The following is a 123,000-nucleotide window of genomic DNA, read 5'->3' on the forward strand; positions in this document are numbered from 1 at the left end:
CCAGTTTGTTTCCGGGTTTACCGGTAAACCTGGAAGACACCTATAAAAGTGATCCCATGGCATATCCACCACTTGGACCACTTTTATCGGAAAGACGGCCACTCACTGTAAATAAAGACACTGGGGTTATGGTAGCTAGCTGCTGCCATAACCCCAGTATTTAATGTCAAAATAATGATGTATATTTACAGTTAGGCGATTGGAAAATGGTTAAAGATACTGTACCCTACAGGTTGCCCTGACCTTGCAAGTCCCTCAGCACCTCTGACACTCTGGGTTCTGACATTCTTGTTGGGAAAATATGCTTAAAAAACTCACACAGGCAAATTAAACCAGTTGAATCTAGTTTACTGAAAGAGTACTGTTTTATGAACTTCAGCAATACAGACTTGTTTTATGCAAGAAATACACAATGTTAGAAAACCCTGATAACAGAGACAATAACAACAATGAAAGACATGTAACAATTTGGAGTACTAAAAAGAGCACATATGCATACCAGCAAGATACCACCCTGAGTAGGATCTATGGCTACAGGCAGAAGAAGAGCAGAGGAATGACCAGCTTCTATCAGACCCAGTGGTGTATTCAGGGTGTTGCACATATGGCAAGTGCCATGGATGCCATATGAAGGGGGCACTCATGAGAGACTCTTCTTCCCAGGGCTGGATTATGGATTCTACACACAATTACCGGCCAGCGGCCAGCCATTACATTGCCTTGCAGTCTCGCCAGACAGCTGAAATATAGGCCCAAGACAGTGGGGTGGCCCCCAACAGCTGCCACTACATACATTGCCTTGCAAAGAACTGCACTGTACAGCCTCTGTACTAGTGCACTGAGGCTGAGCGCGCTCCTCCCCTTGATGTCCCAGGCGGCATGACGTCACCCAGAGGCCAGCCCAAGAGGCTGGTGGGAAAGGAGTGTGGGCGGCACCGGCACTGCTGCAAGCAAGAAGGAGAAAGTGTCGTACAAGTACAAGAACAAGTAAGCTCTGCCTCTGCATAGGGCTGGGGAAGTCGGGCAGATAAGTGCAGCTCAGTGTACTGTCTCTGGCTGAAATGGGTTAACTGTTTGGTAGGAAGAGCGGGTGGGGATGCTGTCAGTGCCTCCTAGGCCTATCACTACCAGTGCTCATTAGTGCAGCTCATCAGTGCCAGTGTCACCTATCAGTACCAGTGTAACCTATCAGTGCAACCTATCAGTGCAGTTCATCAGTGCCAGTGTCACCTATCAGTGCAGCTCATCTGTGCCAACTAGTTGTGCCAACTATCTATGCCACCTATCAGTGCAGCTTATCAGTGCCACCTGTCAGTGCCAATGTAACCTATCAGTGCAGTTCATCAGTGCCACCTATCAGTGCAGTCCATCAGTGCCACCTATCAGTGCCACCTATCAGTGCAGCTCATCAGTGCCACCTGTCAGTGCTGCCTATAAGTGAAGCTCATCAGTGATGCCTATCAGTGCCCACCAGTGCTGCGTATCAGTGGCAATTAGTGCAGCTCATCAGTGCCAATCTATAATTTGTTAATTGAAAGATTAAAGAGCTTGACTTGTAGTTTTGTTAGCTGTATTTTTTTGTTAAGGTTATCTGAAAGGTGGGTTTCAAATGTTTTGACAGGGGCGCAGTTTTAGTGCTTGTCATAGGTGCCATTTTCACTAGATACGCCTCTGAGCAGACCACTCCCTTCTGTACCCTGACACCACAGCCCCAAGGCACAGGAATTCTATATTAGGCAAAATAACTTTTCGGTCCTTAACCCTGCTCTCAGATGGGTAGAGTCCTAGGTTGAAGTGTGGGACCTTATGGCACCAGTAACTTTTATCATGTGTGGGGGAGTTGTAGAGTTGTAATCCTTTGGAGCAGGAAGAAGTCTTGGTTCTTCAGCTAGCCTTCTAAGATGTGCTTGAGGTATCTTGACAAGCAAGCCAGGAACAAGTGTGATAAGGGTTTCCCTCTGCAAGCATGGTTATTTAGGAACCAGGTAACGTTGTCTAAATGCAGTGTCTTTGGTTATGCAAAATGGGCAAATGCCTGCTCACCAATCCCAACAACCTCCAGTGTTGAAGGATGGCGTGAAAGTTCCACAGCAGGCCTCTGCGGAGTCTAGTTCATGGGACATTGTTTGACCCTGCGTCGCTCTGAGCTACCGTCCAGCTGGATCTGGTGTAGATGTGAAAATGGCGGCCTCCAGGCTGCCACCGAGTGATCAGATGTGCCTAGCAGTGGGCGCACTCACTCATGGTGACTCTCTCTCCCTGTAGTGACAGCCTCAAACAGGCCGCAGCACACTATACCACACAAGCTTTTTATTACCTTTCCCAGCATTTCCTTCTGTTCACCAGCTTACTGGGATTTGCAGTGCACAACAGTCTGATTGAATGCAAAACTTAGCACTTTGGACTACATGTTCCGGTAGGTCCAACAGACACCTGCAGAACAAAGAAAAGTCTACCAGCCTGGAACCTCCCCTCAAAACCGGCCCAACACACTCCTGTAAAAAAAAAGTACCGGCCTTCAACTTCCCTTCATAGCCAGTCCAACCCACACCTGTAAAAAAAGTACTAGACTCCAACCTCCCCTCATAGCCAGTCCAATGTATGCCTGTCAAAAAGGGTATCAGCTTCCAACCTACCCTCACAGCCTGTCCAACACACACCTGCAGAAAAGTCTACTAGCCTGGAACCTCCCCTCATAGCTGGTCCAAAACACACCTGCAGAAAACAGAAAAGTATACTGGTCCCCAGCCTCTCCTCACAGCCGGTCCAACGCACACCTACAGTAAAACGTATACTTGTCTCCAACCTCCCCTTATAGCCAGCCTAACACCTGTAAAAAACAAAGTACCAGCCTCCAACCTTCCCTCATAACCAGTCCACCACACACCTGTAAAAAAAATGTATTGGCCTCCAACCTCCACTCATAGCCGGTCCAACACACATCTGTAAAAAAAAAAGAACCTGCCTCAAACCTCCTCTCATAGCCCATGCGACACACACCTATTAAAAAGGTACCAGCCTCCAACCCCCCCTCAAAGCTGGTCTAACAAACACCTCTAACAAAAAAGTACCATCCTCCAACCTCCCCTCATACTTGGCCCAACACACACCTGTAAAAAAAATGTACCGGCCTCTGACTTCCTCTCACAGCCAGTCCAACACATACCTGTAAAAAGAATGTACTGGCCCCTGACCTCCCCTCACAGCCACTCCAACACACACCTTAAAAAAAAAGTACCAGCCTCAGACCTCCCCTTTTAGCTAGTCCAACACACACCTGCAGAAAAGAGAAAGATCTACCGGCCTTAAATCTTCCCTCATAGATTAGACACACACCTTTAAAAAAAAGGTACAAGCCTCCAACCTACCCTCATAGCCGGTCTACCACACACCTGTAAAAAAAAGTACCAGCCTCCAACCATCCCTCATTGCCGGTCCAACACACACCTACAGAAAAGACTACTGGCCTCCAACCTCCTCTCATAGCTGGTCCAACACACACCTGCAGAAAAGGAAAAAGTGTTCCAGCCTCCAACCTTCCCTCACAGAAAACATGTGAAAGAATGTGCTCTGGTCAGATGAGACCAAAATTGAACTTTTCGGGTTAAAAGCAAAATGCTATGTATGGCAGAAAACTAACACTGTACATCACCCTAAACACGCCATGCCCACCATGAAACATTGTGGTAGCACCATCATATTGTATGGATTATTTTCTTAAGCAGGGACAGGGAACCTGGTCAGTTTATGGGAAAATGGATGGAGCCAAATACAGGCCAATCTTAGATTAAAACCTGTTAGAGTCTGCAAAAGACTTGAGACTGGGGCAGAGGTTCACCTTCCAGCAGGACAATGACCCTAAACATGCAGCCAGAGCTACAATGGAATGGTTTAGATCAGTGATGGTGAACCTTGGCACCCCAGATGTTTTAGAACTACATTTCCCATGATGCTCATGCACTCTGTAGTGTAGTGGAGCATCATAGAAAATGTAGTTCCAAAATATCTGGGGTGCCAAGGTTCACCATCAATGGTTTATATCAAAGCATATTCATGTGTTAGAATGGCCAAGTAAAAGTACAGACCTAAATCCAATTGAGAATCTGTGGCAAGACTTAAAAATTACTGTTCACAGACACTCTTCTTCAGAGCTTAAGCTATTTTGCAAAGAATAATGGGCAAAAGTTGTCACTATCTAGATGTGCAAAGCTGGTAGAGACATCCCCAAAAGACTTGCAGCTGTAATTGCAGCAAAAGGTAGTTCTTCAAAGTAGCGATTCAAAGTATTGGGGGGCTGAATACAAATGCACTCCACACTTTTTACATATTTATTTGTAAAAAAATGTTGAAAAACATTTATAATTTCCCTTCCTCTTCACAATTATCTGGCACTTTCTGTTGGTCCCTCACATATAATACCAATAAAATATATTTACGTTTTTGGTTGTAACATGAAAAAAATTGGAAAATTTCAAGGGGTATGAATCCTTTTTTAAGGCATTGTACTCAGTACTGCCAACCTACCAGACTGAAATTTACTGACATGACACCCAGAATTTACTGGCACAGCAAACTTTTTACTGGCATATCCAAAAGTTACAAAATTATAGTTTTAAGTGCAAATTTCAGATTTTAGGCTACACATAAGTACAATATGCAATTAGCAAAGTGATCTAAGGTAGATAATAAGGCAAAAACATATTTCTTATTTTATTTTCGATATAGTAAATAAGTAGCTCAGGGACAGGAATCGAGAGGGCAACAAATGAAAATGGGTGGCACATACACAGGAAATCGACTCTCACAGTGACACTGACAGCAGCACAGATGATGATGGCACCTCACCAACATGACATGTCCCCTCCTGAGTTACAGTGACCTTCTCTCTCCATGCCAGATGATCCCTTCAGTCCACTCCCGGCTTGTCTTCCTCCCGTTCCGCACACCTGCACATGAGGCTCTGGCTGCTCCTTTCCCTTGAACTTCACATGGTACACTGCTGGTGTCTTGTCAAATACTGTTCCCCATCAGATAGTGTCCGCCCTGTACTGCGCTTTCGCAGTACGGAGGACAAGGAGATGCCAAAAGTCTCCGAAGATGAACGGCGCCTGCGCATTGAGACCAGGTTCAAGCCCCACCATCCAAGTGGACATAGAGTTAGAATAAAAAATTGCTAGGCGAAGCGAGGCCGTGCCCGAAGCGTGGCGAGCGAAGCAAGCCCACGAGGGGCCCTCTTACTAAGTGATGTTTAACATCATCTACCGTATGTCCACTTGTATGGTGGGGCTTGAACCTGGACTCAGGGCAGAAGGTACTATTAAGTGTGCATTCGCCATTCATCTTCAGAGACTTTCGATGTCTCCTTGTCCTCTGTACTGCACAAGAGCTGGGCCTGCGCAGTACGGGGTGGACACTATCCAATGGGGGGGACAGTTCTCGGCAGAACACTGGCACAGACTGAACACACTGTAGCAGGCACTCGGATGCTCTCGGCCAAGCGTCACAGCCATATTTTTTGCTGCCAACCTTTTTCTTTAACTGCCATTTACTAGCTGGAGAAAAGTGCCCATTTTTTACTGGCTGCCTATAAAAATACTGGTGGTTGGCAACACTGATTGTACCTCCCATAAAACACAATGTGTTGTGCAAAGGGGTTGTTATGATGGATGTGTTGTAGCTCCCATAGCCCTATAGTCAGGTGGGCATAGCTTGGGGCAAATGAGCCCCCCCCCCATGGCAGTGCCATTTATCTGAAGGTAGTATTGGTCATCGAACACAAAATAATTGTGTTTGAGACAATACTTGGTGGCCTCAACAATGAAGCTGATTTGTCTATGGTGTCGATCAGAGTAATGTAGAAGGAAATATTGTACCCTGAACGTCTACTTTTGCTAAATAAAGGACTTGTTTGTTTAACATTTATCATTTTCCTTCCTCTTCACAATTATGTGCCACTTTGTGTTGGTCTATCACATAAAATCCCAATAAAATACGTTTAGGTTTTTGGTTGTAATATGACAAAATTTGGAAAATTTCAAGGCTTGTGAATACTTTTTCAAGGCACTGTATATCGATGATATTGTCATTATCTGGGATGGTCCGTCCACTAGGATTTCAGAATTTGTTTCACATTGTAACGACAACTAATCCAGATTATGCTTTACCCATGTTTATGATCCTCATATCTTGATCTTATTTGATTTGGTCCTGGGTTCCCATAATAGCCAGATCATTATGAAAAATTATTTTAAGGAAACCGCAGGTAATTCCTATATCCAATTGGCTTATGACATTCCCCAATCATAAAACCGGTATTACCAGCAATTGAAGAGAAAGCACCACATAGTGAAGGCCGTAGGAAAATGTCAAACAGTTTATTTAAGATTGTCCTTACAAAACAGTAGATAAAACAATTATTGGTTTATTACAAGTAACGCTGTGGCTCGGTGAGCTTTGTCCATCTCAATATGCTTGTCAGCGGCCTCCCCCAGCAGTTTGTTAAACAGGGCCTGCAGGGGGGACTGCGGATCTTCAGCTTCTTCTGAATTGGGCAGTCCTTGCAGCCCGTATGGAGGGCCTGGATTTCAGCTCGGCAGGTGCCTTTATGTCTTCTATGAGCTGTTTGAAATCCTCCTTAGTTGGAATGGCTTGTAGATAGGATTGCCACGAGGGTCGGAGGGGGGAGGTTGAGCCACAATGTCTCGGTATGGGTGCAAATGAGAAGTTGAGGGCTGTGAATGGAAGTCCTCCACTGGGGTGCTGTGATCTCCAGGGGGTAGGCTTCAGTGTTGGGTCCCATGACTCGGGCCACATTGAGGTGTGGGAGGGCAGTGTCCACTTGCATGGTGGGGCTTGAACCTGGACTCATGGCAGAAGGTACTATTAAGTGCGCATTCGCCATTCATCTTCAGAGACTTTCGATGTCTCCTTGTTCTCTGTACTGCGCAAGAGCTGCGCCTGCGCAGTACGGGGTGGACACTATCCGATGGGGGGACAGTTCTCGGCAGAACACCGGCACAGTCTGAACACACTGTAGCAGGCACTCGGATGGTCTCCGCCAAGCGTCACAGCCATATTTTTTACTGGCAACCTTTTTCTTTAACTGGCATTTACTGGCTGGAGAAAAGTGCCTATTTTTTATTGGCTGCCTATAAAAATACTGGTGGTTGGCAACACTGATTGTACTTCCCATAAAACACAATGTGTTGTGCAACAAAGGGGTTCTTATGATGGATGTGTTGTAGCTCCCATAGCCCCATAGTCAGATGGGCATAGCTTGGGGCAAATGAGCCCCCCCCCCCCTCATGGCAGTGGCATTTATCTGAAGGTAGTATTGGTCATCGAACACAAAATAATTGTGTTTGAGACAATACCTGGTGGCCTCAACAATGAAGCTGATTTAGGTGTAGATCAGAGTAATGTAGAAGGAAATATTGTACCCTGAAGACCTATTTTTGGTGCAACATTGAAGTAAGTAGGGACTATGATGGGGGGGGGGGTGGAGACTCTGATCTAAGGGGAACTCTGACACACCTCCCAACTTTTTAGATGGGAATGCGGGATCCCTATTAGCAAAAGTATGTAGGCATAGGACACGCCCCTTAAAGGAGAATTATACAAAAATAAATGAGTTAAACCTACAAGTGCTTTTTTTTCAGCCACTACTATTCCTTTATATTGGCTTTTAAAATTTACAAATGCAGTAATTTAGAAATCGGATGAAAGGTTTAGCTCTGGGAAACACTTTTTGAAAGATAAAAAGTGTGTTTTATATACAAATATATAGATCAGAGCAAAATGAGGAGGGAAGCGGGACTTTGCTCCAAATCAGGGACAGTTGGGCGCTATGATGTTCTGATGGGGATCATTTTATAAGGGGGGTGGGGCTCATTTATATATAACAATGTTTTCATTCTGTAAATATTAGTAAAAATTAATACTCGGTGGCCCTGATAGTGAAAAGTTTGGGGCCCCTTGAGTTCTCCAATGTATGGATCCTAGGTGAATGCATAGCTCCCAACTGTCCCTGATTTCGAGGAACTGTCCCTGATTTGGTGCAATGTCCCTCTGTCCCTCCTCATTTGTCCCTCACTTTGGTCTGATCTATATAGTTGTATATAAAATGCACTTTTTATCTATCAAAAAGTGTTTCCCAGCGCTAAACCTTTCCTCTGATTTCTAAATGGCTGCATTTGTACATCCCAATATCCAGTATAAAGGAATAGTAATGGTGAAACAAAACAAAAAACAGCACTTGTGGGTTAAACTTATTATTATTTTTTGTCATTCTCCTTGTAAGGGGGCGTGGCAGGGTGTGTGTCCCATGCCGACATATATGTGATGATAGGTGTCTCTCGTTCTGGGAGGTGTGGTTGGTGAATGTGTGTTACGTGTATGAAAACATAAGGAAGGGTTCTATAGGGATCGGTGATTTGCAGGAATCTGACCCATGTATGAGGAGGAGGAGGGGTCCCGGGAATACAGACCCCCTCCCCCATCTCATCACTATCGCCGTCCACGTGTCCATACACTGGAGGTGGGCGGGGACAGCAAATCTCGCTCTCGTTCTCCCGACGAGACAGTCTCCGCCTCCTCTCCGGACACGCCCCCGTAGTTTATAAAGACTCCCTCCCGCCTTTGTCGCGTCACTCTGCTGTGGAGCTGAGGCCGCCATCTTCTTCTTCTTGTAGTGTCGCCATGCCGCGTGTTTATATCGGAAGACTCAGCTACCATGTTCGGGAGAAAGACATCCAGAGGTTCTTCGGAGGCTACGGGAAGCTGCTGGAGGTGGACCTAAAGAACGGGTGAGACGGGACTGTACGCCGCGGGGCCTTCATGGGGTGGTGTGCTGAGGTGTGCGGCCTCTCTCTCTCGCCTGCACGTGTCCCGCCGTCCTGTGACAGAAGGAGGGGGAGGGCGCCGTGGGGTGTGTGATCCGGCGGGGGTCGGTGTGAAGGGAGCCATGATCTGCGGCGGGTTATCCGCTCAAAATGGAGGCCATTGTGCTCCGCCGTGACGTCACCGTCCTCTCAGTGCGGGCACGTGCGGAGGACCTCCCACAATGCACCGCGCCGAGGCCCGCTCAACTGCAGCGTGTTTATGATCCATGCTGTCCATAGTGCTGAGGACCGGGTGCAATCCGGCCGGGCTCCGAGTGCGGCCTAGTCAGGCTGGGTTCAGTGGAGGAGTGTGTGTGGTGCTCAGTGTCATAGAATTGATGGGCTGTCCTACAACTACAGCTCTCCATTCATCATGGCTGTCTGCTTATATCTATAGCCGGACTGTGCAGGAAAACATTTCTTGACCCATGGAGACACTGATCGGAGGGGGGAGACACTGATCCAGGGTTGCTGATAGTATGGGGTGAGACGCTGATTGCAGAGAGGGGGAGTGCTGATCGGAAGGGGCGAGAGGCTGATCGGAGGGGGGGGGGGAGTGAGACGCTGATCGGAGGGTGCTGATAGTATGGGATGAGATGCTGATCGGAGGGTGCTGATAGTATGGGATGAGACGCTGATCGGAGGGTGCTGATAGTATGGGATGAGGCGCTGATCGGAGGGTGCTGATAGTATGGGATGAGGCGCTGATCGGAGGGTGCTGATAGTATGGGATGAGACGCTGATCGGAGGGTGCTGATAGTATGGGATGAGACGCTGATCGGAGGGTGCTGATAGTATGGGATGAGACGCTGATCGGAGGGTGCTGATAGTATGAGATGAGACGCTGATCGGAGGGTGCTGATAGTATGGGATGAGACGCTGATCGGAGGGTGCTGATAGTATGGGATGAGACGCTGATCGGAGGGTGCTGATAGTATGGGATGAGACGCTGATCGGAGGGTGCTGATAGTATGGGATGAGACGCTGATCGGAGGGTGCTGATAGTATGGGATGAGACGCTGATCGGAGGGTGCTGATAGTATGGGATGAGACGCTGATCGGAGGGTGCTGATAGTATGGGATGAGACGCTGATCGGAGGGTGCTGATAGTATGGGATGAGACGCTGATAGTATGGGATGAGACGCTGATCGGAGGGTGCTGATAGTATGGGATGAGACGCTGATCGGAGGGTGCTGATAGTATGGGATGAGACACTGATCGGAGGGTGCTGATAGTATGGGATGAGACGCTGATCGGAGGGTGCTGATAGTATGGGATGAGGCGCTGATCGGAGGGTGCTGATAGTATGGGATGAGACGCTGATCGGAGGGTGCTGATAGTATGGGATGAGACGCTGATCGGAGGGTGCTGATAGTATGGGATGAGACGCTGATCGGAGGGTGCTGATAGTATGGGATGAGACGCTGATCGGAGGGTGCTGATAGTATGGGATGAGACGCTGATCGGAGGGTGCTGATAGTATGGGATGAGACGCTGATCGGAGGGTGCTGATAGTATGGGATGAGACGCTGATCGGAGGGTGCTGATAGTATGGGATGAGACGCTGATCGGAGGGTGCTGATAGTATGGGATGAGACGCTGATCGGAGGGTGCTGATAGTATGGGATGAGACGCTGATCGGAGGGTGCTGATAGTATGGGATGAGACGCTGATCCAGGGGGTGCTGATAGTATGGGATGAGACGCTGATCCAGGGGGTGCTGATAGTATGGGATGAGACGCTGATCCAGGGGGTGCTGATAGTATGGGATGAGACGCTGATCGGAGGGTGCTGATAGTATGGGATGAGACGCTGATCGGAGGGTGCTGATAGTATGGGATGAGACGCTGATCGGATGGTGCTGATGAGATGCTGATCCAGGGGGTGCTGATAGTATGGGATGAGACGCTGATCCAGGGGGTGCTGATAGTATGGGATGAGACGCTGATCCAGGGGGTGCTGATAGTATGGGATGAGACGCTGATCGGAGGGTGCTGATAGTATGGGATGAGACGCTGATCGGAGGGTGCTGATAGTATGGGATGAGACGCTGATCGGAGGGTGCTGATAGTATGGGATGAGACGCTGATCGGATGGTGCTGATGAGATGCTGATCCAGGGGGTGCTGATAGTATGGGGTGAGACGCTGATTGGAGGGGGGGGGTGAGGCGCTGATCGGAGGGTGCTGATAGTATGGGGTAAGATGCTGATCCAGGGGGTGCTGATAGTATGGGGTTTGACGCTGATGGGTGGGTGAGACACTGATCGGAGGGGGTCTCTGCTGGGGAACTTCTTCCATCTTGGCTGGTATGGTTAGCTCTCGTCTTGCTGCCCTCAGACTGGGGAAGTCCGAAACCACAAAAAAAAGAGGGTGCACCGATCTAGTGAATCAACCTAAAACCATCACTTTGCTATAAAATGTAGCATTAAAGTCACAAAATGACAATAGTATCAAGCTCGTCACATAGCACAGCATCATCATACCACGTGGCAGGAGAAGATAAAGCGCCAATAGGCCAACACGTTTTTGAGGATTTGCCTCTTCCTCAGAGCCTTGGCTGATGACACCGATGGCTCTGAGGAAGAGGCTAGTGCTCAAAACGTGTTGGCCTATTGGAGCTTTATCTTATCCTGCCATGTGATATGATGTGCTGTGGGTGGGGTGATGCAGTAAGGATGAGCGCCGGCGTTTTTGCCCAGCCCACCGGGAAGTTGCTGCTGTGATGAGCACAGTGCCGACTTCTTGGCGGGCTGTGCAAACACACTGGAGCTCATCCTTAGTGGTGAGCTTGATTATATTGACATTTTGTGAGTATAATACTTTTTATAGCACAGTGATGGTTTTTAGGATAATGCACTAGATTGGTGTGGACTCTGCCGTGGGCCCTCATACACATGGGGGAGAGGAACTTCAGGCCCTGATGCACATGGGTGGGGGGTACTCTGCTGGGGGCCACGATGAAAGCTAGGATCTCTAGGGAGCCACAGTAGTGCACCTTGGAGGGGGGGGTGTCTCTTCCAGATTCTTGCTGCCAGTCCCATGATGGTGCCCCCAAAGTCCCCCTGGCAGTGCATGCGCTATAGAGTACCCTGCAGCCTCCTAGGATTCATGATGTGTGTCCCATCAGTCTGTGGAATGCCGTTGCAACGTCAGTTAAATCATATTAGCAGACTATGATAAATTAATTTGGTTTGGGTCCTCTTTGCTGCTTGCGTGTTTTCATACAGTGTATTTTCCATGAAGCACATTCTTTGGACCATCATGCAATTCCTGACCAGTAGCTAATCCGACCCTCCATTTCCTTTGCCTCAATATTGAGACTAAATTTCAAAGGTTCAGGTTTTTGGACTATAACATTTGGTTTCACGCGGGTGTCTTGGAGGCCTCACAAGCTAGGTAAACATGCACACAGTTACCTCTAGGATATTTCTTCCATTTCTTGGTTTCGCTTTGTAACTAGCTGAGGACACCGAACGTGATACACGCACCAAAAGAGAAAAAAAACTCCCACTCCCTGGCATTTCTCCGCTCTGATCAATCAAAGCCTGCAGTTACTGTGTGATCACAGCTGCTCTGCTGGTTGCTGCTGTCCAAACTATGTACCTCTCCCTCCAAAAAAGTGCAGTTTAAAGCAGTGTTCCACCCAAAAAATTAAAAATCCAGCAGCTACACATACTGAAGCTGCAGGCTTTTAACAATAGGTCACCTGTCCTGGAGTCCAGCAATGTCGGCACTGCAGCTGATGCTATCATTGCGGGTAAGGGTACCCAGCAGTGTAGCCTTACGGCTTTGTGACGCGAACCCTACTGCGCATGCCCCCCACGGTGGCAATTGTAGCACCGGATGGGGGAGAGGAGACAGGTGAGCAGAAGTTCCTTTTGGGTGGAACTCCGCCTTAATGAGTAAGGGAGGGTGCCTTAATGAGCTACTTCCCTTATTCCCTGTTTTAAGGTATAAAACGCTCCAATACTAGTTTGTCCCTAAACACCTGAATCCCCTCTTGATCCAGCACTGTCCCATCTGCACGGCTCATCCCTCTTCCTGGTCTCATCGGAGACTCTACGCAGTGGGATGTCAGTCAAATCTTGTTGGGAGGAAGCGAGTGGCATGGATAAGCTGTGCATCTTTGGACACTCATCCTGTGTGCCCTCTCAGTGACCAGTTTGATGGGGCACTCGTGAAGGGTGCAAAAAGCCAATGGGGGACTGCAAAAGTGATAAAGGATCACTCTGTGCAATACCATCGCACACAGCCGGTAAGTAACTTTTTTTATTGTAGATAAATAGGTTCTATCACTTTAAAGTCATAGTAAACTCCCTTTGTTTTGTGCCTATAGTAAGGCCTACCAATAGGTACGGTAAATATCTCAAACAAGCACCCTTTATGATATATTTACATGTGTAGCAGCCGGTGACATAACTGATGCACTGCACTCTAAATGGATGGCATGTAATCAATTGAGGCGGAAGTGATGTTACCGTGGCTTGGCCATTCAAACATGCGAGTTATAGAGCAGGAACTTAGTATTATGCCATACTGAGAAATTTCACTTCGCTAGTTTCTGCCTGTGAGGACGTGACACCGCAGTGGTTTCTTGGCAATCTTGTCCATGCAAATTGTCACCAGCCTCTGGGTCACTGATAAGGCATGCTTCTTAGGCCTCATTTACTTAGGCATGCTTTAGAGTACGCCTGTGCAAGGGCCATGTTTGCCTCCATTGGAATGCACAGGTGTTCCATGTATCCCCATGCACAGTCCCATTCATTTCATTTGTGTCTCAGTGGCTTCACAGGCACAGCTGCTGCTCCCAATTTGACAGCTGGCTTGACTTGGCTGTCTATTTGGAAATGGCGGCTGTGTCCCTGTAGCCTCTGCATCCCAATTGAAATGAATGGGACTGCCTGCATGGGGGGACATGGAACACCTGTGCATTCCAATGGAGGCAAACATGGCCCTTGCACAGGCGTACTCTAAAGCATGCCTAAGTAAATTCCAGAGAACATCTGTGCATCCCCATGCCAGTGTTCTGTCATAATAGCCAATTCATTGAGATCTCCAATTGCGTCACTTCCAGTTACTGTAAAGCATCAGTAATTTGAGATTGACGAGTTGCTGTTTTGACACAATGCTGGAAAGCATGTACATGAGACGAGTGGACATTGTTAGTCCACCTGATACTAACCAACAACATGGCTGCCTCCAAGACGGCAACAACTTTTTCCTTCATAGCCACTGTTCTGTGAAAACAGCAAACCGTTTGCGTATCGCAGTGTACGCGATTTCCGGTGTGTCAAAACAGCAACTCGTCTAAATCTCCAGTTACTGACAGTTTACAGTAACCGGAAGTGACGTGATTGGAGATCTTCGTGAATTTGCTATTTTGACCGAATACTGACATGCAGCCCTCACACGGGTGTATAGTATGCCCATGTGAACAAGTTCTTAGGACTCCTCTAAGTTTTTGAGTGGTGGTTAACCACTTGCTGACCAGACGCCATCGTACTGTGGCAGGTTGGCTCTTTCCCGTGAATTGCCATAGCTGTACTTCAGCCCTTCAAACTGCCATAGCACGTGCTGCACGGTGTGGTTGCTGATGCACGTGGCTGCGATGTATACATGAGATTCTCCACAGCATTGCCATTGGGGGTGCAATGGATCGTCACCGATCCGTGATCCGAACGGGTCACCCCGCTCGGAGCGGCACATGCCGCGGAGCGCTCCGCGGTCTCGGCCTTAGGAAAGGCAGCGGCTTCGGACTAGCTCCAAAGTGGTGGCCATCTTTCTACACCCAGGCTGTTTACACTGATCGCTTCAACGGAGCGATCAGTGTAAACATCATGTAATGACGCCGGTTCCTCTCCCCTCTCTGTACTAACCTGTACAGTGGAGGGGAGAGATCCTGAGATGGAAGCAGCCATACCCTGCAGTACCCTGCCAATACTCTGCAATTCCCTGATACCCTAGCAATACCCTGCCTGCCATTACTCTGCGATACTCAGCCGTGCCCAGCCATACTCAGCCAATATTACTTGTGGATATTACAGTGAGGACTATATTGTGGTGGAATTTTCACAGGTTTTTGCAAATTAAATTATTATTTGCTGATCCGAAAAATGATCCGAGGAACGATCCGATCCGGGAGTTTTTTGATCCGTTGCACCCCTAACTGCCACCCTTTAGCAGTGAATCTGCAATAGGGCGGCCGGCAAGTGCTTATTAGAAGAAATTTTCATGAGCAGTTTGTGAAATTTAACAGGTTACATTTTAAGATTTTTATCTAATAAAACTTTTTTTTTCAGATATGGCTTTGTGGAGTTTGAAGACTCACGGGATGCGGACGATGCGGTGTATGAGTTAAATGGCAAAGACCTGTGTGGGGAGCGTGTGATTGTTGAACATGCTCGAGGACCTCGACGGGACAGGGAAGGATACAGCTTTGGAAATCGCAGTAAGCATCACCTATTTTTGTGGCAGCGATTAGGGATTGAAGAACTATTGAGTAATCAGGCGGTTGAGCGATTTGCCAGCTAGAGAGGCTGTAAAGCGTCAGATCTTCAAGGATAATGGAATCTTTAGCCAGTAATTTAATCTTTAAATGTCAGCTACTAGGGTACTTTTTTTATTGGCTAGATTCTCTGAGTAGATAGTAACAGCACATAGAAAACTGATAAACAGGTCTATCTAATTCTGTAATGGGGCTACATCTGGTATCATGTGCTTTTCACCTTTTGGTACAGAATTTAAAGAACTAAAGGCAAAACTTTTTTTTTTCATTTTGAATAGAGTAAGAGATGGTTATAACCTGTCATAACCTGATTTTTTTTTTAGCCATCTGCTTCCCATTGAGATTTCCTTTCACTTGTCTGGTAGCCAAAACTGGAAGTGAAACAATATCCCGTAACGGTCACCAGAACAAATAAAGGACGAATCTTGCCAACATGGGCACAGCCAGTAATAAAACATGACGGGTGTTCCAATCCTCCTCCACTCTGTCCCAACCGGAAAAAAAGTTTGCTTTTAGTTATACTTTAATACGGTTCCAAAGAATTGAACCAGTTTGGAGACTTTATCAGATAATATCCAGGATTTTTTTTTATGCAATTAAGATTATTATAGATCAAAGTATACACTGCTCTGCTTTTCATATGCCGTGAAGAATAAAATGCAGTTTACTCCACCTGATTTATGCTTTTTCTGTTTTTGCTGCAGATTAACTGGGTGAAGTGCACTCCCACTTTGAGTGACACCTTTGTTAATTTGCATTACTTGTGCAGGTAGCCAGTTTTCTGTCATTCTGTGATGCAACTGACCTCCAGTACTGCATAATTGTCTGTAGGTTCTGTTGCATTTAAGAGGCAGAATAACATGACGGTGCATCGGTGGTAACTGGTTTGACAGGCAAAGTTTCTAATTGTTTACCGCGTGCTGTTTTTAAATACATGCTTATCACCAATGGTATATATGCTTTTAAACTTTGAGTATATCTAAAGCCAAAACGTTTTACATTTTGGACAGAGTATGGTTAAAGCGGGATTCCACCCTAAAGTGGAACCTCCGCTGATCGGATCCCTCCCCCCCTCCGGTGTCACAATTGACACCTTTCAGGGGGGAGGGGGGTGGAGATACCTGTCAAAGACAGGTATTTTCACCCACTTCCGGGCATAGACTCCCGTGGGAGTCTACACCATTTCCTGCCCTGCCGCGCTGTCTGCTGGGACACACACGGGTCCCAGTGACAGCGCTGAGATTTCCTATTGCGCGGCTCGCTCATGCGCAGTAGTGAAGCCGATTCGTTTCACTTCCTGATTCCCTCACCTAGAATGGCGGCAGCAGCCGAGGGCCGATCGATCGGCCTCGGCTGCCGGCATCGCTGGAACCCGGGACAGGTGAGTGTCCATTTATTAAAAGTCAGCAGCTGTAGTATTTATAGCTGCTGGCTTTTAATATTTTTTTTTTTGGGTGGAATCCCTCTAATTCCTGTTTTTGTGTTTTGTTTTATCGGCCTCCCGTTGGGGAGATTTTCCTCCGCTCCTTTCTGTGCCTGTTTTGTAGACACAACAGAATGATTGGAAATCTCCAGTGTTAGAGGAAATGTCCAATTGGACAGTTGTCATGGAACAGGTACCCCAATTGGCAGATTTCACCTCACCTCCTGTTCTCGTGACAACTCAAAATTTTGATGCTTTCCCTCCTTTTACTCCTGGTGACTGATGCCCAGGGCAAATGGAGAGTGCGTTTTCTAACAGATTGCAATAAACACCTGGTTCCAAACCTTCGTCACACTATTCAAAGCAAAACAATTGGCTTTAGATAAATTTTAAAGATACACTGTAAATAATGCAAAGTGACGGTGTTTGCGGCTAGCATCCATCCCTAATTTTGTACTGTCAGTTGTGCTCCCGCACTACCTCCCTACTGCAGCATCCCGGCCTGTCTAATCTGACAACTGGTGTCAGAGCTTCTATAGGGGGATATCCTCGCACCCACCTTCACCCCATGTGTGACATTTGAGTTTGGTAGTTGGTAGCGCAATCTGAGCATTACCTCCCAGAAGCTAAACTATTGAGAAATCTGGTGATGCTGGGAGCCAGTGTTGGAGCCTTAAAGTGTTACTAAACCCACAACAGTAAAATCAGCCTGCATATGTAGTAAAGCATGCTGGTTATACTCACTGTGGAACCTAAGGGGTTAATCCTCTGCATTGTGTAAAAAAAAAGGCTGTTTGATCCTGTCTTATGATCCTCCCCTTCTTCCACAGTCCCAAATCCATCTCCTGATAGAACAGAGCATTGGAGGCATTCTACACATGCTGAGTCTGGTGTGTATTACTAGAGAGTTTTTTATTTTTCATTTACATATTTGTTTGTTTTTTGGGAGGGTGCATGTGATCAGCACAGGGCCAATCAGCACTGTCCAGACAAAGTACTACATGCTTTAACCGGACACTTGTAGAAGTGATAAGAATGCTATATGTACTGCTGATTCTAAAAGGTATTTAGTGATTTATATTTGCTAAGACTATTGCATTTCCATGTTCTGTTTACTGTGGGAGACCAGATATAGTGAACGCAGGGTCCTGGGATTAGTAACGCTTTAAATTTGGATGGGGGTGGGGCTAGCTGCAGACACTGTCTTTGTCTTTGTCAATTTTGGCCAAAGTGAGTGTTTTCAAGAACATGTGAAAAGATGCAATCATTGATCCCTGTGGTGCTGGTGGTGATTTTATGCCTCTGGCAGCACAGGGTTGTTTATATTGGTTTTTAAAGAAAAGCATTAGAGGTGGGGGGTGGAATTAAGCAATGGTTATGATTTGCTTTTTCTGGTGGAAGTAGAGTTTTTATGCAAAATGCTTGTATTATGATTGTTATGTTTAACTTGTATATTCTTAACCTTTTTGCATGTCGAATTCCAAAATCCTTTTTTAACCGTCCTTGATGTTTCAATTTGAAAGAGACCAGTGGGGGCTGAGACCATTGAGGCTTAAGATGACTGCCTTTCCTGGTTGGCCTTTCCAAACATTGTGTGACCCTTGCCCTATGACCCTTTGGCTGACCTTACCGGAAGCCATGACGACAGCAGCCTATTGCCATTAGACGCAGGGTGATGGTGAGGATTAAAAGGGTTAGATGAAATGGCTTTAAACTGGATTAGGTGACTCCCTTGCGTGTGCTTCCAAGTGACACTTCTTTTCTTATACCTCCTGCCTTAATGTAAATAATGTGACTGGCAATACTGTAAATGCTTTAGAACATGCATGTGAATGAAGTAAACTTTGTTATGTCATAATTTTATGTCCTGTTGATAAGGTTGTTTGAGGGTACTCACTAAACAGGCTCATTCTTAAAACAGCAGAACAAAGTAAACGTCTCTTCTGCTTATTATTGGCCAAAGTCACAGCTTCAAAGGAGGTTTTTATGTAAAATATATCCTATCCTACCTAGTTTTATTTAAAGCCCTCCCAAAAGATTTAGTTGTTGAACTGTGCATATTCAATGGAGACCTGACTTTGCTTTCCATGTGTAACAAAGGTGGTTACAGGAGCCAGAGATCCGGCAGGGATAAATATGGACCTCCTGTGCGCACAGAGTTTAGACTTATTGTGGAGAACCTCTCCAGTCGCTGCAGCTGGCAAGATCTTAAGGTTGGTATTGCTGCTCTTTTCAAGAGGAAAATTGGCACACAAAGCATGATCAGTTTATAAACAGGCTGCTGTTACATTTTTAGTTGTGTGCTTTCATTAAATATATTTTAGTTACATTATTTTTTTTTTCTTTCATTAGCTAAATAGTTAAATTTAAAGTGTTTGTAAACCCTTAGGGCCCTTTCACATATGCTGTGCGGTAAGGTCCGTCAGTCTGTTTTTGTTGTTTTTAAGTCAGACTTGATCTGATGCTCCATGCACCTCTATTGAGTGACGGATGTCAGCTGTGACATATACGCTGACATCCGGCGCCATCTTTTCTGCCCAATCCAGATGGATGGAAACCCTATTTTGCATCCGTCTGGAGGATCGGATGGAATCTGAAAGCGGACAAGCGGATCTGTTTTCATCCGATTTTTTTATTTATTTTTTCCCATAGAGGACAGCAGGGCTCTGACGGGTTCGTCTCCGCACAGAGAGAGGAGACATACCTTTCATCTGCCTGCTTAGCGGAGATCAACAGATTGATCCCGTCAGCGCACTCTGCCTTGTCCATTTACAAATTGTCTTGAGTTTGTTTAGAGAATGTAAGTTCTGTGAATGGGCAAGGGAGAAGAGGGACAGGTAATTGACATTATCTCCCCTTGTTCATTTACCAAATGCCTTAAAGGAAAAGTTTAATTTTCAGGAAAAAATAGATGCGCATATTTTTGCAGAAAAGAGCGTGCATTTTTTTCTACCGGAGCCTACAAACCATTACACTCGCCATCAGTGGGATGGCGGGGTGCAGTGTCAGTCTTCTGCAGATATGTCCTCCAGCTTTCTTGCCCGTACCTTTTTGTACAGGCTTTTCCTTTGAAAGCTGGAGAGTTGGTATCCTATGAGGACACTCATCCACACCATCGTAGTTCTTTGAAAACTACAAGACGTCTGCTGCAATGGCAGACAGGACTTGTAATTTCTTCAAAGATTGCATAGCTGCACTCATTTTTAATGTGACAATGGCCTTTAAATTATGTTCAGAAAATGCAAGATGTTCTGTGAGGGGTGGGTAATAACAGGATCCCCTTTGTCCATTCACAGAATGCATGTGAACAGAATACAAGGTGCTTTGTGAATGGACAACGGGAAGGGTAAGAGTGAATGACGGGATCCCTTAAATACTGCTCTTGCCTGCAAAAGCAGAACCTACAGCGGAACAGCGATGCTAACCATGGTATCTGCTGGGTACAGTACAAATGAATGAATTCTACGCTAAACTGCAGCAAGTTAAGCATTTGCCACATCTCACAAGTTTAACTTCCCACTTATGTCTGAAGCGGAGTTTTAAATATTTCACATGCTTTTGTAATGCAGGGATACTTTACAATTGATCATATATTGCAGGATTTATTTTTGAGAAGCAAAAGGTATTTTGCATTTACCTTCATGTAAATTCAGAGGTCACCTAGATAGTGAAGGAAAATCTTTTAAACAGAAAATCAAACTTTCTACCTAAAGTTGGAAACATGTTCTCACCTTCCCTTATGCTTTTAAAATGCCTGAATGTTTTGTGAATTGGTACTGTCAATGTTCCATGTTTCCTTCTCTAGGATTTTATGAGGCAAGCAGGTGAGGTTACATATGCTGATGCACACAAGGAGCGTACCAATGAGGGAGTGATAGAGTTCAGGTCTTATTCTGACATGAAGAGAGCTTTGGACAAACTTGATGGCACCGAAATTAATGGCAGAAAGATTCGTCTAGTGGAAAGCAAAGCTCGTCACAGAAGGTCTTACTCTGGCAGCAGGTCAAGGTAAGTGCAAGGACCAGATGCAGTAAAAATTGTATAGTACACATGCTTGTTAAATCAGTTTTTTTTTATTTGTATACTGGGAAGTGTGGATTGTAGATGGTGTCTAATAGCCAACCTTTAACTTTGAAAGGGTGCTGTTATCTAGCAGTTTCTCAACTCCAGTCCTTAAGGCGCCCCAACAGGTCATGTTTTTAGGCTTCCCATTATTTTGCGCAGGTGATTTGATCAGTTTTCACTGCCTTAGTAATTATCACAGCCATTTCATCTGAGGGAAATCCTGACCTGACATTCTTTCTATCTTATATCACCAGTATCTTCTTGGCTCTGGTTCACGTTGATAATATTTGACATGCCAAATCGGCGGCAATTGCAGCATCTAGATCGGTGCGACACCGGATTGATTCCCAAAAGTAGTTTCTGTACTGTTTTTGACAATTTTGAGCTGCGATTTCCATTGACATCTGTGCAGAAACCTGTACGGGTATCTGAAATCGTCCCCGAAGTCGGGACTGACATGACCCGCAGTCAGTGTGAACCTAGGCTCAAAGCAAGCATCTCAGTGCTAACCTTAACCTTTGTATCTGTTTGAAAATGTTCTTGCAAGTAAAGAAATAAAAAATTTAGCAACTTGTGAAAAGCTGATATTTAAAACAGAATTATACCTGTGCAAAAAAAGGTACTAGTAAGTGCAGCATATTAGCACATCATTGCAGACTTGCTTTGTAAGAGATAACTTTCCAGTGCTGTGGTGTCGGTGCTTCTATCCCTTCCTGGCCAGCCTTCTGGGTTCAGTTTCTTCAGTCACTTGGCTGGGTCTGGATGATGCAACTTCTACAAATGTGTTTTGGGATTTAAGAAGATGCAAGACTTAAACGTGCCATTAAAGCGGGACTCCGCATTTTTTTTTTTTTTTTTTTTTTTTTTTTAAAGCCAGCAGCTACAAATACTGCAGCTGCTGACTTTTAAAATAGTGACACTTACCTGCCCAGCGCGCCCGCGATGTCGGCACCCGAAGCCGATCTCTAGATCGTCTCTCGGGTGCTGCCGCCGCCATCTTGGGTATGGGAATCAGGAAATGGAGCCTTTCGGCTTCATTTCCCGGTTCCCTACTGCGCATGCGCGAGTAGCGCTGCGCAATAAGGATGGACCTGCTGCCTCTGGGATCTGTGTGTTTCCCAGCAGGCAGCGGGGCACTTGCGGAAAGGGGCGTAACCTACGCCCCTTTCCGCAGAGAGCTATCCCGTAAGTGGGTGCAGATACCTGTACTGTACAGGTATCTGCACCCCCCTCCCCCCTGAAAGGTGCCAGTTGTGGCGCCGGAGGGGGGGAGGGTTCCGATGAGCGGAAGGTCCACTTTAGGGTGGACCTCCGCTTTAAGAGGAATTTATAATAAAGTAACAAATATGGGTTCTACGTTCATAAAAAATACTATCGGCCTTTAAAGCGGCGCTACAATTGGCACCTTGCAGGGGGGAGGGGGGGTGGAGGTACCTGTACAGTACAGGTATCTGCACCCACTTCCGGGATAGCTCTCTGCGGAAAGGGGCGTAGATTACTCCCCTTTCCGAAAGTCCCCCGCTGCCTGCTGGGAAACGCACAGATCCCAGAGGCAGCGGGGACCGTCCTTATTGCGCAGCGCGACTCGCGCATGCGCAGTAGGGAAGCGGGAAATGAAGCCGAAAGGCTCCACTTCCTGATTCCCATACCAAAGATGGCGGCGGCAGCACCCGAGAGATGATCGAGAGATCGGCTTCGGGTGCCGACATCGCGGGCGTGCTGGACAGGTAAGTGTCACTAATTTAAAAGTCAGCAGCTGCAGTATTTGTAGCTGCTGGCTTTAAAAAAAAAAAAGCGCAGTCCCGGCGGACTCCCGCTTTAATTAAACTAGAGACTGATTTGGTTTAGAGAAGTTGTGCCAAGGAAAGAACTAGTCACCAGTATTGTCTAATCTCCCTGCAGCTATTTTTCCCCTCTACTGTGCCTTTTTCTGCACTGCTCTTGTGAAGGTGGCAATCTTGTTTAAAAACAGGTTTTTATGATGGCGATTTGCAAATGCTCCAGAATGATCAGATGAATTGCAATTAATTGCAAAGTCACTCTTTGCCATGACAATGAACTTAATCCAAAAAAAATGTCCACTGCATTTTAGCCCTGCCACAAAAGGACCAGCTGACATGTGAGTGATTCTCTTGTTAACACAGATGTCCGTGTTGACAACAAGGCTGTAAATCACTAATGCTGGCTGAGTTAGAATAACAGACTGGGAGTTTTAAAAAGAGGGTGATGCTTAAAATCATTGTTCTTCCTCTGTTAACCATGGTTGCCTGTAAGGAAAATGTGCAGTCATTGCTTTGCACAAAAAGGGATTCGCAGGCAAGGATATTGCGGCTGCTACTAACATTGCACCTTAATCATTTATTGGATCATTAAGAACTTCAAGGAGGGAGGTTCAATTTGTTGTGAAGGCTTTCCGTCGCCCGAGAAAGTCCAGCGGGCACGAAGACCACCTCCTACAGTTGATTCAGCTGTGGGATCGGGGTACCATCAGTGCAGAACTTGCTCAGGAATGGCAGTAGGCAGGTGTCAGTATATCTGCACACAGTGAGAAGACTTTAGGAGAATGGCCTGGTGTCAAGAAGGGCAGCAAAGAAGCTACTTCTCTCCAGGAAAAACATCAGGGACAGACTGATATTCTGCAAAAGGTACAGGGATTGGAATGCTGAGGACTGGTAAAGTAATTTCCTCTGCATCCCCTTTGTGATTGAGGCATCCGGAAAAAAAACTTGTCTAGAGAAGAAAAGGTGAGCACTACCATCAGTCCTGTCATGCCAATATTAAAGCATCCTGAGACCATTCGTGTGTAGGGTTGCTTCTCAGCCAAGGGAGTGAGCTCACTCACAATTTTTCCTAAGAACACAGCTGTGAATAAAGAATGGTACAAAAACATCCCCTGAGAGCAACCTCTCCCAACCATCCAAGAACTGTTTGAACAATGCCTTTTCCAGGATGATGGAGCACCTTGTCATAAGGCAAAAGTGATAACCAAGTGGCTTAGGGAACAAAACATGGAAATTTTGGGTTCATGGCCAGGAAACTCCCTAGACCTTAATCCCATGAAGAACTTGTCAGTCCTTAAGAGGTGGGTGAACAAAACAACGCCCCACAAATTCTGACAAGCTCCAAGCTTTGATTATGCAAGAACGGACTGCCATCAGTCAGGATGTGGCCCAGAAATTGACGGCATACCAGGGTGAAGTGCAGAGACCTTTAAATTGAAGAGTCAACACTGCAAATATTGACTCTTTGCAGAAACTTAATGTAATTGTCAATAAAAGCCTTTGCCACTTATAAAACACTTGTAATTCTACTTCGGTATACCATAGCAACATCTGACAAAACAATCTAAAAACACTGAAGCGGCAGACTTTGTGAAAATGAACATTTTTGCAATTCTCAACTTTTGGTCATGGCTGCAGACATCACCACATTTCACTGCAAATCTTGGAACACTAGCAGTCAGACGTGGCGGTGCCCTGTGTGATCTCTTATTGCTAGGTGCCCTTATGCAATATGAGACCACACATGTGGCTTCAAGAGCAGGAGTATCTAGATGCAGAATGTGCAATGCTATTTATTTATTTTTATAAATCTAGACTAGAGGTTACATTTTCTTTAAAAGTACTACTTAGGCACAGTTTATATTTGTAGATGTTCCCTATAACCTTGCATGTCACTTTTTTGAGGCCATGTCCACTTGAAGTTGCACATGTCATAAGTCAAGAATTGTTTTTGGGATATAGTGTGGGAAATGTTTAATAACCTGATACAAATGAGCATGATTATGAAATGCGTTGCTGTCCTTTAGGTCAAGATCTAGAAGCAGGCGAAGATCTCGTAGTAGGAGTAGACACAGTAGCCACAGCCGTTCCAGGAGTCGTTCTCATTCTCCTGCTAAAAAGACCCGCTCTCGTTCACCAGCAAAGCGGAGCAGATCCCGTTCACCAGCCAAGAAGAGCAGCTCCCGATCTCCTGCTAAGAAAAGTCAATCCCGTTCTCCAACTAAAGAAAGTCGTTCTCGTTCTCCAGCAAAGCGTAGCCGTTCCCACTCACCTGCGAAAAGTCAGTCCAGGTAAGTTTCTTTTATATCTTTAGCAATTTTATATTGCAAACCAAATTTCTGCTGTTCTCAATTTTGGGAAATGTAACTAACCCTGCTTGTACTATTGAAGCTGACACGGAGCGGGTACAGTCATCCTTTAAGGCATGCACTTTTTTTTTCTGTGCTCCAAGAGCCAGGCAACTAGCATTTTCAGGAGGCAAGTAATGGTAGCACCCCCCCCCCCATACTTCCATTACAAGTGCACTTTAACCACTTAAGGACCGGAAGGATTTGCCCCCTTCCCGACCAGACCATTATTTTCGATACGGCACTGCGTCACTTTAACTATTTTAATATTACTGGCTTTAGTAACACTTAATCACTGCTTTTAAAATTATTTAAGATGGGCTCATGCCTGGAAGTATAGGACATGCCTAATCTATGGACACTGTATTTGGACATGCACACGACTAAGAGCAGGCTTTTAAATCTCTATTCCCCCTTATGGGTGTAAATGAATACATAGTAACTAACATGCTTTAAATTGTTAACCCAAAAAACAATATGCTGCTCCTGTCCCTTTAATGTGCAAGCTGGTGCTTTTGCTTTTTGCGCTGATTCTCTATCTCTTACAATTCCTGTTTGATCCTGCCAGCTGTTGTCTTCCCCTTGAGGACAGACCACGATTATCATGGCTGCTGAGCTAAGATAACGTGGTCTAAATGCGTGTCTGCGTCATCCGCAGGTCTCCTCTCTGCCTGTTTTCAGCTCCCCCTCCCTCTTCCTGTTAACATGTAGTCGAGTGAGAAAGCGAATCTCCTACACTCCCAGCCACACCCATCTCATCTCCTCCCCTCTCCCCTCCTACCCCACTGCATTGAAGACCACAGGGAGGAAGATTTAAGAGGTCCCTCTTCTGACATATGTCAGAAGGCATCTGTCCCTCCTGCTCGGATATAGAGAGGAATAGGACAAGTGACAGAGCTAAAAAAAATGCTAATAAAGGGTATTTACACAAAAAATAAGATGCTGCAATGCATAGGGAGCCCCGTGTACCGTGTGCCTGATTAATTAGGTTAACCACTTAAAGTGTATGTGACAGGATGACTAGGTTATCTTCTGTTGTGCTATATTTAATTTTTTTTCCATTTTATATAATATGCTCCACATGTTGTTATAGGTCCAAATCCAGGTCCAGGAGCAAAGAACTCTCAAGATCACCATCAAAGCAGAGAGAGTCTCGTTCAAAGAGTAAACCTAAGTCCGAGCATGGCTCTCGGTCCCGAAGCAGGTCCAAAGGAAAGCGCAAGAGGTCCCGAAGCCGATCTAAAGGGAAACGTGACCGCTCCAGTAGCCGTTCTAAATCAAAACGTGAACGGTCCAGCAGCCGCTCTAAAGGAAAGCGTGATCGATCCAGCAGCCGATCAAAGAGCAAACGGTCTCGTAGCCGTTCTAAAGGAAGGAGGGATCAATCTAAAGGAAAGAGGGATGCGTCTAGAGAGAGGTCGCGGAGTCAGTCCAAGGGTAAAAGAGAGAGGTCACGTAGTCAATCCAAAGAGAAAAGATCCAGAGACAGATCCCGCAGTCAGTCAAAGGGAGATAGGGAGGTGTCTAGAGAGAGATCCAGAAGTCAGTCCAAAGGGGACCATGATCGTTCCCGTAGTCGTTCCAGAAGCAGAAGGGATCGTTCCCGAAGCCATTCAAACACTAAGCGGGAAAGGTCTTCTCGCAGCCGTTCCAAATCCCCTTCCCCACAAGAAAATGGAAAGGAAGATGCCAGATCCAGGTCACAGTCACCAATGGCAGCCTCTGCCAGCAGAGAGGGCTCTGCTTCTCCTCCTCCACGCCCAGCCTCTGCTGCCAGTTCCAGATCTCGTTCCAGCTCCCCAGAGTAGCCTGCAGTGTGAAAGTTTGATATACTTTGTATTAGGACTGAGCCCTCTGAAGTCTAACCATAGGCAAACACTTTGTATGATGGTTCATTTGCAGGAGTTTCCTCCATACTCTTCTGTACCAATTAGTTTGGTAAAGAAGAGTATAAGCTATGTAAGTACAGAAAGTATATCTTTTTTTTTTTTTTCCTGCATGTATGTTCTAGCACCAGAAAACATTGGTGCTTGAAGATGCTTCTTGTTCAGCAGTTTCCTAGTACAGTGATTTAATATGAAACTCCCATGTATTATATCTGAATTTTCTTTGGTTTAAAATATTAAATCATACAGTACTTGATAGAAATCAGTTTTCAAATTGCAGTCTCGAGCCCCCTCCCACATTGTAAATAATGGTTTGTATTGTCTTGGGGCAGTTTTTAGGATGTTCTACATGTGCATTTTTTGCAGCGCAAATAAAGCATTTTTTTTTCTGGCTGTGCTCCATTGGTCTCTAGTGTAGAGATTGATCACACTGTCTTAGAACGTAAACCTGTAATGTGGTTGACTTTTTCAAGGTGAAAATAAAGTGTAACTTTGCAACCCATCTTGCAATTGATTTTATACAATAAATACAAGACCTATTTCATATTTCTGGTTCAGAAAGTCACAATGTAAATCTCTAGGTGTAGAACGGAGAAAGGGGTGGTAATCGCCCTATAGGAAATAGTTTCCATGTTCGTAAAATGCTTCAGCTGCTGGGGCTTGCTAATGAGCACCAGTGGGTTATATTATAACAAATTAGACTGGGGTATCATGCCCTGAGAAAAGAGGGTCCTTTGTGTCTTCAAATAATCACATTGGTTCATTGCTATTTGATACAGTAAAAGAGCTTCATTACTTCAGTTGTAGTGCTGCCAATTCTTTGCATTGAATCAATTCTTTAGTAAAAGGATTCTAAACAGGAGCAATGAGACATTTATTATGCTGCTTCATTCAACATTTTCTAACTCAGCTGCTCTAAAGTAGCCATATGACAGATATAAACCTGCCCCATGACCACTTAATGTTTCTTGGGTAAAAATGTGTCTAATTGTTCCCATTTCCAGTGTTTGTCTCACAGCTGTGCTAAACTCTTGGCTGCTCCAGATTTCAGGTGTAGGGGTTGCAGCAATACAAAATGCTACTTTACATTTTGTCACTACTCTGATTAAATGTGCTCCCTGTTGTCTTATACACATTTGCAGATCATTATGGTCTTTGGACTGACACTGCCCTCTAGTTATAGTAAAAAAAACCTCAAAGATGCTACCTTAGAGGCAAATTTGCAGTGGAGGTTATCCATTCTCCACAGGACACCTCAGTGTTTACTCCATCTGCAATTTACACATCATTTGTAACATGCAGTGTGAAACTTTTGCTGCGAATATAACATCTTTAGGCCCCTTTCACATTCCGATCAGGAGGATCAGCTCAAAGATCCCCTGCTGATCAGAGCAGGGGGAAGAAGGGAGGTGACAAATCTGTGACCGCCAAGTTTCTGCAGAGTGGATACGGACAGAGCCCACTCTGCTCTGGGCAGCTGGGATTAAAGTGGTTGTAAACCCTTACAAACCACTTTGACCTACAGGTAAGCCTAGATTAAGGCTTACCTGTATGTCCAAGAAATCTCCTAAACCTACACGGTTTAGGAGATATTTACAAAAAGACAGTCACACTGAGACAGAGGCACACTGAGTGTGCCGCTGCTAACGGCGATATGCCTTTGGTGGCGGCTCCCATGCGCAGGAGTGATGTCATCACTGCTCCGGCGCTGTGAGTGGCTGGAGCAGCGATACCCGGAAGAAGATGGACGCTCCGGACTACAGGGGACTGCGGCGTCATCGCTGGCTCCTGTGCCAGGTAAGTGACACATAATGGGCTACTATGCTTTGCCTTCACAGGGAGACATAGGAAGTAATTGGAGTTTACTTCCTCTTTAAAGCCACTTACACCTGACAAAGTATGGAGTTCCCTTTGTCTTTTTGTTTTTAGCGGACCAGGAGGCAAGGGAGTGTAAATGGCCAAAAGTCTATACACCTATCCATAAGAATGAATGAACCTCCCAGTCTGGTCTGCCTAAAAAAGGGACAGGTGGACTTGATTGGAATGCCTGTGTGAAAGGGGCCTTAATCATTTTTTGGCACAAAAGAATCTTTACTTGCTTTGCAGTCCTGTAGCAGATAAAGCATATTGCAATACTTTCATAATTTTCTTTTTTCTTTTAAATCATTGATATGACCATGGTAGTGGCGATATTGATACATTATAACTAGAGCACCTAATCTTAGTGTAACTGTGTGTTGGGACATAGTAGGTAGTGCAATTTGAATTGCACAAAGGCCCCTTTCACACTGAGGCAGTTTTCAGACATTTTAGTGCTAAGAATAGTGCCTGTAAAGCACCTGAAAACTGCCTCTTAATCCTCCCCGGTGTGAGAGCCTGAGTACTTTCACACTGGGGCTGTGCGCTTGTGGGACAGGAAAGTCCTACAAGCAGCATTTTTGGGAGCGCTGTATATACTGCCCCTGCCTATTGGAATGAATGAGCAGTGCTTCCAAAGTGCTGTGACACGGGCGAGTTTTAACCCTTTTGGGTGCTAGCGGGGGTTAAAGCGCTGCTAAAACTAGTGGTGCTTTACCATTAAGGGACCCATCACCCCAGTGTGAAAGCAGCCATAGGGAAACCTGAAATACTGTTAAAGTGGAAGTAAACTCTCCTATCATTTTCAGCCAAGGAAGCTGTCATCTTTGCCTCTGTTTAATCTTCTGCTATGGTGCTGCACATGTGATTCGTTATGACACCAGCCATTGGATGGTTTGATAGTTTGGCTGAGAGCACAGCCAATGTGCAGTTAGCATTCCCGGCATGATTTTTTTTTTAACTGTTTAAATCGATGGGTTTACTTCCACTTTAAGTTGTTGAGTGCAAGCACTGTATTTGGAGCATTCTGCAAATAGCTCAGCTGATAAGTCTAGTTAATTTCAAGCAGTGCAGGTGGATGCTGCAGGGGCTTACCCACTTCATTACTGTACAGTGTCCATGGACGTCCTTGCGTTGAAGCGGTTATACCAGGCTGATCTGTGTTGGTGCTTTTGCACTGTTATATACAACTAATAGAAAATAAAATATATATGCATTCCTAATTCAAGTGAAAGGGAACGGCTGCAACCATTAAATAGTGGACTTAGTCACTATAAGCCAGTTAATAGATGTGTGAATGATGCGCTCGTTAAACACTTATGTACGCTTACACATTGCAGTGATATACCATAAAAATAAAGAAATAATTACACAAATAATATTGCTATACACATGAGCATTGGAAATCAAAAAATGTATCTATAAATTGTGTTCAGAGCAATAAATGTATAACGTGATGGTCCAAAAAATGGACAGGCGCTTCATCCACAATAACTTGACCCCTGTTACCACAACATGTTCAAACTGAAATATAATGATGAATGAGTGACTTCCACCAGCCACCTTCTAGTGAATTGACCGCTCACCCTAGGGCAGTGATGGCGAACCTTGGCACCCCAGATGTTTTGGAACTACATTTCCCATGATGCTCCACTACACTGCAGAGTGCATGAGCATCATGGGAAATGTAGTTCCAAAACATCTGGGGTGCCAAGGTTCGCCATCATTGCCCTAGGGGATGACCATATGGTCAAGTCACACTTTGTCATAAATAGACTTTCTTCAGATTCTGTACACTTCCACCATTTAACCACTTTAGCCCCGGTAGAAGTTACCCCCCCCCCCCCCTGACCAGGCTATTTTTTTTTTTGCAATAAGACAGTTGCTTTAACTGATAATTGCGCAGTCGTGCGACGTACCCAAACGAAAGTGGTGTCCTTTTTGTCCCACAAATGGAGCTTTCTTTTGGTGATATTGGATCAGCTCTGCCATTTTTTTTTTGGGTGCTATAAACAAAATGCCAATTTTGAAAAACGATTTTTTACTTTCTGCTACAATATCCCCAAAAATGTTTTTACATTTCTTCCTCCGCTAAGACCAATATGTATTCTATGTATTTTTGGTAAAGAAAATACCAATAAGCGTGTATGGATTGAATAGATCGATACCAACCAGAGAGTTCCCCACTATGCTGGAGAAAATGTAACCAAAAGGCAACAATGTTGCACATATGGTGGAAGTGCCCGAAGATAGAGTACTGGCGAGAGGTACTGCATATTATAAATGAAATAAAGGAAAATATACAATATAAATTACCTATATGCATGTTTCAAGACATCAAAGAAGTAAATAGGCAAAACAATTATACCGATACTTCTTAACACGGCAAAAGGACTGATTCCAATAAATTGGTTGAACCCCGAAATACCAGAGATGAGAGACTGGTTTGATAAAATTGAGTACCGCAAAAAAATGGAGAACCTGGATAGAAGGGATAAAGGAACAGTGGGGACCAACAATAAAAAAAAATTTGAAAGCTGGGAAAAATGTAAGTGTACAGAAAATTATTTGTTTATAAAAGAAAGTGGTGGTAGGAAGTAGAACACAAGAAAAAAAAAAAGCGTGTATGGATTGGTTTGTGCAAAAGTTATAGCGGCTACAAAATAGGGGATACAATTTATGGCGTTTTTATTATTATTTTTTTTTTTTTTACTAGTAATGGTGGTGATCTGCAGTTATTTAGCGTGACTGTGGCAGATTGTACACTTTTGGGACCAGTGACATACAGCGATCAGTGCTATAAAAATGCACTGATTACTGTATAAATGACACTGGCAGGGAAGGGGGTTAACACCAGGGGCAATCAAAGGGTTAAATGTTCCCTAGGAAGGTGCTTTCTAAGAGGGGGGGGGGGGGGGGACTGATGAAGTAGAGAAGATCGCTGTTAATCACTCAATCTCACTCTACTCCCCTGAATGAATGGGGATCTGCTTTGTTTAGACTGGCAGATCCCTGTTCTGCCTCTCTGTGGAGTGATTGTTGGTGGCTGTCGGCCAATGGGCATGCCCAACATAGAATGACGCTATTTGCGCAGGACAGCTAACCTGCTGCAGTGGCTGGTCAGGAACAAGTTAATCTGTGCCACCAGTGGTCCTTTTGATGGGACTAATACTCATCTGTCTCCAGTGATCTGTTGGGGTACTCTAGGTCCTTTTCTCACGCTTCTCGTTTAAGGTGATTGGCTGTCCTCGGACAAGCTGGATTGGGCGTTGTATCGGGGGGGGGGGGAATCACTCAGTCTACACACAGCACAGCTGCCTGTCCTCTTCGGTGTCATGAGCCTGACACATCACCGGTCCCTGCACATATGGCTCCGGAGTCCCCCTCCTTGGCCGGGCCAGTCGTCCTCTACTCCCCTGATTTCCTTCCCTCTGTGTGCGATCAGCACCTGCAGACATCTCTATCAAAATTTGCAGCTGCCGACCTGTTCAGCAGAAGTGATTTCAGTGACTGAACAGCCGCTCCATCACTTTTGTGTAGCGAGAGGGGGCTCCTTGTGCCACCTCTTTTCCTGGGCTCAGCCGTCCGACCACGTATTGGCTTTATATAAAATATTTAAAGCACCCCTGTGCTTACTCATAAATGTGAACACATACGCAAGTCCCACAAGCACATGTAAACCGTGATTGCTCACCACACATGAGGTATCGTCACAAAGGTCTGAGCGAGAGCAATTATTCTAGTGCCAGACCTGTGTATTACTAAACTTGTAACCTGTACAGGTGTTTAAAGCATTACACATGTAGCATGACATGTTAGATATCGGTTTACTTGGCGTAACACATTTCACCAAAAATTGGGTATTGTTTTTTGTGCAATAAAATTCACTAGCGGTTTAAAAAAATGCACAAATACTATGACATAAAACATTGCAACACCCATCATTTTATTCTATAGGGCCTCTGCTTAAAAAAAAAAAAAAGGGGGCGGGGTGTGGCTCCAAATAATTTTCTTGCAAAAAAATAGATTTTTACATGTATGTGAAGTGTCAGAATGGGCCTGGTATTGAAGTGGTTAAAGGATAACTAACCTTTTGTAACATGTTACATATTACACCCATATTCAGGGTGTTACATGTTAAGGATGCACCAGCTTTCCTCAGTCATCTGTTTAAACAGCAATTGGCAGATCTTCTCCCTCCCCACCAGGGCCGCCATCAGGGGGGTACAGCCCATACACTTGTAAGGGGCCCCGTTGTATGGACGGGCCCGGCCGACTGGCAGAGATGTGAGAAGGTGGGTCGGGTGTAGAGGAGCTCCATGGATCCTCCTGTATGTGTGCGAGTCAGCAGGCTGCTGCTCTGTCATGAGCTGACATCGGGCTCTTTGGTGCCACCTCTGGCCATTTCCTGCATGTGCACCCCTCTGCATGTGGAAGCAAGAGCTGGGACTAGGATCACCTTACAAGTAAGGGCTGTTGTGGGGGGGGGGGGGGGGGGGGCTGTGTGTGTGTACTGTACATGTGTGTACATGCCTGTGTGTGTATGGACATGCATCTCATATATACACACATGTGAGGGGGGCTCAGAGCATACAGGTGTGAGGGGGCGGAGAGCGTACCGATGTGAGGGGGGCTCAGAGCACTGAAGGACTTGGTGGGATGGCAAGTGGGGGGGACCCTGTAGAATGTTGGTGGTCAGGCTCGGGGGGGCCAAGGCTTTAAGCTGTATAAGGGGCCCCGCAATTTCTGATGGCTGCCCTGCTCCCCACTATCAGTTTAAAAAATTGAGAAATCATTGAGTGTTCTGTGACTGTGTAGTTTGAGTATTCCTGTCAGTGGAGCTGTCTGCCTGTATGAGGTACAAGCAGACTGCAATGCTTTGCAGGCTCATAGTAAATAAATGCACTTTTTTTTTTCTGCCAAAAAAAATGTGCATTTATTTATTTTTTGTGTCCTGAATCTGAAGTTGCTAAATGTTTTCACCCCCATGGAAAAATGAGTTTATTAGTCTTTGTGGACATCAAGGAGGCCTACCTGTATGTCTTCATCTTATCAACACTACCTCCATTCTGCAGTAGGTCACAACACTTGCAGTTTATTACCCTTCAGCTTGTTCATTGCACCTCCTCTATTCACCAGGATGCTAGCCCCTGCTTGCTCTACTTTGATCACAAGGCATTCTGATTGTGTTATACCTGAACAACTTTTTCCTGAGAGAACAGCCAGCTCAGACCTTGGCGGCAATATCCAAGACCGTAGACCCTTCAGAGGTATGGTTGGATCCTTAACCTGCCTGTGCTGGAAACGACTCATCACCTGGATCAGGGCGGATCCTAGGCACACAGACGCATGGGTGCAGAAATATTTCTGGAGTCCCTACATGGATGTTGTCATCTTACTAACGCCTCCCCTTTACAAATGTTTCTACGGCAACGACTCAAACAGAGCTGCTCCCCTAAGGAATTTTTGTTACTGTGGGATCCTATCATAATCTCTTAAAGTGGAGCTTCCGCTCATTGGAACCCTCCCCCCTTCCGGCGCCACAATTGGCACCTTTCAGGGGGGAGGGGGGGTGCAGGTACCTGTACAGTACAGATATCTGCACCCACTTCCGGCATAGATATCTGCAGAATCTACGCCACTTTCCGCAGAATCTACGCCCCTTTTCCGCAGGTCCCCTGCTGTCTGCTGGGAAACACACGGATCCCAGAGACAGCGGGGACCATCCTTATTGCGCAGCGCGACTCGTGCATGCGCAGTAGGGGACTGGGAAATGAAGCCGCAAGGCTCCACTTCCTGATTCCCATAGCCAAGAGACGATCGAGAGATCGGCTTCGGGTGCCGACATCGCGGGCGCGCTGGGCGGGTAAGTGTCCTTATTTTAAAAGTCAGCAGCTGCAGTATTTGTAGCTGCTGGCTTCAAAAAAACGGTCGAACTCCCGCTTTAATAAACAAAAATAGGATTTTTATAGCGGCTTACCTGTAAAATCCTTTTCTTGGAGTACATCATGAGACACAGAGCCTAAGTAATAACTTAATGGGTTTTGGGCCACTTTCAGGTGTTGACACTGGTATACACAATACAGGAAGTTCACTCCCCTATATAACCCCTTCTCCTTCCAGGAGCACCTCAGTTTTTGTAGCAAAGCAATATACTTAATAAAAGAGGGGAGGGACCTCTGTATCCTATGATGCACTCCAAGAAAAGGATTTTTACAGGTAAGTTGTTAATAAAAATCCTATTTTCTTTATCGTACCTCATGGGACACAGAGCCTAATAACTTAATGGGACGTCCCATAGCAATGCTATTTGAAGGGAGGGAGAGACAACCCGTAGGGCATCCCCAGACCTGAGAACTTATACTGCTGCCTCTGCAGCACACTGCACCCGAAGGCGATATCCTCGTAGCTCCTTACATCCACCTGATAACATTTTGTGAATGTATGTACTGAAGAACAAGTTGCGGCCTTGCAGATCTGAGCCATGGAGGCCTGGTGACGCACTGCCCAAGAAGCACTAACCAACCTGGTAGAGTGTGCTTTGACTTGAAAAGGAGGAATCTTACCCCTTAACCACTTGCTTACAGGGCACTTAAACACCTTCCTGCCCAGACCAATTTTCAGCTTTCGGTGCTCTCACAATTTGAATGACAATTACTCAGTCATGCAACACTGTACCCAAATGAATTTTTTGTCCTTTTTTTCCCACAAATAGAGCTTTCTTTTGGTGGTATTTGATCACCTCTGGGGTTTTTATTTTTTGCGCTATAAATGAAAAAAGACCGAAAATTTTGAAAAAAAACGCATATTTCTTTGTTTCTGTGACAGAATTATGCAAATTATTAATTTTTCTTCATAAATTTTGGTCACAATTTATACTGCTACATGTCTTTGGTAAAAATAACCCAAATTAGTGGATATTATTTGGTCTTTGTGAAAGTTAGAGAATCTACAAGCTGTGGTGCGAATCGCACAAAATTGATCACATCTGATGTACTGGTGGCCTATCTCGCTTCTTGTGACCCGAACAAGTCAGGAAAGTACAAATACCCCCCAAATGACCCCTTTTTGGAAAGTAGACATTCCAAGGTATTTAGTAAGAGGTATAGTGAGCTTTTTGATGTTGTCATTTTTTTCCCACAATTCTTTGCAAAATTAAGATTTTTCATTTTTTTTTTTTCTCCACAAAATTGTCATTGTAATAGGTTATTTCTCTCACGTGGCATGTGTATACCACAAATGACACCCCCCAAAAAATTCTGCTACTCCTCCTGAGTATTACAATACCACATGTGTGGGACTTTTTCACAGCCTGGCCACATAGAGAGGCCCAACATGCAGGTAGCGCCATCATGTGTTCTAGGAACATAAGTTACACATCTAACTTGCTGATTATTTATTACACTTTTGAAGCACCAGGACAATGACACGTGACACTGATGACAGATGGCACTGATACGTGGCAATGATGACAGGTGGCACTGATGACAGATGGCACTAATATGTGGCACTGATGACAGATGGCACTAATATGTGGCACTGATGACGCGTGGCACTTATACGTGGCACTGATGACACGTGGCACTAATACGTGGCACTGATGACACGTGGCACTGAAACGTGGCACCGATGACAGATGGCACTAATACGTGGCACTAATATGTGCCACCGATGACAGATGGCACTAATACATGGCACCGATGACGCGTGACACTGATGACAGATGGCACTGATAAGTGGCATTGATGACACGTGACACTGACAACAGATGGCACGTGACACTGACAGGTGGCACTGATGACAAATGGCACTGATACGTGGCACTGATGACAGATGGCACTATGTGGCACTGATGACACGTGGCACTGGGGGCAGGTGGCACTGGGGGCAGGTGGCACTGGGGGCAGGTGGCACTGGGGGCAGGTGGCACTGACGGCAGGTGGCACTGGGGTGGATGGCACTGGGGGCAGGTAGCACTGGGGTGGATGGCACTGGGGGCAGGTAGCACTGGGGTGGATGGCACTGGGGGCAGGTAGCACTGGGGTGGATGGCACTAGGGGCAGGTAGCACTGGGGTGGATGGCACTAGGGGCAGGTAGCACTGGGGTGGATGGCACTGGGGGCAGGTAGCACTGGGGTGGATGGCACTGGGGCAGATAGCACTGCTGGGGGCGGATGGCACTGCTGGGGGCGGATGGCACTGCTGGGGGCGGATGGCACTTTTTATTTCATTTTTTTAATTATTTTTTTTTCCAGAATCAGAACGGCTGCCGCTGCAGCCGTTCATCTCTCCCCTCTCGCACTGTCTGTGCGAGGAAGGAGAGCGGCGCTGCGAGATGATCTCATATGTTTACATATGAGATCATCTCCCATTGGACACGCCGATCACGCTGTAAACGGCCGCTGTGATTGGCCGTTTACAGCGATCTGTGTTTGCCTGTCCCCGGGGGACACGGCGAACACAGAACTTCCGCGATGCGCGCCCGCGGCGGCGCGCATTGCGGAAGTAAACATCAGGCCGTCCAGGGACGACCGCCCGAACGAACGCGCCTGCTCTACGGCCGTAATTCGGCTATAGGGCGGGCGCGAGGAGGTTAAATCATAAGTTTGAATTATAAGTTGCCGATTCCAGAATAAATAAGACATCAGTCTTTCTAATCTGAGCAGTTGTCTTTAAATAGATTTTCACTTCTCTCACCACATCAAGACAATGTAGTGAATTCTCTTCCCTGGGACATGGTTTTGGAAAAAACAATGACAGGACAATATCTTGGTTCAGGTGAAAACCTGATACCACTTTCGGAAAAAAAGTATAGATGAGGGCGTAACGCCACTCTGTCCTCATGAATAATCAAATATGGCGCTTTACATGAAAGAGCAGCCAATTCTGAAACCCTCCTTGCTGAGGATATAGTAACCAAGAACACCAGCTTCCTTGTCAGAAGGACTAAGGGAATATGCTGTATCCGTTCAAACAGCTGTTTTTGCAACACTGACAAAACTAAGTTCAAGTCCCAAGGGCTCAAAGGTGATTTAACGGGTGGATTAATTCGCATCACCCCTTGCATGAAACCCCAGACTAAAGAATGCGTAGCAAGCAGTCTGAAATAAGATCGATAAGGCTGAGACTTGGCCCTTAAGGCTGGATTTGCACCTATGCAGTTTTAGTGCTTTTTGCATTTTGCAGATTTGCACTACAGTCCATTTACCATGGTTTCCTATGGAACACGTTCTGTAGTGCAAATCTGCAAAAAGCACTAAAAATGCATAGGTGTGAATCCAGCCTAATAGTACTCAAGGCCAACTTCAACTCTACTCCTAATTGTAGAAAGGCAAGAATTCTGCCTATGATTTATCTCTGAGGGTGCCAACCCTTGGATTCACACCAGGAAGTATAAGCCCTCCAGACTCTATATTATATAGTTCTGGATGCTGGCTTCCTTGCATTAATCAAAAGTAGAGATAACTGACCCAGAAAGCCCGCGTTTCTTCAGAATGTGGGTTTCAATAGCCAGGCTGTTAAATTTTTGCAAACGTAATGTAGGATGGAACATCTGCTCCTGTGAGAGTAGGTCTGGCCTTAGTGGAAGGGACCATGGATCCTCCACTGTCATCTTTACAATTTCTGCATACCATGACCTTCTCTAGGCCATGCTGGTGCTACCAGAATTACCGGCTTTCTTTTCAGCGTGATCCTGCAAAGAAGTCATAGTAGCAACTGAACAGGGGGAATGCATAGATCAGTGAGAACTGATCCCACAGGGTCACCAGCGCATCCCCACATCCAATTCGCATAGCAGGAAAATGTGACTGGCTCCCCATGGAGCGTCTTTAGCTCAATTTCAGGGCATTTCAGAAGGTGGCCCATAACCCATTAAGAGGTTCACACAAAAATTGAACCTCCGCTTTTCGGAACCCTCCCCCCCCTCTAGTGTCACATTTGGCACCTTTCAGGGAGAGGGAGGTTCAGATACCTGTCTAAGGCAGGTATTTGCACCCACTTCCGGGCATAGACTCCCACAGGAGTCTACGCCTCTTCCTGTCCCACCGCACTGTCTGCTGGGACACACATGGGTCCCAGAGACAGCAGGGACCATTTGGATTGCGAAGCGCGACTCGCGCATGCGCAGTAGGGAACCGGAAAGTGAAGCCACAAGGCTTAATTTCCTGATTCCCTTATCGAAGATAGTGGCGGCAGCATCAGAGGACCGAGGGACAGTTCGGCCTCGGGTGCCGACATGGTGGGCGCCCTGGACAGGTAAGTGTCCTTTTTTTAAATGTCAGCAGCTGCAGTATTTGTAGCTGCTGACTTTTTATAAAAAAAAAAAACTTAGGCTCTGTGTCCCATGATGTACGATAAAGACAAGGAAAACTACTCTAATGGGACCTGAAGGGGGGTCTCTCTAATGGACACAGAGAGGGCCTCTGTTAGAAAGAGTCCCCACCAGGCCCCATTAGAGACTACAATGGGGTCTAATAGATTGTGCCTATCTGGTGCCCACCTACCACTCAGTTTGCACCTACACACATCCCTGCAATAGATCCCACAGTGCATTGATTGAGAACTTTTCTGCAGATTCGGATTGGATGGCAGGCATAGAGGCGGGACCTTTTGGTGTGCGGGTTATGATTAGTTAGTAACAGGCACAAGAGGTGGGACCTGGTTGTGGGCACGGGCTGTGATTGATAAAAAGCCACGAGCAGGGGCGTACCTAGAGCGGCTCCTATAGTGGGCCCTCCATCCTACCCTTCCACCACCAACTTTAAAATGTAAAAACACTCACAAAAATTTGTAATGTTTTCAGGAATATTTATTGCACAAATTTCACAGCCCCCCCATCACAGTGCCCCTTGCATTCTGCCCCACCCCCCTAACCACAGTGCCCCCTTTTACTCTCTGCCTCCCCTCCCCTGCACAGTCCTACCTTCAGCATAAAGAGATAGCTAAAACTATTAGCAAAGTGTTCAAGTAAGAGATTGCAGACATGATACAGGAGATGTTCAGAGAGACTGCAGACATAATACAGAGATGGTCAGACTGCAGACATGATACAAGAGATGGTCAGAGACTGCAGACATATTACAGGAGATGGTTAAAGACTGCAGGCATACTACATCGGATGGTCAGAGATTGCAGACATACTACAGCAGATGGTCAGAGACTGCAGATATGATACAAGAGATGGTCAGAAACTGTGGGCATGATACAATAGATGGTCAGAGACTGCGGGCATGATACAAGAGATGGTCAGAGACTGTGGATATGATACAAGAGATGGTCAGAGACTGCGGGCATGATGCAAGAGATGGTCAGAGACTGCGGGCATGATACAAGAGATGGTCAGAGACTGCGGGCATGATACAAGAGATGGTCAGAGACTGCAGACATATTACAGGAGATGGTTAAAGACTGCAGGCATACTACATCGGATGGTCAGAGATTGCAGACATACTACAGGAGATGGTCAAAAACTTCAGACATAATACAAGAGATGGTCAGAGACTGCAGACATGATACAGGAGATGGTCAGAGACTGCGAAAATGATACAGGAGATGGTCAGAGACAGCGGGCATGATAAAAGAGATGGTCAGAGACTGAAGAGATGGTCTGAGATTGCCGTTCCAGGCTGCCTCTCACAAAAGATCCCCCTATTTATAAGCTGGATAATAATGGTTCAATTCACAGGGAAGAGAACACCTGTAGATCAGTTCTGATTTAGATGTTTTTTTTGTGTACATATACATGTGTTATTTAAAAATAACATTTATTGGATATGTTTTATAGCAGAAAGGAATAAAAAAAAAATTCCACAATTGTCAGTATTTTTTTCTTTATAGCTCAAAAAATAAAAATTGCAGTTTTTGACAAATACCACCAAAAGAAAGCTCTATTTGTGGGGAAAAAATATATAACATGAATTTGGGTACAGGGTTGCATGCCCACGCAATTGTCACTTAAAATAAATCAGTGCCATATCGCAAAGAATGGCCTGGTCATGAAGGGGGTAAATCTGCCGAAGGTCAAGTGATTAAGCTTTGCCAAAAAAACGTTAAAGCTGGTTTGTATGCAGAGTTGCACGGAATTGTGGACTTTCCAGTTTTAGTAAGCAAACCCCAAAAGGGTCATTGCCCAGGAAGTAGTAGTTTCTGTTCCTGCTTGGAAAAGTCTATGAAATTGTATTTAGATTTTTCATGGGATCTATTTCACTTGGGCATGTCTGTCCCTTTATGGATCTCAAGGCTCTCAACAAGGTCCATCTTCAAAAGCTTTGGACGGAATCTTTTCGATCAGTTGGGGAAGATTTGATGGCCTCGGTGGACATCCAGATGTATAGCTCATGTCCCCATCTTCTCTATGCATCAGCCCTCTGTGGCACTAACTTTCAGTTTGGCCAAAATATTAGAGTTTTTTCCATAGTTCTGGGCCAGTCTAATGGAACTGAGAACCTACCAGCTTGACAATCTGAATATTAGTTCTGGGTGGCTGGTAAATTGGTCCTTCCTGTTTACCACACAACATTTGAAGTACTTGGGTCTACAAGTTTTGTGTTATCTGGACAGTGTAGATCATCTTGGTGCAGATGCTAGGTCTGATAGTATCGTCATTTGAGGTGAAATACTGTTTTCCTAGAGATAGAGGCAAATACCTAGGGGTAGAAGACTTTGCCCCTCCAATGAACAACTGGAGAAAAAGTATGCGATGAGTAGAAAGAAAAATCGTTTTTTTTCTGGAGAGTTCACTGGTGCAAAAATCATTCAATGAGTGGCATATCTGTAGGCAAAATGTCTTGTTTGAGGAAACCTGTACTGAAAGAAATGTGTAGGCTTGTGACCTGACTTTCAAACTGACACAGTGCATTCACTGCATTCTAATTCATTGACCTGGAACAAGTTTGCAAATAAAGATTACCGTATGTTTCGCTCCATAAGATTCACCTCACCATGAGACGCATCTAGGTTTTAGAGGAGGAAACCAAGAAAAAAAAAATTTCTGAACTAAGTGGTGTACTAAAATAATTTTGGTATACTAAAATTGTAGACTGTGGAGACAATAGCCACCTGGCTCGCGCCGACAGGATGAGGTGCATTCCACCGCCGTATACTTGTGTATAGAGGCCCTCAGTGACATGGGCATGCCATGTCTTTCATAGTGACACATCTAAGCCCCTGTACACATGGTCAGAGATTTCGACATACAAAATCCGTCGGATTTTGTCCGTCGGATCTTGTCCGAAACTGTTGCATACACACGGTCGGACTAAGTTGTTGAAAAATGCGATCATTCAGAACGTGATGACGTAATTTCGTTACGATGGGACTATGTTCAGGCTAGTAGCCAATAGCTTTGATGTAGGAATTTGATCTGAGCATGCGTGGCACTTGGTCCGCTTAAAATTCTCTACTCATGATCGGAGTATGCCCGATCGAACCAGTTGGTCGGGAAATATTTCCAACAAGTTGGAAAATTGGGTCCGATGGATATTCCAACGGAATCAGTCCGATGCATACCACACACAGTCGGATTATCCGACAACACGGTCCGATAGGACACATTCCGATGGATTCTCCGACCGTGTGTACAAGGGCTTAGATGGGCTGGCCTGTAGTTGGAAACTGTGCAATGGGGTCTCGGAGAGTGGCAGGAGGGTGCTGCGAAGGAGAGGAGTCTGCCACATCCATAAGAGGAGAAGATACATCTGGCTCCCCAGAATCTACGTGGGTCTAGATTTCACTGGACTTGTGGAGGAAGATAAGGGGTTAACCTCCAGGGCATGGCTTAAGTTTGCTCACCTGTAATGACAGGTTCTTGTGAGCCTGCACTTGCTGCTCAAGCCGAGTAGGAAGGCTCTAGAAGTCCAACAGCTGGTGGTGCATTGTGACTGCCGCTGCCATTTTGGTGAAGCCCATCCTGCATGGTCGGGTAGAAAACGATCATGTTTTCACCGACAGGCGATGTCTCCACATTGGCTGGATGGTCAGCAGGGTATGAGTACGTCAGGAGTCTATATTGATCGCTGCTGGAGGGCTGTGATGTTGAAGCCGATTCCCAGGTGCAGAGCGGCAGCGGTGCCTGGTCAGTATTCACTCCATAAGACGCAGAGACATTTTCCCCCATTTTTTGGGGGGACGGGGAGTGCATTTTATGGAGCGAAAAATATAGTAATTCACTTGTCAATTGTTTTTGTTGACCAATGACTCATATTGAGACTGTAAACAGGCAAAAGACCAGCATTTTTAGGAGAGGTCAGCAATGGCCATGTATTTCCTTCATGACAGGTGAACCTGTCAGGAAAAAAGTATGGGATTTGCCATTGTTATATTGCTTTTTTTTTTTTTATAGATGGCCGCTCCCCCTACAAGCATGATCCCTGAACCAACAATACGGTCAAACAAGCATTTCCCTTAATGGGATCTATGAATCTCCTTATGGCCGATATGGATCCAGGTAGGCCATTCATCCCTAGAAGTAACAGTAGATGTTAAAAGCAAATCGCATGCACAAAAACTCAGATGCCACGCCGACAGGTCTCCTCCATGTAATGACGTCCCAAGTGCAGGCTCCTCCCAACGTGTTTCGCATCAGAGTGCATCGTCAAGGGAACAGGAGGGCTCCCTGTCAGTTAAGCATGCTGCCATCCTTAATCTTATGCCCATATCACAAAAGAGATACAAGACATTCCTATTATTTTATTAATTAACAAATGATTTCGGAATGTAATGCTTTTCTTGGCTGGCATTGCCCTCCTTTTTTCTCTACCCCTTCCTTCTGGACGCATACACATGTGAGCGTATATTGGAGTGTGTCTAGGTTTATGTGAATACCCTGCACCCTCTTTATTTTATTTTATTTTTTTAATATAAGCTTTTGCTTTTCTATGGCCCTTCCAGTTGGAGCCTCCACCCCCCTCCTTTTCCCATTCCCAGGCCCTGCTTTCCCACTCTTTGCCTTTGGGGTTCTCTCCAGGCATATAATACTAAACTATGAGTAGCTTCACCGAACATTGTATGCCAGGCGTTCAGCTGTTCTTCACTTTTTTGCTGGTTATTGTGCAATGTACGATTGGACTCTTTTAAGATGCTACCTTATGCCTTTCTACACATTGTTTGAGGTTGTGTCTGTTTAGTGTTTTACTGTATACAATGCGAGTGATGCCTTCTTTTTTCTTGTTCTGGAAAAGCTCTAAAATAAAGAATGTTAAAATAAAAAAAGAAAGTAAGGTGTGCCCACAGGTTCACTGTAAAAGACATCTTTGATTGCGTCTTTTATAGCAGTGTTTTTCAACCTTTTGGCACTCTTTAAAATTCTGCACAATCTTAAGACACCCCATTGTAAAATATAAAAAACTAAATTAATAGTTTTACATAATGCAGCAACATCTGCATATGTAGGAGACCTAACATGATTTATTCCAAAGCAAATACACCTTTGCACACTGGTACTGACTAGTAATGCAATGTTTTTCTTCCTCACTTGGCTAATGTGACCCCAGTGCTGATAAAGAGGGGCAAAACAACGATGCTATGCAGGCACCCGACAACCTCCTTATTAACCGATGATGTGACTTGTTGCTAGGACGCCGGCCACTGGAAGGTTATAATGGTGCACAGCGAAAACCTGTGGCTTTGTGTAACTAAAAGGCAAGCTTGATCCCCCCACTGGCTTGAATATGATTTTTGGGCACTTTTTAGGCATTTTGCCAAGGCACCCCTAAAGAAACCTGAAGGCATTCTGGTTGAAAAATGTCGATTTACACAACCAATAAAAATGTCTTTTTTTTTTTTCCAGGCAGCACTCATATAGTGAATAGTTTGCCATAATCAGCCCTGTCAAATACTAACATATGCTCTGGAGATGAATTAATTATAGTCTGAGTGGCTCATTTATGCACAAACTAAGGCTGGGTTGTTGCTTTGGTAACATGAATTTTAATTTCTGTGCTGCGTTAAGTATTCTAGGCTTATAATATGAAAGCGCAAGATGGGAATATGTAATAAACATGTCTCTTGATATGGCACAAACATAAGATTGCAAATTTGACATTTTTAATGGAGGACAACATCCATACATTTTTGGTATAAAGGAAAATCAAAAGAATAGCAAAATAAAGCAGTTATCCTACCACACGGCTTGGAATGGATCGGTCCTCTGCTAGTTCCCTATTAGGAGACCCCCCCCCCCCCCCATGTTTCCTGGTCTTACCGTTAAAGCTGGGTCACAAACTCTACTTCATAAAATGTAGGAATTGAGCTAAAATGTAGAATGCAGCAATGTTGAGGAAATATAAGAATAAGACATTTACAAATGATGTCCACAGTGTCATCTCTTGTCTCGTTGGGGAGAGGCCTTGGCCATCAGCGGTTGGTCTGTTGCATGAGGCCTTAACAATGAACTACTGTTATTTTCTCCCTTTTGGAGTATTATATTTACTACTGAAAGCATTTTGCTATATCTTTTCAAGTGAAAAAAAAATAGTGATTGTGTCAGAAATTGAAATCTGTCCTGTGCACACTTCCTGTGTTATCCCAACGAGTCCTCCTAGTTGTTATCCCCTGTGGTTCCAAGGCTTGTTTGCTCCTTCTGGGAGCCTGGGACAATAGTAAAGGTTGTCAAAATGATGAAAGGAGGAGATTGAGAACCATCGCCGTTCAGAGCTGTCAAATACCCATCTTCAAGGGTGCATGAAAAACAGATCAAACACAAGCGGCTGGAGCAGAGGACACAGAAGACACTAGGGATCTAATATGCACACAGAGCTTATAGCAGGTTTAAAGCGGTTGTATAGTCTTAATTTGAACTTTTATCTACAGGTAAGTCTATAATAAGGCTTACCTGTAGGTAAAAAAAATATCTCCTAAATCTCCTAAACCTGTAAGGTTTAGGAGATATTCCCCTGGCAATGCACCGTTGACTGCAGCGGCGCATGCACACAGGGGATTCTTGGCTGGAAGCCCAGCAGACGCCGGACCCTGGACGATATCGATGCTCCGGCCCCAATACCGCAATACCCAGAAGACATGCCGAGGGAACATGTCAGCTCCCTCGGCGTGTATCGGGTGAGATGTTGGGGGCTCGTTCTAAGGTAAGTATTTCATAATAAACTAGAATGCAGTGCATACTAGCTCATTATGCCTTTTGCCTTGCAGGTGTGAAAAAAACAAACATGTCAGCGGGTTTACTCCCGCTTTAATTTTCTGCAACAAAATTGACAGATGGAGGGTCGTTCAAGTCAAATGGGGACTTTTAATTTGACGAGTATTAAAAAGGATGCTAGTGTGGTGGTGCTACACGCAGTAGTAAGAGACAAGTGTGTCCTATTATTGAAAGGCGGCACACATGTCATTGGCCAGTCGAGAAGAGACCTTTAATCAAGATGGCAGACAACAGTGTTAGTGTGTGCCTGAAACAGCATGTGGTGATGACATTTCTTGTGAACAATGGTGTAAAACCTGCGAATATCTACAGAATACTTCAAGCACAGTACGGTGATGAGACGCCCAGCCGTAGTAAGGCATTTGAATGGTGTAAACATTTCAAAGATGGCCGTACGTCCATCAGTGATGATCCTGGCCGTGGTGGTTCCCAGCCCTCAGCAGTCATTCCTCTGAACATTCAGTGCGTGAAATGCCTGATCCTGGATATTCGACGCATAACGTGTCGTGAAATTGCACAAGAGACTAATCTTTCTGTGGTAACGATGAACACAATCCTTCATGAACATTTGCATTTTCGAACAGTTAGCGTACGCTGGGTACCAAGACAGCTTTTGACCGGCACAGAAGAGTTGAAGTTTGCACTGCTTTGAAGGCATTTATTTAACATTGGGATAAGTGTATATATGTAGCAGTATGTCGAAAAATTAAGGCAGTTTCCACTCCTTGAAATTTGTTCTTTTTATTATATAAATGTAGCGCACTACTCCCTTAGGAGCTGCTGGTTTCGTTCATTACAGTACGGCTGGTTTAACCCCGCTTCTTCCACCCCTGCTTTATTAATCACAGACACAGTTAAACAGTTGAAACAGCAACTATTATTCTTGATGCTGCAGTCCATGTTGTGTGTTCAGTAAGTGATGCAGGACAGTATAAGTTGCCCGTCTTGTTGAGCTGCACGAGTACAAAGAACCCTTTCCCTAAACGAACTGGCTCATGTCCCTCTGAATGACACGTGGTACAGTCAGGGTAGTCTTTAGTATTGATTGGACCCTGGGCAAAAATTTTCTTGGGGCCCCCCCAATGTAATTTCACTCTCCACCTGCTCTGAGACACGCAATAAATAGCAGCTAGACTTAAAATCAGTTTACTGTATCAGATCAGGCAACAATTGCGATTGGTTACCAGCGGTTACAGAATATCATTACTGCTTACTGACTGGTTGCTAGAGGTTACAGCACACATTACGGCTCACTGATTAGTTGCTAGAGGTTACAGCAAATGATTTCTGCTTAATTGGTTGCTAGAGATTACTGTACAGTATTACTGCTCACTGATTGGTTTGCTAGAGGTTACAGCACATCATCTCCTCACTGCAGGGGGGCATGAGCTACATATGAATGCCGCCTTTATTTACATATCAATACCGCCGTCTGCAGCTATTTACTTATGATACCGCCGCTATTTACATATGAATGCCGGTATTTACATGTAAACACAGGGTCTGCGGGTGAGTCATCTGTCCACAACAATAGGGCAGAGCGGGCAGCATTAGTAACCGGCATTTCACACTGAGATATCAGGACACAGCACAGGACGAAAACTTCAAAGGACAAGGGAATTTAAACTGGGATAGTTGGCAAGTATGAGGCAGCTGATTTGGGCCTCACAACAATGACAGGGCCCAGGGCAGCTGCCCCTTTTGCCCTGCCTTAAAGACGGCCCTGGGTACAGTTGAAATCCTGGAAGTCCCAGGCCTCACCTGCCATCTTACCTCCTGCCATTTCTTTCCAGGCCAGCTCAGGAAAGTCCAGACGACCCCGGTCTACTCAGTCCTGTTAGTAGATACTTCTTGCTTCTTGAATGGTGAACCTTCCAGCTCTGGAGTCTCTGAACCTCCAGGCTTTCTGGCAAAGTCCCGTGGCTTTCCAGTGCTGGGGTCTATGCACCCCCAGGCCTTCCAGCCCTGCTCCCGTAGGTCACATTTTGCAGCCTTTCCGGATTGAATTTCGCCCCATCTCCTCACAGGGAACATGTGACTTCCGCCCCTGCCCAAACAAATTAACGACTGGACTAGGGCCATACACACAGCCTATCCCTCAATCCCTGCACCAGCCTCCTTTCCAGAACATTCCTCTGGAGAAGCAAGGGAGGGTTTTCCAGGGTGATGAACAGGTGGTCACACTCACCTTTAACCTACAATTCCACCCTAACCCAAACCAAACCTCCAGGCCTGTACAGAAAGAACAGTAACACCCCTTTCACACCAGGGCGTTTTGCAGGTGCTATAGCGTTAGAAATAGCGCCTGCAATCCGCCCTAAAGAAGCTGCACCATTGTCTGTAGTGTGAAAGCCCTGAGGCCTGCCAGCAGCTTCTTTGGAGCGGTGAAGGAGCGGTGTGTTTACCGCTCCTTCACCGCTGCTGCCCATTGAAATTAATGGGGCAGCGCTGTAATGCCGCCGGCAAAACGCCGCTATTGCGGCGTATTGCCGGCGGGTTTAACCCTTTCGCGGCCGCTAGCGGGGGGTAAAAGTGCCCCGCTAGCGGCCGAAATACGCTGCAAATCCGCCGCAAATCCAGCGGCAAAACGCCGCTATTGCGGCGTATTGCCGGCGGGTTTAACCCTTTCGCGGCCGCTAGCGGGGGGTAAAAGCGCCCCGCTAGCTGCCGAAATACGCTGCAAATCCGCCGCAAATCCAGCGGTAAAACGCCGCTAAAAATAGCGGCGTTTTACCGCCGACGCAAGGTGCGGTGTGGTGTGAAAGGGGTCTAAGGCACTGGTAAATTAACCTGTCTTTACCTACTCGCACCCACCTAAAGGTGGTGGGCGCTACATAAACTTAAAACTCCCGGTTAGGCTTGAATGCCCCTCATATATACAACCCCAATTCCAAAATGGTTGGGGCGCTGTGTAAAATCTACATAAAAACAGAATGCAATGATTTGCATATCTCATAAACCCATATTTTATTCACAATAGAAAACAGGGATATACGGTAATGCCTCAATCTAAATAATAAAAGATAATAAAGTAAGGGTGGGCACCATCATCCTTGAACTTGGAATGGTGACAATAGAAAACATTGAATGTTTAAACTGAGAAGATGTAACCACTTCAGCTCTGGACGGTTTACCCCTCTTCATGACCAGGCCATTTTTTTGCGATACAACACTGCGTTAATTTAACTGACAATGCTATACTAAAAATAAACTCTATGTGCTTTTTTCCCCCATAGACCTTTCTTTTGGTGGTATTTGATCACCTCTGCGGTTTTTATTTTTTACGCTAAAAACAAAAAAAGGCAGACAATTTTGAAATGAAAAAAAACAATGTTTTTTATTTTCTGCTATTAAACACCCAATAAAATTTCTTCATCAATTGAGGCCCATATGTATTCTGCTACATATTTTTGGTAAAAAAAAAAAACAATAAAAGTATATTGATTGGTTTGTGCAAAAGTTAGAGAGTCTACAAACTATGGGATTTTTTTGGGAATTGTTATTGTTTTTTACTACTAATGGCATCGATCAGTGACTTATAGCGGGACTGCGACATTGCGGCAGACAAATTGGACACTAAGTGACACTTTTTTGTGGACCAGTGACACTAGTCTAGTTTTCAGTGCTAAATAATATGCACTGTAACTGTACTAATGACACTGGCTGGGAAGGGGTTAACATCAGGGGCAATCAAAGGGTTAAATGTGTTCCCAGAGTGTGCTTGCTAACTGTGTGTGTGTGTGTGTGTGTGTGGGGGGGGGGGACAAAATATCTGTCTTCTCCTGTCAGGGAATGGCGATCTGCCTTGTTTATATAGGAAGACTGCTGTTCTGTCTACCTCGGGAACGATCGCTGGGTCCCAGCGGACATCAGGTTCACCATACCTGCTGATTGACCGCGCCCCAGACTCACCAAAAAAAAAAATCATGTGCAGGTACGTGATTTTGTGCCCTAAGGGCTGCCCTGTCGCAGTTTATGTATGTGGGGTGGTCCCTAAGCGGGTAAAGAAAAAAAAATAAGGTAATTTTACAAAAGGAACATCTGTAGGGTTCGTCTTCAATTTATTTGGGGATCTGTTCGCGAACCCCCTGCTATTCGGAATGGACACGGTCAGTGTGACAGCACATTTGCTGTACAGTTGCATATTTGCTTAACCGCTTAAGGACCGCTTCCTGTACATTTATGTTGGCAGAATGGCACGGCTGGGCACATCAACGTACAGGTACATTGCTCTTTAAGTGCCCAGCCATGGGTCGCGCGCACGCCACCAGCGGCACGCTCGCGACCCGGTCCTGAGTTCCGTGACCATGGCCGCGGGACCCGATCGCCGCTGGTGTCCCGCGATCAGGTCACAGAGCTGAAGAACGAGGAGAGGTCTGTGTAAACAAACCTCTCCCCGTGCTTCCTAGTGTGGCTGTCACCGATCGTCTCTTCCCTGTTATAGGGAAAGACGATCAGTGACGGCACATGCCAAGCCACGCCCCCCCTACAGTAAAAAAAAACACACACGTCACCCTTCCCCGCCCCCTAGTGGTTAACTCCTTCACTGCTAGTGTCATTTACACAGGAATCAGTGCATTTAAATAGCACTGATTGCTGTATAAATGACAATGGTCCCAAAAACGTGTCAAAAATGTCTGATGTGTCAGCCATAATGTAGCAGTCACAATAAAATCGCTGATCGCCGACATTACTAGTAATAAAAAAATATTAATAAAAATGCTATAAAACTATTCCCTATTTTGTAGACGCTATAACTTTTGCGCAAACCAATCAATATACGCTTATTGTGATTTTTTTTTTTTTACCAAAAATATATAGAAAAATACGTATCGGCCTAAACTGAGGAAAAACAAATGTTTTTTTATATATTTTTGGGGGATATTTATTATAGCAAAAAGTAAAAAATATTGAATTTATTTCAAAATTGTCGCTCTATTTTGTTTATAGTGCAAAAAATAAAAACCGCAGAGGTGATCAAATACCACAAAAAAGCTCTATTTTTGGGAAAAAAAGGACGCCAATTTTGTTTGGGAGCCACGTCGTACGAACGCGCAATTGTCAGTTAAAGCGACGCAGTGCCGAATCGCAAAAAGGGGCCTGGTCCTTTGGCTGCAAATTAGTCCGGGGCTTAAGTGGTCAAACAATATCTTTCAATAAAAGGGGAGCATATAATACTGGTGGGGCTCTCTTGAAACTTTTTGCAGTTGTATAATCATACCAAAAATTGGGAAATGGGGGGCAGGAGGGGGGGTTGCTAGGCAGGGCCATCTTTAACGCAGGGCAAAAGGGGCAGCTCAGTCATTGTTGTGGGGTCCAAAGCAGCTGCCCCTTGAGCCTGCACCGCATGCAAATAGTTGATAAGTGCATTCCGAAGGGCCCAAAAAAAACTAATAATATCTTTAAATATCTGGTTTATAAGGCTACCCATCACTGAACGACCACGGGTGAAGGACGGCAGCAGGGTGTGACAGTGCTCAACTTGCTGGCATGCTCAAGAAGATATTGACAGATAGGTGCAGACATATAATTTATTAAGAAAAGCATACTTAAAAGTCTGGGGGAAAAAAAAAATCCATCATACGCCTCTAATGCACATTACCACAGGTTTTAGCCCTTTAAAAATGCTGCAAGTACAGAAAAACCACCTGTAATCCTAGCAGAAATGACCTTTTTGTGCTGCACTGAGTTCCCAAATAGGGTTATCATTCTTGGTCAGTTCTATCCAGAACTACAAAACACCATCCCTCTATGTTATAGGATGAAGAGAGGTGTTCTGTAGTCCAGCAGGGAAGAACTGATCAGAGCTGACCAACCTGTTTGGGATTTCAGTGCAGCAGAGGAAGTTTAGAACATTTCTGGCAGATTTATTGTTATTGCTCTATCCACACACCTTCCAACTTTTTGAGATGGCAATGAGGGCAGGGGCGGATCCAGAGTCTAATCTCGGGAGGGGCACTGCTATAAAATATGTTTTTGGGGGGCAATTTATATGGGAAATGGCTGGTATTGGCGCTTCAATCATTACGGCACCATGGTTGTTATGGTGTCAGGATGATTGAAGCGCATTATTTCTATTAATACATTGTAATATAAAATTAAATGGTTCAACTCACCATATTGCAGAATCAGTGGGAGCCCTGAGGATGTCACTTGCCATGTCGCCTGCCACCAAATGTGGATTGTCACTTGTCACCAAATGCGGATTGTTACTTGCCACGTCACCTGCCACACATTGCGGATTGTCACTTGCCACGTAGCCTGCCACACATTGCGGATTGTGACTTGCCACGTCACCTGCCACACATTGCGGATTGTCACTTGCCACGTCGCCTGCCACCAGATGCGGATTGCCACGTAGCCTGCCACACATTGCGGATTGCCACTTGCCACGTCACCTGCCACACATTGCGGAATGTCACTTGCCACGTAGCCTGCCACACATTGCGGATTGTGACTTGCCACGTCACCTGCCACATATTGCGGATTGTCACTTGCCACGTCGCCTGCCACCAGATGCGGATTGCCATGTAGCCTGCCACACATTGCGGATTGCCACTTGCCACGTCACCTGCCACACATTGCGGATTGTCACTTGCCACGTCGCCTGCCACCAGATGCGGATTGCCACGTAGCCTGCCACACATTGCGGATTGCCACTTGCCACGTCACCTGCCACACATTGCGGATTGTCACTTGCCACGTTGCCTGACCCACATTGCGGATTGCCACTTGCCACGTCACCTGCCACACATTGGGGATTGTCACTTGCCACGTCACCTGCCACACATTGCGGATTGCCACTTGCCACGTAGTCTGCCACACATTGTGGATTGCCACTTGCCACGTAGTCTGCCACACATTGCGGATTGTCACTTGCCACGTCACCTGCCACACATTGCGGATTGTCACTTGCCACGTCACCTGCCACACATTGCGGATTGTCACTTGCCACGTCACCTGCCACACATTGCGGATTGCCACTTGCCACGTAGTCTGCCACACATTGTGGATTGCCACTTGCCACGTAGTCTGCCACACATTGCGGATTGCAACTTGCCACGTAGCCTGCCACACATTGCGGATTGCCACTTGCCACGTAGCCTGCCACACATTGCGGATTGCCACTTGCCACGTCACCTGCCACACATTGCGGATTGTCACTTGCCACGTCGCCTGCCACCAGATGCGGATTGCCACGTAGCCTGCCACACATTGCGGATTGCCACTTGCCACGTCACCTGCCACACATTGCGGATTGTCACTTGCCACGTTGCCTGACCCACATTGCGGATTGCCACTTGCCACGTCACCTGCCACACATTGGGGATTGTCACTTGCCACGTCACCTGCCACACATTGCGGATTGCCACTTGCCACGTAGTCTGCCACACATTGTGGATTGCCACTTGCCACGTAGTCTGCCACACATTGCGGATTGTCACTTGCCACGTCACCTGCCACACATTGCGGATTGTCACTTGCCACGTCACCTGCCACACATTGCGGATTGCCACTTGCCACGTAGTCTGCCACACATTGTGGATTGCCACTTGCCACGTAGTCTGCCACACATTGCGGATTGTCACTTGCCACGTCACCTGCCACACATTGCGGATTGTCACTTGCCACGTCACCTGCCACACATTGCGGATTGTCACTTGCCACGTCACCTGCCACACATTGCGGATTGCCACTTGCCACGTAGTCTGCCACACATTGCGGATTGCAACTTGCCACGTAGCCTGCCACACATTGCGGATTGCCACTTGCCACGTAGCCTGCCACACATTGCGGATTGTCACCTACTGATGGTCTTTTGTTGGGTCCCAGAGTGAAGATAGGCAGCAGAGAGATGATGCAATCTCTCTGCTGCACACAGCTTCCTACACAGTGAGGGTGGAACTGGAGGGATGCAGGGCAGTGAGAGATGATGTCATCTCCCTGCTCCCCTGCCTGCTGGCTTCCTGATTGGCCAGCAGCCCTCCTAAGCCGCCCAGCTGCCCCCCCTCACTCGTCCACTAAGCGCGGGTACCCGCGGAACCGGCCGCGCGGGTACCCGCGGAACCGACCGCGATTGGACCCGCGGAACCGGCCGCGGGTACCCGCGGAACCGCCCGCGATTGGACCCGCGGAACCGGCCGCGATTGAACCCGCGGAACCGGCCGCGGGTACCCGCGGAACCGCCCGCGATTGGACCCACGGAACCGGCCCGCGGGTACCCGCGGAACCGGCCGCGATTGGACCCGCGGAACCGGCCGTATTCTCGGAGGGGGCAATTGACCCGTTGCCCCCCCCTGGATCCGCCCCTGAATGAGGGACACCTATCAGCAAAAGTATGGAGACATAGGACACACCCCCTGAAAGGAGAATTGTAAAAAAAAACAAAAACAAGATTGGTTAAACCCACAAGTGCTTTTTTTTACCACTATTATTCCTTTATTTTGGCTTTTGGAATTTACAAATGCAGCAATTAAAAAAATCAGATGAAAGGTTTAGCACTTTTTGATAGCTAAAAAGTGCATTTTATATACATCTATATAGATCAGTCGAAAATGAGGGACAAATGAGGAGGGGCAGAGGGACATTGCTCCAAATCAGTGACAGTCCCTCGAAATCAGAGACAGTTGGGAGCTATGTGTACACGCATCATTTTTGGAAGGAAGGGCAAATATGAAAAGATGTATTGCATATGTTTTATTAAATTTTTTCCAGACATACACTTCAGTGTGGAATGGAAGGCTGTACACGCTGTCGCAAATCTACATTTCTGTTGAAGGAAGTACTTTAGTTCCTATAATGTAGTTTCTTACTGATTATTCAGCCACTGTGCATAAAGTAAATGCAGACCTGTCCCCATGAAGCAGAGAGATGCCCCAGTGACTTGTTTTCTTTGCTGTTTTTAATATGTTGCCCATACCATAGCAATCACTGAGACTTGCCCTTTCATTTCCTAACTAGCTGTAGGAACAGCAGCTGGCACCTTGTTTGCTTTGGGCAACCTCATTCCCTTTCCTCTGATCTATGCTCTTGTGTTTTCAGCATTACTGAAATAAGGGTACACTTGTTAGTAGACAGCTGTCTAGCAATACATTAACATGCTGACAAAGGTGTACAATTATACACTGTTGTATTATACAAATGTAGACCCACAGGGCAAGGACATAGGGGAGATTGTCATGATGGTGATATTTGACATTTATAATTAAAGCTTGCAAATTCCTAAATGAGTTTATGATTACGCCATCTGTCAGGAAGAATCCAGGATAACCACTTTCAGACCGGACCATTTTGCTGGTAAATGACCAGAGGTCTTTTTACACTTTGGCACTGCGCTGCTTTAACTGGTAATTGCGCGGTCATGCAATGTTGTACCCAAACAAAATTTGCGTCCTTTTCTTCCCACAAATAGAGCTTTCTTTTGATGGTATTTGATTGCCTCTGCGATTTTTATTTTTTGCGATATAAACGTAAAAAGACCGCAAATTTTGAAAAAAAATGATATTTTCTACTTTTTGTTATTAGAAAAATCCAATAAACTCAATTTTAGTCATACATTTAGGCCAAAATGTATTCAGCCACATGTCTTTGGTAAAAAAAAAGTCAATAATTGTATATTTATTGGTTTGCGCAAAAGTTGTCACATCTACAAACTAAGGTACGTTTTCTGGAATTTACGCAGCTTTTAGTTTACGACTGCCTATCTCATTTCTTGAGGTGCTAAAATGGCAGGGCAGTACAAAACCCCCCCAAATGACCCCATTTTGGAAAGTAGACCCCCTAAGGAAATTGATAAGAGGCATGTTGAGCCCATTGAATATTTTATTTTTTTGCCTCAAGCGATTGAATAATGACAAAAAAAAAATTTTTTTTTTTTTTTTACACAAAGTTGTCACTAAATGATATATTGCTCACACATGCTATGGGCGTATGTGAAATGACACCCCAAAATAAATTCTGCTGCTTCTCCTGAGTATGGGGATACCACATATGTGGGACTTTTTGGGAGCCTAGCCGCGTACGGGGCCCCGAAAACCAAGCACCGTCTTCAGGCTTTCTAAGGGCGTAATTTTTTGATTTCACTCCTCACTACCTATTACAGTTTTGAAGGCCATAAAATGCCAAGATGGCACAAAACCCCCACAAATGACCCCATTTTAGAAAGTAGACACCCCAAGCTATTTGCTGAGAGGCATGTTGAGTCCATGGAATATTTTATATTTTGCCACAAGTTGCGGGAAAATTACAAACTTTTTTTTTTTTTTTTTTTTTTTCACAAAGTTGTCACTAAATGATATATTGCTCACGCATGCCATGGGCATATGTGAAATGACACCCCAAAATAAATTCTGCTGCTTCTCCTGAGTATGGGGATACCACATATGTGGGACTTTTTGGGAGCCTAGCCGCGTACGGGGCCCCGAAAACCAAGCACCGCCTTCAGGCTTTCTAAGGGCGTTACAGTTTTGAAGGCCATAAAATGCCAAGATGGCACAAACCCCCCCCAAATGACCCCATTTTGGAAAGTAGACACCCCTAAATTTAGGGGTACACTAGTGAGACTAGGTAATAAATGGCGGGTGCCCTGAAACTATAAAAAAATAACTAACTAACCAGCGTCACCTGTAACAGTTATATGGTGATCACTGGTGAAAGGGTTAACTAGGGGGCAATTAGGGGGCTTTATGCGGTAGTATATGGGGGTCCCTGGCGCTATAAAAAGCTGCAGCGAACCTAAATACCTACCTGCCTAACTAGCGTCACCTGTGACACTAATACAGCGATCAGAAAAACGATCGCTTATTAGGCTGGGTTCACACTGGAGCGATGCGGGAACGCCACGAATGCGCGGCGGGTTCCCGCATCGCATGCCTCCCGGCGGCAGTTCACACTGCCCTATGCGAACTGCTGGGAGTGTCAGTGAAATGTTACTGACACCCCCAGATCAGTTCGCATATCGCAGTGCGATCTGCAAACTCGGATCGCATGGTGTGAACACCCATGCGATCCGATTCTGCTGCGGGCCAAAAAAAGGGTCCCGTGCGAATTTGCGGCGGGTGCGGCGAATGGCTGAACTCGAATCGCACAGAGATCGGATGTGATTTGCACTGCAGTGCGGTGCGAATCACATCCGTTCTCATAAACCGCTGCAATGTGAACCCAGCCTTAGTGACACTGGCGACGGGGGGTGATCACGGGGTTAAACCTTTATTGGGGGGGTTAGGGGGGTACCTTAGAACTAAAGGGGGCTAACCCTAACTGCCCTAACAGTTATTAGTCACAAATGACACCCGCCGGGTGATCAGGGGGTTAAACCTTTATTAGGTAATAAATGGCGGGTGCCCTGAAACTATAAAAAAATAACTAACCAACCAGCGTCACCTGTAACAGTTATATGGTGATCACTGGTGAAAGGGTTAACTAGGGGGCAATCAGGGGGCTTTATGCGGTAGTATATGGGGGTCCCTGGCGCTATAAAAAGCTGCGGCGAACCTAAATACCTACCTGCCTAACTAGCGTCACCTGTGACACTAATACGGCGATCAGAAAAATGATCGCTTATTAGGCTGGGTTCACACTGGAGCGATGCGGAAACGCCGCGAATCCGCGGCGGGTTCCCGCATCGCATGCCTCCCGGCGGCAGTTCACACTGCCCTATGCGAACTGCTGGGAGTGTCAGTGAAATGTTACTGACACCCCCAGATCAGTTCGCATATCGCAGTGCGATCTGCAAACTCGGATCGCATGGTGTGAACACCCATGCGATCCGATTCTGCTGCGGGCCAAAAAAAGGGTCCCGTGCGAATTTGCGGCGGGTGCGGCGGGTGTGGCGGGTGCGGCGGGTGCGGCGAATGGCTGAACTCGAATCGCACAGAGATCGGATGTGATTTGCACTGCAGTGCGGTGCGAATCACATTCGTTCTCATAAACCGCTGCAATGTGAACCCAGCCTTAGTGACACTGGCGACGGGGGGTGATCACGGGGTTAAACCTTTATTGGGGGGGTTAGGGGGGTACATTAGAACTAAAGGGGGCTAACTCTAACTGCCCTAACAGTTATTACAGTCACAAATGACACCAATGCAAAAAAAAAAAAAAAAAAAAAAAAATGACATTGGTGTCACTGTGACTGGGGGGCAGGGGTAATTGGGGGGGTGATCGGGGGGTAAAGGGGGGGTGTGAGTGTGCCTGGCATGTTCTACTGTGTGTGTAGAGTGTTGGTGCAACTCACCGATGCTCTCTCCTCCGTGTCGGAACGAAAAATACCGACACGGAGGAGAGAATACATCACTTCCTCTCCTGTGTTTACATTACAGGAGAGGAAGTGATGTCACCGGGGATTTCTATTCGTCGGGAGCGATCGCGAGGGGGTGGCCATGAATGAATGGCCGTCCCCTCGTCCGGGATCGCTCCCGTACGAATACCGACCGCCGCAGGCACCGGGCGGGGGCCCGATCGGGCCCCCGACCCGCGGGAGGCAAGGGACGTACATGTATGTCCTTATGCCTGCCCGTGCCATTGTACCGACGTACATCGGCGTGCGGCGGTCGGCAACTGGATAAGCAAAGACAGACATTCATCCTGTGACTGACACCAATTCAGAAGATGTCAGGAGACTGCTGTGGTAGAGACCCCCACTGGCTGGCTCTGCTTGGTCCCCTAAGTCAGTGGTGGCCAAACTTTCAGGATCTCACAGACCACTAAACTCACAATTTTACATGCCTTTTACATGCAATGCTCTGGCTGCCTGCCCCCTCCACCTGGATCACACTGCTGCCTTATACACACAATGCTCTGGCTCTCTGCCCCCTCCATCTGGATCACACTGCTGCCTTATACACACAATCCTCTGACTCTCTGCCCCCTCCATCTGGATCACACTGCTGCCTTATACACACAATGCTCTGGCTCTCTGCCCCCTCCACCTGGATCACACTGCTGCCTTATATACAATGCTCTGGCTCTCTGCCCCCCTCCATCTGGATCTCACTGCTGCCTTATACACACAATTCTCCCACTCCCTGCCATCTTCACCTTGATCACACTGCTGCCTTATACACACAATTTTCCAGCTGTCTGCCCCCTCCACCTGGATCACACTGCTGCCTTATAAACACAATGCTCTGGCTCTCTGCCCCCCTCCATCTGGATCCCACTGCTGCCTTATACATACAATGCTCTGGCTCTCTGCCCCCTCCACCTGGATCACACTGCTGCCTTATACACACAATTCTCTGGCTGTCTGCCCTCTCCACCTGGATCACACTGCTGCCTTATACACACAATGCTCTGGCTCTCTGCTCCCCTCCTTCTGGATCACAATGCTGCCTTATACACCCAATTCTCCAGCTCTCTGCCCCCTCCACCTGGATCACACTGCTGCCTTATACACACAATGCTCTGGCTCTTTGCTCTCCCCCTGCATCACCCTGCTGCCTTACACAGACTCATCATTGTATCTACCCTCCTTATCGAGCCATGTGCTCGAGCTCCATGTTCCCTCCCACAGTCTGTGCTCAGCGCTGCCATTGGGATTCCCCTCCTTCTTCAGCTCCCACTCTCTGCACTACTCCTGGCGCCTCCTTCTGAGTTCACAGAAGCCAGAACTACAGAGGAGGCATCGGGTATCAATGTGCGCTGACAGTTTTGACTGTCAGCACGCATTGAGAACAACACTGGAAACACTATTGGGTGGAAAAAATCCGCCACAATGTTGATTTGCAGCAGAACCTCTGGGAACCACCAACATTTTCTCATGGACCATCAGTGGTCCACGGACCACTGGTTGGCGACCACTGACCTAAGACACTGATTCTCACCCTTCATGAAACCAGGGCCTGGCAAAATTCTTTCAAAATCTTCAATTGCCCAGCATTAAAAATAAACTTTATTTTCATGCAACTACAATTATAGCTGCCAGTAGGAGCTTAACAAAGTGAAACAACATATCTACTATGCTGTGTAAAAGCCCAGCTCCAGCTTTGTTATCACTGTAAATTGTCCATTGGGCCAAGCTGGCCCAAAGTATTTCCTTTACTAATACATGCAGCCGCTGTCAGTGCTGTATAAAGGGAAAGTCAATGGCTGGAGTGGAGACTGTAGTGTAATCTGCCCGCCTCTCCACCTTAGCCAATATTTATTCATAAAAATCCAAGACTTCTTAGGAATGGCTGAGCAGGACTTGATTTTGTTCCAGGAACAGGATGGAAGCTGCTATTTTAGAGAGCTCAAAAAAGGATCCTGGAGGACATCAGGAAATTAAGTCCACATGGACCTCATGGCGTGTTCTGTTACATGTAAATGTTGTAAATCACAGGTTTATTTTTTGTCATTTCCAAAAATACTGTTAAAGGAATTACGTACTAAAGAAATATGGAGGCCACCAATGCCATACTTGCCTTCTGAAAATATTATCTCCTTAGCTGTCATGTTATTCAATGGTAAATCATTTTGGAACAATTTCAGCATTGGCAGCTTCGGCATTGTGCTCATTACAAGTATATTTTAATTTTAAAAAACCTAACTGTGATGATTTAAAGAAAAACCCAAACTGCCATAAAATTCAATCTCACAAGGAACATTATCCTTTCTATCCCATCATTGGCAGACCACCTCAATGGGTTTACTTCCTCTTTGTCTCCCTGCAAAGGTAAAGCATAATGGGCTACTATGCATCCCATAGTAGACCATTATGTGTCACTTACCTGACACAGGAGCCAGCAATGTCACCGCTGTCCCCTGTAGTACGGAGCCTCCATCTTCTTCCGGGTATCGCTGCTCCGGCTGGAGATATTTCTTGGACCTGCAGGTAAGCCTTAATCTAGGCTTACCTGTAGGTCAAAGTGGCTTGTAAGGGTTTACAACCACTTTAAAGGACACGTTGGAAAGACTTAGATTTCACTTTATGGTTTTTCATGTTAAATGAGTTGATCATTTATCACCTATGTTTTTTTCATGTTTTCCTTTGATTATAGGAGCATGGTATTAATGTATATAAGAGGAGAGCAGCACTTTATTGTAATCATCACAAAATATGTTACTCACTTAAATAATGGGGAATACGGTTCAGAGTTCTAGCAGCCTCAAAGGAGTAGGAACACCACAGTAGTAGCATAAATGCAGAATCTTTGTAGTTTTTCACATAGTAGCCCATTATGTGTCACTTACCTGACACAGGAGCCAGCGATGTCACCGTTGTCCCCTGTAACACGGAGCGTCCATCTTCTTTCGTGTATCGCTGCTCCGGTCGGAGATATTTCTTGGACCTGTAGGTCAAAGTGGTTTGTAAGGATTTACAACCACTTTAAAGGACACGTTGGAAAGACTTAGATTTCACTTTATGGTTTTTCAAGTTAAATGAGTTGATCATTTATCACCAATGTTTTTTTCATGTTTTGCTTTGATTATAGGAGCATGGTATTTATGTATATAAGAGGAGAGCAGCACTTTATTGTAATCATCACAAAATATGTTACCCACTTAAATAATGGGGAATACGGTTCAGAGTTCTAGCAGCCTCCAAGGAGTAGGAACACCACAGTAGTAGCATAAATGCAGAATCTTTGTAGTTTTTTACATAGTAGCCCACTATGTGTCACTCACAGCTTCGGAGCAGCGATGACGTCACTCCCGCGCATGCGCACGGGAGCCGCCACTAACGGCATATCGCCTTTAGCAGCAGCATGCTCAGTGCACCGTAGACAGCGGTGCCTGTCTTTTTGTAAATATCTCCTAAACCGTGTAGGTTTAGGAGATATTTCTTGGACCTACAGGTAAGCCTTAATCTAGGCTTACCTGTAGGTCAAAGTGGTTTGTAAGGGTTTACAACCACTTTAAGGGGAATGTGGCTTCGTCCAGGTATGTTATCCAAAGTCTGTCAGTCTATGCCAACATTACCATCTATCCATCAGTGTCTGTAATCCATTGCTCATCACGCTGAAAACTGTATCAATTGCAATACAAGTTCAGCTCTTTGTTTATTGACCTCTACAAATGCAATTAGTATGCAGCTTTGTGCATTCATACAGAACTGCTCTATACAAGCGCATATCCATATTTTCTCCCCTATTTCTGTATAGGATAATAAATCCATTGCAGTAAATTATATGTTGGGTTCCACCTTGTGCTTGTTCCTCTAATACATTATATTAAAGGCAGAGCAGACATCCCCCCCCCCCCCTCGCCTTCTGTGAATGCCGCCTTCCCTCTCCCTGTGCTACACACACATACAATAGGGAGTGCGCAGGCGCACAAGCACCCTGCAGATTGCGGCTAGCATAGCACTGCTGTCACGTTAGGTAAGATTCTCTGGGGTTTAACCTCTTCATTGCCATGTGGGGAAGGAAGACCGCTATCTGTTCCTCCATCGCTTCTTCTCCCCGTCTCTCTCTAACAATGGACCAACATGACAGGAATGGAAGGAATCTCAGCTGCCTTGTAAAACATTATTCCATTTGATACTAAGCAGGCAGAAAAGGCATTATGGGGGAAATTGAAGAAGCCATTTAAAGCTGCAAGGAGGTTTTTGAATACACTCAGCCATTAATATTGTATGTGCAGCCCCCTTTTTCATGTATTTTTTTTTCATATGACTGGTTTGAAAAATATATTCCTTGTCTATATATGACACTCATCCAATAATAGCTTACCTAACCTTTATATATGACTGTCACAGCCTGTATTGTACATTTATGTTAGGTTTGTTATTACATGTTACAGGTATTTCAGTATTTAATCTGTTCTTTTTTTTCTTTTTGCTCTTTATGGTTCCTAGTCATTTTGCAAGGTCTGCTGTGATGCTATGGATCCCTTGGTAGACAATATAAAACGTGAAGGAGGCAGTGGCGTGCCCTTGTGCTTGGTGACCCGCGAAAACAGTGTGCCTCTACCTTCTCCAGCTGTCTCAGGTAACAAACCAAGCACAATTCCCACAACTCCTGGCCAGCTTATATAAAGGACCTCCTTTTAAAAAAAAACAAAAAACATTAATTTGTGGACGTGTGTAACCCTCTGAAGAATTACATTGGTTTAAATGTCCAGCCTCACGTCTGATTTTGGGGTTTTTACTTATATTTTCTCCCTGTCACTACGGAAATGTCAAGCTGAACATCTAATTCCTCACCCGTTTTAAAGCTCCATTCCTCAGTTGGTATTATGGTGCAGCATTATTTCACAGGGATGGGTGTATTTGTTAGAATTCCCTTGTATTCTCTCCCTGTCAGGCCAAAAATGCCAGGGATCACATATTTGCCACCCAAGCCTATTCTGACATTTCTCTCTACATGTAAAAATCTATTCTTGTTAGAAAATTACTCAGAACCCCGAAACAATATATATATATATATATATATATATATATATATATATATATATAATCTATATCAGTCAAGGGATCGCTGCACTTAAAATCATTTATTCAAACATAATTACATACAAGTGAATAGCATGTCAAACCGGTCCCAATATTAAGACCCCTTTCACACTGAGGCGCTTTGCAGGCGCTATAGCACTAAAAATAGTGCCTGCAAAGCCCGAGGGCTTTCACACTGGAGCGGTGCGCTGGCAGGATGCTCAAAAAAGTCCTGAAAGCAGCATCTTTGAGGCCCTGTAGGAGTGGTGTATACACCGCTCCTAAAGCGCCCCTGCCCATTGAAACCAATGGGCAGCACCAGCACTTTTACCCTTTTTCGGCCGTTAGAGGGGGTTAAAAAGCACTCTGCTAGCGACCAAAAAGCACAGCTAAAAATACCGGTGCTTTGCCGTCGATGTGCGACGCTGCTCAGTGTAAAAGTGCCTGAACAGTTTTGGGCTGTAAGGCTTGCGCCCTTCTTCATGTTAGAACAAAATTACCTTTTTCCATCCTGAAGAAGGGCAGAAGCTTTACAGCCCAAAACTGTTAATATTGAAATCGGTATGATATGCTATTCACTTGTATGTCATTATTTTTGAATAACTGATTTTAAGTGTAGCAATCCCTTGACTGATTTCTATATATGGTGAATGGTGGGAAGAAGGCCTGATTGCATGCACTAGGAGACTTCTGTGTGCTGTTCACTCCACATTGAAGATTATATATAATATATATATTTGTTTACATACCCTGGCAGAATTTATGATTTCTTGGCCATTTTTCAGAGAATATGAATGATAACACAAAAACTTTTCTTTCATTCATGGTTAGTGTTTGGCTAAAGCCATTTATTATGAATCAACTGTGTTTACTCTTTTTGAATCATAATCACAACAGAAACTACCCAAATTACCCTGATCAAAAGTTTACATACCCCAGTTCTTAATACCGTGTATTTCCCCCTTTAACATCAATGACAGCTTGAAGTCTTTTGTAGGATTTGTGGATGAGGCTCTTCATCTTCTCAGATGGTAAAGCTGCCTATTCCTCTTCACAAAAAGCCTCCAGTTCCTGTACATTCTTGGGCTGTCTTGCATGAACTGCATGTTTGAGATCTCCCCAGAGTGGATCAATGATATTGAGGTCAGGAGACTGAGATGTCCACTCCAGAACCTTCACTTTATTCTGCTGTAGCCAATGACAGGTCAACTTGGCCTTGTGTTTTGGATCATTATCATATTGCAATGTCCAAGTACGTCACATGCGCAGCTTCTTGGCTGATGAATGCAAATGTTCCTCCAGTATTTTTTGATAACATACTGCATTCATCTTGCCATCAATTTTGACCAAATTTCCTGTGCCTTTGTAGCTCACATATCCCCAAAACATCAGCTATCCACCACCGTGTTACACAGTACGAATGATGTACCATTCATCATAGGCCTTGTTGACTCCTCTCCAAATGTAGTGTTTATGGTTGTGGCCAAAAAGCTCAATTTTCGGCTCATCACTCCAAATGACTTTGTGCCAGAAGGTTTGAGGCTTGTCTCTGTGCTGTTTTAAGCGGGATACTTTGTGGCATTTGCGTAGTAATGGCTTTCTTCTGGTGACTCGACCATGCTTTCAGAGAGTCCCATATTTTACCTGAAGTTATTTGTGGGTTTTTCTTTGCATCCCGAACAATTTTCCTGGCAGTTGTGGCTGAAATTTTAGTTGGTCTACCTGACCGTGGTTTGGTTTCAACAGAACCCCTCATTTTCCCCTTCTTGATTAGTGTTTGAACACTGCTGATTGGCATTCTTTGACAATTGTTTTGCTTTTCCCATGACTCAGAATCCAGAAACGTCAGTGCAGCACTGGATGAAAGATGCAGGGGTCTGTCAGGAGTCCAGAAGCTCATTGACCTTTTATACACACTAATTACAAGCAAACCCCTTTGTGTCAACTTGTGTGCATGTTATCAGGCCAAAATCACCAGGGTATGTAAACTTTTGATAAGGGTCATTTGGGTAGTTTCTGTTGTCATTATGATTTAAAAAGACACAGTTGATTGATAATAAATGGCTTCAGCCAAACACTAACCATATATATTTTTTTTATATTTATTTTTTTAGCAAAGACCCTAGGGAATAAAATGGCAGTCATTGCAATTTTTTATGTCACGTGGTATTTGCGCAGCCATTTTTCAAACGCAATTTTTTGAGAAAAAAATACTTTCATCACTTAAAAAAAAACACGCAATATTTACCCCAATTTTTTGTAGAATGTAAAAGATTATATTATGGTGAGTAAATAGATAACTGACATGTCAAGCATTAAAATTGCGCACACTTGTGGAATGACACCAAACTTATAGGCAACGCTTTAATTTTTTTTCCAGGTTACCAGTTTAGAGTTACCGAGGAGTTCTAGTGCTACAAATATTGCTCTCGCTCTAACAATCACAGCGATATCTCACATGTGTAGCTTGATTTTCATTTACATATGTGGGTGTGACCTGTGTATGTGTTTGCTTCAGTGTGCGAGGGGATGGGGACGATTTACTTTTTTTTTAATTGTTTATTTTATTTTTATTTTTACGCTTTCCCTTTAACTTTTTATTTATTTTGATCACTTTTATTCCTATTACAAGGAATGTAAACATCCCCTATAAAAGGAATAGGACATGATCGGTCCTCTTTATGGAGAGATCTGGGGTCTATGAGTTCCACATCTCTCCTCTATACTGGAAAGCCTGAGATAAAATAAATAAATTGATCTTAGGCTTTCCAGCAAATAAACGGAGGGGCCATCTGGCTGGTCCATGGCCAGTTCTATGGGAAGCTGCTGCTGCCGGCAGATTCATTTTTCGGCTCTCTGACTGCATGGAAGAGAATAGAGAAGCACTGGCTGAAAAAAAAGATACATATGACATCAGCCCAGGGGAAGTTGTTAAGTACCCCCATGGAAGCTGACCTGTCTTCTGCCTGTGCTAGGTCCTGATAACAGACACTCACAAAACTGGTATATATTTAAAGCGGAAGTAAACCCATCAATTTAACAGTATCAAAAAAAGTTACATTCCCGGCATGTACCGTGAATGTAACTGTGACATTGGTTGTGCTCTCAACCAAACTGTCAAACCATCCAATGGCTGGTGTCAGAACTGATCACATGTGCAGTATTATGGCAGTTGAAGATTAAACAAAGGACAAGATCACAGCTTCCTTGGATGAAAACGATAGGAGGGTTTATTTCTACTTTAAGATGCAGTCAGGTTTTTGATATTTCGTAACATAAGTTAAATGTTTTATTATTCTACAGACCGCACATACGTATTATTGGTGCTTTAGGCATGATGGGCCTTGTGAATTTAATTGGTGGGCCTGTTGAGCCATCTTTCTGGATGACCCTCTTCTATTCATTACCATGTTATTGGACTCTAGAGATCCGTGCTATAGCCGAATGACGGCTACAACGCGGACCTGCTTTGCCGGGACTACGTCTATTGATGTCACGGCGCGCTCTGTGATCAGCGAGTCTATGAGATTCGCCTGATCACAGATCGGAGCAAGGGGTCGATCCCGACCCCTTACCACATGATCAGCTGTCAGCCAATGACAGTTGATCATGTGATCACAACAGAGCCGGTAATCGGCTATTTTTCTGACAGCGCGAGGAGAAAAAAAAAGCTGATCACCGGCGGCCGTGAGAGGGACTTCAGTCTCGATCACGGACAGCTCATCAGTGCCTACCTGCCCCCTGCCAGTGCCACCTAAATATGGAAAAAGTGCCACCCATCAGTGCCACCCATTAGTGCCCATAGTGCTACCCATCAGTGCCCATAGTGCCACCCATCAGTGCCCATAGTTCCACCCATCAGTGCCCACAGTGCCACCCATCAGTGCCCACAGTGCCACCTATCAGTGCCCACAATCTGCCTCAATAACAGTGCTGCACCTCAGTGCCACATATCCGTGCCCATCAGTGTCATCTACCGGTGCCCATCAGTGACGCCCAGCAGTGACGCCCAGCAGTGCCACCTATCAGAGCCACCTATCAGTACCACCTATCAGTGCCCATCAGTCCCATCTATCAGTGGTACCTATCAGTGCCCATCCGTGCCACCCATCCTTGCTACCCATCCGTGCCACCCATCAGTTCCATCTTATCTGTGCCCATCTTTGCCCATCAGTGCCGCCTTATCTGTGCCCATCAGTACTGCCTTATCTGTGTCACCTTATCTGTGCCTATTAGTGCCGCCTTAACTGTGCCTATCAGTGTCCACCAGTGCAGCCTATCAGTGCCCACCAGTGCAGCCTATCAGTGACCACCAGTGCCGCCTCATCAGCGCATTTCAATGAAGGAGAAAAATGACCTGTTTGCAAAATTTTATAACAAACTATTAAACATGATTTTTTTGTTTTTTTTATTTTGCATCTTTTTTTGTTTGTTTAGCAAAAAATAAAACTCCCAGCTGTAATTAAATACCACCAAAAGAAAGCTCTATTTGTGGGAAAAAAATGATAAAAAGTTCATTTGGGTTCAGTGTTGTATGGCTGCGCAATTGTCATTCAAAGTGCATCAGCGCTGAAAGCTGAAAATTGGTCTGGGCAGGAGGGGAGTCTAAGTGCCCAGTAAGCAAGTGGTTAATGTATAGTATTCCAGCATTTTTCTACATTTTTGGTCTTCCTATTTGTATGCAACTGGACCTCCTGAATGTTTCATCCCTGTTGTAATGAGCCCTTTTATTTCTTTTGTGTACCTACTTTAATGTGTATACAGAGCTATATAAGAATTGTTTGATGCTCAGCTTTGTACTATTCATCCTTTTTCTCAGTTGAACAAGAACAATTTAATAAACATGATTGAAACAGAAAATCTTACGCTTATCCAAAGGCCAAAACAGATGGTCAGTTATCACCTCTGAGCTCAGGAAGAAGACAGCTCAGCTTCCATAGGGGTACTTAATTCCTAGCATTTGTGGCCTGACAGGGAGATAATACAAATTAATACCAACAAATACACCTATCCCTGAGAAATAATGCTGCACTATTATATAAACTTAGGACCGGAGATTTAAAATGAGGTCTTGGTTCCATACACTTACATAGAAGTGTGAAAACCACACACCATAATCAAGGTGTCTCTGCAGGTTTTCTGCTCAATGGGAGTATCAACCCCTAGACACTGCTTATTGATATGCCCAGTAGAGCTTACTAGAGGTCACCCAAATCTCCAGGATGGTAGTGCTCTAGTCCTCTAGAACAGTGTTCTCCAAACTGCAGACCGGGAGCCAGATGCGGCCCTATGCTTGCCTTCACCCGGCCCTTGGGGCACTTTTCCTTCCACTGATCCAAGACACTATATCCCCCACTAACACTTACAATAGGACATAATCCCTGTTACTGACATTAACAATGGGGCACGATTTCCCAACTGACACCAACGATGGGGCACTATTCTTCCCACTGACACCAATGATGGGGTAATATTCCTTCAACTGATACCAATGATGGGGCACTGTTCCTCCCACTGACGCCAGTGATGGAGCTCTATTCCTCCAACTGACACCAATGATGGGGCATTATTCCTCCCCCTAATGCCAAATACTTAAAGAGGAAGTAAACCCTGATGGGTTTACTTCCTCTTTCATTCTCTGCAAAGGCAAAGCATAATGGACCGTAGACAGCGGTGCCTGTCTTCGGGCAAATATCTCCTAAACCGTATAGGTTTAGGAGATATTTCTTGGACCTACAGGTAAGCCTTAATCTAGGCTTACCTGTAGGTCAAAGTGTGTTGTAAGGCCGCGTACACACGGGCGGACTGTCCGCCCAACTAGGTTCGTCAAACAGTTTGACAAACAGTCCGTTCAAAATTTGCATGAGCGGACTTGACCACACACGACGAACGAACAGTCCGCTGAAAACTTGCGCGATGACGTGAACGGCACGTACGACGGGACGAGAGATTCGAAGTCCTATACACTGCAATGCAACCTTCGGCGTGTAAATCCTTTCTGAGCATGCGCGGAACTTAGTTTGACGAACAAGCCTACACATGAGCGGACTGTCCGCTCAAACCAAGTTTCAGCAGACAGTCTTACGGAAATTCCAAAAAACTTTGTTCGTCAGACTGTCCGCTGAAACTGTCCGCTGAAGCCCACACACGAGCGGACTGTCCGCTGAAACACTGTTCAGCGGACAAAGTTGAACGAACAGTCCGCCCGTGTGTACGCGGCCTAAGGGTTTACAACCACTTTAAACTTTTTACAGTGATTCCAGGACAATTTCCAGCCCTCCTAAAGTCTGAAGGTCAGTAAGTTCGCCCTTTGTTTAGAAAGTTTGGAGACCATCGCTCCAGAATACGAGACTTACTTAGACCTCATTTAGTTATAGAACTCTCATGGGTGTGTATCATACAGTGCACAATTCCCATTACTTATTTTTGCCAGCTAACAAAGAGAACCTAATTTCAAACGGTAACATGTTAAGAAGTAGCACAATGGCAGCACATACTTTGGATTTTAATATGCCCAGTTCACTTTCACAACCTCCTGTGTCATTGCCTGCTCCATGGCAAATTTATCAGCCATGTAATGATACTGATTTACTGTTTAATGAGCACACCGGAGTAGGAGAGGTGACACCAGAACTCGCCCATGCAGTGTCACCATGCTTCACAAGACTGGATGAACAAATAGAAATGGCAAATCCTTTGGTCAGTAAAACAGTCCATATTTACCACTGTGTACTTTGGTTGCCTGAAGATGCACTATAAATTTTAAATTTGGTGATAAATGTAGTAGCCTTGATTTATCACTTTCTGTGTTGTCTTCCATCTTCTAATCCAGGAGTCTCCAAACTTTTCAAAGGGCCAATTTACTTCAGACTTTAAGAGAGATGGATTGTGGCCAGCAAGGGTAGAAAAGGTCCTGGGCCCAGCATCAGTGAAAATAAATATGGACTCAGGGTTGGTGGTCAGTAGGAGGAAGAGTAGTGCCCCTATTAGTAGGAGGAATAATATCACATGGTTGCTATCAGTGGAAGATATTGTGCCCCATAGTGTCAGTTGGAGGAATAATGGCTCATATCATTGGGAGGAATAGTCCCCCAAGGGCCAGATAAAGGCTAGCAAAGAGCCATATCTGCCCTCAGGCTGCATTTTGGAGACCCCCTGTTCTCTTTTAAATCAAAAGGAACTTTACTGAGAAATCAATAAAACAGAGAAACAATATAGAAGTCCATATCAATACACATTATGCTGAAACACTTTGCATTTAGTATACAGCACCCTCAGCACTTAATCACATTTCAACCGCATACAAATCAGTTGCAACAATGGAATACATTCGGTCGCAGAGTAGCTGAAACAACCAAGGTCCCCGGCTGGAGGATCCAGCCCTTTCGCCAAGTTACATGAGTAAGCGGTCCATAATCAGGTCTGCATGGCCTAAACCAGGAACAGCTAGCCATGATGCCCAAATTTTGTTGCACTACCTCTGTGTTGGTAGATACATTTTTCCAGCCTGATAGTGTCACCCATTTGTATCAACCACTCCTTCACTGTGGGGGGATCTGTCGATTTCCAGTGCCTCAATATTAATTTCCTGGTCTGGAAAAGGGCCCTAGCTATAACTAGTCTAGAGGTTTCCTCCACCAGGACTTCATCTATAATTCCCAACAGGCATAGTTTAGGGTGTTCCACAAGATGAATCTGAAATACACGATTAATAATCCCCATCACCTCCTTCCAATATATGTGCAGTTTGGGGCACCTCCACATCATATGGATCAAGTCACCATGATCCCTCATGCATCTAGTACAAGATGGATCATCACGCACCCCCATTCTCGCCAGTTTAGCCGGTGTATAGTGGATACGTAAAATCACGTACAATTGGGATAACGTTTAGGTCGCATTCAAAAAACCCAGGAGAACCGCTGCAAGAGCATCCTCCCGTTGGTTTTCTTCAAATGCTTCAACATCGCTTTCCAATCTGGATATCACTGCTGCGGTGCTGTCAGGAAGGGACTTATTGAGTAATATGGAGAAGCTGCATGAGATAAACCCCCTTGTAAGAGGTCACCTCATGCATGTAATTGAAAATTGGTGTGGGACTCTGAGTCCAATCGTCAATTTCCATTTGGGCCTTAACGGAATGTTGAAGCTGGTAATAATAAAATTGCATGGATGAGGGGAGTGCAAGTTCTAGTTGTAAAGCATGGAAGGGGCATAGCTGGAGACCCCTGTTCTAATCTGATTCAAACTGTAAAATAAAATAAATGTTGTAGAATGAAAGAGAGATACTAGTTGATATAAGACAACACAAACAATTCATTTTTAATACTTTGATGAATAATGCAGCGTACAGACGATCTGACAATCCGACAACAAAATCCTGGATTTATTTCCAACAGATGTTGGCTCAAACTTGTCTTGCATACACACGGTCTCACAAATGTTGTCGGAAATGCCGAACATCAAGAATGTGGTGACGTTCCACACGTATGATGAACCGAGAAAAATGAAGATCAAAAGCCTGTGTGGCTCTTCTGCTTGATTCCGAACATGTGTGGAATTTTGTGCGTCGGAATTGTGTACACACGATCGAATTTACTACAACGGATTTTGTTGTCGGAAAATTTGAGAACCAGCTGTCAAATTCCGACAAAAAATGTCCGATGGAGCCCACACACGGTTGGAATTTCCGACAACAAGCTCACATCGAACATTTGTTGTCGGAAAATTCCGACCGCATGTAGGCCTACAGGGCCTCATGCGTTTCATGCATTTCATGCATTTCTTTTTGCCCATAGCTTGTAAGATGATCTCTTTTATTCACATAGCACTAGAAACATGAATGGGAGAATTTTGATTGATTGGTTGATTGACTGAAGGAGTAATTATGGCTTGACTTTAAGATGCAAACTGTGGAAAGATTATGGCACAGATGTACAAGAAACGAAAATAAGAAAAAAGATTCTTCATGTCTCACAAAATATTGCTTTTCTACCAACAGTTGTTAGGTTGCACCTATCCACCTGCTCAGATGCTCAGCACCCCATTCTGGAGGAGCAGCGAGACAGGAGAGGATTGGAGCCAGTCACCGCTACTGTGAATCCACAGGTTAGATGACAAAACACAGGAACATGACATAAGGCTTTTGCTTTCAAAAAATCACAGTCATTCTATAAAGTTAATTATAAGTACATCTGTGCTTATTGTTTTCTCCTTTTCCCCATGCAAAGTCTAACAAATACCTGTTGACCCTGCCAGTTAAAGAAGAATTCCAGGCATGGTATATTTTTACATAGTTACATTGGTCCAGCAGTGAACAATCACAGCAACAGTAGTAAATAAAGACTTTCCTTCATGATGCACTTGTTTTCTTCTGTGATCTCTCTGATTGGTCACAGCTATCACATGGTACATGGGCACTGTACCATGTGATCGCTGTGACCAATCAAAGAGATCACTGCACTGCTCTAGTGAGAGTATGTAAAAAAAAATGTCTGTCTGCTCTGATATCACCATATGTCAGTGCCACCACTCATTGCCTTTAATCACCGCCACAGCAGCACAATGTCACCAGACCAGTTCTGCCAATCAGTGTGCCTAATCAGCACTGCCCACTCACAGTGGGCTCAATTCACTAAAGCATAGTGAATATTTTGGTCACGTGACACATTTTCCCCAAATATCACATGCAATACTGAAAATATAAATTCATTATGCCTATATGTGGTATGTACTGTACATCAAAAAGCAAAAATCAGTAAATACATAAAACAACCAGGGCATGCTGGATCAATGATGTCACAAGGGGACGGGGTCAAACTTAGTGATGCCACCCTTTGTTTATTTAGCGGCGGGAAGTGGATCAGTTGGCAGGAGACAAGTATTAGGTGAGGACCTTTTTTTCAATTGATGCTGGATTTGATTTGAGGGATATCTATGTGTGTTTTTTTTTCTTTTTTTAACCACTTCCCATCCCGCCCATTATCATATGACATCCGCAGGAGGGATCTCCCATCCTGGGCAGGTGTCATATGACCTCCTAGGCTTCCCGGCCGTAAACACACAGATCCATGTGCTGTCAGGTGGCAGGAGACCAATCATGTGTTCCCAGTACAGAGGAACACCGATCGGTCTCCTCCCCTTGTGAGTCCCCTCCCCCTACAGTTAGAATCACTCCCTAGGTAACACAGTTAATTCCTTGATCGCCCCCTAGTGTTAACCCCTTCCCTGCCAGAGACATTTATACAGTAATCAATGCGTTTGTATATAACTGATCGCTGTGGTCCCAAAATCGTGTCAAAAGTGTCCAATATGTCTGCCGCAATGTTGCAGTCATGATAAAAATCGCAGATTGCCACCATAGTAAAAAAATAATAATAATAATAATAAAAATGCCATAAAACTATCCCCTATTTTGTAGACACTATAACTTTTGCGCAAACCAATGAAAATACGCTTATTGCTATTTTTTTTAACAAAAATATGTAGAAGAATACATATTGGCCTAAACTGAGGAAAAACATTTTTTTTTTAAATAATTGGGCTATTATAGCAAAAAGTTAAAAATATTGTTTTTTTTTTTTTTTTCAAACTTGTCGCTCTTCTTTTGTTTATAACGCAAAAAATAAAAACCGCAGAGGTGATCAAATACCACCACAAGAAATCTCTATTTTTGGGTACAGTGTTGCATGACCACGCAATTGTCGTTCAAATTGTGACAGTACTGAAAACAGAAAATCGGCTTGGGCAGGAAGGGGGTGAAAATGCCCTGTATTGAAGTGGTTAATGAAAAACTGGCTCCAGGTTTTTCATTTATTTTGGCAATTTTTTGGGTAAATGGGCCATACTCATTCACATGGGAGGGTAGGATCTAGTGCTTCCAGATTCTGACAGGTCACCCCCCGCACTCCCACAACCACTAGGCCAGGGTTGTGGTGAAGAGACTCCTCTCCCCATCAGTATGGGGACAAGGTGTTTTAGTCCCCCCAAAGCGCCTCCCCTTGTTAAGGGCATGTGGTCTTCATGCCCCCCCCCCCCCTTTCCTGGCCTGCAGGGCTGCATGCTTGGATAAGGGACTGGTAGGAATTTTGGGGGGAACCTCACGCCATTTTTTTGTGGCATTAGGTTCCCCCCAAAAGTCATACCAGACCCAAAAGGCCTGTTTTTTTGTTTTTTTTTTTAATGCCGGCTTCTCTTTTGTTTACTTTCTGCTATCAGCAGGGGAATCCTACTGGCAGCAGATGAGTCATGGTTAAGGACGCGGTAGGTGCCAACTCCTTCACAACCATCTATTTATTGGTTGTTAAGGACGCCAATGGGTGCTGGCTCCTTAACAACCAGGTATTCATCAGTTGTTAAGAATGCCGACAGGTGCTGTCGGTAAAATGCTACAAATTTTTACTACTAAAATACTGCATCACTTTAAGAAATAACGCATACAGTATTTTAGTAACTTTTTTTGGGGAATTGCAAACATGTAAAAAAAGAAATGCTATTTTACAGCTGTAGCAGTAGGTAAAGTTTTCTGAATTGAGCACAGTGCCCCTAATCACCGGAGCACCAATCACAGTGTCCCTGATCACTGCCACACCAGTCATATTTTCCCAAATCACTGTCACACCAGTCCCAGTGTCCCTGATCACTTCCACACCAGACCCAGTGTCCCTGATCACCCCTTTGACTCTGCACAAGCACTCCCATTAACCTGAATCGGTCTCTATCGGCGAGCATACATATTTCCTACCATAGCATGTGTACACTCCAGCCATTGCCTCTGCGGCTAAAGGGGGTAGCAGTTGAGGGGCAGTAAAACTGTGGCTCAACAACAACGTTTCACTGTACCCCAACCTCATGTTTTTTTTGTAGTCCCAGTATCACCAGACCAGTGTAAGCCAGCAACAGTGTTCCTGATCACTGCTACACGAGTCCCACGGTCACCAGACCAATGCAGTCATCAACAGTGTTCTTGATCACCACCATATCAGTACAGTGTTGCTTCTGCCTGCCACCTGTACTGACCCTGGCCTGTTTGCTGACCATGTCTCGGCCTGCCTAGAAACCAGTCCCCGCCATTCCCTGCAGACAACTCATGGAACCAGAGGAACACTTTTGTTCTTCCTTTCTTCATTTTCATGTACTTCATGGCCAGTGAACATAGAATTCCCAGGGGTACAGAAGTACCAGTAGGCTAAGCTTGCTTGACTTATAGGAATGGGGACTGCTATAGGTGATGCTACACCAAGATATATTCCTTGAGCACTCACAGTACAGAGGCGACAATTACAGTATATGACACAATTAGTTGATTTCTGTGATATACATGATACAATGTCTGGTACATAGTCAGTCCAAATAGTGAAAATGTCTCACATGTTGTATTGCTGTATTAGGGAGGAGTAGTAGAATGTGTTTTGGGTTGTAATTCTAAGTATACCCATGCTGTGTGTGGGAAATATCATATTAAATTGACAACTTTTATCTTTAAAAAAAATACATTTTCATTTTCTTTCTATCATTTTCTAAAAGCTTGTGGCAAAAAAATTAAGTCTTCAAAATCTCCCCTTGTCTTTTACAAATACCTTGGGGTGTTTACTCTCCCAAATGTGGTATTTTTTTGGGGGGGGGGGAATTTCTAAAGTCCTGGTGCTATAAGGCCTCCAAAAATGTGAGAGGTAGCCAGGAAATCAAATGTGTAATTTATGACCCTAGAAAGCCTGAAGGTGCTCCTTCGAGTTTGGGCCTCTTTATGTGGTTAGGCTGCAAAAAAGTCCCACACATATAATATCGTCACACTCAGAAGGAGTAGCAGAATGTTTTTTGGGGTGTAATTATGGGCATGCCTATGGGGTGTGTTAGAAATGTCATATTAACCACTTTCAGACCGGACCATTTTGCTGGTAAATGACCAGAGGTCTTTTTACACTTTGGCACTGCGCTGCTTTAACTGGTAATTGCGCGGTCATGCAATGTTGTACCCAAACGAAATTTGCGTCCTTTTCTTCCCACAAATAGAGGCTTTCTTTTAAAGGTATTTGACTGACTCTGCGATTTTTATTTTTTGCGATATAAACGTAAAAAGACCGCAAATTTTGAAAAAAAATGATATTTTCTACTTTTTGTTATTAGAAAAATCCAATAAACTCAATTTTAGTCATACATTTAGGCCAAAATGCATTCAGCCACATGTCTTTGGTAAAAAAAAAGTCAATAATTGTATATTTATTGGTTTGCGCAAAAGTTGTCACATCTACAAACTAAGGTACATTTTCTGGAATTTACGCAGCTTTTAGTTTATGACTGCCTATCTCATTTCTTGAGGTGCTAAAATGGCAGGGCAGTACAAAACCCCCCCAAATGACCCCATTTTGGAAAGTAGACACCCTAAGGAAATTGATAAGAGGCATGTTGAGCCCATTGAATATTTTATTTTTTTGCCGCAAGCGATTGAATAATGACAAAAAAAAAAATTTTTTTTTTTTTTTACACAAAGTTGTCACTAAATGATATATTGCTCACACATGCCATGGTTATATGTGGAATTGTACCCCAAAATACATTCTGCTGCTTCTCCTGAGTGCGGGGATACCACATGTGGTCGACTTTTTGGAAGCCTAGCCGCGTACGGGGCCCCGAAAGCCAAGCACCGCCTTCAGGATTTCTAAGGGCATACATATGTCATTTTACTCCTCACTACCTATCACAGTTTTGAAGGCCATAAAATGCCAAGATGGCACAAAACCCCCACAAATGACCCCATTTTCGAAAGTAGACACCCCAAGCTATTTGCTGAGAGGCATGTTGAGTCCATGGAATATTTTATATTTTGCCACAAGTTGCGGGAAAATTACAAACTTTATAAATTTTTCACAAAGTTGTCACTAAATGATATATTGCTCACACATGCTATGGGCATATGTGAAATTACACCCCAAAATAAATTCTGCTGCTTCTCCTGAGTACGGGGATACCACATATGTGGGACTTTTTGGGAGCCTAGCCGCGTACGGGGCCCCGAAAACCAAGCACCGCCTTCAGGCTTTCTAAGGGCGTAAATTTTTAATTTCACGCCTCACTACCTATTACAGTTTTGCAGTCCATAAAATGCCAAGATGGCACAAAACCCCCCCAAATGACCCCATTTTAGAAAGTAGACACCCCAAGCTATTTGCTGAGAGGCATGTTGAGTCCATGGAATATTTTATATTTTGCCGCAAGTTGCGGGAAAATTACAAACTTTTTATTTTTTTTTATTTTTTTTCACAAAGTTGTCACTAAATGATATATTGCTCACGCATGCCATGGGCATATGTGAAATGACACCCCAAAATAAATTCTGCTGCTTCTCCTGAGTACGGGGATACCACATATGTGGGACTTTTTGGGAGCCTAGCTGCGTACGGGGCCCCGAAAGCCAAGAACCGCCTTCAGGCTTTCTAAGGGCGTAAATTTTTGATTTCACGCCTCACTACCTATTACAGTTTTGAAGGCCATAAAATGCCAAGATGGCACAAAACCCCCACAAATGACCCCATTTTAGAAAGTAGACACCCCAAGCTATTTGCTGAGAGGCATGTTGAGTTTATGGAATATTTTATATTTTGCCGCAACTTGCGGGAAAATTACAAACTTTTTTTTTTTTTTTTTTTTTTCACAAAGTTGTCACTAAATGATATATTGCTCACGCATGCCATGGGCATATGTAAAATGACACCCCAAAATAAATTCTGCTGCTTCTCCTGAGTACGGGGATACCACATGTGTGGGATTTTTTGGGAGCCTAGCCGCGTACGGGGCCCCGAAAGCCAAGAACCGCCTTCAGGCTTTCTAAGGGCGTACATTTTTGATTTCACGCCTCACTACCTATCACAGTTTTGAAGGCCATAAAATGCCAAGATGGCACAAAACCCCCACAAATGACCCCATTTTAGAAAGTAGACACCCCAAGCTATTTGCTGAGAGGCATGTTGAGTCCATGGAATATTTTATATTTTGCCACAAGTTGCGGGAAAATTACAAACTTTTATTTTTTTTTATTTTTTTTTCACAAAGTTGTCACTAAATGATATATTGCTCACACATGCCAGGGGCATATGTGAAATGACACCCCAAAATAAATTCTGCTGCTTCTCCTGAGTACGGGGATACCACATGTGTGGGACTTTTTGGGAGCCTAGTCGCGTACGGGGCCCCGAAAACCAAGAACCGCCTTCAGGATTTCTAAGGGTGTAAATTTTTGATTTTACACCTCACTACCTATCACAGTTTTGAAGGCCATAAAATGGCAAAATAGCACAAAACCCCCCAAAATGACCCCATTTTGGAAAGTAGACACCCCAAGCTATTTGCCGAGAGGCATGGTGAGTATTTTGCAGCTCTCATTTGTTTTTGAAAATGAAGAAAAAAAAAAATTATGTATATTTTTTTTCTTTTTTTCAATTTTCAAAACTTTGTGACAAAAATGAAGGTCTGCAAAATACTAACCATACCTCTCGGCAAATAGCTTGGGGTGTCTCCTTTCCAAAATGGGGTCACTTGGGGGGATTTTGTGCTATCTGGGCATTCCATGGCCTCCGAAACTGTGATAGGCAGTGAGGAATGAAATCTAAAATTTACACCCTTAGAAATCCTGAAGGTGGTGCTTGGATTTTGGGGTACCGTACGCGGTTAGGCTCCCAAAAGGTCTCACACTTGTGGTATCCCCGTACTCAGGAGAAGCAACAGAATGTATTTTGGGGTGTAATTTTACATATAACCATGGCATGTTTGAGCAATATATCATTTAATGACAACTTTGTGCAAAAAAAAAAAAATAATAATAATAATGTATTTTTTCCACAACTTTTGTCAAAATATAAAATATTCCATGGACTCGACTTGCCTCTTAGCAAATAGCTTGGGGTGTCTACTTTCTAAAATGGGGTCATTTGGGGGGGTTTTGAACTGTCCTGGCATTTTATGCACAACATTTAGAAGCTTATGTCACACATCACCCACTCTTCTAACCACTTGAAGAAAAAGCCCTTTCTGACACTTTTTGTTTACATGAAAAAATATTTTTTTTTGCAAGAAAATTACTTTGAACCCCCAAACATGAAGTGTTTTTTTAAAGCAAAAGCCCTACCGATTAAAATGGTGGGTGTTTCATTTTTTTTTTTCACACGGTATTTGCGCAGCGATTTTTCAAACGCATTTTTTGGGGAAAAAACACACTTTTTTTTATTTTAATGCACTAAAAATCACTATATTGCCCAAATGTTTGATGAAATAAAAAATATGATCTTAGGCCGAGTACATGGATACCAAACATGACATGCTTTAAAATTGCGCAGAAACGTGCAGCGGCGACAAACTATGTACATTTTTAAAAGCCTTTAAATGCCTTTACAGGTGACCACTTTAGATTTACGGAGGAGGTCTACTGCTAAAATTAGTACCCTCGATCTGACCTTCGTGGTGATACCTCACATGCATGGTGCAATTGCTGTTTACATATGCCACCAGAACAACGCTTGCGTTCCACGTTGCGCCTTAGCAGGGGGGTACAGGGGTGTTTTTTTTTATTAATTTTTTTTTTATTATTTATTTTGCTTTTTTATTTTATTTTTAAACTGTTCCTTTCATTTATATATATTTTTTTATGATTTTTATTGTTATCTCAGGGAATGTAAATATCCCCTATGATTGCAATAGATAGTGACAGGTACTCTTTTTTTAAAAAATTAGGGTCTATCAGACCCTAGATCTCTCCTCTGTCCTCAAAGCATCTGACCACACCAAGATCGGTGTGATAAAATGCTTTCCCAATTTCCCAATGGCGCTGTTTACATCCCGCAAAATCTAAGTCATGAAATGTTTGTAGCTTCCGGTGTCTTAGGCCATAGAGATGATTGGAGCCATTCTGGTCTCTGATCAGCTCTATGGTCAGCTGGCGGAACCACCGGCTGCATTCTCAGGTTCCCTGTTGGGACAGGAGAGCCTGAGAAAACCATGGAAGATGGTGCGGGGGGGGGGGACATTCCCTCCCACTGCTTGTAAAAGTAGTCTAGAGGCTAATTAGCCGCTAGGATTGCTTTTACATAAAAGCCGACCGCTGGCTGAAAAGAATGATACCAAGATGATACCTAAACCTGCAGGCATCATTCTGGTATAAGCACTCAAAGTCCCGCAACATACCAGTATGTTGCTGGAACTGGTTGGGCATATATTGTAATTTTTTTTTCATGCAGCCTGTGGGCTGAACGAAAAAAAAATATTGATCGGTGGGTATGCCCACCATTAGATACCACCCTTCATCCACCCACTTTCTAATGGTGGGCATACATGCACCATTTATATATGCCGAAGCATGGGGGCATCCTCCCGCAAAAGGTAGGAGCAGATCGCTCCTCCACCCCTTATGCCCCCATGCTTCGGCATATATGCTCTTTTTTAACTGTGGTGGTGAAATCACCCCCGACAGTGCTGGAGTCGCGGCTTTATGTATCATGGGAGCAAACGCTGTTGCTGTCAAGATAAATAAATCCGCTCTGCAGCAGAATGGCGTACCTGCTAAGAAAATGATGGTTAACAATAAAACAAAGTAACATTACAGTATAACAGTAGGACTTACCATACCTGCAAAGCAAATACAAAAAAAATCGCAAAAAATAACACATTTAACACAATCTGTGCCTAAAATATATATATGCCGAAGCATGGGGGCATCCTCCCGCAAAAGGTAGGAGCAGATCGCTCCTCCACCCCTTATGCCCCCATGCTTCGGCATATATGCTCTTTTTTTAACTGTGGTGGTGAAATCACCTCCGACAGCGCTGGAGTCGTGGCTTTACGTATCGTGGGAGCAAACGCTGTTGCTGTCAAGATAAATAAATCCACGCTACAGCTGAATGGCGTACCTGAAAACAAAAAATGGTTAACAATAAAACATTGCAGAATAGAATACAGTACAAAGGAGCAGAACAATAGAGAGAGAATAGAGAGAGAGAGAACAATAAAACGACAACTATTTTTGGTTTTTTTATTTTATATTTTTTTTGTTTTTTTTTTTTTTTTACTTTTTTTTTTTTTTTTTTAAACACTTTTTTATGTAACTTTAACACTTCTGTTGTAACGGTTCCAGCGGTTTGGGTCTCTCAAAATGCGATGGCATCTTGGGAGACCCTGTGAACGTGTGCCTAGCCTGTGCAATGCTGTACCCTACGCTAATACTCAACTAGTTCATGGTAGCGTTCAAAACATTCACCAATGCAAAGACCAGGATTGTCAGGACAGCGGGGACAACAATAACGGGTGTCACGCCTAAATCCGCGCTCTCTGCAGACACGACATTTTCTTTGGGGGGCTCGTTGGGTAGGGGTACTCGGGAGGACATAAAGATAATGCCTCTCATGCAGCCGGCTTACTGCATCTGGTAGGGGAAGGTGAGGTGGAGCACCGTCTGGATACAGAAGGGCTCTGACGATATCCTCCTGGAATTTGAGGAAGGATCCAGTCCGTCCTGAAGCTTTGTGTAGTACATAAGCATTCAGTATAGCCAATTGGAATAAATAAACAGACACTTTTTTGTACCAGCGTCTGGCCTTACGGGCAACTAGATACGGCGCCAACAACTGGTCATTGAGGTCCACCCCTCCCATGTTAAGGTTATATTTGTGGACACAGAGGGGTTTCTCCACAATACCAGTCGCCGTAGGAATTTGGACCGTCGTGTCTGCATGAAGGGAGGTAAGAACGAAAACATTCTTATTATCCCTCCACTTCATAGCGAGCAAATTATTACTGCGCAAGCAGGCTCTCTCCCCCAGCCTAAGAGGGGACTCTACAAGCCGCTGGGGAAAGCCCCGGCGATTAGGTCGCACGGTGCCACATGCTCCAATCTGCTGATCAAACAAGTGACTAAACAGTGGCACGCTTGTGTAATAATTGTCCACGTACAAGTGGTACCCCTTTCCGAATAAGGGTGACACCATGTCCCACACTATCTTGCCAGCGCTTCCTATGTAATCAGGGCAGTTCTCCGGCTCTACGTGACTATCTCTACCCTCATAAACCATGAAACTACGTGTATAGCCTGTGGCCCTGTCACAGAGCTTATACATCTTGACCCCGTATCTGGAACGCTTGTTGGGGACGTATTGTTTGAATGACAAGCGACCAGAAAACTTAATCAGGGACTCATCAACGCAGACAACTTGATGGGGAGTAAACATGTCTGCAAAACGTTGGTTGAAGTGGTTTATGAGGGGCCGAATTTTGTAGAGCCGATCGTATTCAGGGTCTCCACGAGGACGACAGAGTTCATTGTCGCTGAAGTGCATGAACCGCAAAATCATCTCGTATCGTGCCCTGGACATGGAAGCAGAGAACACGCGCATATGGTGAATTGGGTCAGTGGACCAATATGACCGCAATTCACTCTTTTTGGTTATGCCCATGTTGAGGGAGAGGCCCAGAAAGATTTTAAATTCGGAAACCGTAACTGGTTTCCATTGTTTGGCAAGGGCGGACTGGGGAATAGTGGCGATGTGTTGAGCAGCGTACAAATTGGTTTGGTCCACAATAGATCTATAGAGATCTTCGGTGAAAAACAGTGAGTAAAAGTCAAGTGTCTTAAAATCAACTGTTTCCACGTTAATGCCAGGTTGGCCAGTGAATGGGGGAAGTACGGGTTCTGCAGAAGATGTGGGCACCCAAATAGGATTGGCGAATTCTGCAGGAAGGGCACTATGGGTACGACGGGCCTGTCTTTGTCTTCTTCTTGGTGGCAGCGGGACACTACTTGTGCTTGCCACCTCGCCAGCTTGAACTGCACTTATGGGACTCGCCACGTCACCACGTGTTACTGCAGTGCTGGATGTACGTCCAGGGTGTACTAGGCCGCTGGTGCTTGCCAGTTCACCAGAAGGTTGAGCGGCTCTAGTACGTCTCTGCTCCATACGAGTGACCTGCGGTTCCTGCACCTCAACAACAGAATACATACGGGATTGGGCACACCTGTTCTTAGCAGCGGCCTCATCTCCGTCGTCAGAGCTATCTGTCATGGAGCCGCTGTCCTCTACAGGATCGTATTCTGAGCCTGAATCTGACAGATGAGTGACGTCCTCTTCACTATCTGTCATGCTCAGAAACGTGTAGGCCTCTTCACTAGTGTACCTTCGCTTTGCCATTTTGGGCTCTAAATTTAGGGGTACACTAGTGAGACTCACAGGTAAAAAAGCACCTAGCCTGTCAGCGACTGTTTCAAAACGCTACAAAAAAAACTGTTAGCGATCGCAGGGATCAAGCCTGACTCTGCGAACGCTGCAGTTATGTGTGTTGTGTTTTGTAAGTGACAGTGATCGATCGATACTGCACTTGGGTGGGCTGGGCTGGGCTTGGCGGAGGGGCTAAACGCAGGTGCTAGCGGGTATCTGGGCTGATCCCGCTAACAATGCGTTTTGGGAAACCTAAAATGAAGGCAACGCTAATATAGATCTGATCAGATACTATATTACCAAGGGAGGTGTATGCTTTGCGCGTGGGTGTTAGCGGTACTGGCACTAACCCGACGCTGGGGCGACGCAGGCCTTATCTGACCCTCAAACTTATATCACCCGCCGGGTGATCAGGGGGTTAAACCTTTATTAGGTAATAAATGGCGGGTGCCCTGAAACAAAAAAAAAAAAACTAACCAACCAGCGTCACCTGTAACAGTTATATGGTGATCACTGGTGAAAGGGTTAACTGGGGGGCAATCAGGGGGCTATGCGGTAGTATATGGGGGTCCCTGACGCTATAAAAAGCTGCGGCGAACCTAAATACTTACCTGCCTAACTAGCGTCACCTGTGACACTAATACAGCGATCAGAAAAAAATCGCTTATTAGTGACACTGGCGACGGGGGGTGATCACGGGGTTAAACCTTTATTGGGGGGGTTAGGGGGGCACCCTAGAGCTAAAGGGGGCTAACCCTAACTGCCCTAACAGTTATTACAGTCACAAATGACACCAATGCAAAAAAATAAAAAATAAAAAAAAATAATAAAAAATGCACTTGGTGTCACTGTGACTGGGGGGGCAGGGGTGATTGGGGGGGTGATTGGGGGGTGATCAGGGGGGTGAAAAGTGTGCCTGGCGTGTTCTACTGTTAGTGTAGTGTTAGGTGCAACTCACCGATCCTCTCTCCTCCGTGCCGGAACGAAAAAGACCGACACGAGGAGAGATTACATCATTTCCTCTGCCTGTGTTTACAATACAGGAGAGGAAGTGATGTCACCGAGGATTTTCATTCGTCGGGAGCGATCGCGAGGGGGTGGCCATGAATGAATGGCCGTCCCCTCATCCCTGATCTCTCCCGAACGAATGCCGACCGCCGCAGGCACCGGGGGGGGGGCCCGATCGGGCCCCCCACCCGCGGGCAGGCAGGGACTTATATATACGCCAATATGCCTGCCCGTGCCATTCTGCCGACGTATATCGTCGTGCGGCGGTCGGCAAGTGGTTAAATGACAAATTTGTGAAAAAAAATCCATTTCCATTTTCCATTCCGCATTTTCCAAAAACATGTGACAAAGTCTCACACATATGGGATCTCCATATTAGGAAGGAGTAGCAAAAGGTGTTTTAAGATGTAACTGTAACTATGACTATGCTGTGTGCAAGAAATAATCTATTAAAATGACAGCTTTGTGAAAAAAAATAAAATTCTTAATTTTCCTAACAGTTGTGACAAAAAACGTAAAAAAAAACTCACCATGTGGGTTATTTACGAAAGGAAAATCCACTTTGCACTACAAGTGCACTTGGAAGTGCAGTCGCTGTAAATCTGATGGGTAGATCTGAAATGAGGGGAAGCTCTGCTGATTTATCATCCAATCATGTGCAAGCTAAAATGCTGATTTTTATTTTTATTGTATGTCCCCCTCAGATTTACAGTGACTGCAGTTCCAAGTGCACTTTCAGTGCACTTTCAGTGCACTTGTAGTGCAAAGTGTATTTTCCTTTCGTAAATAACCCCCCCCCCCCCCCCCCCCCCCATGCCTCTTACTAAATACCCTGGACTCTCTATTTTCATTTTAGGGCTTTTTTTTTCAAAATGTTCTGTCTTTTTTCCTTTATATGGCAACAATAAAAAACCCAGTGATGGTTAAATACCACTAAAATAAAGCTCCATCACTCTCAAAAAATAATATAAAATTCATTTAGGTACAGCGTTGCATGAGTAATTGTCATTCGAAGTGTGACAGCACTGATAAATGACCTAGTCCAGTCCAAAGTGGTTAAACAATGTGCCTGTTGTTTGACAGTTTCGCTTTGGACATCTGGATCAGGATGGGAACCCAAGCCAACCCAAAGAAGAAAACATTGAGATAACTACAGAAAGGAACAATGCTCTCTCTCAAGGTGGCCTTCTTTTTGAAGTTCTGACGTGGGTTTTATATAGCCATGTATTTTGAATTATCATTATTATTATTACTACCATTCTACCCTTTTATGATGTTCAAAATATATGTATATGCAACTATTATTGTTTATTCACAAAGTGAAGAAAAACTACAAAGATATAGGTCCATATTCTATAAGCTAGGGTGTCTAGTGCTGGGCCATAGGTGTCAATAGGTCAGTGCAGGAAGGGTTGGTCTTTGCTGCATAGGATCTTACTGCAGGAGAGGGGAGTGTGTATATAATGCCGCGTACACGCGATCAAATTGTCTGGCGTACAATCCGGCGGATAGTCCGGCAGACTTTCTACCGAACGGACTTGGCCACACACGGACACACAGAAAGTCCGGCGTTTGCTAACGCGATGACGTACAGCACGTACGACGGAAGTTCAATAGCCAATAGCTTCCTTTTCGTACTTGCTTCTGAGCATGCGTCATTCTTAGTCCGCCGGACTAGCATACTGACGAACGTAAACCCAAGTCCGGACTTTCTCAGCGGACTTTACGCTGAGAAAGTCCGCTGAAGCCAACACACGATCGAATTGTCCGGTGAAATGCGTTTCGACGGACTAAGTACGCCGGACAATTTGATCATGTGTAAGGGTTAGTTTTACTTAAAATGTATAAAATCAAAAAAATTTAAAATAATGTATACTCTTATCTTTAAACCCACATCCCTTTGTACCTTTTTATGGGGTTAAGGGCCAGTTCACAATATTTCAATGGCAGACATCGCATGTAATGCGAAGCGCACTGCTGTTCACATTACATGCAATGTCTGTGCAGTGCGATGTCAGCCATACAGATAGTATGACTGATATCGCACCGCATTCGGTGCAAACACACACAGGACTCTTTTTTTCAGTTCGGACCAGAATCGGATCGCATGTGTGTTCACACATATGCGATCCGATTCATGTCCGAACTGTCAGTTCGCAGTGCGATATGCGAGCTGAAATGGGGGTGTCGTTAACATTAGTAGTTCGCATATGGCAGTGTGAACTGCCGTGCGTGCCGGGTGCGATGCAGAAACCCACAGTTGATGCGCAGGGTTCTCGCATCGCAATAGTGTGAACCCCGGCCCTTAAGGAAAAAAATATTTAATCCTAGCTCTGCTATTAAGCCAGTGGTACTTGCTTTAGCATGGTAACAACGCTCACTTCCCTGCTTAATGCAGCAGTGGAGTTGTCACTCTTGGATGAGCTTTCCCACAGCAAGATGACTGGCTGATATGGAGACTTACATTTTTTTTTTTTTGTTATACTTGTCTGCATTTCATTGCCCGATGCATTTTACTTACGGTTTTACATCTGCTTTAAAGCGGTATTAAACCCAAAACCAAAAATATAATATATTGCAGCTTAACAATCACTAAAAAGGTGGCTCTATTCGTTTTCTTTTTTCACCTTGTGATCTGACCAGTAACACACCTCTTGCATTAGGCCGCGTACACACGCGGGGACTGTTCGCTCAACTTTGTCCGCTGAACAGTGTTTCGGCGGACAGTCCGCTCGTGTGTGGGCTTTCAGCGGACAGTTTAAGCGGACAGTCTGCTGAACAAAGTTTTTCGGAAATTCCGAAAAACTGTCCGCTGAAACTTTGTTTCAGCGAACAGTCCCCTCGTGTGTAGGCTTGTTCGTCAAACTAAGTTCCGCGCATGCTCAGAAAGGATTTACACGCCGAAGTTTGCATTGCAGTGTATAGGACGTCGTTTTCTAGTCCCGTCGTACGTGCCGTTCACGTCATCGCGCACGGTTTCAGCGGACTGTTCGTTCGTCATGTGTAGGCGGGTCCGTCCATGCTAATTTTGAGCGGACTGTCCGCTGAAACTGTTTGACGGACAAAGTTGAGCGAACAGTCCCCGCGTGTGTACGCGGCCTTAGAGTGCCCAAACTCTGAGCAAAGGGGGCACAGCAGACAGCAGATAGCAGCATTGTCAGTCTTGGGGGATCTTGAGTGGGGGGGTATAGTGTTAACTATGCTAGCAGATTTAGATACACTAACAAATTGCAAGCTCCAGCTAATTCTTTATATGGAGCTGCAGTGAACAGTTTTGTTCCTTTTAGGATAAAAGTTTCATAGGAATAAATAAAAGCTGACCATTGTAAGCACCCCTGCCAATGGTAAATGCTTTGTCTCATCCATATAATCTGATACATTTGCAGGAGAGCTTGTTCTTTTGAAAAACAGACTTATTGGCTAGATCACCAGGTAAATATAGAAGAAAGAAAGCCTTAAAAAGAAAATAAATGCAGCCATTGCATCTAAAAATTGGTAAGCTGTGATATAATAAATGTTAGCTTTTGGGTTTAATACTGCTTTAAGGAAGTGTTGGGATACAGGATTAGTTAACACCTTTCCGCCCGGCCTATAGTAGGACGACAGCCGGGCGGTGACTTTATCATTCTGACTGGACGTCATATGACAACCTTCACATCACGCTGCTCGTGTGTGCCCCCTGGAGGGTGTGGTGATCGTTGGTGAGCTGTGTCCCTCGGACACAGCTCATCACCAATCAGAGAGATAAAGAGCTGATGATGTATGTTCTTTACCATGCGGTTAGCTGATTTTAACCACAGCTGATCACATGTAAACAAATGCCGGTTATTTGCATTTCCTTTCCTTAGCGGGGTCAGTGTCTGAGGAAAGGAAAGCCGATAGCCGCCTGTCAGTGCAGCCTCATCAGTGCCCATCAGTTGAGCCTCACCAGTGCCCATCAGTGCCTCCTCATCAGTGCCCATTAGTGCAGCCTCATCAGTGCCCATCAGTTGAGCCTCATCAGTGCCTCCTCATCAGTGCCCATCAGTTGAGCCTCATCAGTGCCCATCAATGCAGCCTCATCAGTGCCCATCAGTTGAGCCTCATCAGTGCCTCCTCATCAGTGCCCATCAGTGCCCATCATTTGAGCCTCATCAGTGCCTCCTCATCAGTGCCCATCAGTGCCTCCTCATCAGTGCCCATCAGTGCAACCTCATCAGTGCCCATCAGTGTAACCTCATCAGTGCCCATCAGTGCAGCCTCATCAGCGCACATCAGTGAAGGAGAAAAATTACTTATTTGAAAAATTGTATAACAAACTAAGAAAAAGGTTTTTGTGTTGTTTTTTTTCTAAATTTGCAATCTTTTTTAATTTTATTGAGCAAATAAAAAACCCAGCAGTGACTAAATACCACCAAAAGAAAGCTCTATTTGTGTGCACAAATTTATTTTAAATGTCATATGGGTACAGTGTTGCTGTCTGCGCAATTGTCATTCTAAGCGTGAGAGCACGGAAAGCTGAAAATTGGCCTGGGCAGGAAAGGGGTGAAAGTGTCCTGTAATGAAGTGGTTAAAGGTAAGGTTCGGATACAGAAGGGGATAGGGCTGGAGTTACAGAGAGGGTTGTTGTGAAGAGTTGGATTACAGAGAGTTAAGGTTAGGGTACATGAAGGATACAGGGAAGAGTAGAGTAATACTGCTTGCTCTAACAGCACCAGTTTTCATGCTCCAAAAGATAATGTCTTACTCTGTGCTAAAATGTATGTGGAAGTCCTCAACACCTATCCTCTGGTAGGCTTATGCAGGCACATATACACAAAAACTGGAGTAAAAAAAGAATCTGATGTCTATAGCAATCAGATGCCTAATTTTATCTGAAAGCTAAATTCTAATAAGCCATCTTGGCTCCAGTTTTGCATGCTTTAGCTTTCCTAACTTAGTCAATTAATCTCCATAGTGGTGGGAAATAGGGATTTAACCCATCAGCTTTGACCCCACTGCGGATGATCCCGTTGCAATCGTTTTTACAGTGGTTGTATTTTTCTTTCCCCACAGCATGAATGCATGTGTCTGCGGACTGTACAATTGTGTTTATGCTTCATTTGTGTCTGTGCAGTTCCTGAAGTGAAGGAGAGCCCTCATTCTGATCCTGCTCTGTGTCTCTGTGATACCTGTGGCTGTCAGCATGTGGCCAGTGGAAAATGTGAGGCATGTGGTGCAATATGTCACTTCAAAGAGAGGTGAGACTGAGACCTGCTGATCGCTATGATGGGGGTGAATGGGGAGCGGGTTAGTGTTACCTGGCTTCTGGGGTGTCCACAGCAGGTCCCTGGTCCTGGAGCCATCACGAGGCTTTGGGGTGGGCAGCGAGACCTCAATACCGGTCAAGAAAAGAAGGCCAAAAGAGTATCAGAGCCCAGCTGAGTCAGAGGCCGATCTAATGGTGAGGACAAAGCTATCATTGCACTCATGTCACCTGAGTGTTGTCAGTGCTTCACTGTGTTGTGATTGGAGTAGAGTGCCGCAATACACTGTAGTGGAGCAGGTCTTATCAGTTTAACTGTTTGCATGTTGTAACTTTTGTGTGTATTTTAAAGAATTATAGAATACATCAGTAGTACGTCCACTGTTAAATAGTGTATCTTTGATAATAATTTTGGAGCATGTTTTCAAAAATACAAAAAAGTCATGTATTGTCCACAGCAACCAATCAGATTTCAACTGTGAGTTTGCTAGGGTGGGGGTCTAGAAAACAGAACATAACTAGCTGGGTGGCTTTAGGCAATAACCATATTTTAACTGTGTGCATTAAAGCAAACCTGAAGTAGCCTAAAAAGTTTCTTAAGGTAACTGAAATGCTGAGTGAGGGCAACTTTTGGTTGCTGTTTGTACCCATGTTAGTCTTCAGATGGATACATGTGTCCCTGTGGAGCCTAAGAATCCCAAGCTAGCTATACATGCCTAGATTTCTCTGGTTCTGCAAGTGATTCTTGTTCAGCCAGTGGTTCCCCTACCTATGCTTTTGGCTTCTGGCTATTGTATTCAAGAAACCGCTAAGGTCTTACATCCTTAGGTCTAAAAACCAAATCCTGAAGTTAGATAAGGGGGAATATATGGCGCAATGAGTGATGTGTGTACACAGATAAATTTGAGATCAACAATAAGTCCAATTATAACATCTGGGTGAGTTCTTGGCATCCTACACATTGTTTTGTTTGGACTGTGCTGAGGACTTCCACCAGAGGCCCATGGTACACAATCATGTTGGAACAGGAAGGAGCCACCCCTAAACTGTTCCCACAAATTCAGGAGCATGAAATTGTCCAAAACGTCTTGGTATGCTGACACCTTAGGAGATCCCTTCACTGGAACTAAGAAGCCCAACCCCCTGAAAAAAAAACCCCACACCATAATGCCCCCTCCACAAAATTATTTGGACCAGTGCATGTAAGGTCCATAAGGACATGGATGAGCGAGTTTTCGGTGGAGGAACTTGACTGGCCAACACAGAATCCTGACCTTTACCCAATATTATTATTATTATTTTTATACAGGATTTATATAGCGCCAACAGTTTGCGCAGCACTTTACAACATTGGGGAAGACAGTACAATTACAATTACAATTACAATACAATACAGGAGGGATCAGAGGGCCCTGCTCGTTAGAGTTTACAATCTAGAAGTAGAACACCTTTGGGATGAATTATACTGGAGACTGCGAGGCAGGCCTTCTAATCCAACATCAGTGCCTGACTTCACAAATGCCCCTCTGGAAGAAAAGCCAAACATTCCAATAGACACACTCCTATAGCTTGTGGACAGCCTTCCCAGAAGAGTTAAAGCTGGTATAGCTGCAAAGGGTGGGTGTGTGTGTAAAGGCAGGTGTCACAATAGTTTTGACAATAAAGTGTAAGTTGACATTTGTCTTTTCACCACAAGCAAACGTGTTTATACTACAGTTGGATCGTGCCATCTCCTCTTCTATTCAAATCCTGACATTGCCTTACTGTGAACTGGAAACAGTGATGCACACGACCGGACTTTTTGACGGACTGAATTCCATCAGACTTTTTGACAGGCTTTCGTCTGACTTTTCGATGGACTTTCAATGGACGTCGAATCAGACTTGTCTACACACAATCACACCAAAGTCCGACGGATTCGACCGTGATGACGTACGACCAGACTAGAATAAGGAAGTTCATAGCCAATAGCTACTGGACTAGCATACAGATGATTTTTTGACTGGATTCAAGTCCATCGGAAAGATTATAGACACGTTCCAAATCTAAAGTCCATCTGATTTTTGGACAGCAAAGGTCCGATGAAGCCCACACACGGTCGAATTGCCCGGCGGATTTGTTCCGTCGGACCTTTGCTGTCGAAAAGTCTGGCCGTGTGTACTTTTTTTTGTCACTATGTCATCATTATATACCAACTGTATATTTCCTATGATCTAACCTCCAAACAGTGGAGGTAAACCATATGACTGGCCCAGCAAAAGACTTTGTTCTCCAAAACTTGTTTTGGCCACAGTGATTGCAGTGACTATGCTTCAGCATAAATTAGCTTAGAATGGCATCAATATCTTCTTTAGTAATAATGCCCCAGAAGCCTGAGGTTGTTGAATCAGGGAGCCTATAATGATCCAATTATGTATATTGTGTCCCAGCCAATGCGGAAACAGCTCATCTGAAATCTGATTGGATCCTCTGGTCAACACAGATAATTTTCTTTGGCCCAGATTTTGTAAAAGAGCACATGCAAGGACAATTAAGATAATGAGAAAAATGACAGAAGAGTGTGGGATGTATGTCTGTGTACAGTGTTATGTATGGAGTTGTCTCTATATCTGAGAGGTATTATCATTCAGGAGAAGCAGAAGGAGCAAAAGACTTCCGAAGATACAGAGGGGTCATGCGTGAGGAGCTTGGAGCAGGAGACATGGAGCCAAAAAGACATACAAAGTATGTTTCATTCTCTGCATTGCCACTGCATACATGAAGTGTTCATTATTACCGTTATGCCATGCCCCCCCTCTGTGCTAGATCCACTGTAATACCCCCTTTCTGTGAAACCTAATTCATCATTACGTTCTTTAGTGCTTCTCTAATTGTAGAAAAAATGGATGTGTTGTCTATACAAATTAATCAGAGTCTAGTTTTTTCCAATGTATACTAGAAGACCTGACCAAACATCCCATCAATTGGCAAAAACAACACCTCCATCTTCTTTTCTTCCAGTTTTTATTACTCCTCATTATAGTCTCATTTAGATTGTTGGCCATATTTTTTTATCCATAGCATCAGGTGATGAATTGGGAGATTCTTGGTCTTGGTCTGCTTACCTGGAAGAACAGAAGTGTGACGCAGCTCCTTTTAATCTCTTTCGGGAGGTAAGTCTGGACAAGGATAGATGCATGAAAACCAGAAAAATCTCAATTAGCTCCAAATTTTTGCTAGAGTTGTATAAATGTCTGAGTTTGGTCAAACATTACATTTAAAACCTAAACTTTTACTATGTGACAATTTTAACCAGTGGTATAACTCTTCACTGTAGGTAGTACTTGGTTCAGGATAGTACTTTTGTGCAGTACAGACTTGTGGGAGAATATGCTTAATCTGGTGTCAACTACTAGCACCATGTGTAATATTTCCATTGCGCACATTCCAGGAAATGACAAGATGTAAGCAGGTGCTGTAGCAATTACCAGCTGCAAACCGGTACCAGAAGCCAAAGTATATATCGCCAGCGCACCATAGATCTTTGAAATACTGTCTAAACATTTATTCAAATGATCACATCACAATGGTAAAGTGAAATGTTTTGTGGCCACGCAGGACTATTTCATCAGCTCTGAAGAAAAGGTTTTCATGGTCCAGGGTCAGGCTCTGGGACCAGTAGCTACAGCAGTGGAGAAACTCCCACTGACCAGCAGGATAGATATACAAGCAGGTCTCCCTGGCAGATGGGCTCACCTGGAGTACTTACCGGTATTCACCAGAGCTTCTAATGGTGGAGATGGGATTTGCTGTGTGTTAGTACCAGGTCATGGTCCTCAGGTTCAACCCACCAGGTAATGAACAAGCTGGGGTAGGGATGAAGCAGAAGCATAGTCAGTAAACAAGCCAAAGGTCAATAACAAGTGATTGCAGGTTGGGATTAAGCAAAAGTGTAGAACAAGCCAAAAGTTGGTAAGGAGTAGTAGAAAAGATATGGACAGCAGCAGGAGTGACTAGAGCAAACTATTGGCTGGAGAGAGCACAATAATCTGGCAAACAGACTCTTTTGACACTATTTTGGGACCAGTGACATTTATACAGCGATCAGTGCTATAAAAATGCACTGATTACTGTGTAAATGACACTGGCAGGGAAGAGGTTAAACACTAGAGGGCAGTCAAGGGGTTAACTGTGTTTCCTCACTGTGTTCTGACTGTAGGGGGGATGGGCTCACTAGAACATGACAGATCACTGGGAGCAGTAGATCTCTGTCATGTTGCTAGGCAGAACAGGGAAATTAGTCCGTGCGATCCGTAGGCGTGCTCAAGCGGCGGGCATGCACGCGCTCTGCCGGTGGCATGCCCGCACCTACTAGCCAGTGATTTAAAGGGGCCCATTTGCACAGCTGTGCCATTGTGCTGATGCAGATCGTCTCGTGCTGGTTGGCAAACGGTTAAATACTCCCCATGTGCATGAGTTTCCTATCCCCATGACTAAGCTTCGGGGGGCGGAGTGAAATGTGTTGGGGGCGTGGCCTGGTCGGAGTCCAGACTGAGATTGCCACTCCATTCATTGCAGCAGGACACCATAGATGTGCAACTTCCAGGGGTCACCCTTCCTCCCCTGACTAGGAATGTTGATTTAAATTGGACCCATCATTTGCCCATGCAAGTCAAAGCAAAAAGTTTGCCTGCTACCCCCATGCTCCCCATTTTTAACCATCTATTTGGTCTGCTGCTACTACCCCTTGTATAAGCTTCAGGTAGATCTGGCCAGAACTTATTAAGGCACAAATGGAGGGTGAGTATGTGTAGTGAATGGGAATGTAGGGGGACAATTTAATGAACCTGGGTGATAATCTTTTTGAGTCATGCCTGGCTTTACTTAAATATTCACAGGCCATCATAAATAAGGTTCCTGTTCCTGTTTCTCACCTGCCCTAGAATGGATCTCTGTGAGAGTAGGAATGGATCCCAGAACCCAATCGACCCACATCTAGTACAAAGAAGCCCCTAAAGTTGGGTGCACGCTAGTGGAAAAAAAATTCCATTTGTGGCACAATTGTCGTAGTGTATACACAAATTACATCTGATTCAGACTTTCCAAGCCAAGGACAAACTCACAAATTTTTCTCGGACGTGAACAGAACGAAAGATTTTTGTTTAATGTGTATGAGAAAAATCACATACAAAAGACTGCACATGAACCGAAACAATAAACCAACAAACAAAAAACCTTTGTTGTATGAGAATTTCATCTTATCTTCGGTTTTGACTTGCTGTGAAACATCGTGGAAAACTGGATGATCGTTAGGTTGATTTTCTTATAGTGCATAATCTGCACACCCCTGCATAGATTTTTGTATCGTATTCAAGTCAGAGCACAGATGTTTTCATTATTATTATTATCATCACATAATCCACCGATTGGCAGTAGCTGTAGCATGGTGCATTGGAGTAAACTAACTGGGTTGCGATATGAGGAATTCTTGGCAATAGAAACAAAGAAGTAACAGGCCATTCTAGCAGATGTACTGGACTCACTTGACTGTACCAACAAATCAGCCCTGTAGCCGGATTATCATTTTCTTTTCTTATCTCCGTTTCATTTACTCTTTACCAGTTTTTGGGCATCTACCCACGTTAGCAACGCAGTACACATCTGACATCAATGTACCAAACTCCCATATCTAAGGAAAACAGAAGCTGCCTCAAAATTACTACACAGCCCACACTATGTATACCCAAAATTGGGCAAGCAGTGTTGTACATCAGATTGTCAGCAATGCTAACCCATTAGATGCCATGCAAAGACTGCTACTGTTTTTCTACTCAGATAGATAACACATATCAATAATTCTGAGATCAGTGCTATGAAAGCAAAACTTTAGGTAAGCAGATACACACGTTCATATAAGCAAAATATTCAACCTGAAAAATGCCTTGAAATTCAGTTCAGCCAGTCTTGTAATCTAGACACCCATGGTAGACTTCACTGACAGAATATTGACCTAATGCCGCGTACACACGTAGGCAACTATCCGGCGGACTTAGTCTGACAGACTTCCCGCCGGACTGTCCCCCGGACTTTCCGAATGAGCTACTTACCCACACACGGCACTTTTTCAGAGGACTAATACGGCGTACTAAGTCCGCCGGACAATCCGCTGTACTTTTGAAATGAACGGACTCGCCCACACACGTGGAGGAAAGTCCGCTCATTGTGAGCGTGTCTCCAGGTAGCCGGGGCCAGCGAAGTCGCTGGCCCCGTCACCTGGTATGGACTTAAAGGGGAATCCCTATGCTGAAAAATCGGCGTGGGGGTCCCCCCTAGGTCCACATCAGACCCTTGTCCGAGCACGCTACCCGGCCAGGAAAGGGGGTGGGGACGAGCGAGCGCCCCCCCCTCCTGAGCGGTACCAGGCCGCGTGCCCTCAACATGGGGGGGTGCCTTGGGGAAGGGGGGCCCCCCCCAAAGCACCTTGTCCCCATTTTGATGAGGACAAGGGCCTCTTCCCGACAACCCTGGCCGTTGGTTGTCGGGGTCTGCGGGCGGGGGGCTTATCGGAATCCAGGAGCCCCCTTTAATAAGGGGGCCCCCGGATACCGGCCCCCCACCCTATGTGAATGAGTATGGGGTACAATGTACCCCTACCCATTCACCTGCGGAAAAAAGTTAAAATAAAACACAACACACAAGGGTTAAAATAGTTTATTGCACAGCTCCTGGGGTCTTCTGTCCGTCTTCGGGGGTCTTCTCGCCGGACTCCTCCACTATCTTCTGCTAGCTCTTTTACTAGCGGATGAGCACGGCTTTCTTCTTCCGACTTCGGGGATCTTGTCCCCCTCTTCGGAGGTCTTATCCCCCTCTTCGGTTCTTCTTGCCGGGCCACCACGCCTTCTTCTTGCTCTTTTACAGGCGGTGGCCCGGGCTTCTGTCGCCGCTGTCGCCGTGTTCTGTTCTTCTCTTCAGATGTTGCCTCGTTGCTCTCTCCGCTCACAACGGCAGGGACGCGTCGCGCGGCGACTTATATAGGGACATCGCCGGATGATGTCCCCGCCTGTTATGATGTCGCAGTCCCAGCATCCTCTGGGACTGTGACATCACAATGGGTGGGGACATCATCCGGCGATGTCCCTATATAAGTCGCCGCGCGCCGCGTCCCTGCCATTGTGAGCGGAGAGAGCGACAAGGCAACATCTGAAGAGAAGAACAGAAAACAGCGACAGCGGCAACAGAAGACCAGGCCACCGCCTGTAAAAGAGCTAGAAGAAGGCGCGGTGGCCCGCCAAGAAGAACTGAAGAGGGGGACAAGACCCCCGAAGTCGGAAGAAGAGGGCGGCGGCGAAGAAGAAAGCCGGGATCCTCCGCTAGTAAAAGAGCTAGCAGAAGATAGCGAAGGAGTCTGGCGAGAAGACCCCCGAAGATGGACAGAAGACCCCCGGAGCTGTGCAATAAACTATTTTAACCCTTGTGTGTTGTGTTTTATTTTTACTTTTTTCCCACAGGTGAATGGGTAGGGGTACATTGTACCCCATACTCATTCACATAGGGTGGGGGGGCCGGTATCCAGGGGCCCCCTTATTAAAGGGGGCTCCCAGATTCCAATAAGCCCCCCGCCCGCAGACCCCGACAACCAACGGCCAGGGTTGTCAGGAAGAGGCCCTTGTCCTCATCAACATGGGGACAAGGTGTTTTGGGGTGGGGGGGCCGCACGGCCCCTCCTTCCCCAAGGCACCCCCCATGTTGAGGGCACGCGGCCTGGCACGGCTCAGGAGGGGGGGCGCTCGCTCGTCCCCACCCCCTTTCCTGGCCGGCCGGGTAGCGTGCTCGGACAAGGGTCTGATGTGGACCTAGGGGGGACCCCAACGCCGTTTTTCGGCGTAGGGATTCCCCTTTAAGTCCATACCAGGTGACGGGGCCAGCGACGCCTCCTTCGCTGGCTCCGGCTACCTGGAGACGCGCTCAATATTGAGCGGACTTTTTTCTGCGCAGGAAAAGTCCGCTCATTTCAAAAGTACGGCGGACTAGCACACACACGGCCGTACTGTCCGCCAAAAAGCGAGTCCGGCTGACAGATTGGAGTGCAAAAATACTTTCTTAGTCTGCCGTACTTTTGGGTAAAAAAAGTCCGCCGGAGGCTACACACGGGCGGATTGTCCGGCGGACTTGAGTTTGCCGGACTTTTACATCGGATTGTTTGATCGTGTGTACGCGGCATTCCTTTTACAATTGGGTCTTGTTTGTACAAGCAGGCAGGTAAGCTGGTGGTTTTAACTTCCACCCAAAGAAGGGTATGTAGCCATTTAGGGCTGTACATATTCTGCTGCAAAAACAAAACTTCATATTGCAGTACTGCTGCTGAATGCAGCTCATTTAAGAGTTTTAGCCGATGTGTCGCAGTCCTTGCTGCCCTTTTGAAAAGGCTCTTGGCTATAGCAAAATGGCAGCCTCCAGCAAAAAGAAACAGGAGCAATGCTCATGGCAATATACAGCACACACTAATTTTGGTAGCACAATTATTAATGTGGAATGTATGTTCCTTGCTAAAGAACATTATTTTTGATCAGGTTATTATTATTATTTTTATACAGGATTTATATAGCACCAACAATTTGTACAGCACTTTACTACATGAGGGTAGACATTACAATTACAATACAATTTCAAACAGGAGGAATCAGAGGGCCCTGCCCATTAGAGCTTACAATCTTAGGAGGGTCAAGTGATACAAAAGGTAATAGCTGTGGAGATGAACTAATGGAGAAAATAAAAGTATAGATGTTAGGTGGGGGCATGATAGGATTCTCTGAAGAGAAGGGTTTTCAGGGATTGTCTAAAAGTGAACAGAGTAGGGAATAGTTGAACAGATTGGGGTAGGGAGTTCCATAGGGTGGGAAAGGCTTGGGAAAAGTCCTGGAGGTGAGCATGGGAGGAAGTGAGGAGGGAGCTAGAGAGCAGGAGGTATTAGAGGAAACCAAGAGAATGAATAGGTTGGTATTTTGAGACTAGTTTAGTACTGTAGCTGGGGGGCAGAGTTGTGGATGGCTTTGTAAGTTGTTGTTAGTATTTTGAATTTATTTTGTTGTGTGAGCGGCAGCCAGTGGAGGGATTGACAGAAAGCAGGCACTGAATGGTTGGTAAGATGGATAAGCCTGGCAGCAGCGTTCATGATGGACTGAAGGGGGATAGCCAATGGAAAAGGTAATCCAGTGAAGAGGTAGTTGCAGTAGTCAAGGCAGGAGCTGGCCAGGGAGTGGATTAGGGCCTTTGTGGTGTCATTGCTTAGGAAGGGGTGTATTTTAGAGATGTTGTGTAGGTTGAGGCGGGAGAATTTGGACAGTGATTGGATGCAGGGCCAAAAAGATAGTTCACGATTACATCTAGAACCTTTGCCTGTGGGGATGGGTTGACAGTTGTTCCATCAATCTTGGCAAGGAAATGAGGAGAAGAGGCATGTGGGGGAGGAAATATTATGAGCTTGGTTTTAGATAGATTGAGTTTGAGGAAGTGGTGTGACTTTCAGGCCGATATGTCTGTTAGTAAATTAGTGAGGAGACTGAAGGAGTGAGCTGAGGGGTAGAGAGATAAATGTTGGTGTTGTTAGCATGCAGATTGTATTGGAAGCCATGGTAGGCTATCAGCTGACCCAGGGAGGAGGTGTAGATCAAAAATAGGAGAGGTCCAAGAACAGAACCCTGGGGGACACCAACAGAGAAAGGAAAAGGACAGGAGGGAGTAGAATTAGAAGTAATGCTAAAGGTGCAGTTGGATAGGAAGGATGAGAACCTGTGAAAAGTGCAGTCACGGAGACCAAAGGCATGACGTTTTTTTTGAGGAGGGGGTGGTTCACTGTGTTGAAGGCAGCAGAGAGATCCATGAGTAGGAGTACAGAATAGTGTCCATTGGATTTAGCTGTTATGGTTAAAGTTCCGCTTTAAGTGGTCCTCCTTTTTTCATTGAAGGTCCACTTTAATATGGTAAATTTGGGGAATATGGTTACACATACTTTAATGTGAAATTTTAAGTTAAAGCCTTTGATTAAAGTCTATGAAGACTCCTCTATGACAGTGATCTTGACATGTAAAACACATTTGATGAACATATCCTGTATGGTGCACTTAAAATGGAAGCATTATATTATGTAGTTCCCAAAGCTGCTCTCAGTCTTTTGGCACTCTGAGAGCTTAGTGATTGGGTGTACATCTACTTAAAATCAGTCTCAGTGAAAACACACCACACAGTAATATCTATCAGTATATATATGTTTTGTTTCCTAAGTTTACATATCTTGTGCTCTCTTTTATAGTGGCAACTCGGAGCACAGCACAAGAACGGCTTCAAGATGGGGATGAAGTTAGAGGGGATTGATCCTCAGCATCCATCCATGTACTTCATTCTAACTGTGGTTGAGGTGAGGTGGACATACCTTCTTCCTAGATCAGTGATGGCGAACCTTGGCACCCCTGATGTTTTGGAACTACATTTCCCATGATGCTCATGCACTCTGCAGTGTAGTTGAGCATCATGGAAAATGTAGTTCTAAAACATCTGGAGTGCCAAGGTTCACCTTCACTGTCCTAGATAATACTGAACGATAAGAATATATAGAAATGATGGTAGTCAATCAGATACACTACTTCCTTCTAAAATGCCATTAAAATATTCATTAAGTATAAAGTGGTTCAACGTTAAAAGCATATTAATATTATTGGTGGGTGAATACCTACAGTAAGTAAAAGTGGTATAGTGTGAAGGGATACACTCTTGCATCAGTTTTTCTATAAAAGTTTACTTTCGACTCACACCTTTACTAAACTTTTTGCCAAATAGACCTCGCAAAGTTCCATGAATCTCTCTATGAAGATACATTTATAGGAATGTCATTATAAGTGCTAAGATTACTGTTGCTTTAGGTTTTCTGAGAATTTTAATTGCCCCTGTGCCCACAGCTAAGTATTGAAGAACCTTAAAGTGACCTTGTTGGGTCAAAGCTTTCCCCAAAAAGAATGTAAAAACACTTACTTCTTCCATTGCCCATGCTGCTGAATACCATTAAGGCCAAGAGAACCAACACTTCTTGGTGTGACAATCTTTTGTGTGCCCTGCACCGTACAGTGTTTCCTCCCTGTTGATCCCTACATCACCACTGACATAGAACTATTGGTCCCTGTAGAGGAATAAGCAATAAGTAAAGAGAGCCAGATACTTTCTTGAATTGAAAGATGCATAGACTCAAGAAACATTCAAATTGCTCCTATACATAGCATTAGTATAACTTAATTTTAGATACGTAGTTCAATTTTGGGCACCATTTCACATAATGCATGTTGTAGATCTGGAAAGAGTGTAGAAAAAGGCAATTCAATTATTAAGGGGTATAGAGGAGCTCAGCAAAGAAGAAAGATTACCTTACTGAATACATTTTTTCAAAGTGATTAATAAAAAAAGTTTAGCTTCCCTACAAAGTTTCCCTACAAAGAACAGTGTTTGGTATAGTGGCAGACATTGGAAGGCTGAGTTGTCGTATGACTTCTTATTTCACAAGAACTTACATTTCACAAATGGGATCACCTACTGTATATACCAGCATTCCTTACTATGACCATCTCTGTCATGGAGGATTCTTTATATTGTTGATTTCTCTGCAGTGTAAAATGCAATATATGGTCAAGAGTTTGCAGACACCTATATGTTGGACATTCCATTTCAAAACCATAATCATTAATGTAGAGTTGTCCCCATCCTTTGTTACTAAAACAGCCTCCCCTTTTCTGATAAGGCTTTTAACAGGATTTTGGCACGTATCTGTGGGAATTCTTGCCCATTCAGCAAAAAGATAAGGTACTAATGTTTTATTAGACAACCTGGCTTATAATGGCACACCTCAATTCTCCACCTATTGACTATTCAATCCCCTCAAAGGCCTGGAGTGATCAGTGCCAATAATCCATATACTTCAAAGAAGGGAATCCTGTCTCATGGACATCTATGAACCTTAAAGTATATGTGTACCCTCAGTTTGTAAAACAACCCATTCCATTTAAAATAGAAATGCAATTCAAAATGTTTGTGTGTGTATATACAGTATGTATATATACTATACAAATCGCATGACCTCTGTTCTCATCTGCATAAGAGGCTTAGGCTTCATGTACACTGGCAGCTCCTAAACGTGCCATTTTTTGCCAAAGTTGTTCCTAAACTCAACTCCATTTTGGCAGAATTTAGGAGCTACCACGGTTAGGTGAGCTTCAACCTCCCTCTCCTGAACATAAAATAGGAACGTTTTGACTGCCGACTGCGGGAAAACACAAAAGGTGGCAAAACCACGACGTGATTTTGCCTTGTTTTGTAAATATAGGCAGGGTGTACGTGAAGCTTTAGAAGTCTGGGGTTGGAGACTGCAGGTGGAGTCTGTCTGCAGGAGGCAGAGAAACAAAAGTACACTGACCTTCCCAGCAATTTGCTGGGCAGGGGGGTGTGTCAGCACAAGTCTGACCATTAGATTACAGACAGGCTGTTCCCCCAAGTGGAATGCAAAGAAGCAACTGACCACACTGCGATGGATGCGCATTTTGAAATAGGAAAGCAGGTATTTCACACAAAGAAAGCAATGCAAAAAACAAAACAAAAAAAAACAGGATGCTTTTTATCACAAGTACAACACATGCTGTATCAGAAATATGAAATGTTGGAGAAACATACACTTTAAAAAATATGTAAATGCTATCATATTCACTAATCACAAAAATATAACAGGAGCCCTTTCCCCATACAGGTCTGTTATTTATACCATGGTATACCAAAACATTCTGAGATACTGTATATCTTATATCCATCCATCGGTTATAGCAAAACTGCCAAGAAACATTCAGTATACATTATTCATCAGCTTTAATGATGCCAACACTCTGAGCCCAAGGCTAAATAGGTGCCAGAACATGCACCACTTCCACAACTGAGCATCCACCAAACATTATAATACATATTCCATATCCCCCCCCCCCCTCTCTCTCTCTCTCTCTCTCTCTCTATTCCTTTTATTACCGAGGTTGTCCTCCTGCTGACCATTCAACATGTATCTATGGTGGTCTTAAATCCGTTTGGTGAACACGGAGATAATCTTTATATGTTTAGACACCATACACTATCTTTGTTATTTACAGTCTCTTCAAACCAGCCACCCAGAAGACATGAATATTTATTGTGGTCCCATATAACAAGCTGTGAATTCCTATTTCTGACGCATTTAAAAGATGTTGTGAAAAGACTCCTCACATTGGTAGATTAGGGTTATCACATGGCCGCACTATCAACTCCTTATGCAAATGCTTTATCTCAGTCTAACAGAAACGGTTTTACTGTTCTAGTCCATGTGGAAACAGCCTGTCTATCTTCTGTATATAGAGATGAAATATAACAACTGCAGTGTCCACAGTCATAAAGTTGGTGTGATAGACCCAACCTGGATGGTGGCTTTTCGAGGGGAATTCAGGGTAGCCTCTTGCCTACTGACTATGGGCTCTGGCATTTGAGGTGTGTCTGGGGGAACTTTGGAGTGGTTTTGCATTGGCTTTGGGTCCATGTCTCCCAGAAACACACAGACTATGGGAACCTAGGACCTGGATACAGATTTGGGGACTCTGTGCCCAAACCAGTAATGACTGCTTCCCCCACCCCCATACTCAGAATAAATGTTAATATAATCAGATCAAAACAACCTGATGCTGGTGGCTTCTGCTGTTATGTATAATCTGTCTATTAAGGTGTCTTTCTCTCATTGTACAATTCCCCATTGTGTGCCTCCTAGGTGTGAATCCCCATTGTTAATTGAGTCACCTTTTGTTTCTGTCTGTCTGCTAGTATTGTGTCCCCTTTACCTTGTTGCTAAACTTTTGTGGGCTGTTTATGTGTTATGTTTATGTTAGCTGTTTATTAGATGTACTGTTAGATGTACCGATATTACCGTTTACAGTTTGCATCGTTTAGGATAATGTGACCAAGCTCTTACCTAATTTTGTGTGGTATATATTCTGTGTGAATTTACAATAAAGTCAGTTCCAGTTTGCACCTCATCTAGTTCTTGGGTGCAATGCTCAGCTATAATATCTGATTCCTGGTTCCAGAGTGGAGGAAGCTTTATGTTAGCAGAGGCCAGGCAGTCCGTCGCAGTTGTCATTTCTCAATGACCATTTGCCCCTATAAATAATACAATGACAAATCACTACTAAAGAAAATCTTGGCCCTGACAGACATGCGGAATGCCTATGGTGACTACCCACCCCATTTCTTCTTTTTCCCTCTTTTCTTCTCTTTAACTCCCTTTCGGTATCCCCCTCTCTTCCCCGATTCTTGCTTTTATCTCACTTCCATCTTTCCTTCAAACTCTCCCAGGAGAGTATGTTTGATTATGTTATGTATCAGTACAAGTATATAGCACTTTCAGTCGATACCTGCTGCCTCAGCATGTAACTCTTTATTAGAAACAGAGATTTGAGGATCAGTTTACTGTTGGTTGAACTTTACTTTTTATTTACTATTGATGATAATCCTAATGCCTGTGGACAGCACTACCTGGCCTGGTTTGTACCTGCTCCAAGTGGCTATACTCCACAGGCCGATAAGCACTTCTTGTTCGTTAAATCTTCATTCTTGGTCCCACCAATATTGCATTGAAGTGTATGACATGTAATGCTTGATACTACACAAATAAAAAGTTATTTGAATAACTAAAGAAAATCTTGGGCTTGGAGGCTTTAAATGGTAATCAATAATGCTTCACTTGGCCAACGGATATGTATTTACAGCTCTAATTAAAAACTTTCATAAGGATCAGATTCTAGTCCACAGGGGTCTCTTACTCATATTCTATATATCACATCAGCATCATGGGGGGATTGTCCCCTTGTAATCAGCGTAAAGGTGCACTTTCAAATAAAAATATATGAGAGACCATGATCTTTATAAGTAAATATTATTTATAATCCTGGATCTCTCCAGTGTTCTCTGAAAAGTGTCTCATTGGCATCCAAACTCGTCCAGCTTTACCACCTGACTGGTTTCACCAGTAAATCCTGGCTGCTCCAGAGCCATCTACTGTTTCCCCTCCAAAGCAGGTATGGCCTATAATGTTGCCCCCTTTCATCTGGCATGCTTTGCTGCCTCTTCTGTAATCTCAGTAGAAAACTTAACCTGAAAGACAAAAAGGGGAAGCGCAACCCAGCACTACATCTGATTTTATGTCTTACTGATATGTACAGTATTACATCCTATTATATCCTGTTCATGTCTGACAGTAAACTTTATGTATGTATTTTTTTATCCATACCATGTTGCCACATAATATTTTGATATAGTCCATGATTAGCATGGGTTTAGTTGTATATCTTTATATATATATTACTCTATTAGAAAGGAACCTCTTCCTTTGTTAAAGTGTTACTAAACCCAGGACCCTGCATTCACTATATTTGGTCTCTCACGGTACACAGAACATGAAAATGCAATTATTTTAGAACATATAAACTGCTAAATACATTTTCTCATCAGCAGTTAGAGCAGTCTTGTGACTTCTATCAGTGTCTAATTAAAGCCTGAAGGAGGAGTTTTCATCGCCCCAATTGTCCGATGAGGCTGCAGGACCCCGACGCTCTGTCTGAGCAGTGCTGATTGGGCCTGTGCTGATCACATGCACCGTCCCAAGAAATAATAAAAAAAAATACTCTCTAGCAATAAACACCAAACTGAGCCCCCCCCCCCCCCCCAAGCTCTGTTCTATCAGGAGATGGTTTGGGGATTGTGGAAGAAGGGGGGGATCAGAGAAGACAGGGTCAAAGAGCCTTTTTACACAATGCAGAGGGTTAACCCCTTAGGTTCCACAGTGAGTATAACAAGCATGCTTTACTGCATATACAGACGGATTTTACTGTTGTGAGTTTAGTAATGCTTTAGGAATGCTGTCTTCATTGACCCGTCCTTCATTTTAGTATGCATATTATATAATATATATATATTTTTTTATATTTAAATATATCTGAATAGTCATATACATCCCTCTCACATACACATCATTTTTTTTTTTTTTTATTATTTTCCATACATATTATACTTAGAGTTTTTTTTTTATATTTGAATAAAAAGCATATTGTTTTGTATGTGAAAACATTATAATTAATTTTATCCTATAATTTTATTTATTTTTCATTCTACAAACCATTTTGATTGTTATAATTTTTATTTTGTCACATTTTATGCCCCTTACAGTTTGGAAATAATTCAACATAGATATTGTAATGCTGCGGTTTTATGCCGCAAAGGGTTATTTATTAATTGGGGAAATGTGCATTTCTAAAAGTCCACCTTTATAATGCTGTCGACTTGAAAAACGTCCCGAAACATGTTGTTGTGGCAACCTAATGTCACCAGATTTACTCCATAGCGGCCGGGGTTTCTGCTCTTGAGCTACCTGAGTTTTCATGCAACCACAAATGAAGCCAGTCTCCATAAGCAGCCTGCCGATGCTGCTTAGGAACACAAATGCTGGTATCATTTTTGTCCACCTCCCATAGACCATCAGGAGCTGCTAGACTCTTGAGGTACCAAGTTTTCTTTACAATTCTAGAGTGACTTTTAAACTATTTGGAGTGGAGTTTAGTTGATGTAGGTTCCCCAGCGCAACACCAGGATTTTTTTGTTTCAAGTCATCATAGACTGCAGCTACCACACCTAACCACTAGAGGTCATCTGAACCCATCCTATTCATAACATAAAGGAGTTGTAGTTCGTGGTTTTTACCTTAATGCATCCTATGGTGGTGTGAGTGCTATGTAGCCAATCTGTCATAATGGGATTTTCTATTTAATTACTGTATATGTGTACATATGTTGTTTTTAATGATAATTAAATAAACTATATTTTAAGAAATATAATGTGCACGGGTGTGCCTATAAAGTCCATTTTCAACAAATGTACAAGTATTTCCCAATAGTTAGGACGTTGACATACGTCTATCTGTATATCCACAGTACCCCCCTGTGGTGATACAATATATCCGACTTTAACATTTTTATTTTAGTTTTGGCTATAGTGGTGACAGGTTAGAACTTCGGTCAAGTCTTTAGTGCTGTCTATGTCCCCTTTAGGTGACTATTGTTGCTAGGACCGAACGCAAGGGAGAAACCAAGATTTTGAGTTTACACCAAAACAAGAATAGGGGAGAATCTTCCAATGGGGAACTGTTTAAGAGGGCATTTCCTTTGGAGAGATTTTTTCACTTCCTGTTGTGTCTACAGAACAGGATGTAAAGGGAAGTCTCCCCAATTGGGTACAGATGAAAAAATAAAATAAAACCTGATAGAGATTTTCAACACTACTCCGGCTAGAATGAAACGAAAACTTTAGTCTTTATACATTAAGTGATCAGTTTGGGATGGACTGACCTGTTAAACTTCTTAATTTCTTTTATAAGGTGTGCGGATTTCGGATAAAGCTCCACTTCGATGGGTATTCTGACTGCCATGACTTCTGGGTGAATGCGGACTCCCCTGACATTCACCCTGCGGGCTGGTGTGAAAGGACGGGACACAAGCTGCAACCTCCGAAAGGTCATGAAACAGGCTTTCATTTTTTTATTTTCTGCAAAATAAAGGAAAACAGTTTCTTACAGAGGCTTTCAGCTTATTTCCTCTGAGCAGTTTTTACAGAAGGATTTGATTCAACATTAGGAAAAATGCTAAAGCTGTTTAGCAAGATTCAGTTCACTAATTCCAAATCCTTGTTTCCATCAGTTTTTTTTTTTGTGAGCAGAGCATAACGCTAGCCATGCACCAACAGAATTTAGTTTGAAAAATGTAATTTCAGAACATTTATACGATTTTCTAACAGTTAGTAGGATCAAATGTCCAATAAGGATAGCAGTGCAGATATTTTAGTGTATAGAACCCTTTTGGGATGTGCAACCCTACACACACAAAAAAAAAAGGATGACTTATGCCGCGTACACACGACCGGACTTTCCGTCAGAATAAACTCTGACGGTATTTTCGATGGAGTTCCGCTGAAATGGCCTTGCCTACACATGATCACACCAAAGTCCATTCACTTTGAACGTGATGATCTACGATGGGACTAGAAAAGGAAGTTCAATAGCCAGTAGCCAATAGCTGCCCTTGCGTTTTTTTTGGTCCGTCGGAAAAGCACACAGGCGAACGGTTTTCCCGATAGGAATTGATTCCTTCGGAAAGATTTAAAACATGTTCTATTTCTAGGTCCATCAGAATTTTTGAAAAAAAAAGTCAGCGGAAGCCCACACATGATCGGAATATCCGATGAAATAATTCCGTTGGACCTTTTCTGCCGGAAAGTCCGGTCGCGTGTACGCAGCATTATAGTCTAAATGGTATTCTCTCAATTGCATAAATAGCAACTTGGACCACTTTCCTTATACAGAGTCTGCTGTCTAGTGGTCCGACATACCCCTTGCACAGTGCCCAAATCAACAATGTTGCTCAGAAAGCAAGACAGTTGTAAAATTGGAGTGCTTTGCTGGGTGCCTGTCGAACCGCTGGAGAGTTGGACCACTGCACCCTGTTAGAGTAGCAGTCCGTGTCTCTAGCATGTTGCCAGGGTGGTTTCATATAGTAGTAACATACTGACATATAGTATTAAAGTACTGAGGGAGGGGATTCTTGCTACAGTCACATGGCCAGCTCTAGCTTTGTGATTGTTGCAATGGCAGTGAACCAATCACATGAGTAGTGAATTACTTTAATGGGGAATTTCTGTATACCAACAGTTGACAGGACACTTTCATACAAAGGAGACTGGTTGGATTTTCTGTAACAAAAGTGGAGTTACCCTATAACGTGGGTAAACAAATTGGAATTAGAATTCAATATTATAAGTGTAGCATACTTAGAAAATGACTTGATATTTGGATAAATCAAATATTTTTCACATTCCTAGATTTTTCTGTTTTGTCTTCTGTTCGCAACATATAAATGCATTGCTGGGACACTTACTTTCTCATTTCTACGATTAGGGTACAAAGACGAAGACTTTAGTTGGACGCATTATCTGAGAATGACAAAAGCCCATGTGGCCCCAAAACATTTATTTGTAACCCCCAAAATTGTGAGTTTACTGATTATAACACTTTTTTCGGTATTATTCTTTTGATGGCTTATATAATTGATATACTGTAAATGAATCTCCCCTCTAAGTACACTCACAGCCCTTTCCGTTCTCAGATCCCTATACTAAGGCTGATGGCATTTTACATTCCTCCTTCTTATTCCCTTGTACCTAACCTTGTGCCAGCAGTCTTGGTCTGTTAACAATTTTCATTAGTAATTTTCCTAATTAACAGGGGGCTCCCCCATCGATGTTTCGGGTGGGAATGAAGCTGGAAGCCGTGGACAAGATGAACCCCTCTCTTATCTGTGTGGCCAGTGTCACTGATGTTGTAGAAGAAAGATTCCTTGTGCACTTTGACAACTGGGGTGACACCTATGACTACTGGTAGGAAGGGCATGTACCTGTAATGGGAGTGGCTATAACAAATATGACATTAGGGCACAATGGGCACAAAATACTTAATAATAGTAATATCCAGTTGACTTGCTTTATTATTATGTACAAAAAGACTAATTAAAAATTTTTTATTTTTCTAAATGAAGACAAAGCTACGGGTTCTCTATGCAGGCCACCCCCTCCCTATGATAATAACCTCATCTTCTCCCTCACCCCCATTTGCTTGCTGCAGCCGGCAGCAGAAAGCCTAGTGTAAGCTCTAAATCTGTCTGTAGGAGCTTACACAATGGGCTGCTGACCTTATCTCTACCCCAACATAAGAGCAGCCTGGCTTGGTGATTGGCTGCCAAGGCACTGGACACTGATTTGTAGGAGGAAGCATACATGCGCTCTCATAACGGGAAGTGCCTGTACTTCCAAGGGCTCCAAAAGGTGTACAATATTACAGGGGGAGGGGTGGGGTTCAGCAAAGATAAGTGTCAAAGTTAGGGAGGGAGGGGCGGGGGTCTTTTTTAAGGAACCCATAATGCTTAAAGTGACAGGTTCAAGATGAGGGGCACGATAAACAGAGTACAGCATCGCACAGCATCATTTTTCTTTGTTCTACTCTAAAACTTCACACAATGCAATTTTTTTTCATGAAATAATTAACTTGTTTATGCTTTATAGTTTTGTACAGCTGAAACACACATCATCGTAACTATAGTTTACATCTAGAAATACAAAAACATTTTCTACTGGTAATATTTTTATTTATTGTGTTGTGGAGCACCACCATAGCCATGTTATGCATGCATCATTCTTTTGCATGTCCTGTAATGGTGGTACAGTATAAACACATTGAGCAGACGCAAACCTTTCCTCCTAGGTGTGACCCCAGCAGTCCCTATGTGCACCCCATTGGCTGGTGTCAGGAGCATGACAAGCCTCTTACTCCTCCTCAGGGTAAGATAGACTGTTATAGGAAAGCTGCAATATTGTCTTGAATTTCTTTTGATGATACACTATATGCTAAAACTTTGAACTCTTTTTGTACTCCAAGAATAACTTCAATAAACAAAAAAAAAAAATGTTGACTTCCCAAATGGTTTTTCAGCAGTACTGTCCATCATGAGTAGATCCTACACAGATCCTACACTTCCCTCTTATATTTTAGGTGGCTTGGGATGAATTTGATCCATCGCCAGTTATCTTAAATCCAGATGGAGAGATCTTTCCCACACTCTGACTTTCAATGGCTAAGCTTGGCTATTTTTTTCAACCTACCAAAAGACCTGGACAGGTCCCTGCAGCTTGCGTAATAGTCTCATGTGAAACTCATCCAAGGTCTGCTGGCTTCCCTGAGAGCTCGCCCCCTGGCATTCCACCCTTTTCACTCATTTTCTTTGCTTTCCCTATCTCATTTGATTCTCCTGTAATATCCTCTCCTAGATGTTTCCTAAGTTAGTTGTCCAGGTTTCTTTATCCTGCCTCACCATACACCTTACCTGACACCATCTACAGGGCTGTTGACCCTCCAGACTTCCAGAAGGAGGATCTCCTTAGCGATACATATGCTATGTTGAAATATGCTGTCAGTATAGGGTAGTGTTACTAGTTTTCCTTCTAGATAACTGCATTTTCCTTTAGTTTACATTATAATAACGAATCCCAAGAGTGGGAACTCATATTGCTCACATAAATTTCTATGTGATTTCACATTTGTATCACTGTGAAACTCTGTGCCTGTAATGCTTAACCATAAAACTTTGACGGTTTTTCATTTGTATTCAATGTGTTTTTCTAATAAAAAGAACTACCTTTGTTAACAACCTCAAATAACCATATGGACAATGCACATCATTCCTGTGCTGTGAGAATACTGTTTATGAAACATTCATTGGAGAGGTGACTACACTAGGTTGAGTAAAAAGCCAAGTTAAAGTGTTACTAAACCCAGGACCCTGCATTCTCTATATCTGGTCTCCCACAGTACACAGAAACACATGGAAATGCAATTATTTTAGTAAATATGAACTGCTAAATACCTTTTCTCGTCAGCAGTTGAAGTAACTGATTAATTCAACCTATTATTATCATCAGTTATATAGCTGTCTTGTGACTTTGTGAGTGTCTGGTTAAAGCTTGTAGGAGGCGTTTTCATTCTCCCACGATTGTCCTATGAGAATGCAGGATCCCTGACCCTATGTCTGGACAGTGCTGATTGGCCCTGTGCTGATCACAAGCACTCGCCCAAAAAAAAAAAAAAACTCCCTAGCTCTACACACCAAAGTGAGCACGTGCAGCCTGACTCCATAGACTCTGTAAATATCAGGTTATTTTTGGGAGTCAGTGGAAGAAGGAGATGATCCGAGAAGACAGGATCGAACAGCCTTTTTACACAATGCAGGGGATTCACCCCTTAGCATTAACACCATGAGTATAGCAAGCATGCTTTACTGCATATACAGACTAATTTTACTGTTGTGGGTTTAGTAACACTTTAAAGTGATTGTAAAGTTTTGTTCTTTTTTTCTTTAAATAACAAACATGTTATACTTATCTCCTGTGCAGTTGGTTTTGCACAGAGCAGCCAAGATCCTCCTCTTCTCAGGTCCATCTTTGCTGCTCTTGGCCCCCCCCCCTCCTGTTGAGTGCCCCCACAGCAAGCAGCTCTTGTTATGGGGGCACCAGATCCCAGTCACAGGCCCCACCCCCTCTCTCCCCTGATTGGCTAACTGACTGACAGTCATGGGAGCCAATGGAACCGCTGCTGTTTCTCAACCAATCAGGAGGAGAGTCCCGGAGGGCTAAGACACTCGCTGGAGAGAGATGGGGCTCAGGTAAGTATTAGGAGGTGCTGAGACGGCTGCTACACACAGAAGGTTTTTTATATTAATGCATAGAATGCATTAAGATTAAAACCTTCTGCCTTTAGAAACTCCTTTAAACCTGTCATAACTGGACTGAGGAAATCACATTATTCAAAATGTATCCTATCTAGAAAGATAATGATCAATCACCTTACAAGTTAATATCTATGAATCAGAATTATTGAAGCATTGTTCTACACCAAGCAACTGTTTTGTTGCAGATTATCCAGATCCGGATACCTTCACATGGGAAGAGTACCTGGCTGAGACCGGAACAACAGCAGTGCCTGCCCGAGCCTTCCATACAGTACGTCCATCACCTGACACAACATTATTGTTCAATAATACAAGCCAAAGTTTGTCTTAAGACATATTTGAATCAAATCTAGCTACCACATCGAAAGGGTTGGTAAGCTGCAATATATTACATTTTTAACCTTGGGTTTAAATACACTTCGAATATAGAGATTGGTATATTAACAACAAATGGAAGAGCTTTATTTGACTCATTCAACCCATTGTTTCATATTAATTGAGATAAGATATCAATCATATGTTTAGTGTATAAACCTGCATAGGTAATGAGCAAATTTGGTAGCCTTCATATACAATATTTATATCAAGTGAACTTTTACAACGATATTTAAAAATAATTTAAAAACCTCCACATATCCTAAATAGGAAACTTTGACCTGTAATGCTCAACTGGTCACTAACTAACCACTAACCATGTGCTAGCTTTGCAGTTTGGGCTATAAACTTGACCTGGTTAAAAAGAAAACTGGGTGTATAAATGGTGTTGTTGTTAGATTGCAGGCTGGCTATGAATAGTCTCCTGAGCCATCCATTGCTGAATCGAGAGTACAAAAGATTCAGTTTTAGCTGCTGTGCCCCCATTTTCCACACAATTCCAGTCTCAAACCCAAGAACATTCATGACTGGGCAAAGTAACAGGTTTAGGTTCAAGCACCTACCCCCACCCCCACCTACTGATGTATACCTTCCCCATTCAAGTTCTGTCTTTTCCATCAATAATGGAGGATCCCAGATACTTGAAAAGCACACCAATAACAGAACAAGCTCACTGGGGGAAGATCAGAGGATCTCTAAACCACAAGTTGATCCTGACAACACCCAAATGTCATTTGCCGTGCAAATGAAATGCACTTCAAATGTAGATCAGCAGATTCCCATAGACTTCATAAAGTATTGTACAGTAAATGACGATCTAGATTCTATGATTGATTTGCCATATATTGCAGTTCTTTGCACACTGCAAGTCCTATTGAGGTTTGTTTGAATTGGAGGCAAAGTAGGTCAAATGCAGCCTTTTGCTGCCAAAGCTGCATTTTGCCTTCCAACGCAAGCATTTGAGCAGCACTTCATTTGGTTAGAAAAGTCTGCATTTGTCATAATTGCCCATCCACACATGTATACAATGATGAAAATGAGTTGTGCTTACAAACATGCAGTGTGTAGAAAGCTTATGAAGACTTTGCCATATTTTCTTCTCAAGCCTTCCAACTGAAGCTACGATTTTAGTGCTGGTGTTGTGCCATATAGTGTCGGGCCATCATATAGTGTCTGCGCAAGCGAAGCTTCAGAAAATCTCCGAAGCTGAACGCCGCCTGCGCCGTGAGTGGAGGTGGTAGCTCCACCATCCAAGCGGACATAGGGTTGTGAATATTAGAGGGCCCCTCGCGGGCGAGCTTCGCTCGCCACGCTTGGGGCTCGGCCTCGCTGCGTTCGGCTCTTTTATATTCCTACTCTATGTCCACTTGGATAGTGGGGATAGAACCTGGACTCACGGTGCAGGCGCCGTTCATTCTCAGCAATTTTCGGAATCTGTGTTGGTGTGTACTGCGCATGCGCAGTACACAGCGGACACTATCGGATGGAGGACCTTATATGATAAGACACCATCATGGAGAGAAGCCGTTCAAAACTGGAGGTGACTTGAAGTAACCAATGACAGACAACCCACATGTGCTGCAGCCATTAGCCTGATTAGCGACTCAATTGCATGTGGGTTCTGGGTTTGAGGTTTGGTGACTTCTGCAGATGCCCTGGAGTTTATGCCATTAGTCATTTCAATTTTTCTTCGGTTGCTTTTAAGTTGGAAGGTTTTTCAGGACCGTATTTCAGTCTCCTGACCAGCTTTTGTGCTCCAATTGTGTAAGAGAAATTCATCTTTAAATATTGCCTACATCAAAGTGATTTTTTGCATATTTCATTGCACTTTGTGTTTTCATGTGTCAGTTTTGTTATGTTACAGACTATGTTACATTGTGTAATGATAAAACACGGCATATTATTATTATTCACGATTTATATAGCGCCAACAGTTTACGCAGCGCTTTACAATGTATAGGGGGGGACAACACAATAACAGTACAATACAAAAGGTACAGGAGGGCCCTGCTCGTAGACCTTACATACTAAAGGGAGGGGGTGGTGGTACAAAAGGTATGAGAATGATTTGATAGGGGTGGCTCGGGGACAGTTAGGTGGGTGTGGGATAGGCTTCCCTGAATAAATGAGTTTTCAGGGAACTCCTAAAGGTGCACAGGGTAGGGGCTGATCGGACAGACTGGGGCAGGGAGTTCCAGAGGATGGGAGAGGCTCTGGAGAAGTCTTGAAGGTGAGCATGAGAGGAAGTAACAAGGGAGCTAGAAAGCAGGAGGTCCTCGGAGGAGCAGAGGGGATGATTTGGGCGATATTCAGCCCTGTTTTATTAGTGACAAGTTGTCTTTAACTCTTTAAGCGACCTCCACATGGATTCAAAGCGAACATGAAACTGGAAGCTGTGGACAGAAGAAGTCCCTCTCTTATCCGCGTGGCATCAGTGGTGGATGTGGAAGAGTGCAGGATAAAGGTAAAAAGCTTGTAATACATTGTAATATGTTTTCCCCTCACACCCATCACATGCCTCGCTGTGTATTGTTATGAACCATCCTCACAGTGGGTGTTGGTGTGCATCTATCATGGGTGGAGGGAGTTGGGAAAGGATATTATTAAAGTGGGTTGTTTTACAAACCATCCAACCCTCAAGGTTCACTTTGACGGCTGGGGCCATATGTATGACTTTTGGCTGGACGCCGACCACCCAGATTTGCACCCTGTGGGTTGGTGCCACAGAACTGGACATCCTTTGCAGACCCCTCTGAGTGAGTACTATGAAAAATAGATAAATGTTATTGTATTTAAAAGGAATGCACAGGCTTTTGTATATATATATATATATATATATATATATATATATATATATATATATATATTCCTTAGTTATCTTATGTTCAGTCTCGGAAAAAGTCAATAGGATGGGATACCTCTACAGAAGATAATGGCTGGTTTTGCTAGTAGGGAAGCAGTTCCCCAATGCCACTAGAAGGTGCTGTTTGAAACTGGATCTGTTTTGGCTGAAGTGGTGGTGATAGTAGTCCTCTCTCTGGCATGAGAGTAGGCAAATGCAGTGGAGGAGGCTGAGGTGTTTGAAACCCACTGTCACTATTAATAAAGCTACCCCATCCTAGCGACATTTTTGAGAGGCTTCAGGAACACAGGACGAAGCACAAACTCTCTAGCAAAAAATAAAAAATAAAAAAAAAGGTAAAAGGCCAATAATTATTATTATTGTTATTAAATACTCAATCTGCTCCTGTTCATTATTGAACAATGTTTTTACAGGGCACAGAGATGCAGCCAGCATATCACCAAGCTCTTGTGTGTCACTCAGCTGTAAGGGGATTACACACTCCAGAAGCAGCAAATACAGTTTCCACCACAGGTCAGACATTTTGCTGGAGCAGGCACTACTATTGGACTAACTGGCTATGGTCATAATCACTTTCCTAAAAATAAGTTATTGATTGCGTATCTGACTTTATGTAGTTACAGTAGTTAATTTCCATACTGTGCACTGACTCTTCTTTCCTTCTGGCCCAAAGAAAGTGCCCCACTCCGGGCTGTGATGGCTCCGGTCATGTGACTGGAAGGTTCACTGCTCATCACTGTCTCTCTGGTTGTCCTCTGGCTGATCGAAACCAGCAACCGTCACGAAACAGAAACCCTATTCCACTTCCACCTCGAAGGAAGTCCAGACACCATGGAAGGTACTGGTTTGCCAGTTGTTACTTTTTATCAAACTTTAATGATGAAGAGACCTTGGCTTTTATTTAAAGAGAAACTCAAGAAAAAATTGAACATCCGGAGAAAGTATTATAACCTGAAGTAAAGTTCATATAGCTCAAACAGTTTCTTGCATGAAAAATTTTCTTTTTGGGCCCTCATTAAACATGGCTGACCCATTGAAAATCTTATTGGTATCTACTGGTGTCACTGCAAGGGAAGCCTACACTGTGCCACTGGTCTTCTCCATTGGCTTCGGGCTTCCTGATGGATGACCCTCTACCCTTTTAGCAATGTAGTTACCCTAGTGGCTTCTCAATAGAAACTGCACTCCAAGGAGCGGAAAAAGAAAGTCCATCTCACAGCAGAGCCCTGGTTGCTTTAGCTTTGCTTGGTGTGGATGCAATAAAGGTCTGGCAAACTCAGACCCTATCTTATTCCACACACAACCAAAACTAATTTTGGATAGAGTATCACTTTATATAAGAACCAATAGGAATCAGCAATTAGGTAAACACGTAACTGATAAATGTGCTGTATTTCAGGATTGGTCGTCCTCCAAAATATCGTCGAGTGCAACAGGACAGCTTTCAAGGTAGGTGGCAACTTCTAGCACCTATGAGAAGGGTATGTGCACCACTGTTATGGTTTACAACATAACCAGCAGACTGAATTCACTGTGCTCCCATTTTCAATTTTCTTTCCCCAGATACAGTACACCAGTCACTTTTCATGTCGGCTCTGTCTGTACACCCTGATCGAGCCCTCGCTCACTGCTGGGAACAGCACTGCCGTCTACTGCCAGGTGTTGCTGGTATCAGTGCCAGCGCTGTGTCTAAATGGAGCACAGAAGAGGTAACGCTTGTCCATTGAGACTCAACATCATATGTAAGGCTCGTACCATAATAAAGTCACCTTGATTAGCATGGTGTAAAGTGAAATAAGAAAAGAAAGCGAGGGAAAATTCTACATTTTATGCTGGCATCAGGAAAAGAATAGATAATAATCTTCTAGTGGGGACACTTGTTGTGGTGACAATTGCCTAACAAGGGATTTCCTTTATTTTGGAGAGATTTCTTTGGAGACATTTCCTGTTGTGTCTGCGGGTCAGAACGTGAAGGGAAATCTCCTTAATGGGACATAGACAGAAATGAAATAAACCTGGTGGGTTTTAACCCTTTCCTTCTCTATCCAAATCTACTAGATATACTTTAGATCTACTATCTACTTTAATGTGCCAGGTCCTTTTTCTACATGTATACCTAATCCTTAATGGGTCTGTCATTTGGTTGTATTTGGTAAGGGATTACTGATCTGGTAATATTTGAAGTGTGCTTATCCCATCCTGCTCCACAAGCCTAAACACAAATGGTCACATGAGGTGGCCAGCAGAGATGCCTTAAGATGGCTATAGATGGTTTTAATCTCGGACAGTTTAGCAGGGACCACTGAGATTTGAACCATGTATGAGCAGGCTGAATGAACCCAAGTTGATTGATCGGGAGGAAACAATGGCTATGCGGGAGGGATTTCCCTATCAACAATGACTGTGTTGATGGGGGAATTGAGTGTGGTTCCTGAAACCATCCCCGTGGTTGCAGGAAAGAAAAACGCTATCTATGGCCGGCTTTAGGATGGTCAGATTCATGCCTGATTTCTCTATATTGTCTTTGACCTGCTGGGCTTTAGGGCCTATGATTTTACCAATTTACTGTATTTCTAGGCACAATAGCATAGTTATGGCCACCTATGCTAAAGGTGGCCATAACTAGGATTTTGTTTTTTTCATGATTACTTTAGTCAAGGTCTACAGCCAATGATACACAAGACACAAGACACCTAAAACTGTCCGATCTAGGCAAAGCTGCCATGTTGAAAAATCTATTGTTTGCATTTTGTGGAGGTGTCACTTCCATAGACATAAATACGAAGACTCATATGATCCACCAAGGATGTTCATTCAGTAAACTATGAAAAAAGTCTTCAGGCAGTTTGATCCTTCTTGCAAATCAGGTCACCCTTTAATGTCTATGTCCACCTTAATATGTTCTTATAAGCACCATATGTGATATTACAGGTTTGATCATGCACTTCTGTTGCTAAATATATCCCAGTTCAGTAACAAAAAATGAAAGAAGAGAGGTATCAAAATATCAAACCATTTCTTCAAATGAGTAAATTTATCTCAATTGACATTATTAATATATAGAAAATACTTTGTTTATACCTGTGATAGGCCTACCATACTCTGATAAGGAAATGTTATATTTGAGGCTGGATCTACACCTATGTGTTTTTTTTTTCAATGAATGCATTTTCTATTGAATTTAAAGGAAACACTTTAAAATGCATATCATGTGAACACACCTTGTTGCACCTTTTAAAGGAGCGTTGCAATGCACTTTGTATTAAATATCAATGGTCCATTCACAGGCATCATATTGCATCAGTGTGCATCATAACACATGTGTTGCCATGCATTTTGAAGAGTTTTCATTGATTGCAAGATAAAAACGAATCAAGCAAAAAAAATGAAAATTTGTAAATCTAGCCTGATACTTTTCAATAAAAGAGAAAATGTGTCCTTTTCTTATTTAGGTGTTTAACTTTGTGCAGACACTAACAGGATGTGAAGACCAAGCCAGGCTGTTCAAAGATGAGGTAAGCTGCACAATTCTAAATGGCTATGGATTCACACACCATAATGGGGTACGAAGGGAAAAATAGTAATATAGATAGTAACCAATCATAGTTTACTTTTCAGTACATCATCACTACAATTGGCTATGTTTACACCAGTGCTGGATGCAGAACCGTGTCTAGGGCTTGTATAAAAAAAAGCTGCAGCATGTCCCAGCCATGGGAATGCTTCTGGGTTCAGGAGGTCTATCCAGGGGAGCCATAATACCTGTTTGGGTAGGTAGTATACAGTGGCAGCTGGTGCTCAATTTTCAGCCAACTACCCCCAGTCCTGGCACTCGATTGATCAATTGGCGCTTAACCCCCCCCTCTCGTCACGCGATCGCCACTTCCCTCACCCGTCACCCTCCCCCGCCAGCCCCGCACTTACCCCATCCAGTTCGTGGCTTCCCCCCTTCATCTCCAGCGGTCGCTTCTCCTCCCGACAAATCAGGACTTAGGATTCACAGCCAATCGGGTCTTAGGACTCCCGGCCAATCGGGTCTTGCTTCCTGATTGGCCCGGGAGGAGAAACAGGAAGGCATTAGCGCATATTAATTTGCTAATGTCACACAACTGAGCCCCGAGCACGCCCTTTTTGAAGCCAATTAGAGCCTCATGCTCTAATCATGTGGTTAAAAAAAAAACCCATTGAAATCCATGTGTCCTGTGCCCTGCATGTAGATTAGGAACCGGGGGCATGGATTAGGGGTGTGGCGCCACGTATGAGCGGCCGCCACTGGCAGTATAGTAGGAATGTCGATCACAAGAATGATGACCAGAGTTTAATATTTTTTCCAGTAAAACAGTTAATATGCATGTATTTCATAAGTGTCATTCAGCTGGGTGACTAGAACTTCACTTTAAAGTCTATTTAAGGTCTAATATATATATATATATATATATATATATATATATATATATATATATATATATATATATAGCAGTTTACTAGTCCATGTGGTGGTTGCATTAGTTTTCTTTGTTCAGGCTGTTCATCTTGCCAGTGTCCTAGGGTGAGAAAGCTCACTTACCCTTCTATATCAGAACAACAGAAACAAGATGGGACTACAGAACGCCTCCCCTCTCTTATGCTCCACAAAAGGATCATGGTTCTGTAGTCCTCTGTATATGATAACAAGTCAGCACAGGCAAAGAGAATGGGAAGTTATCAGCTAACAAGAATTCTGGTAGGCAAAACGGATCATTTTTTAAATGATCAAATAGCTATAAACAGGTCTTTTTTCAGCTGGAACGCAGGGGAAGCACAGTTCTGGCACCTCCAGCACTAAATGTATGTAATAGCAATGGGTGCTGTGGTGTGCTGGAGGGTCTATTAATGCTGGAGAATCTATTGTTGTTGGAGGGGATCTATTTTTTGGGGAGGTCTTCTGTTGCTTGTGGGGGATCTACTCTGGCTGGGGGTGGGTCTTATGTCACTAGGGGGTCAATCGTTGTGGGGAGGGATCTACTGTTGAGGGAGGTGTATTTGTTTCTGACTGCTTGATGGTCTATTGATGCTGGCTGCTGGGGAATCTATTGTTGCTGGAGGGGATCTATTTTTGCAGTGGGGTCCATTGTTGCTGGTGAGGATCTATTGTTGTTGGGTTTAGTCTTATGTTGCAGGGGTCAATCAGTGCTGGGAAGGATCTACTGTTGAGGTTAGGGTATATTGTTCCTGGCTGTTGGAGGGTCAATTGATGCTTTCTTTTGGGAGCCAATTGTTGCTAAGGTGGATCTATTGTCACTGGCTTGTCCATTGTTGCTAGATTTATTTTAATGTCTTTCTTGTTATCATTAACAAATTCTATACAAAATACTTAGCAACACAAAAAATGATACTTGGTTCTGTATTCTTTAAAGGGGTAAGGGGTGGACAAAGGAATGGTTGCTTGGAGGTGGGTAGGGGGCGAAGTCAGGGGGGACTGCCCTGGCTATAACAAAACACTTCCAATGGTATATTTATAAGACCAAAGGGGGCAAAAGGGAGAAATACATTGTTAGGATTTGCATACCCTTTAAAAGCTATATATCCACTATGATAAAAATAAACCCTACAGTAGGTTACAAACCACACATGGAATGGGTTAAGCAGTGAAACTTTTCTTTTGAGTGATATACCCATATACTGTAGTGTGATCACTTAGCTCTGATTTTAATCATTCAATAGAAAAATGTATCAGACACAACAACAGATATTGATCAGAATTATTCTTGCAGATCTATCTTTCTTGCACAAGTACCGGTCCTAATAATCTGCTAATACCCAATCTTTGTTTTACCCTACAGATGATAGACGGACAAGCCCTCTTGTTGCTCACACAGACGGATATTGTAAAGATTTTGTGCATTAAACTAGGGCCGGCTGTGAAAATTTACAATTCCATTCTCATGTTTAAGAACACTGAGGAGTCCACAGACTGAGCCCCACCACCGGATCTAAAAGATTATGGTTTTACAATGCTGTCAAATCCCCTTGATCCCATTACCCGGCTATAATGAATGTCTCCATTATAAAAGAATATACAGTTTAGTGAAGTGTACAAATAAATACCATTATGTTTGTTGGAAATATTTGTGCGAGTGTGATTATGAAAACCTCTGCTGTTTTTAGGTTTGGATAGAGTAGAGAAGGGTTAAACACACCACTTTTTGGCAGATTTCTTTGTATTACCGGTCCAAAAGACACAGCAGTTGTCACCAAAACAGAGGTCACCATTGGAAGGTTTTTCCCTTTTTTCATATTATGGTGACAAATAAATTTCACATCACCTTTTGTCTAATTGACAATGGTTACCTGGAGAAATTGAGAGGATGAATCCCCCTGGTGGGGACACCGTCAGTAATAAAAACGTAAAAAGTTGATAGAGATTCTAACCCTTCCCTAGCCCATCCATAACTAATAAAAATAAAAAAAATGGGTTTTGGAAATACTTTTAAAAAGATCAGTGTACCTAACTAGACCTTGTGGCATTCTTTACATCTCGACTCTTGATCCAATGTCCACTCCTGCACAGTTCAGCCCCGTAGATTTTAAGGGGCTGATGAATAAATCAGGACCAATCCATCCACCATCCTTTACGAAAACCTGTAAAAAACGATGCACAGGCATCGAGCAAGATTTAGGTTAAAGAGGAGCTAGTTTCCTACTCAAAAATTTTACAAAGACATCCCCATGATTACAATTACTTTGGAAATGGTTAATACTCCAATTGTAGTCCTTACTTGCCAAATCTTCTGTTTTTTGGCCCCTGTAGAAATGCTGGCGGTGGCCATCTTGGTTGTGGGCATCTGAAGCTGGCACCAGTGAGTTCTGGGATCTAGTGAAGCTGGTTACCCAGCATGCACCTCCGGTTATTGCGCAAGCACATTATTGTCATCGACCGGCGGCACATTGTGGCTGGAAATACCGCAAGAGTAGGCACCTTATCAGTGCCCATAAGTGAAGGAGAAAATGTACTTATTTACATCTTATAACAGAAACAAAAGAAAAAAAAATGTTTTCAAAATTTTAGGTCTTTTTTTATTTGTTTACCAAAAAATAAAAAACACAGAGGTGATCAAATACCACCAAAAGAAAGTTTGTTATTGAAGCAGTTAATATTATATTACTTTACTGCCAACTTGGTAATGCCTCAATTTCACCACCAGATGGCAACCTATTACACTGTTCATCTACATAAGCACTGCATGGGAAAGAAGTCACCTGTTTAACTTAAAGAAGAACTCTGGTCTATAAATAAACTCTTCTAGAGTTTAGAATGTCGGATTGTGTTTAGATCCTTGGCAGGTCTTGTTATATCTTGTATTCCAAGGCAGACCTTTTCAGATAAGCCCAGCAAAAACCTAAGCAATTCAAACTGAACATATAAGCACAAAGATAGATAAAGTCATTGTCCACCTATGATATTACGTTTGATGTCATTTAGGCTCCTTTCAATCTGGAGACACATTTTTTAAATATTTTTATACAGGAGATGGTCAGAGACTGGGGACATGATGCAAGAGATCAATGCAGCTTCACCAGTGCCCATCAGATGCAGCCTGCCTGTGTCCCCAGTGCAGCCAGCCAGCCTGCCTGTGTTCCCAGTGCAGCCAGCCAGCCAGCCTGTGTTCCCAGCGCAGCCAGCCAGCCAGCCTGTGTCCCCAGTCAGCCA

At 44.2% G+C, this 123,000-nt stretch overlaps 2 protein-coding genes across 8 annotated transcripts; both read left to right on the forward strand.

The window, feature by feature from the left end:
* Positions 1–8,625: 8,625 nt before the first annotated feature.
* Positions 8,626–27,391, forward strand: SRSF6 (serine and arginine rich splicing factor 6). Of its 2 annotated transcripts, XM_077459082.1 has the most exons (7): positions 8,626–8,804; positions 15,181–15,329; positions 17,640–17,699; positions 18,910–19,022; positions 20,615–20,817; positions 24,683–24,946; positions 26,097–27,391. In XM_077459082.1, the coding sequence occupies exons 1-7, from the start codon at positions 8,698–8,700 to the stop codon at positions 26,809–26,811; spliced, it is 1,611 nt and encodes a 536-aa protein (XP_077315208.1). In that variant the 5' UTR covers positions 8,626–8,697; the 3' UTR covers positions 26,812–27,391. The 2 variants fall into 2 exon arrangements, with proteins under 2 accessions (XP_077315208.1, XP_077315209.1); XM_077459083.1 differs by lacking the exon at positions 17,640–17,699.
* A 15,705-nt stretch (positions 27,392–43,096) lies between these two features.
* L3MBTL1 (L3MBTL histone methyl-lysine binding protein 1) lies at positions 43,097–121,415 on the forward strand. 6 transcript variants are annotated; one of them, XM_077459087.1, is made up of 22 exons: positions 43,097–43,192; positions 62,673–62,805; positions 72,250–72,356; positions 85,532–85,628; positions 89,544–89,667; positions 89,750–89,870; positions 92,303–92,396; positions 92,733–92,824; positions 99,961–100,065; positions 107,122–107,257; positions 108,694–108,785; positions 109,021–109,172; positions 110,053–110,129; positions 112,258–112,343; positions 114,801–114,911; positions 115,089–115,203; positions 115,724–115,823; positions 115,984–116,148; positions 116,710–116,759; positions 116,874–117,019; positions 118,763–118,825; positions 121,133–121,415. In XM_077459087.1, exons 2-22 carry the CDS (start codon positions 62,700–62,702, stop codon positions 121,265–121,267), a joined length of 2,274 nt encoding a protein of 757 aa, XP_077315213.1. In that variant the 5' UTR covers positions 43,097–43,192; positions 62,673–62,699; the 3' UTR covers positions 121,268–121,415. The 6 variants fall into 6 exon arrangements, with proteins under 6 accessions (XP_077315213.1, XP_077315211.1, XP_077315210.1 ...); XM_077459085.1 differs by lacking the exon at positions 43,097–43,192 and adding an exon at positions 62,117–62,196; XM_077459084.1 differs by lacking the exon at positions 43,097–43,192 and adding an exon at positions 62,213–62,448.
* Positions 121,416–123,000: the final 1,585 nt, after the last annotated feature.

This window comes from Lithobates pipiens, unplaced genomic scaffold, assembly GCF_037356315.1.
Source record: "Lithobates pipiens isolate NorthernLeopardFrog02 unplaced genomic scaffold, aLitPip1_a1.2 Scaffold_28, whole genome shotgun sequence".
Classification (NCBI taxonomy): Eukaryota; Metazoa; Chordata; class Amphibia; order Anura; family Ranidae; genus Lithobates; species Lithobates pipiens.

What these genes read in the sequence shown, in the direction of transcription:
- SRSF6 (XM_077459082.1), top strand. Translation starts at nt 8,698, where the DNA reads ATGCCGCGTGTTTATATCGGAAGACTCAGCTACCATGTTCGGGAGAAA. An exon ending in GCAGCTGGCAAGATCTTAAG is followed by an intron (nt 19,023 to 20,614) that starts GTTGGTATTGCT and finishes TTCCTTCTCTAG; the next exon opens with GATTTTATGAGGCAAGCAGG. An exon ending in TACTCTGGCAGCAGGTCAAG is followed by an intron (nt 20,818 to 24,682) that starts GTAAGTGCAAGG and finishes GCTGTCCTTTAG; the next exon opens with GTCAAGATCTAGAAGCAGGC.
- L3MBTL1 (XM_077459087.1), top strand. Translation starts at nt 62,700, where the DNA reads ATGGATCCCTTGGTAGACAATATAAAACGTGAAGGAGGCAGTGGCGTG. An exon ending in TCATTCTAACTGTGGTTGAG is followed by an intron (nt 100,066 to 107,121) that starts GTGAGGTGGACA and finishes TTCTTTTATAAG; the next exon opens with GTGTGCGGATTTCGGATAAA. An exon ending in TGGAAGAGTGCAGGATAAAG is followed by an intron (nt 114,912 to 115,088) that starts GTAAAAAGCTTG and finishes CCAACCCTCAAG; the next exon opens with GTTCACTTTGACGGCTGGGG.